The following is a 129,740-nucleotide window of genomic DNA, read 5'->3' as shown; positions in this document are numbered from 1 at the left end:
CTCAAAACAGATAATATCACTAAAACAGCTTAAAAGAGGTTTACCTACTTAAAAACAATAACAGAGGAGAAGTGCAGAATAGTTGAAATGCATTAAATAACACTATAAACCTCAAACAGCTAAAATAGATTGAAAACTGTTTCTGAATATTGTAAAACAGTTACCATGGTGATAAACTCTTCATGTCGAAGTTCTTAAACAGTTTGGGTAAATATATGAAAATGACATGAACAGAGTTCCAGGTTTGTTATTCTAAAGGTTCAACATGGTGTTAAAAACAGCTTCCAGTCACTAAGGAGTTTCTGATGTGAAAAAGGAAGGTATTTCTTGAGAAGGTAACTTCCACACCCTGACTGTACATTGTTCCTACCGCTGCTCCTCCTGGTCCTCCACTGAATCACCTGAAAGGCTTATTAGTTTGAAGAATGTGGATTTACCCACTAAAGGTAATGGTACTTTATTTTGTAGATTTCTTGCAATGTGTTGTTTCAGTCAGTCTGCTGCTAGAAGCACATAGCTCCAGTACAACACCAATACTGCATTATAGCTCCACTACTGCAGTATAGCAGCAATACTGCAATATGGCAGTAATACTGCAGTATAGCTCCAGTAGTGCAGTATGGCTCCGGTACTGCAGTATAGCTCGAATACTGCAGTATAGCTTCAGTACTGCAGTATGGCTCCGGTACTGCCGAATAGCAGTAATACTGCAGTATAGCTCCAGTACTGCAGAATAGCAGTAATACTGCAGTATAGCTCCAATACTGCAGTATAGCTTCAGTACTGCAGTATAGCTCCAGTACTGCAGAATAGCAGTAATACTGCAGTATACACCCAGTAGTGCAGTATAGCTCCAGTAGTGCAGTATAGCTCCAGTGGTGCAGAAAAACACACCGGCCGGTGTTCAGGATGTACTGGACCTTTGTTCTGTTGACACACAGTGTTAAAGGGGCCATATCATGCAAAATACACTTTCTACATTTATCTGCTGTTAAAACAGCACATTTCTTTCTAAAGAAAATATTCTTTAGCAGCTGATGAACATATTCAGACACAAAATGTGTTTTACTAACATTCTGAAAGAGTCACAACTTCTTCAGGAGCCTCTCCTTCTGGGTCACATTCTCATTGTTATTGGTTTGTTTCTCCTTAACTTAGCAACAGATAGAATGTAAACAATAGCACATGGCATGAGGACGGGAAGCACTTCCTCCGCTTTCCAAGATGGGCATGTGGGCGGAGCCAGTCCAGGTCCCTGAAACCAGAAGATTCCGAATGTGGCTCAATGATCAAATATTCAACTGGTTGGAAATCAAGGACAAGCTGGATTTGGAGCAAAACACTTTCAATACCATGTTTGTGGACCAGTAGGAACCATGGGAAAGTGTTGAAAAGTTGTGTGATATGACTCCTTCAAAGAACCCAAGCGTCCTGCTGATGCTGCTACAAAACCTTTAGTACATATACAGTTCAGGTAACTAACTATTCATTACTTCATCATATTGATCAGCATCATCCTCATATTTAATAGTAATAAATAATAATAGTACCTTTGCTATCAGGTTCAGCATCTTGCACCTGCAGTACAGTGAGGAAGTCCTTCCAGTTGTTCATGTTTCAGTTTTAAAACTTCAGATATACTGAAACCCCAAAACCTCATGGAGTGTCGGCAACACCACTGCCCGCACCATCACTCACTTCCCCCACCTGCCCCCACAACCTCCAATCAGCCCTCATCATCACCCACCTCCCCCACATCAGCCCCCATCATCACCGACCTCCTCCACAGCTGCCCCCACCACCACCCACCTCCCTCACCAGCACTCACCTCCCCCATACCTGTCTTCACAACCTCCAATCAGCCCCCACCATTGCCCACCTCCCCCCACCAACCACCAAAACCTCCCATCAACCTCCACAACCTTGCATCAGCCCCCCACAACCTCCCATCATCCCCCCACCAGTCTTCCTCCAGCCCCCCACTGTCATCCATCAACCCCCCACCATCACCCTCCGTTACTGCACCATCCCCAATCCCCCATGGGGTGGGATGGGATGAAACAGGATTTCCTGCATCATCACTGACAAAAGTCGTGGATGGTACGGAAAAGACCGTGTCCACCGGCTAGATTTCCAACCCCCCTCCATTGAGGTAGCTGGCACTGAGGAAGGGTCTGGGGGAAGGAGCTATAATTCAACCGTCTGCTGATTGGTCAGTGACCATCGTCACTCTGGACTTGGCTGAACTATTTAAATATCTCCTCGTTGTATAAACCCTCTATTGTTGTTTACATACACCGTTTGTGCTCACTGGTGGTTTTGTTAGCTGGGTTTATTGAAATGTGGCTCTCCACTGCCCCCTGCTGTTCTGAGGAGGTGCAGACACTCCTCGCAGTAACAGGAGGCAGAGCTTCAGCGAGAGCTGGATGCTGCTGTTCACGAGGAAGTTTACCCTGTGTCATGGAGAACGAGCCTCAAGGCTTTTACTCTGACAGCCACGGAGCTGATGGGGGGCAGTGTTCAGGGGAGAGGTGTTCAAGGGGAGGTGTTCAGGGCAGTAGTGTTCAAGGGGGAGGTGTCCAGGGGGGAGTTGTTCAGGGGGAGGTGTTGCAGCTTGAGCCTCTGCAGCTTTTAATATTCTGTCAGTGTTTGTAGCTATTGCTTCATATTTCTCACCTGACTGTGGAGTTAGTCGTTGGTACAACACCTGAATGTGGAGTTAGTAGTTGGTACAACACCTGAATGTGGAGTTAGTAGTTGGTACAAAACCTGACTGTGGAGTTAGTCATTGGTACAAAACCTGAATGTGGAGTTAGTAGTTGGAACAACACCTGAATGTGGAGTTAGTCATTGGTACAAAACCTGACTGTGGAGTTAGTCGTTGGTACAAAGCCTAAATGTGGAGTTAGTAGTTGGAACAACACCTGAATGTGGAGTTAGTCATTGGAACAACACCTGAATGTGGAGTTAGTCATTGGTAGCACACCTGAATGTGGAGTTAGTCATTGGAACAACACCTGAATGTGGAGTTAGTCATTGGTAGCACACCTGAATGTGGAGTGAGTCATTGGTAGCACACCTGAATGTGGAGTTAGTCATTGGGTGCACACCTGAATGTGGAGTTAATCATTGGTAGCACACCTGAATGTGGAGTTTGTCGTCGGCACAAAACCTGAATGTGGAGTTAGTCATTGGTACAAAACCTGAATGTGGAGTTAGTCATTGGTACAAAACCTGAATGTGGAGTTAGTGATTGGAACAACACCTGAATTTGGAGTTAGTCATTGGAACAACACCTGAATGTGGAGTTAGTCATTGGTACAAAACCTGAATGGGGAGTTAGTCATTGGAACCACACCTGAATGTGGAGTTAGTCATTGGTAGCACACCTGAATGTGGAGTTAGTCATTGGTACAAAACCTTAATGTGGAGTTAGTCATTGGAACCACACCTGAATGTGGAGTTAGTCATTGGAACAACACCTGAATGGGGAGTTAGTCATTGGAACCACACCTTAATGTGGAGTTAGTCATTGGTAGCACACCTGAATGTGGAGTTAGTCGTCGGCACAAAACCTGAATGTGGAGTTAGTCATTGGTACAAAACCTGAATGTGGAGTTAGTCATTGGAACAACACCTGAATGTGGAGTTAGTCATTGGAACAACACCTGAATGTGGAGTTAGTGATTGGAACAACACCTGAATGTGGAGTTAGTCATTGGAACAACACCTGAATGGGGAGTTAGTCATTGGAACCACGCCTTAATGTGGAGTTAGTCATTGGTAGCACACCTGAATGTGGAGTTAGTCGTCGGCACAAAACCTTAATGTGGAGTTGGTCATTGGTAGCACACCTGAATGTGGAGTTAGTTGGTAGTAGAACACTTGAATGTGGAGTGAGTCATTGGAAGAACACCTGAATGTGGAGTCAGTCGTTGGGAGCACACCAGGACAGCAGACTGCACATGATTCCTTTTTCCTGAACAGTAATTATATGCTAAAGTGACTCAATTTACCACCTTGTGGTTCAAACTGATATTACAATACTGGAGGAGCTGCAGAGCATGATGCACATTGTAAAGATGACACCTTTGTTTCCACACCTTTTCATGAACTCTTGAGTTTATATTTGAATGCTTTAACATATATTGTACCTGTTGAATTCTTACATCTGACAAAGGTCTCTGTGGAAGAAGTAAACATCTCTGTGTGCTTGATTTTGTACATCCTATTAGCTGCACGTTGTAGCTGTTACGAACAGGACTCCTTTATATTTCTAAACTCTACTTTATGAAGAAAAATGTTTCTGCAGATGTGCTCGTCATACAAACTCATCTTGGCCTTACTTCTACTGTGAGCACTCCCCTTACTGGTCTTTTTGTGGCGTTACCACTGAAGACAACCACAAACAATTCTCGGCTGAAGGCCCCTGCAGACTCCCATAAGAAGCCATAAGAACAAGAAAGAAGTTCAGCAGTGACGTCAGCCAGCTGTCCAAAATAATATTTTCTCTGCAGGACTGTTCATAGTCTGGGGAGGAGCTATCGAATTCGCAGACCATGCCCCCTCACAGCGGGCACACGTCTGCGAAACACATTTTAACTTTTCAACTGTAGAGCTTATTCCTCGCCTCCAATGTTTTCAGGAACACATTTCTCTGAAGTGTTCCAGTAATAAAAGAGAAAGCTAAGCCCCGTTTCCACCGCACAAAAGTGCGGGGACGGAGCGGAGCGGTACGGCAAAGCGAAGCCGGAGCTCGGTCCGGTACCCGTTTCCACCGCAGAGAGGAGCTTTAAAAGTGGGCGGGGCTTAAGAGCTCTGCAGATATGTGACATTACAACAGAAAAGAAAGTCGTCAGATCTAGATCTTTTGAATCCTCTGTTGTTGTTTACATCCTCCACTTTGCACTTGTTGTTTAGTTAACTGCTATTTTTTGCAGCGGCAAAAAAAAAACAACGTATTTTTTGCAGCGGTTATTTTTTGCAGCGGCAGCGCTGCAGCCACAACTTAGTGCGGGGCAAGTCGCCGGAGCGTTCGCCCCGGATGGCTGAGGCACAGACACGGGAGTCTTGAGCTTTCTGCTCAAACGCAGGAGCACCTGCTCTACTTCATCGCTATCGCGGTCCGTCCCCGCGATAAAGCGCCACTGACTGCGGTTGAACAGAACGCTGACCGCCTCTAGGAAGTGGAGCTGCCGGAGCACGGTCAGCGCCGGAGACGAGAGCTCCAGACTCCCGTGTCCCGGATGCGCATCCACGCCACTGCGAGCGCTATGCTGCAAACAGAAAACTCCAACGCGATGCAAAGTCCCGAGCCCCGGTCTCCCCCTGCCTCAAGTCGCTCTTTCACCACAAACACTAAAGTTGAGCAGCAAAGAAAAGAAAAGGAAAATTAAAACAACCAGAGCAAAGCTGACCATGCTGACAGCAGAGGCTTCATCCAGCTGACATATTAACATATTGAGGGCGTGTAGTAAATCACTGACCAATCAGCAGACAGCTCCTCAAACTCAGACCCGTTCCATGGTCCCCGGCACCCCAACGGAAGGGGAGCGGAAAATTGGCCGCCTTTGGAGCGGTCTGGAGCGGTTCAGACCCCATTCCTGTGGTGACACGCGAACCGGAGCGGTTGAAACCGGTCTAGCCCGGCACTTTTTGTGCGGTGGAAACGGGGCTTTAGTGTCTGAGCCGCCATGTTGGTCTGGTCTTAACTACAGGAGTTGACAGCTTTGAGTGATGCATTCAGGTGCATCACGTAACTCTGATATGTTAACGAGCTGTGGGGCTCATGCAGTTGTGAGGTTACAAGGTAAACATGATTAAAATATGACTGAGTCATAAGTGAGCTGGAAAGTACAGCACATGGCAGTGCAGAAGCTTCAGCAGTGGAACCCGGGTGGTTGGAACAGCAGAACCATATTTGTTCAGCCAGACAGAGCTGGATGAAGGAAATAACGTACAACAGAACTTTCTTCTTGTTCTTATGGAGGAGGAATCAGCCTTTACCATCAACTTCTCTGGAATCATGTGAATACACACTTTTTTCTTCTAGTGATGTGTGTGATGTGTGACTACAAACAAGTAACCAATAAGCAAACTTAAAAAAAAAAAAAAAACTGCTGATGTATACGAATAAACACAAGTAAACTATATATAAAACTTTGTAAAGGACTCTACTACTATTGGCTGTTTTAGTGTGTTTGGGGGTCAAAGTTCACACTGTAGAAATAATGTTCTCACTTGTGAGGTTTTGTGTGTGTGTGTGTGTGTGTGTGTGTGTGTGTGTGTGTGTGTGTGTGTGTGTGTGTGTGTGTGTGTGTGTGTGTGTGTGTGTGTGTGTGTGTGTGTGTGTGTGTGTGTGTGTGTGTGTGCCTGCGAGTGCGTGTGTGTGTGTGCGCGAATGCACTGCTCACTGGTCGGCCAGGGATGGAGGCTCCAGCTGCTTGGTGTTCTTCAGGCTGGAAGGTGGTCATTAACAAATGATGCACTCATTCTGAATGTAACTAAAACTTTACCACTCAGTGTCGGAAATGGAAGGAAAAAAAAAAAAATTCTTTAAAGTGATGTTTATTTATTTGCAAGCTTTTTATTGTTTTTTTTTGTTGTTGTTGTTGTTTGGTTTTTTTTGTTTTTTTTTGTGACGTTCTTGCTGTTGAAGCTACATTTCTGTACCCGGACCAGAATGTTTGTAACTGTAATTACAACAATAAATTCCAATGAGAAGGACTTGTGGGTTTTTATGAAGTGACACAGAAAATATGTCCTTTTTTTTTGCATTGCCATGAGAAGTATTTAAAATCTTCCTAATAAAAGAAAACAATGATTAATAGGGGGAATCGAAGGTGTGAAATCCTGAGAGCATCACCCAATCAGTGACTGGCTGAGTGCATGGGGGGAGTCAGTCTCCTCTGAGCAGAAAGGGGGGGGAGGATGCATGTATGGGGCTGCAGTGGCAGAAGGACCCCCCTTGCTGGGTTTGATGCTCAGGAAGATTCTTGAGTCAAAATTCACATGTCATGACTGTATCATGACTAATGAAGATGGACTTTCCTTAGAATTTTTTTTTTTTTGTGTTTTGTGAGATCAAACAGGAATAAAAAGCTGATTATCGAACCCTTGCATGCCTGGATGTCATGTGTATATGTGATCGGTTGTGTAACGTAAACAAACAGAACAGTTGTAACTAGAATTGTTACGGTGTGACTTTGAGGCTCAGGTGCAGATAAACCACCTGGAGACAGACGAGTACAATGGAAGAGTTTATTTTCGACAACGAGAGTGAACAGAAGTTTCTGCGGGTTCCGGAGGCAGGAGGCCGAGGCTGCGTTGCGGAAGCGGGAGCTATTGGGGGCAAGAGTCGGGTCTGGTCTCGGTGGGTCCGGAGGCAGGGGAAGCTGAGGCAGGCGAGTCTTCACAAGGAGAGCAGAATGAAGCGGCGTTTGGATCAAACACAAACTGAGGGACAACACACGCAGGCATACTAACACAGGGAGTGTTACGATTCAGCACCGAGTGGAGTCGAGCACCTGTAAGAGGTGCAGATGATCAGGAGAAGACGAGCTCCACCCGGTCGCGCAGATGAACAGAATCAGGTAATGATTCCCTCAGCAACTCCCACTTCCTCAAACACAGCCTGAAACAAAAGGGGAGGAGAGACAGAAGAGGGAAAAAACCCAACCACGCCCTTAAGAGGCCTCTGAGGAGTGGAGCATGACAAGAATGCTAGTATGTTAGCCCTTAGCTCATATTAATGCTAACTGGCCCGTCAGATAGCAACATCACTGAGCGAAATACTGCAAGGGCACATCAGTGAACCTCTATCCAAGTCAATGTGCGCACACCTGTGTTTATAGATACTTGCTAAACCTAGACATTAGCTGTGAGCTCCAGAGCATCTCCATGGCAACAGATGCTGATCTTCAGGGTTATCCCTTTTGACCTCCCCCATGTGGTGGCTCTCCCATGCACATTTTATGGGCAATTTTTCGCAGTTTTCTGGGACTTGTTTGGAAACAGTTGGCCGGATCCTTAACAAAAGACATGAACCTATATTCTGAATGTTCATAATGTTTTAATTTATTTAATTTATAACACTCTGACATAGAACCGGGACCACGGAGGACATTTTGTTGCTTTTATTTTCTTCTCCAGATGGTGAAAACTCCAGATTACAATAATAGCACAGAACTGAATATAATACAACAAGAAGGCCGTTGCTCGGCAAATCCCCCGCCGGAGGGCTTTTGGTTCTTTGCTTTAAACCCTTGAATAAGTGCATCCTTTAAAGAGTAATATGACTTCCTTGTTGAATCTCCTCTAATCATTCCTGTTAGTGGATTTAGCAATCTTAATTGAAAAATCTCATCTTCCACATCCACAATCATAGGAAGTTCAGATACCATGAGATTTCCTGGATCAGCTACCCCATGTGTTAATCGTCTATATAAAATGTCACCATCCAGTAAAATCTGATCCAGAGTCATACCTGTCCAGACAGAACTAGGCAAAACAATGTTCTTACATGCAGCTACATAGCAATTGCATGAACACTGGCGTCCTTGTGACTGTGCAGAGAACATTCTTATGTCTCCCTGATGAAAACTCCCCACTACTGTACAACCTGACTGAGAGGACATATTAAGTTTGTGTCACTTTATGTTTGTATACTTCTCAGCTCCTCACTGTGGTGTTACTTACTGCTCCACACTCGTCTCTGGTATGTCATCGGCTCCTCAATCTTCTTTGGTATATCACCTTCTGCTCCTCACTGTGCTGATGTGACTTCCTGCTCCTCACTGTGATGTCACTTCCTATTACTGACTATGATGTCACTTCCTACTGCTGACTGTGATGATGTCACTTCCTGCTCCTCACTGTGATGATGTCACTTCCTGCTCCTCACTCCTCTGGTATTTCAACTGCCCCTCAATCTTCTTTGGTATATCACCTTCTGCTCTTCACTGTGATGATGTCACTTCCTGCTCCTCACTGTGCTGATGTCACTTCCTGCTCCTCACTGTGATGTCACTTCCTCTTACTGACTATGATGTCACTTCCTACTGCTGACTGTGATGATGTCACTTCCTGCTCCTCACTGTGATGAAGTCACTTCCTGCCCCTCACTGTGATGATGTCACTTCCTGCTCCTCACTCTTCTCTGGTATTTCAACTGCCCCTCAATCTTCTTTGGTATATCACCTTCTGCGCCTCACTGTGATGATGTCACTTCCTGCTCATCACTGTGATGATGTCACTTCCTGCTCCTCACTCTTCTCTGGTATTTCAACTGCCCCTCAATCTTCTTTGGTATATCACCTTCTGCTCCTCACTGTGATGATGTCACTTCCTGCTCCTCACTGTGCTGATGTGACTTCCTGCTCCTCACTGTGATGTCACTTCCTATTACTGACTATGATGTCACTTCCTACTGCTGACTGTGATGATGTCACTTCCTGCTCCTCACTGTGATGATGTCACTTCCTGCTCCTCACTCCTCTGGTATTTCAACTGCCCCTCAATCTTCTTTGGTATATCACCTTCTGCTCTCCACTGTGATGATGTGACTTCCTGCTCCTTACTGTGATGTCACTTCCTATTACTGACTATGATGTCACTTCCTACTGCTGACTGTGATGATGTCATTTCCTGCTCCTCACTGTTATGATGACACTTCCTGCTCCTCACTCTTCTCTGGTATTTCAACTGCCCCTCAATCTTCTTTGGTATATCACCTTCTGCTCTTCACTGTGATGATGTCACTTCCTGCTCCTCACTGTGATGATGTCACTTCCTGCCCCTCACTGTGATGTCACTTCCTATTACTGACTATGATGTCACTTCCTACTGCTGACTGTGATGATGTCACTTCCTGCTCCTCATTGTGATGATGTCACTTCCTGCTCCTCACTCCTCTGGTATTTCAACTGCCCCTCAATCTTCTTTGGTATATCACCTTCTGCTCTTCACTGTGATGATGTCACTTCCTGCTCCTTACTGTGATGTCACTTCCTATTACTGACTATGATGTCACTTCCTACTGCTGACTGTGATGATGTCACTTCCTGCTCCTCACTGTTATGATGTCACTTCCTGCTCCTCACTCTTCTCTGGTATTTCAACTGCCCCTCAATCTTCTTTGGTATGTCACCTTCTGCTCCTCACTGTGATGATGTCACTTCCTGCTCCTCACTGTGCTGAAGTCACTTCCTGCTCCTCACTGTGATGTCACTTCCTATTACTGACTGTGATGTCACTTCCTACTGCTGACTGTGATGATGTCACTTCCTGCTCCTCACTGTGATGATGTCACTTCCTGTTCCTCACTGTGATGTCACTTCCTGCTCCTTGTTGTGATATGATATAGTCGTAGTACTGGATAAAGATAAAAACTGCAGTGATTTTCTTTTCAAAATGTTATTTATTAAGAATTTTAAGATTATTTTTTGAGAGTTTCCATGGAGAAAACCGAAAGTGACGTCACGTCGTTGCGTGACGTCGCGTCGTTGCGTGACGTTGCGTCGTTGCGTGATGTCACGTCGGTGCGTGATGTCATAATGCCCTTGGAAATGAACTACTTATCACCTTCCTCAAGTTATATTATTTGATGGTTTGATACCTTAGGGTATTCCGATTTTGACAATTTGGGGCTCATTTTAAAGGGGACAATTCAAGGAATAATTTGGTATATACATGGGCTCAGAAACTGGTCTCCAGAGCCCAAAATGTGTTTTTTTGCACTAATTAGCATATTAAGTAGTTCACCCTGTGAACTACTTAATATGCTAATTAGGTCAAGGTGCCCCTTCCCCCCACAGGGAGTCTCCATGTGTGAAGTTTGGTCACTGTGGGCCCAGGGGTTGCTGAGAAAGAAGGAGAAACATTCATATGATAATACATGTACTGTGTAACCATGGCGACCAAACTTCAGACCCTACCGATCTTCAAGGTCAAGGTCAAGGTCAGGTCACTTGGTATTCTGGAGGGTGTTCCCAGAGTACTAGTAGGTGTGTTTAAAATTTCAGAGCCCTAGCTCAAAAACCTAGGCCTCCAGAGCCCAAAATGTGTTTTTAAGCATTTCGTGACCCTGTGACCTACTTAATATGCAAATTAGGTCAAGGTCACCATAGTATCCCTTCCCCCTCTGAGATGTATCCACATGTGAAGTTTGGTCACTGTGGGCCCAGGGGTTGTCGAGATATAGGTAGAAACGTTCGAACGGACGAACGGATGGACATATGTACGTACGGAGACTTTTTCCAAGATCCCCCTTCGGAGCCTATCGGCCACGGCGGGGGATAATAAATACACATTGATAAACAACATCACCTTTGATCTCAGCAACTCCATGACATCATATGCTGGTATCCTCTCATGTCCTCCATCATGCTTGTTTCCATGGTGATGTATGTGTGGAACTTCAAAGTCACCTTTTGCCCTTTCATTTGTGTGAACTAGTTTCGGTTTCACTTCACCTGTGAGAAGCAAACAAGAGAGTTTTACTGAGAAATCTTGTTGGTAAGATATTACTTTTGCACCACCTGACGTGATCATTTTGGTAGTTTATTAATTCACAGCAATACTGTGAGTTGAATGAAAAAAAGCACAACATTTAGTGAACTTACATGACTCATAAGCGGCTATGTGTCATGATTTCAAGTTTGATCGTGTGGGATTACTGTGTGATTATTGTGTGAATGCTTGAAGCTCATTCACACAATTACCACTGTGGCATTACCGAGCAGAGTTCACATCCCGAGATTGCCATTTCACATTCCCATTATTAATGATACATACACAAACACGCATTCAACTCGTTCAAATGCGCATGTGTGTTGCCGATATTCAGTGAAATGTTTGACGACATCCTATTTAACACAATTGCTACACATTATAGTGACAACAATTGGGAAGACCTCAAAAAAGGCAGGAATGATGGAAAGCCTACCACTACAACGAGAACAGGAAACAGAAGAGTGGAAAATCCTCCGGGAAATGGTGCAGCTTTTGAATGTACGTTGTTTTAAATACATGTTATAAGTCAGAAGTATTTCCAGAGGAACCATGTCATTTTGGATTTAAAAGACATGAGAGGGAGAGATTGAGGATGACAAGGTACTCTTAAAAAATTAAATTGGGTTGGTTTAATAATTGTCTTTGGTTGTGTTTTTTCAGCATGTTATGGTTGCTGCTACACTAAGTAGGCAGGAACTAGCAACGAAATTGCTCAGAGTTGCAACAAGGTATATGAACACTCTGAGCAACCAGGAGCCGAATATCCAGTCCCTTGGAAAACAACTGACTGAAGCCAGTGAACAGCTGGAAAATGCCAAAGAAAGTGTATCGTCTGAACACGGTGCTGAAGGTACTGTACAGTCTGAACAAGGGGCTGAAGCTATTGTACAGTCTGAACAAGGGGCTGAAGCTATTGTACAGTCTGAACACGGGGCTGAAGCTATTGTACAGTCTGAACACGGTGCTGAAGCTATTGTACGGTCTGAACACGGTGCTGAAGCTATTGTACAGTCTGAACATGGTGCTGAAGCTATTGTACAGTCTGAACACGGGGCTGAAGCTATTGTACAGTCTGAACAAGGGGCTGAAGCTATTGTACACCCTGAACATGGTGCTGAAGCTATTGTACAGTCTGAACACGGGGCTGAAGCTATTGTACAGTCTGAACATGGTGCTGAAGCTATTGTACAGTCTGAACAAGGGGCTGAAGCTATTGTACAGTCTGAACACGGTGCTGAAGCTATTGTACAGTCTGAACATGGTGCTGAAGCTATTGTACAGTCTGAACACGGTGCTGAAGCTATTGTACAGTCTGAACATGGTGCTGAAGCTATTGTACAGTCTGAACACGGTGCTGAAGCTATTGTACAGTCTGAACAAGGGGTTGAAGCTATTGTACAGTCTGAACATGGTGCTGAAGCTATTGTACAGTCTGAACAAGGGGCTGAAGCTATTGTACAGTCTGAACACGGTGCTGAAGCTATTGTACAGTCTGAACAAGGGGCTGAAGATATTGTACAGTCTGAACACTGTGCTGAAGCTATTGTACGGTCTGAACACGGTGCTGAAGCTATTGTACAGTCTGAACACGGTGCTGAAGCTATTGTACGGTCTGAACACTGTGCTGAAGCTATTGTACAGTCTGAACACGTTGCTGAAGCTATTGTACAGTCTGAACACGGTGCTGAAGCTATTGTATGGTCTGAACACGGTGCTGAAGTTATTGTACATCCTGAACACTGTGCTGAAGCTATTGTACACCCTGAACACGGTGCTGAAGCTATTGTATGGTCTGAACACTGTGCTGAAGCTATTGTACAGTCTGAACACTGTGCTGAAGCTATTGTACACCCTGAACACGGTGCTGAAGCTATTGTACAGTCTGAACACGGTGCTGAAGCTATTGTATGGTCTGAACACTGTGCTGAAGCTATTGTACACCCTGAACACGGTGCTGAAGCTATTGTACAGTCTGAACACTGTGCTGAAGCTATTGTACACCCTGAACACGGTGCTGAAGCTATTGTACAGTCTGAACACGGTGCTGAAGCTATTGTATGGTCTGAACACTGTGCTGAAGCTATTGTACACCCTGAACACGGTGCTGAAGCTATTGTACAGTCTGAACACTGTGCTGAAGCTATTGTACACCCTGAACACGGTGCTGAAGCTATTGTACAGTCTGAACACTGTGCTGAAGCTATTGTACACCCTGAACCCGGTGCTGAAGCTATTGTATGGTCTGAACACTGTGCTGAAGCTATTGTACACCCTGAACACGGTGCTGAAGCTATTGTACAGTCTGAACACTGTGCTGAAGCTATTGTACACCCTGAACACGGTGCTGAAGCTATTGTACAGTCTGAACACTGTGCTGAAGCTATTGTACACCCTGAACCCGGTGCTGAAGCTATTGTACGATCTGAACACGGTGCTGACGGTATGCAATTGTTGACATAAAGAGTCTACAGAAAGATTTCTTCTCACACATTGACCGACACTGATAAGCGTATTTCTCTCTCTTCACAGATAAAAAGGGCCATTGTTCTAAGCAAGTAAAGAAAGGACCTACTGAGATTGTGGTGAGATGAAACAAGAACTTTTGGTATTCCTAAACTTGATCCTTCAGTGCTGAACGCACATGTAGTCATAATTACAGGAGAAGCAGTCATTACTAATATGAAGTTAAACTTTTGTGCAAACTTTCAGTTTATCATGTATCCCATGTCCTTTATCAGGGCAGGGTCACTTTTACTTCACATAGATATGTGGTTAAACTTTGTATTTGGGCTGATGTTTAAAGTCATAGATGATCAGATCAAACCTGACATTGCATGTTTCCTTATTTTGTGAAGCGCTATGTAGATGTACTACTGCGGGGCCTCAAAACCTCCACAGAGACAATCTCGTCTTCCACATCAGAGTATGCAATAGAGAAGATCCTGGGCTCTGGTGCATTTGGAACCGTGGTCCAGTGTTTGAAAAAGCCCTGCAATGAAATGGTGGCTTTGAAAATCATCAAAGACAACAAGTACATCAACGAGGCAATGGCAGAGGTGACACATTAAAACACTCATTGGCAAATTCATGTTTATACAGCAGTTTATTTCATGTGATCTTGTGTGATTCCAGGTGGAGATGCTGAAGACTATGAAGGCTTTGGGCTCCGAACAATTCAACATTGTGAGCTGCAATGATTGCTTCATGTTCAGAGGATTTATGTGCTTTGAGTTTAAGAAGCTGGATATCACTCTGGAAGACTACATAGCTGCTCACCAGTTTTTTCACCAGAAAGAGATTCGGGCAATTCTCCAACAGGTTTCACCTTACTTTTGTTCTTTTGGCTTATATTTTATCATTGGTGTATCTTGTATATGTATCTGTATTTTATCATTCTCAGCTGTAACTTTGTGGGTTGTAGATTCATGTATGTCTTCAGATCTTTGAATTGATAGTGAAAATATAGAGGTTGCATTTCATTTTGCTTCTGTTGTAGGTTGCTGTTGCTCTGTGTTTCCTGAAGGACGCAGGCATTACTCACACGGACTTAAAGCCAGCCAATATTATGCTGGTAGACTGTGTTCAACAGCCACTTAAAGTGGAAGTAATTGACTTTGGTGAGGCGATGCGTGATCCTAAAAGATGGGTGGGAATAACTTTCCAAGCTTTGTTGTACAGGTATGAAAACCAGATCTGTTGTGCATATCTGGAACACATCTGGATCTGCATCTGTGACCCAAATTCTCAGTTTCTTTACCAAAACACACATCATAATCACCTTCCTGTTTCTGTGACTTTTTTAGAGCTCCAGAGGTTCTGCTGGGAATTCCTTGTAACACCGCTATTGACGTGTGGTCGTTGGGATGCATCGCTGGAGAATTGTTGATGGGAAAACCACTCTTTAACATCTATACTAAAGCTGAACTGGTCAGTAATACAATGCAGACTGAACACAAATAGTCATTCCAACCTCTTTGACAGGGAGTTGTAATCAGTGATTCATGATACAGGTTGTAGACAATGGTTTTAAGCACTTAGTTGTTGCTTAGATGTGTAATACATCTTCCACTCAAATTAGTACTTCTACAAATAATACATATGCCAGGAGTAATATTGGTGTGTCTTTTGAAAGCATGCTCTGACACTGTGTCTACTCCACAGATGAAATGGATCGTATCCCTCATAGGTCAGCCACCAAACAACGTGTTGACGCAAGCAATGTATACTCACTATTACTTTGATTATAGAAGGACAACCGATCCGACCCAGCGTTGGGTTTTAAAGGTACTATTTGCTGTCTCTTTTTCAACTGTGTTGGATTATGAAAGTTTTCTATTATCTGTTGCCTTCGGCATGGGTAGTAAATTAATTCTTTCCTTTCTTCAGTTACCAGGATTCATCCGGGGCCCGAGCAAGAAACTGTACGATCTTTTAAAGGTAGTTGAAATTTCTTGGAAAACAATTGTGTTTCTTGAAAAAGTTCAGTTCTTTTTCTGAATTGTTTTTGCTTTTCTTTTCTGTCCCTGCAAGGTCCCTGCTGCAGCAACAGAAAAGGAGGAGGTTGTTGAGTGTGACCGGCTCTGCTTCTGTGATTTGGTGGAAAAGATGCTGCACACGGATGCTTCGGAGAGGATCACACCACAAGAGATCCTTTCTCATCCTTTTATCACCATGAGCCATCTCAATCATCAAAGCGACAACAGCTAGTAAGTGTGTGTTCAAGTATTCAGTGTTACTGTGCAAAAAAAGTATATGAATTTGTTTTGAGCTTAATGACTGTTTCTCTTCCAGTGTGAAATCTTCTATTGAATGCATGAAAGTCTGCAACAACTGGAGCTTTGTTGGAGGGGAAAATGCTCAGCAGCCCACCTCCAACACTCCCAACACCTCGAACACTGAAACCAACATACTGACAATAGAACAGCCCTCAGTATCAGAGGTCTCCATCGGAGGAGAGAAGAGTTCACCTATAGAAAGACTTTTGGACGATTTCAACCGTTCAGAGTGTGTCAGCAGGTATTTTCCAAACTTTATAGCTCTGAGGATTTTTTGTATTTTGAACAACCAGACTGATATGTAGTGAAAATAACAATTGTCTGTCTTATTTTGAAAGATCGCCAGGGCAAAATGAAGATGAGTGCATGACTTCTGGCTGCACTTCTGCACTTCTATTGAACAGTGACATGAGTAAGAACATCAATAACAAGATAACCTCTTGGGAAAATCATTGAAAATGACTTAATCAGTTGGATGGGCTTTATTTTACATAGAGCTAACTTTGATCGCAGCACTAACCTTGGTTGATGAGATGTTTAACGAGCGTTGTTTAACTAAACAAATGTCATTTAATTTTTCAGACTTCAGCACACCAAAAATGGAGTGTTTATTGTCACCTGCCAAATATTGTGGCAGAGAGAGGAATGTTGAGGATGAACACATGGAGGTCTGCAGCAACTGCAGCATTGATAGGGAGGAAAGGGATCAGCCTACTTCTTCCAACACCACCGGCTCTGACAGCAATCATCGGACCAGGATGCATCCTCCGTCTGAACTGAGCAGTGAGGACCAAGTGAAATGGCTGATGGCTATGATGAAAGAAAAGGATGAGAAAATTAAGGAGCCACTTAGAAAAGGAGAAGATTTCCTGCAGCAAACAAGGATGAACAACCTTGTGATATCTGGACTTGACGTAACCTGTCGTACCTCTGTACGGACGACAGCAGGTAACAGGAAGGGTGAGGCTGCACCAGGAGGTGAATGCCACACACTTCAGCAGCAAGTTATTGACTTCTTCAGTAGCAAAGACATTCTCATAGACAGTCGGAAAATATCTGTTTGCTACACTGTGCCCCAAAGACAAGACCCCAGGTCCAATGTCATCATTCGCTTTGTGAGTACTAAATACAAAGATGAGGTATTGAAACAGTCGGAAAAATTGAAGGGCACAGGGGTGAATGTGGACGAGCATCTGATTGAGAGAACCGCCAAAATTGCAAGGCAAGCTCAAATCTTGAAAGAAGAAAAGCGGATTCAAGACACTTGGACGAGCAACTGCAATGTAATGATACGACTAAATGGCCCGCCAGAGCAGGCCAGAGTCCTGACAGTCCGAGACCTCAGAGAGCTGGATAAATTCAACCGAGAGGATGAATCACCTAAGCACTGACAGTGAATAGGAACCTAGTGAAATCATAGGATTATTAATCATTAGTAGTAGTAGTAGTAGTAGTGGTAATCAGCTACAACAGACGCTTATTTAGGGGCCTTAGCATACATAACTTTTTGTGAAACTTCAGGCCCAGCAAAAAGTTCAAGAATTAAGGGGAGTTACAAGCGAGCCACAGCCCGAGCTGTGGTGGAGGCAAAAACTCGGGTCTGGGAGGAGTTCGGAGAGGCCATGGAGGAGGACTTTCGGTCGGCCCCGAGGAAATTCTGGCAAACCGTCCGGCGCCTTAGGCAAAGGAAGCAGTTCTCCACCAACACTGTTTACAGTGGATGTGGGGAGCTGTTGACCTCAACTGGGGATGTCGTTGGGCGGTGGAAGGAATACTTTGAGGACCTCCTCAATCCCACCACCACGTCTTCCATTGAGGAAGCAGAGGCTGGGTTCTCAGAGGCGGACTCGTCCATTTCCCAAGCTGAAGTCACCGAGGTTGTTGTGAAGCTCCTCGGTGGCAAGGCACCGGGAGTGGATGAGATTCGCCCAGAGTTCCTTAAGTGTCTGGATGTGTAGGGACTGTCGTGGCTGACTCGTCTCTGCAACATCGCGTGGCGGGCAGGGACAGTACCTCTGGACTGGCAGACCGGGGTGGTGGTCCCTCTCTTCAAGAAGGGGGATCGGAGGGTGTGTTCCAACTACAGAGGGATCACACTCCTCAGCCTCCCCGGGAAAGTCTATTCCAGGGTACTGGAGAGGAGGGTCCGGCCGTTAGTCGAACCTCGGATCCAAGAGGAACAATGCGGTTTTTGTCCTGGTCGTGGAACACTGGACCAGCTCTATACCCTCCACCAGGTGCTTGAGGGTTCATGGGAGTTTGCCCAACCAGTCCACATGTGTTTTGTGGATCTGGAGAAGGCGTTTGACCGCGTCCCTCGAGACATCCTGTGGGGGGTGCTCCGGGAGTATGGAGTCCGGGGCCCTTTGTTAAGGGCTGTTCGGTCCTTGTATTCCCGGAGTAGGAGTTTGGTTTCCATTGCCGGCAGTAAGTCGGACCTGTTCCCAGTGCACGTTGGCCTCCGGCAGGGGTGTCCTTTATCACCGGTTCTGTTGCTTATATACATGGACAGAATTTCTAGGCACAGCCGGGGGCCGGGGGCCGGGGGCCGGAGGGGGTCCAGTTTGGGGACCACAGGATCTCATCTCTGCTATTTGCGGATGATGTCGTTCTGTTGGCTCCATCAAGCCTGGACCTTCAGCGTGCACTGACGCGGTTCGCAGCCGAGTGTGAAGCAGCTGGGATGAAGATCAGCACCTCTAAATCCATGGCCATGGTTCTCAACCAGAAAAAGGTGGCTTGCCCCCTCCAGGTCGGTGGAGTGTCCTTGTCACAGGTGGAGTTGTTCAAGTAGCTTGGGGGGTCTTGTTCACGAGTGGGGGAAAGATGGAGCGTGAGATCGACAGGTGGATCGGTGCAGCGTCTGCAGTTATGCAGACGTTGTATCGGTCCGTCGTGGTGAAGAAGGAGCTCAGCCAAAAAGTGAAGCTCTCGATTTACCAGTCGATCTTCGTTCCTACCCTCACCTATGGTCATGAACCATGAGTCATGACCGAAAGAACGAGATCCCGGATACAAGTGGCTGAAATGAGCTTCCTCCGAAGGGTGGCTGGGCGCATCCTTAGAGATAGGGTGAGGAGCTCAGTCACCCTTAGAGATAGGGTGAGGAGCTCAGTCACCAGGGAGGAGCTCGGAGTAGAGCCGCTACTCCTCCACATCCAGAGGAGCCAGCTGAGGTGGCTCGGGTACCTGTTTCGGTTGACCCTCCGGACGCCTCCCTAGGGAGGTGTTCCGGGCATGTCCCTCCGGTAGGAGGCCTCGGGGCAGACCTAGGACACGCTGGAGGGACTATGTCTCTCGGCTGGCCTGGGAACGCCTTGGGGTGCCACCGGAAGAGCTGGAGGAAGTGTCTGGGATGAGGGAAGTCTTGGCAACTCTGCTCAGACTGCTGCCTCCGCGACCCGGCCCCGGATAAGCGGCAGAAAATGGATGGAAGGACATATGTGACTTGCGAAATGGCTCAGCGACACCGCCTGCAAAATTGGAGAAAGGTAGCCCCAGAATCCAATTTCATGAAGAGCTACAGAAATCACCACACATACTGTATGTAACAGGCCACGACGAACAAAAAACTCTTTGACAGCCATACCGAAACTCAACAGGAAGTCAGATATTTGGAGAAAAATTGTGAATTTGGGTGAATTTTTGCCCAAATTTACACATTTTGTAGCGCAAACTTATCCCAGAGAGAAACTCTAATCTACTTTAACTTGGGCTCTTTGGATAGAAAAGGGGTTGAAGAGCAAAGATTATCAAAAGCCCTGTTTCCACCACACAAAAAGTGCAGGAAATGGACTGGTATAGTCCTTTAAGGTTTGGGTTTCCACCACAAGAATTGTAGATTTTCCGTAAACAATGCCTCCAAAGGTCGAGGCTTTTCCGCTACCTCTCTGGCAAGGTACTCATGACAAGAGAACGGTCTGATTTTGAGGAGCCATCTGCTGATTGGTCAGTGATTTAAGACATGCCTTCAACATTTTAATATGTTGTCTGTTTGAATCCTCTGCTGTTAACATATGCAACTCGGTCAAGTTCCGAATTCTGGCACAGGAGTGTGGGTGGCATGACGAGGCTCTGCAGGGAATCTACACTCAGGGCTTCTCGGACAGTCTAAAGGACCAACTGGCTACCCGGGACAAAACTTCCTCCCTCAGCTCTCTCTCTATCCACCTGGATAACCGGCTGTGGAAAAGGCAGCAGGAGCACGTCGACCACCGATCCTTCCCCACTGCACCATCCTCATCCCAGCCGTCTCTCCGGGCTTTGAACTTCCCGCCAGGGCCCGGAGCTCCTGACGAGTCAGCAGATGGGCCAATGCAGCTGGGGCGAGCCCGTCTGGACCCCCGAGAATGTCACCAGCGCATCCAGAACAAGCCGTGTCTCTACTGCAGTGAAGTTCCTCTGCCTGGATGAAGGTGCCCGCCAGCCTCCACTGGGAACAACACTTTGAAACCTTTTGGATATTACCCCTAGACCAGGGGTGGCCAACCCTGGTCCTCGAGAGCCACAGTCCTGCATGTTTTAGATGTTTCCCTGCTCAAACACACCTGTTGTCATGATGAGGCTCTGCAGAAAGCTTGACAAGGAGCCACTAATTGCTGTCAGCTGTATTGATGTGAGGAGACATCTAAAGCGTGCAGGACTGCGGCTCTCGAGGACCAGGGTTGGCCACCCCTGCCCTAGACCAACGGACTAGGTCTGGCCCGAGGCCTCCTACTGGAGGGATATGTCCCTCCAGTAGGAGTGGGGGGGGGGGCATTGGGGCAGCACCTCCTGCTGTGGTCCCACTGTGTTCCGGGGTGAGTGCGGTTGGAGTACGGGGGGCACGCTCGCTCAGGCGTGGCGCTCCCAGGGGGGCTGGGTAGTGGTTCTCCCTCCCTATTCACGGTTGGATTGGGGGAGGATGAGATCTCGTAGTGGCCTGGTGGGGGCCTGGCTGGCGGCCTGGGGAGTGGGGGGCACCCCCCTCCCCACTAAATACATTAATGTGTGTGTTTGTGTATATGTGTGTATGTGTGTCTGTGTGGGTATGCGTATGCTTAGGTGTGGGTATGTGTGGGGGTTGGGATCAGGGGATGGGGCGGTGTGGGGGGTGATATTGGGGCTCCCTGGGGGTTGGAGGGTGGCTGTCCTCCGGCCCGGCCCGTCTGGGCCTTCGCTCTTCCTGGTCTGGGGCTCGGCGGCTGGGGCTCTCTCTGTCCCGCTGGGGTTGGGGGGTTGGCCCCCAGGGGTGTGGCGGGCTCTGCTGCCGAGATCGGGGGGGGCTCCATGCCCGTGTGGCCTGGGAGCGCTACACTGGCCGGTCCCGGCTTGGTGGCTCGGGTCGCGGCCTGGGGCTTTGCGCCCTTTATCCTTCTCTTGTGGGCCCCTCTGGCCTGGGGGGGGGAGGAGTCCTCTCTGCCCTCTCCATCTGGTGCCTTCCGGGTTGGGACGTGGCTCTTCGGGGTGGTTTGTCAGGGCCTCCCCGGGTCCACTGGGCTGCCGGGTGCCAGAGTGGCGGCATCCGGCCCTGGTGACCTTGGGCCCCGGGGTAGTACTGCGGGCCCCCCCACAACAGTTCCAATCACATCCAGTGGACAAACCACATGCACGTACGCACGCACGCACGCACACACGCACACACGCGCACACACACACACACACACACACACACACGCACGCACACGCACTTCCACTCCTCATTGTTGAGATTTGCTGCTGATTTTTCTTATTTCTGCTCCTAGGGATGCTCGATATTGGCTTTTCTACCGATATCCGATATTCCGATATTGTGCAACTCTTAATTTCCGATACCGATACCGATATTTGCTGGCTTTTTACATCAAAACTGTTAGGTAACAACAACATAAAATATCTCCTGCTGTGGAATTAACACATTATGCCTAATTTTATTGTGATGCCCCACTGGATGCATATGTGAATCAAACATGGCTTTCCAAATGTACACACTGAGAAAAATAAGAGAACAACAACCTAAATTATGGAAAAAAGTGCCATATTTATTTAGTGTTAGAGAGAAACCTCAACAACAAACACCACAGACAATATATAAAAAAAAGGAAGAGGCATATCTGCAGTCCATTAGTTGTAAACAGTCAATGAATGAATAACTGGACATAACTTGTCAAATAATAGACTCAAACTGGGCTCAATCTCTTTTAAGAGTAACAAAATAGTGAAAATATAAATAAGAAAGGCACAGAAATGCTCACAAAATTAAAACAGCCCTCCTTTAAAGTGCAACAAAAACAAAGACTGAAGTTGACTCGTCCATATAACTGGTCCATTTCTTTTCCCATGTCCTCATGTGTAAGAGGGAGATTGTTCTGTATGAATACAAGCATCTCAGCATCTCAGCAATGTATGTGATTTCTCTTCTCATCAATGATGTGGGCACCAGTGCTGAACACTGGTTCACTGTCAACAATGGTGCAGGGTGTAGTCAGGTACTGGTACCAGTGCTGAACACTGGTTCACTGTCAACACTGGTGCAGGGTGCAGTCAGGTACTGGTACCAGTGCTGAACAGTGGTTCACTGTCAACACTGGTGCAGGGTGCAGTCAGGTACTGGTACCAGTGCTGAACAGTGGTTCACTGTCAACACTGGTGCAGGGTGCAGTCAGGTACTGGTCCAGCAGGGAAGAGGGCCTGGTTGAGCCTCCAGTCCTCCACGGACATTTCATTCACCGGGCTTCTCCTTCTTAGCCACGAGTCCAGCGTGTTGTATCTGTTGTTGTTAAACGTCATCAAGCGCGCGCCCGTAAACGTCCCATGCTGCGTTCATGTACACTCGGAAATTCCGGTATCGGTTGTAAAAATCCGATACCGATATTTCCAAATGTTACATTTTTAAGTCAATATCGGCCGATAATATCGGCGGACCGATATTATCGGACATCCCTATCTGCTATTGTTCTTTCAATTATCAAAATTATGTTTTTTTGTTAAAAAAAAAACTTGTATTCCCGGAGCAGGAGTTTGGTTCGCATTGCCGGCAGTAAGTCAGACCTGTTCCCAGTGCACGTTGGCCTCCGGCAGGGCTGTCCTTTATCACCGATTCTGTTCCTCATATGGACAGAATTTCTAGGCACATCCGGGGGCCGGAGGGGGTCCAGCTTGGGGACCACAGGATCTCATCTCTGCTATTTGCGGATGATGTGGCTCTGTTGGTTCCATCAAGCCTGGACCTTCAGCGTGCAGTGACGGGGAGGGAGAACCACTACCCAGCCCTCCCGGGAGCGCCACGCCTGAACGAGCGTGCCCGCAGTCACCCCGGAACACGGTGGGACCACAGCAGGAGGTGCTTGGTGGAGCCCCAATGCCCCCCCCCCCTGTGGGTGTATTTGTGTTTTGAAGAGGTGGGTGCAATGTGTGTGTCTATGGTGCGGGGGGTCCAGCTGGGGCAAGTCCTAACGACGGGTGGACCTTCTCCCTCTCAGCCCCCCCTACCTTACCTCATTCAACAATAGGGACCAGTGGGTGGGGCCTAGGCTGGGGGGTCCAGGCCACTTAACTGTGGTCTGACCCCTCCCCCGACTTTGCACCACCCACAATTTTAACTACACTTAGACCGGAAATGACGCAATGTGACGCAATGTGACGCACAGGAAGTGACGTTCACATAAGCGACATACAGGAAGGGACGTATTGACCTTGTTCCGCACCGCCCACTTTTACTTCTGTCCCACACTTCCGTTTGAAACGCACTTCCTGTTCCAGCGAAATCGCATTCATTTCAACGGAGAACGACTGGGAAGACTTGCATCTAAAATATCATACAAGGTAGGTTATTTTGCGTCAAATGTGCTATGATCATGTACACCAACGAGTAAACGATGCATTGCTTCTGTTGATAGTTTGAAAACGACTTTGAGGTGTTTATTGAAGGAATATACAAGTTAAACATTTGATTTCCGTGGGACAACTGAACACATTGTATTGTTATCTTCCTACACAGCTGGGATTTCTCCCACTGGTAAAGTTGGGAAAAACAAAGCTATAAATTAATGTTCAGGGACATTCCAAGTTGGTTGGCGATGTCTCCTCAGTGCTCCACTCTGCACAATTCATGGTCAAGGTAAGATTGGAACAGATAAGAGGTCAGAGGTCACTTTGGTCCCACAGAAACGTCAAGCTCTGAGTAAAACCAGTTTTAAGCAGTTTTGGAGACAAAGGAATAGCAAGTTCACCATAGCAACGCAGACATCACGAGGAACTGACCAATGTGAGGTTGAGGTGTCGTATGCAAATGTATAAATATGGACCACACGTTGCAACAGGGCCCTTCTTCACTGTAGATCCAGCCTATATACTTGGGTCTGCAAGGAAGAACGGTCCGAGCTCGTATAATGTAAACTCTGATATATGGAATTTTGTAGCATTGTATAATCTGATATGCATTTTTGTAATCTCTGGTTTGTGTGATTATTAAATACATTATTGAAGAAATTAACACTCTCTTTCTGCCTCTCCCGGATCAAACGAACACGCAGGAATTCAGGAGAACACGGGTACGAATTCCAACATTATATAGCCCGTTTGCCGGTCAGATCACATCCCTTCTGTGTGCTCAGTACGGAGCTCCTCTCAACTGAGGAGACCAAAGAGCAACAATCTGGAGGATTCTTAAGTGTGGAAACACAATATTCCATATAGAGCTGACTTTATTACAGACTACAGTCTAAATCAGAGTGTGTCCAGTGCTACATGCTGTCATTATAGTGCCGCAGCGCGGAGTTGGCAGTGTATACAAGACGACAGGCTAACGTTGCTAACTAGTTAGCTTCCAGCCGGTCTAGCGATTCTTAAGCCGCGTCTTGCTTAGGAAATTAAGGCATCTGTTAAACAAACCCAGCGACTAAAAACTACCCAAAACATGCTTTGTAAAGATATGCAGCATGTCCATGTCGGGAAATATTCAGCTGCTGCAGGAACAGAAATAACCATAAAGCTATTTGCTATTAGCGGACACAACAAAATCAATATGAAATAGCAGATTAATACAAAAAGGTCCATCGAGTAGCAGGGTTAGGGTTAGATTTTAATTAATGCTCACTACCATCACCTCAGGCTCATACATTTGATGATGATAATGTAGTCTAGTCTATTCTAAAACTGAGAACAGTAAAGCATGAATGGAAAAACTAAAGTACAGCTACTTTATCTCTTATTATACTTTCTGTTGCACCAATAGTCTGTTATATTGTATTTCCATTTGTAAAACTTTGTTTTTCTGACTCTGCTAATGACTTGTCTTTCACTGTGTGTCACAGAAACATGGAGAGAACGACAGGGGAAGAGACCACACATGCACTGAGGAGCAACAGGCGGATCGGTGCAGCGTCTGCAGTTATGCGATCGTTGTATCGGTCCGTCGTGGTGAAGAATGAACTGAGCCAAAAGACCAAGCTCTCGATTTACTGGTCGATCTTCGTTCCTACCCTCACCTATGGTCATGAACTATGGGTCATGACCTAAAGAATGAGATCCCGGATACAAGTGGCTGAAATGAGCTTCCTCCGAAGGGTGGCTGGGCGTACCCTTAGAGATAGGGTGAGGAGCTCAGTCACCCTGAGAGATAGGGTGAGGAGCTCAGTCACCCTTAGAGATAGGGTGAGGAGTTCAGTCACCCTTAGAGATAGGGTGAGGAGCTCAGTCACCCTTAGAGATAGGGTGAGGAGCTCAGTCACCCTTAGAGATAGGGGGAGGAGCTCAGTCACCCTGAGAGATAGGGTGAGGAGCTCAGTCACCCTTAGAGATAGGGGGAGGAGCTCAGCCACCCTTAGAGATAGGGGGAGGAGCTCAGTCACCCTTAGAGATAGGGGGAGGAGCTCAGTCACCCTGAGAGATAGGGTGAGGAGCTCAGTCACCCTTAGAGATAGGGTGAGGAGTTCAGTCACCCTTAGAGATAGGGTGAGGAGCTCAGTCACCCTTAGAGATAGGGTGAGGAGCTCAGTCACCCTTAGAGATAGGGTGAGGAGCTCAGTCACCCTTAGAGATAGGGTGAGGAGCTCAGTCACCCTTAGAGATAGGGTGAGGAGTTCAGTCACCCTTAGAGATAGGGTGAGGAGCTCAGCCACCAGGGAGGAGCTCGGAGTAGAGCCGCTGCTCCTCCACATCCAGAGGAGCCAGCTGAGGTGGTTCGGGCACCTGTTTCGGATGCCCCCCGGACGCCTCCCCAGGGAGGTGTTCCGGGCATGTTCCTCCGGTAGGAGGCCTCGGGGCAGACCCAGGACACGCTGGAGGGACTATGTCTCTCTATGGCCTGGGAACACCTTGGGGTGCCACCGGAAGAGCTGGAAGAAGTGTCTGGGTGAGGGAAGTCTGGGCAACTCTGCTCGGCCTGCCGCCTCTGTGACCCGGCCTGGATAAGCGGCAGAAAATGGATGGATGGATGTTTTTTTGTTCTTTGTTTTGTGTCCTTTTGTTTTTGCTTTTGTTATCATTGTTGTGATTGTTTTGCTTTTTGCTCTGTTGTTGCTCAGGCTGGTTTAACCTCATGGCAGTTGGAAAATATGTGGATCACTGTGATTACTGTATTAAAAAAAAAAAAGAAATATATGTAGCACTAACACCAAGTCTATCTCTGTCTTTCCTCTCCTCTCCTCTCCTCTCCTCTATCCTTTCACCCCAACCGGTCAGCAGAATTCCTCCACCTCTGACTCTGGTTTCTACAAAGGTTTCTCCCTGTTAGAGGGAGTTTTTCCTTTCCAGTCGCAAACAAACCTGCTTGCTCATGTGGATATGTTGGGCTTTTCCATTTTCTCTATAAAAGCACATTGGAATGACTGTAATGTATTTAAAAATGTATTTTTTTAATAAAAAAAAAAAAAAGGAACACAACCTCCACCATTCATGGTATGTAACAGTTTTCAACCTCCCCTTTTCTGAGATAAGGAGCTCAACATGGCTGTCCCTGTGGTGAAGAACCACCTGTGTCGGGTCCGGGAGGTGTGGAAATCTGAAAGGACGGCCCTCTCCGGATCCGCGGAGTCCAACAAGCAACTCGTGGACCGTCACTGCACTCCCGCTCCGGACTACAGACCCGGGAAGATGGTGTGGTTGTCCTCCTGCGACCTTCCCCTCCAGGTAGAATCACCGAAGCTGGCTCCCCGCTACATCAGCCCATTCCTGAGGTCTGTTTCACAAAGCAGGTTTATCGATAACCCCAGGTCAATTAACACCGAGTTGAGGGAAATGCGGGGTTTTCCGTTTCACAACGGGAGGTAGCTCCAACCAGAGGGAGAGGGGTAACTCCAACCTGTTTCACAAAGCGGGGTAACGTCAACTCTCGGTCAGTTACCAGGGCAACAGACGCTCTAGAACTAACCTGGGGCCTCATTTATAAAACTGTGCGTAGGATTGACGTCAAAATTGGCGTACGCACGAAACACAGAAAGTGCTTACGCACAAAAATATCCTGATTTATAAAACAGTGCGCACGCACGTCCTACGCCGATTTCCCTTTATAAATCACAATCCACTCTAAATGTGGCGCACCTGTGTGCGGGTCAGACCACGCCCATATTTGCCTATAAATATTCAGAGGAACGCCTCTCATGAATATTGATTCATGACTGAAAGCATGCCGAAAGCAGAAAGAAAAGCCAAGAAACGCAATTTCACCCAGTGTGAGGTGGAAGTTCTGGTCGGGGAGGTGGAGAAGAGGAAGGCGATATTATTTGGTGGACACAGTGTTGGGGTCACCAATGCCAAAAAGGCTCTAGAGTGGCAGCATGTGGCGGATGGTGTCAATGCTGTGGCCTCAGAAGGTCGGAGTGTGGCTGAGGTGAAAAAAAAGTGGTCCGACATCAAAGTAGACGCAAAAAAAGCGCCTGGCGTCACACAGGCAGAGCGTCTGTGCCCCGGGCGGGGGAACGGGCCACCCGGAGCTCACCCCGCTGGAGGAAACACTGGCGGGGATCATCGGGGAATCCCTCCTGAGTGGAGCGGTGACGGAGGTGGAGGGGGACAAAATTGCAAGTCTCAGGATTTCCACATTAATTTTCCGTACCTAGAAGCCACCCATCACGTACAGCCTCCAGTCTGCGCCCAACACTGCTATATGGGCTATATGATATAGGATATTACACTGCATTCATATCAGTGTAAACATAATTTGCCCTACTGTTGTCTTACTATTGTCTTAATCATATGTTTCCCGTGTGCACTCCAGGGAGTATGTTTGTTTATTCATTGTAGAAATAAAATTGTTTACTATCCATTTCTTGCAAATAAACTGTCCATATATGAGGTCATATAACTATTTATTTTACACGATCAGTTTCACACAGTTTCTCCTGTTTCTTTCTTCTGCCATCAGTGGCACAGTTTCTCCTTACCCCAGTTATGTGCGTACGCCTGGGTCAGAGTTGGCGTGGAGGACCGCACATTTTCCCGTCAAGTTCTCTTTTTATAAATCCCACGGTTTGCGTAGAGAGTGGCGTACGCATTCTTTTGTGCGTACGCAACGTTTATAAATGAGGCCCCTGGTCGGGAGCAGGTTTTTGTACTTACATAGATGTACTGGCATTTTCAGACACCTTCCTCTTTGAGCGGTACCGTTTTAATGCAGAGACCATTATGTACATCCACAGTTTAATCGGTCTGTACATTAGCAACATCACCAGCTGAGCCTTGCCCTGACGTCATAGCAGATATTGTGTGTTGTGCTGCGTTTCCTCGCAAATGGCAGTTTTCTGTACAATATTGGAGACGCAGAGCATCTGAGTAAGGCCACTGTATGCAGCCAATCAGAAAGGTGTGCCGGCCCTTAAAAAGGTTTTTAGTAACCTTTGTTGTTTTCCCTGGAGAGAAACCTTCAAGAGTCATCAAGGAGGAGTTCCACAGGATTGCAGGTGAATGATGAGATCCATTACATAAATATTAAATAACATTCTGTTAATGATATTGTGCTGCAATCTTAGAGTGGGATTAGTAATTTCCCTGTGTTTCAGGATTCCCAAATGTGATAGGCTGCATCGATGGAACGCACATCCCATCAAAGCTCCTTCACAAAATGAAGCAGATTTTGTGAACCGGAAGTCCATTCACAGCATAAATGTGCAGATACATGAGGATTGATTGTTTCAGAATGTTAAAGAAAAAGTGCATCGTAGTTAAACATCTCTTATTCTGTGCACCATCCAGATCATATGTGATGCTGCAAACATCATAAGTAATATGGAGGCCAAGTGGCCTGGGTCTGTACACGACTCACGGACGTACCGCGAGTCACACCTCAGCACCAGACTGCAACGTGGTAAGTAGCCTCAGGATTTGCACAATATAATTCACCTATCTCCCTCATGCATATCATTTAATGTGTCCACTTGACATTACAGGAGAGTTTGATGGCCTTCTGCTGGGTGACAGGGGTTACCATGCCAACCCCGGCTGCTGACCCCTTACCCAGACCCTGAACCAGGCCCCCAGCAGAACTTCAACCGGGCTCACTGCAGGACAAGAGCCCGGGTGGAGCTGACCATAGGCCTGCTGAAAGCCCGTTTCCAGTGCCTACGTCACCTCAGGGTGACCCTGAGAGGGCCTGTGATATTATAGTGGCATGTGTTGTCCTTCATAACACCCTGCCCTACATAGAGAGGACCCTGCCCTACATAGAAAGGGCCCTGCCCTACATAGAGAGGACCCTGATGATGATGATGAGCCCATTGACTTGTCAGCTGTGCAGGACGGCAGAGCTGTCAGAGACACCATATGACATCATCACTTCGGGGTCTGATCACCACCACCACCAACAAATAAAGACATGATGCACAATTCATTTGTTTTTTTTTATTTCCTACAAATAGAAGAGCTAGTTTAGTTAATGTAGTTAGTAGTTAGCATAATTCACCTGGGACTGTACACCCACCCTTAACTTGTACTCCAGTAGTTCTATTTCCAGATCTGCCTTTCTAATCTGGTGGTCCAAGAACTGCATTTCCTTAGCAGTTGTTTCCATCTTCTGGAGCAGGTGGAGTCTATAGATCTGTTTTACAGATAACTGGAAGGACATAAGGAGGACATTCAATGATTACAGTTGGACATGAATTCCCCAGAATGAACCTCTGGTGTTTACTGAACCTCTGTCTCACTGTCAGTCCTTGCAGTGGATGTTGAGGGACCCTCCTGCTGCTGCCCAGCCAGGCCCTGTTAAAAATAATGTGTCAATACTTCAGTGTAGACAAAATATCACTCTTTATTCCACCACAATGTTTCAGAAATGTAAACGGGATGAGAACTATCATACCTCTATAGGCCTTTGTGGATCCTCCTCTGTAAAGGCAGCAGACAGGGTTTCCTCGTACTCTTCATCCTAGATGAATATGTTTCAGTATATTTAAACTACCATTTTGCAAGATCTTTGGAGTGTTGCCTACTTACAAGGTCTGTTGTGGCATGAGGGGGTCCAGCAGGCAGAGAGCACCATCACAATCTGTTGGGTGACAAAAAACAAAGACATGATGGGGAAATAAAGATGAACAAAAATAGGCTTAAAGAGATATATAGGCCTCGGCATATTCTATATTATGAAGGAAGTGGTATGTTGAGGGGTGAGCTCTGAAGAGGAGCTCCTCCAGGGATTCCCTCAGCCACTGGCCTCCCAACATTCTGGCTTAGGGCTCCTCCGCCTCTATTAAAGGTGGAGGTGCTGGGCCACCACCCGTTTTACATCTGCCTTCTTTCTGTTGGCTGAGTAAAGTCTGCGTTAGTTTAGCCTTAATTATTTGACAGTACATGATATGGGTGAGAAGACATTTATGTGTTTGAAAACAGCATTATGTTGGGAATAAAACACCTCACAGTCAAATGGCCACTTGATATTTACTGTACAATGTCACACATGATCGACATTACGTTAAGAAATGTATTGATTAACAATTAAATTAGCAGCGGTCTCACCCGATTGGACAATGTTTTTATATTTCACTTTCAACTGCTGCCAAGAGGCTTCTCCCCGCGGAATTGCACCCAAAAGAAATAAATTAATAAGCTGCCAAGAGGCAAGCTGAAGAAAACCTTAGGCCGACTGAAGAGTGCAACAGTCACTCTCTGTGTGTCGGAGCTGCCTGCAGAGATGTGTGTCTCGAGGGGCAGGTGCTGTGTGTGACTGGCCAATCACAGACCATAAAGACAGTCAGTTACCAAATGAGGATTTTCCTTCAGCACGAGCACGGATATTGATGAGTAAACTCATATTATGCTCGTCCTCGTAAAAAATGCATTATCGTACATTCCTTTTTATAACCAATAGGAGTTGCAAAGCAAATTAAATTTGCAAATGTTCAGAAATACATCTAATAAAATTCCTACAACTGTTACAGTCTGAATTGTTTATTTGTCTTCGGTCCAGTGAGCCACCATAAAAACCAACAAGAAAATAAAATTGAGAACATCATACTAAAACCAGATAGAACAATATACATTTTCAACATATGTGTAACACACTGATTTGAAAGAAAAACGTTTTTCAAATGGAACATTCTATAACTATTGTATAACCTGATTCAAAATGTACAGCAGAGTTGAGAGTTATCACACAACTCACAATACCAAAGGATATCCTTTTCTGGCTCTGCTTCTATTCCAAATCAGTGTGTGTGGGAGGCGGGTCCGGTGCCAGAAGATTGTGTCCCTTGTCGGAGTAACATGTGTGAAGGCATTCCACGGCTTCCTCCACAAGCGTCCTCGCCCAGCCTCCTCGCCGTGCAGCACCTCCCTGCTGCCGTCCTTCCGCCTGCGTACTCTGCATCCTGGAGTCTCCACTTCCTCTTCTCCCCGGTCCTGGTTCACAATAAAACCACTGCAAATTGCACCTGCTCTGCTTCCTGGTCTGCTTCTGGGTTCAAGCCCCACGCACCGGCTCTCAGCCATAACAGAATCTTCTCGCCAATAAGATGAACCCAGCGGACCTCACCGCGGTGGAAGAAGCCCTCTCCACCCAGGGGGGGCTACTTGGTCGGCACGAACGTTTGCTGCAGGAGCTCGCTGCGTCCGTTCAAGACCTTCATCGGCGGCTAGTCCAGCCGACTCCTACAGACGCTCCTGTGACCGATCCCGGCGCCACCTCCTCCGCACAGACCCTGGCAGACTCCTCTCCCACCAAGGAGCCCTTCGTTCCCCCACCAGAACCATACGCCGGGGAACCGGGCTCCTGTGACCAGTTCCTGCTGAAGTGCCGCCTCGTCTTCGACCTCCAGCCCTCCAAATATCCCTCCGACCGGGCCAAGATCGCCTACACCACCAACCTCCTGCGGGGAAAGGCGGCTTGGTGGGTGACGGCCCTCTGGAGCCACAACTCATCGGTTATCCAGACCTGGGCCCGCTTTACCGAGGAGCTGGAAAAGACATTCGATCAGCCGGTAAAGAAGGGGGAGGCGGCACGGCGGCTCCTCTCTCTCTCCCAGGGCACCAGGTCAGCAGCAGACTATTCAATCGAGTTTCGGATCCTGGCGCAGGAGTATGGGTGGCACAACGAGGCTCTCCAGGGGATCTACGCTCAGGGCCTCTCGGGGGCGCTCAAGGACCAGCTGGCGACCCGGGACGAACCCGCCTCCCTTGACGAACTCATTGCGCTCTCCATCCGTCTAGACAACCGGCTGAGGGAGAGGCAGCGGGAGCGTGGTGCTCGCCGATCCTTCCCCGCAGGACCTTTCTCCTCCCAGCCGACTCCCAGATCCTCGACATTCCCGCCGGCTCACAGGGCATCCAACGAGTCCGCAGATGTGGAATCGGTAGATGAGCCGATGCAGCTGGGCCGGACCCGGCTGCACCCCCGAGAACTTCACCGGCGCATCCAGAACCAGCTGTGCTTCTATTGTGGTGAAGCCGGACACCTTCGGGACTCCTGCCTGGTTCGACTAAAAAGGTGTGGCTCGTCAGTGACCGGGAGCCCTCCGACGAGCCATATTTCCAATATCCTGAGCCCCCCTGCCCGGATGAAGGTGCCCGCCAGCCTCCACTGGGATCAGCACTCTGCAAACCTTCCAGCTCTGGTGGAATCCGGAGCCGACGACAACTTCATGGACGCAGGGGTGGCAGCACAGCTTGGACTTCCGCTGGAGCTCCTGCCGTCTCCCCAGAGTGTCAACGCCCTGGATGGTCGGCTGATTGCCCGGGTTACTCACCGCACGACAGCTCTCACCCTGGTCGTTTCTGGGAACCACAGAGAGACTCTCCAACTGCTGGTGATCCCTTCTCCCGTCACGCCCCTCGTCCTGGGTTACCCGTGGCTGCAACAACACAACCCCCACCTCAACTGGAGGAGCTCATCGATCATCGGGTAGAGCCTCCAGTGTCACTCCCAGTGCCTCCGGTCCCCCGAGTCCAGCCCCGGTTCCCATTCTCCAGCTCCGGTCCCTCCTGATCTGGCGGCAGTTCCCATGGAGTATCATGAGCTGGCACCAGTTTTCAGCAAAGACCTCGCTCGGACTCTCCCTCCTCACCGGCCCTATGACTGCTCCATCGACCTGCTTCCCGGGGCTCCGCTGCCTGCAGTGCGCCTCTACAACATCTCCCGTCCCGAGAAGGAGGCGATGGAGACGTACATCCAGGAGTCATTAGCTGCTGGCCTTATTCGCCCTTCCTCATCCCCCGTGGCAGCCGGATTCTTCTTCGTCAAAAAGAAAGACGCCACTCTCCGTCCCTGCATCGACTACAAGGGGTTGAATGCCATAACAGTGAAGAACAGGTCACCTCTTCCCCTCATCGATCCCTCCTTTGAACCCCTCTGCGAGGCCCAGTTATTTACCAAGCTGGACCTCCGGAACGCCTACCATCTCGTCCGGATCCGGAAAGGAGACGAATGGAAGACGGCATTCAACACCCCACTGGGCCACTTCGAGTATCGGGTGATGCCATTCGGACTCACTAATGCACCGGCAGTCTTCCAGACATTCATGAATGATGTCCTCCGGGACATGTTAAATAAGTTTGTTTTCGTGTACCTGGATGACATCCTAGTTTTCTCACGCTCACTGGAAGAGCACCGGGAACATGTCCGCCTGGTTCTCCAATTCCTCCTGGAGAACCGGCTATTTGTAAAACCTGAGAAATGCGAGTTCCACGCCACCTCTGTGCAATACCTTGGCTTCATTATTGCCCAGGGGCAACTGCAACCAGACCCAGCCAAGGTTCAAGCCGTCGCAGAATGGCCAGTCCCCACCACCCGGAAGGAGCTGTTGAGGTTCCTGGGGTTCGCCAACTTCTACCGCAGGTTCATCAGGAACTACAGTAGGGTGGCCCTTCCCCTAACTCATCTGACCTCCACCAAGGTTCCGTTCCGGTGGTCCGCGGATGCTGCTGCAGCGTTCGCCCGGCTGAAGACCCTCTTCACCAGTGGCCCAGTTCTTCTCCATCCTGACCCCTCTCGACAATTCGTGGTAGAAGTGGATGCCTCCGACACCGGGGTTGGAGCGGTGCTCTCCCAACGGCATTCTGTTTCCCACAAGCTCCACCCCTGTGCTTACTTCTCCCGCAGGCTCTCTCAGGCCGAGAGAAACTACGACGTGGGGAACCGGGAGCTGCTGGCGGTAGTGTGGGCTCTGCAAGAGTGGAGACACTGGTTGGAGGGTGCGACTGTCCCCTTCCTCATCTGGACAGACCACAAAAATCTGGAGTATCTTCGCTCGGCCCGCAGGCTCAACTCCCGTCAGGCGCGCTGGTCCCTCTTCCTCAGTAGGTTCAATTACACTCTGTCCTTCCGACCTGGGTCCCGCAACATCAAACCCGATGCCCTGTCTCGGCTCCACTCCCCTCCTTCCTCCTCTGAGTCACCAGACCTCATCATCCCGCCATCCTGCATCCTGGGTGCAGCCGCCTGGGACATCGAGGCGACTGTCCGGGAGGCTCAGGGGGCTGACCCGGATCCTGGCACCGGTCCGCCGGACCGCATCTACATTCCGGATTCCGTGCGCTCGCAGATTCTTCAGTGGGGTCACAGCTCCAAACTTGCCTGCCACCCTGGAGCCGGCCACACCCTCTCCTTCCTGCAGCAACATTTCTGGTGGCCTGGCATGGCCCGGGAGGTCCGAGAGTTCGTTGCGGCATGTTCCACCTGTGCCCGCAGTAAGTCCTCCCATCAACCTCCGTCAGGTCTCCTACGTCCGCTGCCTATTCCCAGCCGGCCCTGGTCCCACATCACAGTGGACTTCGTCACTGGGCTCCCCCCCTCTGATGGGAACACCTGTATCCTGACCATAGTGGACCGTTTTTCAAAGTCCGTCCACTATGTCCCTCTCCAGAAGTTGCCAACGGCCAAGGAGACGGCTGACCTCCTGGTTCTCCATGTGTTCAGGCTCCATGGGATTCCCATGGCTGTTGTGTCCGACCGGGGACCTCAATTTGCCTCCCGGGTGTGGCAAGTGTTCTGCTCGGCCCTGGGGGCCACGGCCAGTCTCTCCTCTGGTTATCACCCACAGACCAACGGCCAGACGGAGCGGGCCAACCAGAACCTTGAGGCGGCTCTCCGGTGCATGGCTGCGCAGTTCCCTTCATCCTGGAGCTCCCACCTTCCATGGATTGAATACGCCCACAACTCCCTCACCTGCTCAGCCACTGGAATGTCGCCATTCAAGGTGTGTCACGGTTTTCAACCGCCCCTGTTCCCAGATCAGGAGCTCGACGTGGCTGTCCCCGCGGTCAAGGACCACCTACGCCGGGTCCGGGAGGTATGGAGGGCGGCCAGGGCAGCGCTCTCCAGATCCGTGGAGTCCAACAAACGGCTCACAGACCGTCACCGCACTCCTGCTCCAGACTATAAACCTGGGCAACTGGTATGGTTGTCCTCCCGAGACCTTCCCCTCCAGGTCGAGGCGCCGAAGCTGGCTCCCCGATACATCGGTCCATTCCCGGTCGCCAAGGTGATCAACCTTGGCTGTCCGCCTCCGGCTTCCTGACTCCCTCAAGGTACACCCTACGTTTCATGTGTCTCTCCTCAAACCAGTCTCCTCCAGCCCCCTGTGTCCTCCTGCTGACCCCCCTCCACCCCCGAGTATCATCGACGACCATCCTGCCTTCACCGTGTCCAAGATCCTGGATGTGCGGCCCCGGGGTAGGGGTTTCCAGTATCTGGTGGACTGGGAGGGGTATGGTCCGGAGGAGCGGTCCTGGCTTTCCCGTCGGCTCATCCTGGACGAGACGCTCATCGCTGACTTCTACACCGAGCACCCGGACAAGCCGGGTAGGCCGCCAGGTGGCGACCGTTGAGGGGGGGATACTGTGAGGATCTCCACCTCGCTCCAGCACCGGATCCGCCTTCTTTGACGCTCCTGCAGGTAATCAACTGATTGATTACTCCCACTTCTTAAGCCCTGCAGGGAGGCGGGTCCGGTGCCAGAAGATTGTGTCCCTTGTCGGAGTAACATGTGTGAAGGCATTCCACGGCTTCCTCCACAAGTGTCCTCGGCCAGCCTCCTCGCCGTGCAGCACCTCCCTGCTGTCGTCCTTCCACCTGCGTACTCTGCATCCTGGAGTCTCCACTTCCTCTTCTCCCCGGTCCTGGTTCACAATAAAACCACTGCAAATTGCACCTGCTCTGCTTCCTGGTCTGCTTCTGGGTTCAAGCCCCACGCTTACGGCTCTCAGCCGTAACATAATCTACTCATTTCTATTGACTTGTGAAACCTGCTAAAAAGAAATCAGAATTTTTTGACATATAGCAACTTTTTTTTGACAGTAACAGAAATAGTTACTTTCCTTGGTATTCAGTTAATTTTATTATACAGTAATTCAATTACTAACTCAGTTACGTTTTTGAACAAGTCGTGAGTAACTATAACTAATTACTTTTTTAAAGTAACGTTCCCAACACTGCTCACTGGCCTGGGGACTGAGTTAGTAAGATGAATTAACTTACCAATAAAGCTCTGCTTAACCTGCAAAGAGGCCCAGTTAGCAGATTATTTGCTAAACTGTTAATGTGAGTGAAACCAACCAGCAAATACTCAATTTTACTTACACCTCTCCTTCACAACCCAAATCAGAAGACATTCGTATAATCACACAGTGTAACATTCACAATAACCCATTTAATACCTGAACTGCACAACAATATTGGAACGATGAACAATTTGCACTGAAAATAACACTGTTAAATACCCGGGATTTTATAGTTTAGTTCGTTGGTACCAGTTGGCGTGCTTGTTGGAGCTCAAAAGGAAAGAAAGAAAAGGTGGAGAAGATCTGTACCTTGGTGGGGTTGAACCAGATCACCTTCCCCCCAGTGATGACCCCTGCTGTGTGTCTCCTCTGAGACCACCTCTCAGAAAAGCCAGTGAGAATCCACGTGCACTCACGCCTGCCAAAATGACGTTCAAGTCCCAGTCTCGGTAACCTGCGTTGTCCTCCTCGTTGCTCCCGGTCGTGGTTTTTCCCACCGACAGTCCAGCACCACGCTCCTCCTCCTCTGGCCCGAGCTAACCAGCGCGCTAACCAGCGAGCTAGCTCCGGCTCCGGTCGAGTTGAGGGGAAACTTGCTCCACTGCAAGTTTCACCTCACGCACAAAACAAGCGTGCAGGAGAGCGACAGTCCTCAGCAGACAGCACCCCGACAACAGGGTAAAACTCTGTTGGTTTTCCTCTTCTTTTTCGTCGATTAATCTTTCTTCATCCCTGTTCTTTTTTTCTCCTCACTCTCGCGTGTCCCGCACTCTCCAACCTCCCTGCCGCCCCTTCTGCCCTCATAGGTTGAAAGTCAGAATGTCACCAACCTGTCCCTCCTTGATTGACACCTGTCTTTCCCTATGGGTGAACGGAATGGTGCATGTTACATTCAAAAATAATAGGAAAAACCTAAATCAACCAATTCTTATTTGTCCCAAAATACAAAACCTTGTCCATACAACAGAAAATGAACAAACGTATGTGTACCGTAATGTGTGAGGTAAACAGGGTACTACATGTCTTAATGGTCTTGGGCCTTCTTATCTTTCTGACCTGCTTTTACGATATGAGCCCTCGCGGCCCCTGAGGTCCTCTGGCACCGGCCTGCTACGGGTTCCTAGTGTCAGGACCAGGACCTGGTCAGGTGAGGCCAGGTTCTGTCACGATGGCCCACGTTTGTGGAACAGCCTGCCGGGAGGGCTCAGGGCCACAGAGACTATTGGTGTTTTTAAAAACAGGCTCAAAACTCACTTTTTAATTGTTGCATTTAAATAGTTGACTATTTTACTGATTTGTTTTTCTAATTGTAGTTAATGTTTTACCTTGATCCTTTATTTCATTTATAAGTTCATTTTATAAGCTTATTCTGTCCCTCATATTTTGATGTATGTCAGTGTTTAAGTCTCTCAGGTGTAATAACCTATTCACCCAAAAGATATCACTTTGTACTTGGTGGTTTTGCTTGTTTTACTTCTTCTTTGGGGCATTACTTTGTTTGTGGTAGTGCCACCTACTGACCACCTCCTGTAAGCAGCAGGTTGAAAACTCCATTTTGAGAACGGCACTGGAGGAGTTCATTTACGTGTCGCTCTTCTCTGCGCATCTTTTCCTGTATTGAGTTTGACCAGACATAATCTGTAAGTAGCTAAAGTGTTTTCTAAGTTATTGGCTGTAAATGTATGTTTATGTGTTTAATGCATAAATCGTTTTTCTGTTTTAACCAGCTATGCTAATTTGAATCTGTACTAGCTGCGTTGTGCACTAGTACTTCCTGTGTACCTCAGGTGTATTATATTATATATTCTTTAATTTGTGTTTTGTACATATATTGTACACTGGTGTATATTTTTATGTGTGTTTTGCAGTTTTACAAAGTTAAAAGAGATGGTCTCCGGACATGAAACCACCCTGCTTCCTCTGTTCTTTCTGGGGCCATTTCTTTTAGTGTTACGCTTGCTGTCAAAGTTGAGTTAGGCTAAACACTTAACTGAGGGCAGAAGAAAGCTCCTATTTATTTATTACACCTGTTCTGTCGTCACGGCCACACCTCGCCTACACTTTGTTCACGTGTCTCTTTTTGAAGTTTCTGTTTTGTTTTGAATAAAAGTTCTGTAGCATAAAAAAAAAAAAATATGTAGCCCTCATGCTCAAATCCCAATATACGGCACCTTGGATGAATATATCTAACTGGCAGTGTTTGGAATAACGGCGTTCAAAATAATTAATTTTTCAGTAACGGGGTGGTCCAATTAATTATTTTTTACGCCGTTACAACGCCGTTAACATTACTGAACGTTAAATGGGGTGTGTTAGATTGCAAATGATGTCATCCAGAAGCACCCCAGGCTTCATACCCAACTGGAGTGACTGTGAGGAGGTGGCTTAAAAACGAGGTCAGTGATTGGCTCAGGCGGAGTCATCTTTCATGGGAGCCAATCAGAGCCCGTGCTTTTACACATGTGCCAGCTGAGCACACACATACACATACACAAGAGAGCAGCGTAGAGCAGTCGGATGAAAACTTTTTTTTTTATTTTTTATTTTCAAGGTGGCGATACAAGCTACTTTAAATTCATTGTGGTCAAAGGCAAGAACGTGCATGTGAAGTGTACATTATGTCCCGGAGCAAAGACTTTGTCCACATCTGCGGTGAGCAACTCAAATTTGATGAAGCATCTCACAACGACACGCGTCTACAAAGCTTGTAGCCCAAACGAACCTCAACCACAGACGAGAGCTCCGTCCACAAGCAAAGAAGGACACGGAGCAAAGTCGCCCAAGCAGCAAAAGCTCGATCTTTCTCCATCGCCTTTTCTTGTTGTTTAAACATTTACTTTTGTTGTGAACGAAATACTTGGAAGTACACGTTGTTTACTTGACCAGTTGTCTCAGGTTGTGAACATTTGATTTAATTTGATATAGAGTAAAACACACTGTTTACTTTTCATGATAATACTTGAACTGCAGGATAAATGTCTGTTAATGTGCAATAAATATAGTTCTCATTCATAGCATTCGTTTCGATGTCTCACTATGGGATACGCCCCCTGCATATGCCTCAGAAGCATTTATCTCATTACGCCAATCCTGATTGGCTGGTGATCGTGACGCCCACGTCAGGGTGGAGCCACCAACCCTTAAGTAGCTCGCGCTTACTGCGCAGCGTCACTCAAACACCTCTTCTCGCTTCGTGCCGAGCATCTCTCAATTTTAAAAGTCCCAGATAGCTTAACTGTTCACAGACCGGAGCTCACCCGGCTTGGTCGCCGAGCGCTAGCTGCCACTCCGCAACCCTCCATTCTTCATCATAGCTTGGAGAGTTGCGCACCTGACCACACCACGGGAAGGTTACACGGTTTAGCACACCAGCTAACACCGCCCTGAGCAATTTGCGCACCAGCTAATTCACGGCACATCTGGTTTAGCTTCACAGCCAACCATAATGGATGCCCACACTCCTCACACCAGAGGAGATGGAGGCTCCGGGGCCCGGCTCTGTATCTGTGTAAACAGGATATCGAGCCGCGACTCACACCAGGTCTGCTCGTTCTGCCTCGGGCTGCAACACGCCCAGCAGGCTATCGAGACCCCCGGCTCACCTTGAAAAGTCTCCGACGGCGACTATCACGCCAAGCTAGCTCGTCCAGCCAAGACCCATTCTTGTCCTCATGTGACACACCAGTCACCACCGAGGCCAAGGACGGGAATGACACGGACACCGGACAACTCCGCGTCCGCCCGTGGAAGACTGGAGTTGGATTATGAGGACTGCGAGGATTACTCCTCGGAGCTCCTCATATCTGACGATGAGAGTGAGGACGACGTCGTCATTCCATCACCTCAGTTTGCCACACCAGGCGCTGTGGCTGCCCTCGGGGAGGAGGAGGGAAGCGTGCCCGCTTCCCCCTTCTTCAGCACGTATATGCAGTCTGTGTGCAAATGTGCTGCATCTCGGCTGAATATCCCCTGGCCTGAAGCAATAACGGAGACCGCCAGGTCCCGTTCTGAAGGGAAGAAATTACCCCAGGCCACGAGGACGGCGAAACAGCAACTCTCTGTCTTCCCCGAGCTGCTCAATGAGCTGTCGTCCTCATGGAAGGACTGCCCATTCAGCGGCAGAAGCCCAGTACACGGAGCTTCCTCCCTGGACTGTGAGGGCATGGAGAAGCTTGGCATTCTCCGCATGCCCCCCGTGGAGCCGTTAGTCGCTGCGCACCTGCACCCGCGACTGACCGCCGCCTCCAGGACTCCTGTACTGCCGTCCAAAGCAGACCGCTTCCAGTCCGCCATGACGGAGCGCGCTCATAAGGCGACGGCGCTGGCCGTCAGGGCTCTGAACATGTCCTCTATGCTCACTGCTTATCAAGCGGAGCTATGTGAGGACGAGCAGACCTGAGCCAGCGGCGTGGGACGAGGTTACCGTGATAACCGACATCTGCCTACGTGTGCAGCGCTGTGCGGTCCAAACCACAGGAAAATCTCTCGGGATGATGGTGCTGCAGGAAAGAGCCAGATGGCTCAACCTGACCCACCTGTCGGACAGAGAGAGGGAGGACATTTTAGCTATGCCGGTCACACCAGACGGCGTCTTCGGCTCGGCCCTCGCTTCAATGCAGCAGCGATGTGAAGCCAGGAAGGAGGAGGACGAAGCACTCCAGCTCTGCCTCCCTCGCAAAGCCCAACATGCACACAGCCTGCCACAGCCCAGCGAAAGAACGCCGCGCAGGAAACGGTGCCTCCTCCTTTCCCTCAGTTTAAAATCCCGAAGCAGCCCCAGGCCTGTCCTGCTCCTAGTGCCGCACCTGCACAGGAGGCGAGGACCGGCTGTCCCAGAAAGGCCATCACAGCGACCGCAGCTCTGCCGGCACGCACCGCGCAGACGGCCAGTCAGCAGGCCAGGAAGAAGAAGCGGGCGGCCTGACCACCTCCCCTCTTCCCACCGGTACCGGTGCTGCATGTTCCAGTTCGCCAGCCCCGCCGGTGTTTCTTCCAGTGTGTGCGACTCCCATTTTCCAGAGATGCTGTCACTTCTGTCTCTGCAAAGAAGGACAGATGGGTAGCTCTCCATGGCTCATCCTGGGTTTTGAGAACGATATCACGGGGTTACAGGCTTCAGTTTGCCGCCGTCCCCCCTCGTTTCTCTGCTGTAGTGCATTCTCAAGTACGCGGAGAGTCAGCTCGTGTTCTTCAGGAAGAGATTCACTCGCTGTTGATAAAAAGAGCAACGTCAGAGCGGCTTTTACTTCAGGTATTTCCTGGTCCCCAAATGAGGAGGGACCGGGATTCGCCCAATCCTGGATCTCCGGGCTTTGAACAAATACCTCAGAACTTACAAATTCAGAATGCTCACCCATGCATCCCTGCTGCGTATGTTGCGTCAGGATGACTGGTTCACATCAGTCGACACATGATGCCTCCGGCTACTGGGGCTGATGGCCTCAGCCATCCTGGTAGTCCGGCTCGGCTGTCTGTATATGAGGGATTTTCAGCGATGGGTGTCCTCCCTCCGGCTGGACCCCGCGCGTCATGGCACACGGAGAGTTATGATCAGTGCGTAATGGGGCTGCGCTGCTGGCACCACCTGACTTTCCTGGTGGAGGGGGTCCCGATGGGAGCCGTTCTGTTCCAGAAAGTGATCACAATTCATGAGTTCATTTTATAAGCTCCTATTTATTTATTTTTAGGGGTTGATTATTTTTAGTTCTTACTTTCTTATCTTTTATTTTCATTTATTGATGCATTTTACACAGATGGGTTTAGAAAACTCCTCCGACTGGTTTGTTGTCAGGCCTGACTGAAACCACTAAAGCCTGGAAAGTTTTATTGTGACTCCACTGCAGGGAAAAGTCCTGCCTCAGCATGCGAGCATCAGCTCGGAGCTCCGTATCAATCGGAGGCGTCCCTCTTCCTGCCACCTCAGCGAAGAAAAGCAGAGCTCGTCGGCCCCGACGGCCAAGAAAAAACCCCAAACAAAAGAGTTTTGTGAACCTGACGTGTGGGACCTGAGAGATGAAGGAGAAGTCTCTGAGAGGACGACCAGTCAAAGTGTAAAAGTGCCGCCGCCGCCACAAACCAGGATTACTAATGCAACAACACATCATCAGTAGGGTAAAACTAACCTGTCCCACAACGGTCTAAACCAGCTCACGTTCCCTATTAGTGGGTGAACAATCCAACGCTTGGTGAATTCTGCTTCACAATGATAGGAAGAGCCGACATCGAAGGATCAAAAAGCGACGTCGCTATGAACGCTTGGCCACAAGCCAGTTCTCCCTGTGGTAACTTTTCTGACATCTCCTGCTTAAAACCCAAAAAGTCAGAAGGATCGTGAGGCCCCGCTTTCACGGTCTGTATTCATACTGAAAATCAAGATCAAGCGAGCTTTTGCCCTGTGGTTCTCTCATGACAGGCGGAAACACGAGGATCCGTCTCAAATAGGAATGTGACGTCAGAAAAGTAGACAGCTCGTGTTAAACTTAAGGACACGTAAGTGAAGAGTGAATCTGTGGACGTTGTCCATTATTCCAGGAATGTTTCGAATCATCGAGTGTATAAAGAATATACCTGATCACTGAGGGATGATTACTGCATACAAGACGGTCAAACTGCATGACGACCAAACCCAGCAAGACGCCTCATCCAGCCAAACCACCAAAAAAATGGTCCAAACTTCAAATAAAACTTTTTTTTTTTTTTTTAACAAATTCCATCAAAATAGAAATACTGAAACCCAAGATGAGATAACTGGGGTGTATGGTCTCCAGGTGTATGGTGTATGGTCTCCAGGTGTATGGTCTCCAGGTGCCGTCTTCATTTATTTGGTTTCATGCTCCGCTGCCAGAGTTTTTAGGCATAAAACACAAACGGGTGTTTCCTGGTTCCCGACGTGTTCACGGTAAACCCAAGGGCGATGTAGCATCATCATATCTCCTGCTCTTACTAGCTTTATGCCGGTTACTGTCGCCTGTTTTCTTTTCCTCTGACGCCTCGTCCTTTTTTCTTTTCACTCCTGTCAGAAACTTCTCCACCTCTCCTCCTCCTCCTCCTCCAGCTCTGTGCACCGGTGTTCATGTGTAGTACTTCTTCTACTCTACTGGTTGAACAGGCAGCCTGTTGATTAGTTTGAGCACTGCTGCCACCGAGTGGTTGGAGGCCCTTTTTTTATTGTTCAAGCATGAATAAAGACACTAATACTGAAAGTCGCGCCCGCCTCACGCTCCCCCTGACACCCCACCACGCCCCCCCAGGGGGGCGCACCCCACCATTTGAGAAGCACTGCTTTAGTGAGACGTTTCCTTCACAACCAATTAAAACCATAAAGAAGTCCTGTGAAACAGTGAAAAAATGTTTCTTTTTCAAACTAAAAATAAACATTCATCCCCATGAAGGTTCCTCTTACGCCGTCAGCAGCGACTGAGACAAACTAAGAAACGAGAAACGAGTGTGAATGATAATCTCTGTTGTCCATTGAGCGTTTTTATTACCTAAAATGCGTGTTCCAGAAGGTTTTCGGGATCTAAGTGTAGAGATGTGGCAGGTTCTACTCCCTGGAGCTGACCTTCACCATGCCTGCAGGACCTCTAATGGAGGTGAGAGGTCACAGGTCACTGAACTGATCACCGTCTCATTCCACTGCCATACAAACCGAGCTGCACTTCCTGTTCATATCCTCACATTACCTCTTCGTCCAGCTCGGATCGACTCGTTGTGACATGGAAAAATCTCTCCTGAGTCACGGAGAAGCTCAGAGGATCTGAATGTGATTCAAACTTTGATGGAGTTACTCCTCACCTGAAGCTCTTTCTCCATTAACAAGTAGAAAAAACTCAACATTCTCCACTCTGCCGTCTGATTTCAAGCAGAATCCCACTTGTTCACGGTGTATTTTTGTATATATTATAATATGTATATGTATATAAACACATATTATAATAAGTATAATATGTGTATATTTGAGCTTTACAACAAGATGGAACCCTGAGGCCCATCTAGTAATATTATAACATGTCACAGCTTCGGTAAACTTGCAAGGTATTTAACTAGCAGGCATGGAAACATCGGTTAATGAATGAACTCTGATCAATCATTTTCAACTCTAAATCTGCTGAAAACAAGCTGCAGAGTCACTGGTGCTGATGATGAAACAACAACAGGCGTGATTCCACCAAACATCTGGCGGTAAAACGCGAGAGCCGCTCATCGCGGACAAGCTCAGATATAGAGATGACACTTGTCTGCTGGGTAAATATTTACACTAAAACACTTAAAAATCACCATTAATATCCAAGCAAATGGTGAAAAAAGGCATGTGTTGCTCACAGTTTTATCTCTGCCTACATGATGACGTATTAAATTAACACACGGTGGTTTGCACGTTCTCTCATGTTTACCTGGAACCATCATGACCCTGAATTCAAGCCCAATTCACACAACAATGTTTTTAAGTGAAAGCGGAAAACGTTTGTGCTTTCACTTCGCAAATGTATCGAGTCGTCACGGCAACGTTTTGAGAACGATGTCCGTTTACACGGAAATGGCAGAAACTCTGAGAACGACGCATATTAGCATGCCAGGCCACAAGGTGGTGCTGTTGGTTGTTTTTGTAATAAAACTACACGCGTGTGAGAATCTAAGACACACAAAAGACGACCACAGGGAGATTAATTGTGAGGAGATCGCCCTCCTCGTCCGACCAAGGTACATTTTGTTAGTTTGATTTGTCGACAAAAAAAACCCTCAAATCATAACTAGAAGCCAAAAAACTGGTCTTTTCTTTTTCATTTTTTGATTTGAGCCAGAAAATTAAAAAAATAAGAATTAAATAAATGTTTTCGCTTTCTGGCTTTTGCACAAAAATCAAAAAAGGTGGAAATCAACATCGTCTTTGATGGGCGGGGATTCAACGCCTCTTTTGTTTATGATTAGTTCATGCTTGCCTGAACTTTTCACAGTAAAACTCCACATTAACACAACATACTGTTATGGGGGTGGATGGAGGCTCAAGTGCAGGAAGCAGCCAGGGAACACATTCAATGTTCAAACCAATGATCTTTGTTTTAAACTGAAATAAAGAGAATTGAGTCCTCCCTCCACATGATCCTCCAAGTGGAGTAGAGTTCTGGACAGAGCAGAACAGGATGGAGCAGAGCTGGAGCTTGACGGAGTGAGAAGCCCAGTTAAATAGCGGAGCTTCTCATCCTCAAACCACCTCCACCTGGTAACTGCAGCCCGCCTGACTAGTCTTAGAATAAAACTAGTCTAGAATTAACTCTCAAACTCGTCTGAAATGAACTCTCAAAGAAGTCTCAAACTGGTCTCAGCACCTGAAGCACCGCCAGCACTCAGAAGTGACCAAAACATCAGCCAGAGAGCAGAGGAACTGAGAAGTGGTCTGTGGTCACCACCTGCAGAACCACTCCTTTATTGGGGTGTCTTGCTAATTGCCTATAATTTCCACCTGTTGTCTGTTCCATTTGCACAACAGCAGGTGAAACTGATTGTCAATCAGTGTTGCTTCCTAAGTGGACAGTTTGATTTCCCAGAAGTGTGATTGACTTGGAGTTGCATTGTGTTGTTTAAGTGTTCCTTTATTTTTTTGAGCAGTGTATCTACACATAGACATAGAAAGCAAATCAAACATTAAACCAGTCTAAAATGAAGTCTCAAACTAGTCGAAAATAAAACTCAAACTAGTCTACAATTAGATCTTAAACTAGTCTGAAATTAATTCTCAAATCGTCGATATTAAATCTCAAACCTTAAACTAGTCTAAAATAGTGTGAAAATCATCTCAAATCAAACAGTAAACTAATCTAAAAATAGAAGGTTCAGTGAGTCGAAAAGTCAAAACTCGTGTAAAATGGAGTGAAACTAGTCGAAAATGAAAACTTTGAGACTTTTAGACTCATCTAAGGTTTACCTAAGACTACTGAGAGTTTGCATTTTAGACTAGTTTAAGGTTTAATTTTAGACTGGTTTAAGACTTTATGTTAGACTTTTTTGAGAGTTAATATAAACCAGTTTGAGACTTGATTTCAGACTACTTTGACCTTTCATTTCAGACTATTTTAAAGTTTAACGTTAGACTACTTTAAGGCTTAATCTTAGACTAGTTTGAGACTCCATTTTAGAGGAGTTTGAGTATTTATTTTAGACTAGTCTCGAACTAGTCAAAAATTAAACCTAAAACTAGTCTAAAATCTCAAGCTTGCTTAATAGTAAACATTAAACGAGTCTCAAGCTAGTCTAAAATAAATTAGTCTGAAGTGAATTCTCAAACTCGTCTATATTAAATCACAAACCTTAAACTAGTCTAAACTAGAAGGTTCAGTGAGTAAACGTTTCAAACTCGTGTAAAATGAAGTGTCAAACTAGTCGAAAATGAAATCTCAAGTTTGTCAAATTTATTTTAGAATAGTTTGAGACTTCATTTCAGATTTCTTTGAGACTTTTAGACTCGTCTAAGGTTTGAGCTTAAACTGCTGAGAGTATGCATTTTAGACTAGTTTAAGGTTTAATTTAAGACTGGTTTAAGACTTTGTTAGACTTTTTTGAGAGTTAACATAAACCAGTTTGAGACTTGATTTCAGACTACTTTGACCTTTCATTTCAGACTATTTTAAAGTTTAATGTTAGACCAGTTTGAGTATTTATTTTAGACTAGTCTCAAACTAGTCGAAAATTAAACCTAATTCTAGTCCAAAATCTCAAGCTCGCTTAATAGTAAACATTAAACGAGTCTCAAGCTAGTCTAAAATAAATTAGTCTGAAGTGAATTCTCAAACTTGTCTATATTAAATCACAAAACTTAAACTCGTCTAAAATAGAAGGTTCAGTGAGTAAACGTCTTAAACTCGTGTAAAATGAAGTGTCAAACTAGTCGAAAATGAAATCTCAAGTTTGTGAAATTCATTTTAGAATAGTTTGAGAGTTCATTTCAGATTGGTTTGAGACTTTTAAACAAGGTTTGTTTATTCAAGATTCAGTTAAACAATGTTACATTGGAAATCACCTATAATTTTTCCCTCTTTTCTCCCCGAACCCCACAGTCAGCATATAACAACAAGTAACAACAAGCCAGACAGGTTGAAAGGAAACACAAATACAATAATAATACTGACAATAATTACTGCCAATAAAATACATCAGAATGCACACAAAGATGTAGTGTAGGCTTTCCTTACAAATTATTAGTATACAGTTAACAATTTCAACTGCATCCATCTTTTGAAAATAGGCAAGGAAAGGGTCCCAAACGTCGTGAAATTTTTTAACTGAGCCTTTTGTTGTGTATCTGATTTTTTCCAGCTGTGTGTAATACTGTGTGACCCAAAGTCTAAATACAGGTGGCTCTGGATCCTTCCAACCCAGCAATATCCTCCTTCGAGCCATGAGTGTACAGAAAGTAACCATACTAGCCTGGGCCTTGGTCAATTGTGGATTTGAACTCACTCCAAAGATTGCCATAAATGGGCAAGGGGTCAGTGTCTTACCGCATGTCTTAGAGAGGACCTGGAATATACTGTTCCAAAAGTAATGCAGTTTTGAACAAGTCCACAACATATGCAACAAAGAGCCAGGTTCCCGCTTACAGCGGTCACAAGTGGGGGCAAATCCATCCCTCATCCTACTTAGCTTGGTTTTTGACCAACGGAGGCGGTGCACAACCTTAAATTGAATAACTATATGTCTGAGGCAAATGGACGAAGAAAAAATTCCCTCAATTACAGGTACTTCTCAAAAAATTAGCATATTGTGATAAAGTTCATTATTTTCCATAATGTAATGATAAAAATTAGACTTTCATATATTTTAGATTCATTACACACAACTGAAGTAGTTCAAGCCTTTTATTGATTTAATATAGATGATTTTGGCAAAAAAGTAAAGAAAAACCAAAAATCCCCATCTCAAAAAATTAGCATATCATGAAAAGGTACTCTAAATGAGATATTAACCTAATCATCTGGAGCACCACACCCACCCTTGAATCCACGAATTAACTCTAAACACCTGCAAAAGATTCCTGAGGCTTATAGGTAAGACTGCCGATGTGACTGCTGTCCAGAAGGCCATCATTGACACCCTCAAGCAAGAGGGTAAGACACAAAAAGAAATTTCTGAGTGAGTAGGCTGTTCCCAGAGTGCTGTATCAAGGCACCTCAGTGGGAAGTCTGTGGGAAGAGAAAAGTGTGGCAGAAAACACTGCACAACCAGTAGAGATGACCGGACCCTGAGGAAGATTGTGGAGAAGGACCGATTCCAGACCTTGGGGGACCTGCGGAAGCAGTGGACTGAGTCTGGAGTGGAAACATCCAGAGCCACCGTGCACAGGCGTGTGCAGGAAATGGGCTACAGGTGCCGCATTCCCCAGGTCAAGGTCTGTTGAACAAGAAACAGCGGCAGAAGCGCCTGACCTGGGCTACAGAGAAGCAGCACTGGACTGTTGCTCAGTGGTCCAAAGTACTTTTTTCGGATGAAAGCAAATTTTGCATGTCATTCGGAAATAAAGGTTCCAGAGTCTGGAGGAAGACTGGGGAGAAGGACCTGGCAAAATGCCTGAAGTCCAGTGTCAACTACCCACAGTCAGTGATGGTCTGGGTTGCCATGTCAGCTGCTGGTGTTGGTCCACTTTGTTTTATCAAGGGCAGGGTCAATGCAGCTAGCTACCAGGAGATTTTGGAGCACTTCATGCTTCCATCTGCTGAAAAGCTTTATGGAGATGAAGATTTCCTTTTTCAGCATGACCTGGCACCTGCTCACAGTGCCAAAACCACTGGCCAATGGTTTACTGACCATGGTATTACTGTGCTGGATTGGCCCGCCAACTCTCCTGACCTGAACCCCATTGAGAATATGTGGGATATTGTGAAGAGGAAGTTGAGAGACACCAGACCCAACACTGTGGAGGAGCTTAAGGCCGCTATCAAAGCATCCTGGGCCTCCAGAACACCTGAGCAGTGCCACCGGCTGATTGACTCCATGCCACGTCGCATTGAAGCAGTCATTTCTGCAAAAGGATTCCCGACCACGTATTGAATGCATAACTGAACATAATTATTTGAAGGTTGACTTTTTTTTGTATTAAAAACACTTTTCTTTTATTGGTCAGATGAAATATGCAAATTTTTTGAGATGGGGATTTTTGGTTTTTCTTTACTTTTTTGCCAAAATCATCTATATTAAATCAATAAAAGGCTTGAACTACTTCAGTTGTGTGTAATGAATCTAAAATATATGAAAGTCTACTTTTTATCATTACATTATGGAAAATAATCTTAAAGATATCGTCTAAAAGAGAGTATGATGGACAGGAAGGAAAGGTGTCAGCATTACACATCAGGAAATCTCTGAGTTGCAAGTACCTGTAAAAGTGTGACCGTGGCAAGTCAAACTTAGACACCAACTGTTCAAAAGAGCAGAAGACATTGCCACTGCAGAGTTTATACAATGAAGTTATTCCACAGTTTACCCAGATGTTGAATGCCTCATCTGTTAATGATGGATAAAACATACAATGTCTCTGAGGGGGTGCAATAAGGGATAGATCAAGCAGTTTGAAATGTCTCCTGAACTGGTACCAAAGTTTGCGTGAGTGAATAACAAGAGGATTTGAGGTATAATTGGACACAGGTTTTACCAGTGGTAATCTGGTACAAAGTAGGGATGGCAGTGCAACGCGGTTCACAGACATTTTCTCTTGTGTTGCCCATAATGGTGAATTGTCTTCATCCACGGTCCAGTATAACATCGTCCTGATATTAGATGCCCAGTAGTAGAACAAAAAGTTTGGGAGTGCCAAGCCTCCCGCGCTCCGAGGATTTTGTAATACACTTCGTTTTAATCTTGGTGGTTTTTTATTCCAAATAAAAGATGATATTTGGCTGCTCAAATTAGTAAAAAAAAGATTGTCAGAAAAATTGGAAGAGATTGAAACAGACACAGAAATGTAGGAAAGACAGACATTTTGATATTTATTCTACCTCCGAGTAAAAGAGGCAGCAACTCCCACCTTGCAAAATCCTGCTTTAGTTTTGAAAGTAACACTTGATAGTTACATTTGTATAGATCTGCATGATTTTGTGTAATCCAAATTCCTAAATATTTGAATTTATTGTGACTAGGTTTAAAAGTAGCCAAAATTGTCAATAAATCTCCTGATCTCTTTCCAATAAGCATTGCTTCACTCTTTTCATAATTAACCTTGTATCCTGATATTACTCCAAACTGTTTCAGCAGGTCCAGAACTTTGGGCAGACTCTTCGATGGGTTAGATATAAACAAGAGCATATCATCTGCATAAAGCGATACTTTATGCTCAGTGATGCCACGATGTATTCCTGAATAGTCAGCACACTGTCTCAAAGCAATGGCAAGAGGCTCAATAGCCAGAGCAAAGATAAGTGGTGACAACGGGCAGCCCTGTCTCGTTCCACACTGTAGTTGGAAATATGAGGATAAATGGTTATTGGTTCACACAGCTGCCAAAGGGGAGGAATAAAGAACCTCAAGCCAGGAGATGAAATTTCTTCCAAATCCAAACTTTTGTAATGCATAAAAAAGGAGGTCCCATCTCACCCGATCAAATGCCTTCTCAGCATCAAGTCAGACCACTGCCTCAAGGACTACATCTTTGGATTTACTATGAATGATGTTTAATAAACGTCTAATATTGAAGAAAGAGTATCTATTTTTGATGAATCCTGTTTGATCGGGTGAGATAATGGATGGCAAAAACTTTTCTAATCGAAGAGCCAGGACCTTGGCGAGAATTTTAGTGTCTACGTTAAGCAATGAAATTGGACGACATGAACTACAATCTAAATGGTCTTTATCTTTTTTAGGAATCAGAGAAATTACAGCCTGGCGCATAGTCGGGGGCAAGGATTTAATTTGAAATGATTCATCAAATGTAGATTTTAGCAATGGGACAATTTGAGGTGCAAATTTCTTATAAAATTCAGACGGATAGCCATCTGGACCTGGGGATTTTGGTGATTGCATATGTGGCACTCCCAAAAATAGGTCGGCCACAATTTATATATTCAAGAACTGAAGTAGCATAGTTTTGATATGTATTTTTGTTTATTTATTTGTTCATCTTTTTTTGTGAACATTTTGGGGCTTTTACTATAATTTCATTAAAAAGGACTGAGGGGTGGAACTTCTGTGTGGGAACCAGTTGCTCTGGGGACAGGTAAAAGGGTGACACTTGCCTCCGCTGCTTCAGAAGCAATCTGGAGAGTCTGATCACACATCGTGTCCTGATTCTCTGTCCCGCCTGCATTATACAGGTTAGTAAAAGTCCCCAGCACTACAGAATACAAGAAATAAGTTAAAGTTATTATCGTTAAAGGTGTTAGGTGTCGTTTAGAACATGTGTTAGCCGAGCTAAATGTAGTTTTAAAGACACTCGTGTGTGTAAAAGATCGGAATGTAACCGCCATTTTAGGTCAAGCGGGACAGGTAAAGTCTGCCCTGTGGTCGCCATTTTGGCTCAAACTAAACAGCGAAATTCCAGCCCGCAGCGGCCATTTTGGGTCAAGATAGACGCCAGTTTCCACAGAGTCAATAATATAGGATTTACACAAGATGTTTTTTGTTTTATATTATTATTATTATTATTATAGTATTGGTTAAATGAATGATAACACATCACAAACATTAATCTTTTAGTCCAGGCCACTTGAGAGAGGCAAAGGTTTAGTAAATGTCTAAATACATGAAAACTGGGAACTTGGATAGTAAATAATTATAAATAGGTAATCCTTAAACAAAGTAAATACACAGAAAGGGCTACTTATATAAAAAGTAATGTTTGTTGATTAAAATGGAATTGTATATTGATTGATGAGAAATGTAAATGTGAGTTGTGAAAATTATTTGATTGGCATGAAAATGATAAAACTGGACTAAGGAAATATATACACTGGTTATGTGGTTGTGATGTATGTGAATAAAACAGAAGCAATCTGGAGAGTCTGATCACACATCGTGTCCTGATTACTCTGTCCCACCTGCATTATACAGGTACTTCTCAACTTTTATTTGTTTATGTGGTCCTTCACCTTGGGACCCATAACACATACTCTGCAAAGCCCTTTCTATTTCCACACAGGAGATGGGTTCTTCCAACATTTTGCTGCATCTGCTCCCAACTGTGGTACATTAATTTTGTCGAAAAAAGAGTCTAAACCAGAATTATCATTTGTTGGCGGACAACTATATAATTTCTGATAACATTTTTGAAAACACTTGTTTATTTCTAAATTGTCAGTACATTTGATACCCTGATCATTTTTAATTTCTGCAATGGTTTGGTTGCCAGCTCTTTGGCGCAACTGTTGAGCCAAGAGCCTGCCTGCTTTCTCCCCATGTTCATATGAAAAACTTTGTGATTTGTAGAGAAGATGTTCAGCTTGCTTTGTAGATAAAAGGTTGTATTCGGTCTGTAATTGTAGTATTGTTTATATAAAGTGGGGGTAGGTGACTGACTGTATGCTGCATCAAGTTCAACAATTTGATTAGCTAGTTCAGTGAGGCGCGCGACTGAAACGAGTCTCTGCTTCGCACAGAATGAAATTATTTGACCCCTCAAATACGCCTTGAGGGCTTCCCAGACCGTTGAATGAGAAACCTCTGGGGTTTGATTAATATCAACAAACAGTTTAATTTGAAATTTGTAAATTCCTCATCTGCAAGCAGTAATGGATTAAGTCTCCATGGCCGATAATTAGCATAATTAATGTTTGGGAAATGCAATAATAAAATAACAGGTGAATGATCCGAGATGACCATGGCTGTGTAATCACAGTCCGTGACTAAAGGTAAAAGTTTTTTGTCTATAAGGAAATAATCAATGCGGGAGAATGACTTATGAACATTTGAAAAGAATGAGTGTTTGCGTGAAGTGGGGTTTAAAAACCTCCAAACATCAGCAAGCCCATAGGTATGAACAAAAGAGTGAATTGCACGTGCTGATTTGGAGACCGGACTTGTTTTCTGAGAGCTGCGATCCAAAGCAGACAAAACGCAATTTAAATCACCTCCAATTATGATATTATGGGATGACATATTTGGTAGCCGTGAGAATAAATTAGTAAAAAAGGTGACATCATCCCAATTAGGGGACAAAACGTCCTCGGAGTCTGCATCGACATTAGAAACTACAAATGGTAATGTTTTATTTATCACAATAGCAGCTCCTCTCCCCTTGGAGTTAAATTTAGAATGGAATACTTGCCCTATCCATCTACCTTTAATTCTAAAATGATCACAAACGCACAGGTGAGTTTCTTGAAGAAACGCTATGTCTACCTTGAGTTTATGTAAATGAGCAAGAACTTTGTTTCGTTTCACTGGATGGTTCATTGATTTTACATTCCAGCTCACAAAATTAACACTACAGCCACTGTTGGAACCTGACATCTACTGTGTATTGTAGAGTGAGATTGACATCGATTTGACAATAAGAGATGAATATGATTTAAAAAAAAAAAATGGCAGTAAATAAATATACATACATTTAAGAAAAATTGTAATCACCAATGATAATAAACCTGTCTGGCAAACCCCTAACCCTCGTACATTAAGTACAACTCTGTCATCCTGAACACGATGACCACAAAACCCCTTCCACATAAATCCACACAAATAGTGCTTGTTTGGTATACTGTGAACCAAAACAGAGCGTAGGCTCCCACTCAATATAAATCACCTACTGTTGTTTCTAAGAGTGAGAACAGGTGTAACATATCAGAACTAGCAAAATGTCACATTATGTCCCAGAACTATAAGGAAAATCAGTGTCCACTTTGCAGAGGATGTTGAGAATATTACCTCGATTGGACAGAATACAATTAACATGGACTGGTGAGATCCTCTTCATGGACCACTCGCACCCAGGGTCTCGTTCGGAGCGTCTTTGAGCACATGTCTTTTTATGTAGTCCGTAGGGCTGCGGCGTCCACAAACTCCTGTTCCATTCCATTGTGCGTAATCCGGAATCGCGCTGGGAAAATGATGCCGTACCGGACCCCTGGCTGATCACGGAGAAGTCTCCGGGCTTCCGTGAAAGCAGCACGAGCCCGTGCAACGGACGGAGTGAAATCGGGGAAGATGGCAATGGACTGACCCTTCATCTTAAGTTGACCCAGGGTCCGGGCACGGCGGAGCACCTCAACGCAGTCCTGGTCGTAGTGAAGCTTCGCTATGATGGCTCGCGGCTTTCCTCCTGGGCGTTTAGGAACAAGGCTTCTATGTGAGCGATCAATCATAACCTCTTTGTCCATCTTGAGTACCTCTCTCAGTAGTTTGGACACAGCGGCGGGAGTACTGGTATCTGGTCCTTCCTCGACTCCGCTTATGCGTATGTTGGATCTACGCATTCTGCTCTCCACATCTTCACTCTTGGCCCTCAGCTCACTCAGCTCTTTTTTGAGACCAGACACCGTAGTTTGCAGAGTCGCTACTTCGTCACTCCAGGTGGAGAGGCTGCTTTCGATGTCCTTCACCTTGGCTTTCACCTCATCCACTTGTTGGCATGTCGCTTCCCTGCAGGCCGTGAATTCATTCCTCACCGATTGCAACTCTTAATGGCACCGAAGTCCTCCGCGAGCGCTCTCCTGAGCTCCTCCTTTATCACGGATGAGATGTCTTCTTTGATAGACAAAATAACTCGGGATTTTAAGTCTGCAATGATGTTCTGTTCCTCGTCGGTGCTTTGGTCCCCGGCTTCAGTCGGACCAGCCGACTCCTCCGGGCTAGCTGCGGTGGCCTTCGGTTTGGTTAGCTTAGCTTTCGCTCCGGTGTATCGATATTTTCGTCAGCTGGACGCCATTCCGAGCAAAAATGTGGGCACAATACCTCACCCTGCACTCTTAACTTCCTTCTGAAGTATATGGTATATTCCTGTAGGTCGGAAAAATACTAGTTTTTGATACATTTAGCAAGATTTAGCGGCAGCCTCCACAAACACGACCTACTCCATTACCGGCTCACGAGCGCCCCCGCTTTGAGACTTTTAGACTGATCTAAGCTTAGACTACTGAGAGTCTCTGAAGTGTCAAACTAGTCGAAAATGAATTTTCAACTTTGTGAAATTCATTTTAGAATAGTTTGAGACTTCATTTCAGATTGCTTTGAGACTTTTAGACCCGTCCAAGGTTTGAGCTTAGACTACTGAGAGTCTACCTTTTAGACTAGTTTAAGGTTTAATTTTAGACTGGTTTAAGACTTTATGTTTTTTGAGAGTTAATATAAACCAGTTTGAGACTTGATTTCAGACTACTTTGACCTTTCATTTCAGACTATTTTAAAGTTTAACGTTAGACTAGTTTAAGGCTTAATCTTAGACTAGTTTGAGACTCCATTTTAGAGGAGTTTGAGTATTTATTTTAGACTAGTCTCGAACTAGTCGAAAATTAAACCTAAAACTAGTCCAAAATCTCAAGCTCGCTTAATAGTAAACATTAAACGAGTCTCAATCTAGTCTAAAATAAATTAGTCTGAAGTGAATTCTCAAACTCGTCTATATTAATTCTCAAACTTTAAACTAGTCTAAACTAGAAGGTTCAGTGAGTAAACGTCTCAAACTCGTCTATATTAAATCACAAACCTTAAACTAGTCTAAAATAGAAGGTTCAGTGAATAAATGTCTCAAACTCATGTAAAATGAAGTGTCAAACTAGTCGAAATTGAAATCTCAAGTTTGTGAAATTCCTTTTAGAATAGTTAGAGACTTCATTTGCTTTGAGACTATTAGACTCGTCTAAAGTTTAAGCTTAGACTACTGAAGTCTCTGAAGTGTCAAACTAGTCGAAAATGAAATTTCAAGTTTGTGAAATTCATTTTAGAATAGTTTGAGTTAGAATAATGCCACCACACCCGAGTAAATAACGCAACCACACCCCGGTAAATGCTGCCGCGGCACTCTGGTGGATAGTTCAGTGGCACCCGGAGTTGTGGCACCTCATGGAAGCTTGTGGCACCCCGTGGCACCCACCTGCCGCAGCCACGTTTTGCACTTGGCCCTGCTGGAGATATAGTGAGCTGTGGTCCAGGCCGGGGCAGCAGTTTTCAGGAAGATTCTGTGACAAAGTGGAACCTGGTGGACATTTATTTCAACCCCTTCCTGAGTGTACACATCAGTGAGCTGTCAGGAGACATGGCTGAACCATTTGGTGTTGATCCTGTGGAGATGGACATCGAGGTCATTAATCTCCACAGTGATGTCCGGCTAAAATCCCAGCAGCATTCACAGCAGCATTCACAGCATTTCTGGAGTTTGGTTGAGCCAGACAATTACAACAATCTGAAAATGAAAGCTTTATTTGGCTCGACATGTTTGTGTGAATCAGCCTTTTCAGACGTAAACGTTCAGAAGCAGACTGACGGAGGAACATTGAACTGAGAGCATCAGTGTCAACCTCAGCAGACACACTCCTGCTTCCAGCTGCTTGAATCCGTGCAGTGCCAGTCTTCTCACTGACTGTGACCACATGATGCTGAACGTGTGTTCAGACGGCTGCACTATTACACTCTTTATAAATGCATATGAGCATCGTTACAAATTCAGCATGCTGCTGACTTATCTTTGATTTTATAAGTGACCTTTTTGCAATTTTATAACTGTTGAGGGGAATGTTATATGGACATTATAGCCCCGTCTCCACCGCACAGAAAGTACCAGCCTAGACGGGTTTAAACCGCTCCGGCTCGCGTGTCACGACATGTAATGCAGTCTAAACCGCTCCAGACCGCTCCAAAGGCGACCGCTTTTCCGCTCCCCTTCCGTTGGGGTACCAGGACCATGGAACGGGTCTGAGGTTGAGCTGCTGTCTGCTGATTGGTCAGTGATTTACTACACGCCCTCAATATTTTAATGTGCTGGCTGGATGAAGCCTCTGCTGTCAGTGTGGTCAGCTTTGCTCTGGTTGTTTTTATTTTCATTTTCTTTTCTTTGCTGCTCAACTTTAGTGTTTGTGGTGAAAGAGCGACTTGAGGCAGGGGGAGACCGGGGGGAGGGACTTTGCATCGCGTTGGAGTTTTCTGTTTGCAGCATAGCGCTTGCAGTGGCGCTGATGCGGTCCGGGACACCGGAGTCTGGAGCTTTCGTCTCCGGCGCTGACCGCGCTCCGGCACCGCTTCCCAGAGGCGGTCAGTGTTCTGTTCAGCCGCGGTCAGTGGCGCTTTATCGCGGGGACGGACTGCGGAAGCGATGAAAAGGAGCTTGGAGCTCGGCGCCGGAGTGGAAAACCTCCTGCGTTTGAGCAGAAAGCTCAGACTCCCGTGTCTGTGCCTCAGCCAACCGGGGGGAACGCTCCGGCCACTTGCCTCGCACCCGAGCGCTCGAGTGCGGGGCACGTCGCCCGGCAAGTGGCCGAGCGACTCGCTCTCTCAAAACAAACACGGAAGTTGCGCTGCAGCTCTCCACTGCAAAAAATGACTGCTGCAAAAAATAACAGTGCAAAGTGGAGAATTTAAACAACAACAGAGGATTCATAAGATCTACATCTGACGACGTTCTTTTCTGTTATAATGTCACATTTCTGCGGCGCTCATAAGCCCCGCCCACTTTTCATGCTCCTCTCTGCAGTGGAGACACGACCCAAAGTTTCGGTCGGGGTTGTGCTTCCGAACTGCTCCGTACCACTCCGCTCCGCCCCGGCACTTGTGTGCGGTGGAGACGGGGCTTTAGTGTTCTGTGGCAATATAATTGAATGTGTATCCAAAATAAGTACATTTAACTGTTCTATATGGAAATTAGCAATATGAATAAATCTTACAAAACACCAGTAGCTCTCTGGCACATTCATTGTTAGTAAGAAGCTCAGAGACAATTAAAGGTTTGGAGAGCTGCTGTGGAGACTCCCCAGGTCCTAATGCCATCCTTTGTTACGCTACCTCACACTCTGCTCCACCATTAATACTTCATCTTCGTAAGATGACTTAAAAGAATTTTATGAAACGATCAGTGATGATCCAGGTGGGAACATCTTCCCTTTTTGTGTAAACTTTGCTGGCCGGGTTTCAAGAACCAACTCTGTACATCAACAAGCTCAACAGCAAACCTGAGCCGGCACATTGAACTGAAGCCCCGGTGAACCTTTCAAGGTGTGTGCCAGTAACGAAAACATCAAAAGACATGGCGACGGCGACGGCGAGCCTCCCAAATGGCCTTAACGGCTGACAGTAGCAGCTCTGTCGTCTTCGTCTCCCGGCCACAGCTGGATCACCTGCTTTTGCAGGATGTCGTCAGAGACCTGCAGCCTTCATTTGTTTGTGGAACCTGGCCTGGTATATTTTCCTTTGCACCATAAGAACTACTGTCTGTTTTTTGTTTTTGCTTGTTTTAATAATTCCTCATTAAAAAAGACCCTTCAAGTTGGAGAATATACTGTCGGAGTGGGAAACTGCAGCTGGCTACTAGTGTGACTGAACGGGTGGCAACGATGGGGAGATGCCAGTATTCTGAGGGGAGTAGCTCGCAGCAACATACTGAAAAAAAGAACTATGAACTCATTCATTTTTGGAACTGTGAATTGAGTTCAAACTTTGGAATTTTTAATTATGAACTATGAACTGAACTGCAGTTCAACCAGACTTAATACATTCAAATAAGTGATGCAATATTATTGCAGGAAGGTTGTACTGTTCTCTCGCCTCTGCTCAAATTAAGATATTATTCTACCACTATGCTTTATATATGTAGCACTTTTCACACATAAAAGGTGTTTGAAAATAGGACACAACAAATCAGACAGTTTCACAATACTGTTTTCTTTCTTTTTTTAATTCAAGCATGAAATCAGAAAAAATATTATCATGTTACAACCAGCATTGAAATCACACATTTTAATATGAAGCCATCATTGTCCATTGGCAGCCATCGAAATGAAGGATTTCACTTGGATTGAATGAACCTTCACGTCTTTTCTTCCTCTCAGGTCATGGTGATACTGACAGTCCTCCCGAGCTGACTGGTGAACAAGTGGACTTGAAGCTTTCAAACTGAAGGGGCAGGAACCTCACAGCGGCTCTCGGACGCCCACTGGTGGCCAAGACACTGAAGTGCAGGTGCAGCACATGAATATGGATGACAGGTTGGGATCATTTGGTTTGTCAGTGTTTGTCTTGTGACAGAGCTGCTGAGGAAACTTCAAACCCTGACAAAGAGCCGAGGAGAAAAACAAGTAAAGGAAGGAAAAAGATGAACAAAAATCATTAGAAATGAAAAAAAAAATAGAGAAGCGACTGTGATCACTGATTTCTTAACCTTATGGGGAATTCATTGAAATTATACACCCTATAGCAGGACTATTCAACTCCATTTTTGGGAGGGCCACATTTTCAGAAAGCTAAGGACCCGGGGGCCGGACAATTCCCTGAGCTATTATTCCTGATCTCAACCTGACACAACGCTCTGCCACATTCAAAAGTGTTTTATTTTGGGACATGGGAAAAATGTACAAATCACTGACTTTATACACATCGTACTGTTTTTGTTTTGGAACAAAGGCTGTTACAGCCCCATAAACACATATTTGAAACATCTGAACTAAAAAAAAAAAAAAAGTAAACAGAACTGATCTGCGGGCCGGTCTGATGTCATCCGAGTTGGCCCGTGGGCCGCCAGTGGAATAGGCCTGCCCTGTAGTGTATTTTCAACAACATTTTTGTACAATGTAGAAATGTCTACATTTGAAAAATAATTTGCCAGTAAACTTGGATAAAAGATTGTTGACACATTTTCATTATAACTTTGTAGAAAAGTATGCTTTTTAGGGCATTTCACTATTTTTATGTATCCATGTCAAATCCCATGTTATTTTTCATTTTTGATGTAAACCCATCAATCTGGGTCCAACACATTTCAGTTCAGGGGCCACATTTCATCTTCAGTGGGCCGGACCAGGAAACTTGTGCCATAATAGCGTTTAAATGTAAACTTTGAGTTTTTCTCTGTTGTGGATCAGATTATATGTGTATCTGTATTCATTTGTATTCGGAAAGAAAAAGACCGACAATAGTGCTGCAAGTCTTGTTCAAGACAAGTCCAGTAAAATTTCAAACTCTTATAATAGAAAAACGTTTTTTTTTTTTGGAGCACAAAATGTGTTGGAAGTTTGTCTGGAAAAGCATTCAAACGGTCATAAGTTTACCAGCAAGCTAGAAAAGTTAGTGTGTAACATTGACATTCAGAGTAAACATGGACAGACAGACGTTGGAGGAGTGGGAGGACACATCAGGCCAACCAATGACCAGCTGCTCTTTCAACAACCACTGCACATTATATAAGAGTGAGAGTGAAGAAAACAGAGACTCTGAGCTCTGCTGCTGCTGCAAAGCTGCAAACCACCTAAACACTCTGCAGGGATGTCGGCATGTGAGTTTGAGTCGCTGGAGAAAAGTCTGGAGTGTCATCTGCCTGCAGCCGAGCTGAGGGAGGTCAGACGCATCCTGTTCGGGAAGGAGACACAGTGAGCAGCAGATGAAACATCCTCAACATCGTGTCTGAGCCTGCACTTCAGCTTAGAGAGTCATCATCAGATTTGTGTGGAACTGCAGGGTTTGTTTGCCCTCTGTGTAGACTTATAGGTTCACTGTTGCTCGGCTATGTATTGTCTGGCTTGGGCTGTGTTGAGCAGATATTTTACTGAGCAGTAAATTCAAACAGAAGATTACAGGACCTGCAAAGGACTTGGCCTGACAAAGGTCATCCTGCAAGTCCAGAGTGAGGGCATACCACTATTTCCGTTGTTCCTATTCTTAGGTATATGTATTTTAATGTGGGCCTCACCGGACGTGTGCACCCCTTCAGGCTTTTGTGTCCTCAAAGTGTACTTGCAGGCTGGGTTCTCTCTCTCTCTCTCTCTCTCTCTCTCTCTCTCTCTCTCTCTCTCTCTCTCTCTCTCTCTCTCTCTCTCTCTCTCTCTCTCTCTCTCTCTCTCTCTCTCTCTCTCTCTCTCTCTCTCTCTCTCTCTCTCTCTCTCTCTCTCTCTCTCTCTCTCTCTCTCACACACACACACACACACACACACTGTCTCTGCTTTATCTTTGCATTTTAATTGCAAGGCTCTTATCTATTTTACGGTCTTGTTTATCACTCTGTATTTACTAAACTGAAATAGAATGTTGTCAAAATGGTGCTATATAAGTAAGGTTGTCAAGTGTCAAAAGACTTGGCCTGAAAAATGCAAGGCAGCAAGTCTCCACCGAAGGTCACCGGAAGATCCCTGTTGTGGATACCAACTTCATCTCGACTGAGCTGGAGTTTCCTTATATATAGGTGTAATACATCTCACAGAGTCAACTATGTATAAACCAAGTCAAATCACGCTGCCCAACAGACACACATCTCTTTTTGTCACGAGAGACACACCATATTTTTCTTGCTGGTAAATAATTGCTTTGCTGAATGGACTTCGATCAGTTCAACAGGACTGCAGCAGTGTGTGTGTGTGTGTGTGTGTGTGTGTGTGTGTGTGTGTGTGTGTGTGTGTGTGTGTGTGTGTGTGTGTGTGTGTGTGTGTGTGTGTGTGTGTGTGTGTGTGTGTGTGTGTGTGTGTGTGTGTGTGTGTGTGTGTGAAGCAGTAATCCTCACATGTCTTCTAGGACGTTGGACCTGCCAACCTGTGCAGTGGAAGCAGCTGCTGAGCGTGACTTTGAGCTGAAGGGTCACCGGTTTGATGCCGTACAGGAGCAGCTCCGCCCCCCCCGGAGGACCCGGGTGGGACTCGTCCAGAACCACATTGTGCTGCCCACTGATGCTCCGGTCCTGGACCAGGTCAGGATCAGGCCAGAAAGTTCAAATCTAACTTTTTAGTTTGACTTCATCCAACATGATTGTTTGGGTCGACGGTAACCATGTATGATCACTTGCAGCTGTTCTTTGTTTAAAATCATTTCTTATGCGTTTTCAACAATTACGAAACACTCTTATGATAAAGCCTTTCCTTTTGCAGGACACCAGCAGTCATCAGGGCAACGCTTAAACAATGTCAATTATTTTACAACTCTCACACCAACAAGAATTTGTTGATTCATTTTTTTCTTTTCTTCTTCAACAACACCTGTGTGTTGAAATTCTTAGGTCTTAAATATTTCAATCTGAGCACAATATAAGGTTGCTGTTACCACTACAAATATTCAGTCAAACATTGGTTATTGAACTTGTTTTGCACCTGGAAGTTGTTGAAAACCAGTTTAACTTCCCCATGAAGACCATTAGGAAGCCCTGACTCTCAACATGAGGCCTGTTGGAGCTCCATTTGTAACAACGAGCCAAATTCTTATAAAACATAATGCAATAAAAGCAAAAAGGTACTCTGTGTGTCACTGGCCGATAATGTTAAAAGATTTAATAAGATATTTTAATATGATCCCCTCCTGTCGTGTTCTGGTCAAATCCAACCGATTTCAACTTAAAACACTCATAAATATTGTGTTTTACATCTGATTGCCTCAAGGCTTTATGATATCCTCCACACTATGCACTTGAACATATAAAAGTGGTGATCACCTCTTTCATTGAATTTTGAGTGTTTTAATCAACCTTGTTACACCGATAGTGTTCCCAGTCAAAAGTGACCGCCATAGGAAATGAATGGGCAGCCCTATTATCTTCATCCATAGTGATCCTCCTCATGATTCCTGCTGATACAATGTATCATATCTTCACACAGACTTCACAGCTGTCTGTTATGTGAACCATCTCTTTCCCACACTTTGTAACCACCTGAACCACACCTTCCACACTAAACAATGTAATATCTTCACACAGACTAGAAGGAGTCTGTTATGTGCACCTCGCCTTCCAGACTCATCAACATCTTCACACAGACCTCATATATATAGCTTGATGTTTGCTTTGCAATCCTTTTACTCTGAGCACAATGAGGAGGCGACTGACCAAGCGGTTCTCTGTGGAAGACGTTCTGGTCCAGCTTTTTGGACATGATGAAGAGGACACTGAAATTGAACCAGAGATAGAGGAGGATGTCTCGGAAGTGGAGGACAACACAGTTTTTGATCCAGACTTTGAGGAGACTGAACAGTCAACAGATGGAGAGGAAGAGGCACCTGAGGAACAGGCACCTGAGGAGACATTCCAGTCCCAGAGGACACTTGCTCTGGTCTTCATCCCCCCAGGACAGAGGAAGTAGAGCGAGAGTGGAAAACATCATAAAGATGACGCCAGGGCCAACACAGTATGCAACATCTCATGTGGATGACATCAAGTCCAGCTTCCAACTCTTTTTACCAGAGTCCGTTGAGGGAATTCTACTGGAGAGGACAAACCTGGAGGGGAAGCGTGTGGTTGGGGACACCTGGAGAGAAATGGACCTGGTAGACCTCCAAATCTATATCAGTCTGTTGATTTTAGCAGGAGTATATTGCTCAAACTATGAGGCTACAAAAAAGTCTGTGGGGTGCAGAGTCCGGCAGGCCTTTATTCCAGGCAACTATTTCAGTTTCATGTCCCTTCAAAAATTATTGTGTGAAGCCCCAGCACCAACTACTGCCCTGGCTGATCTCCCCCAACAAGGACATGGGCAGGAAATGGAAGCACTGTGAGCTCTGAGCCCCCAGAGACAACAACACAAGCCTGAGATGCTGCAAATGTGATGCTTATGTTTGCATGGCCCACTCTGACCTGAGTGTCACATGACACACACACACACACACACACACAAACAAATTTACATTACATTCACTGTATTACATTAATTTTGTAATACATTTTCGGTGCCGATTTGTATTTTCACTGCAGTTATTTTATGTCTAATTCTATACATTTATGTTAAACACAACTTTGAGACATTGTTCACAGCTAAAGAATGTTTGCATAACAATTTGGAAATGAAAAATGTTTTTTTTTGTGCTAATTTAAGAGTAGTTAAAACAGACAGGTCAATTTTGAGCGGGAACGCTAAAGTAAGGGGCGGGAGGTGAACACGACCGGAGGGTTAATATGTCTAGTGCTTGTACATTATTTTGTACTGATGAGTAGAGAAATCCATTACAAATCACAGGGAATAGAAGAATACAAATGACTTGGGCAACAGTAATAATACCATAAACTGAATATATGAACAAATTGTACAAACTTTTAGAACTCATTCTTTCAGTGTTTTACAAAATCAAAGCAGTTCAACTTCAACTTCAAATTGAATTCATTGACTCACTTAATGACGTATTAAAATGATTACAATATCAGGGGTAAAATATTTTGCCTGCCTCATAATGTAATATTAAAAACATTTTAAGTTTTGGAGCCAGTGTCTTGTTACGTTATTAACCAGTTATTACATTTTGGGCTTTATTACATTATATTTGAGAACAATTCAGGTGGTTGTTACATATCGAGCTCAAACAAGGCCTTTTAAAACCCTGTTGGCTCTATTTATTGCACAAGCACATATTGATATGAAATCAATAAAGTTGTTCACAAGCTGAGAGCAGGTGACTTCACATGACTTGTGAGAGTCCGTGTAGTGAACTAATATATTCAACCACTTGCTTGCAGTAAAGCTCTCCCCCCTCCTCTGACAGGTCAATGCTGTGCACAGCAGGGTGGCAGAGATAGTGGAGGTAGCAGCCATGTGTGGTGTGAACATCATCTGCTTCCAGGAGACCTGGAGTAAGTGTGTCCATCAGCCACGTCCACAAACGTGACGAGTCTACGAGTAAAACACACACGGTTCTTCCTCTGTGGTCCCTCTCAGCGATGCCGTTTGCTTTCTGCACCCGTGAGAAAGACCCGTGGACGGAGTTTGCAGAGTCAGCCGATGAAGGAAACACCACGCGATTCTGCCAGGGGGTGAGGTCTTCTGCTGGTTCTTCTCACTTCACGGGATTCTCTGTGTGGCACTGCAGCTCGGTGGTTTGTGTCAACAGCTGGCCAAGAAGTACAACATGGTGGTGATTTCTCCAATCTTGGAGAGGGAGGAGCTGCACGGCACTCTGTGGAACACAGCGGTGGTCATTTCCAACTCTGGGACTGTGTTGGGGAAGAGCAGGAAGAACCATATTCCCAGAGTGGGAGACTTCAACGAGGTCAGTGGGGAAAAGATGGGACATTGGAAAACAGTGATGACGAACTCATTTCAGCAAAAAGGTGGAGAAGATGGGGGTTCACTGCGTTTCAATCGTCACAGTCTACATATTACATGGAGGGCGACACCGGCCACACCGTGTTCCAGACGCAGTTTGGGAAGGTCGCCGTGAATATCTGCTACGGCCGCCATCATCCTCTCAACTGGTTCATGTTCAGCCTGAATGGAGCCGAGATCATCTTCAACCCATCCGCCACCGTGGGAAACCTCAGGTGAGAAGCAGAGGAGTCGCTGAAGCCTGCCTGCTGGTTCCAAGTGGTGAAGATCTCATCAGTGAACATTCTTCCTGACATAACCTGAGCCTTTAAAGGTCAGGGGTCACAATGTATGTCTCTCAACATTATGAAGTCAGCATGACAGTGATACATGGAGAGAGAGGAATTCCTCATTTCCTTCAGCTTTAAACCATGAAGTGCTCATAAAACCTCTATTTCTGAGTGTCCTTGCTTTGCATCAGTCGTCACTAACACCTTTGCACAGTACACCAGATAAAGATATTCTTCATTTTACCAAGCGACCAAAGACTCCTCAGATCTTCTTCCATGTTTAGGGTTTGTTTTTGACAGAGAAACAACGGGAGTGTTGTTAAAAAATCTTATCTATGCTCTGAATACTTTGTGCTACATGTTTTTATGTGTCCTGTGAGCCACCACCCACAGAGGCTACGGTAGGGGTCGGGTGCAGTGTGGATTGGGTGGCAGTCGACTGCAGGGGTCTTGACGACCTGATCCCCGGACACAGAATCTGGTTTTCGGGACATGGAATGTGACCTCGCTGGGGGGAAGGAGCCCGAGCTTGTGGGGGAGGCTGAGAGATACCGTCTAGATATAGTCGGACTCACCTCCACACACAGCGTGGTCACTGGAACCCAGCTCCTCCACAGGGGCTGGACACTCCACTTCTCTGGAGTTTGCTCACAGTGAGAGGTGGTGGGCTGGCGTGGGCTTGCTTATTGCCATGTGTTGGAGTTCCAGTGAATGAGAGGGTCGCGTCCCTACGCTTTCGAATAAGGGACAGGTCTCTGACTGTTGTCTCTGCTTATGGACCGAACAGCGGTTCAAAGTACCCGACCTTCTTGGAGACCCTGGGAGGGGTGTTGGATAGTGCTACAACTGGGGACTCCATTGTTCTACTGGAGGACGTCAACACTTACTTGGGCAATGACAGCGAGACTTTGAAGGGGGTGATTGGGAGGAACGGCCTCCCCGATCTGAACCCGAGCGGTGTTCTGCTATTGTGCCAGTCACAGTTGGTCCATAACGAACACCACGTTCGAGCACAGGGGTGTCCATAAGTGCACATGGCACCAGGACATCCTAGGCCGGAGGTCAATGATAGACTTTGTGGTCGTGTCATCTGATCTCTGGCCGCGTGTCTTGGACACTCGGGTAAAGAGAGGGGCAGAGCTGTCAACTGATCACCACCTACCTGGTGGTGAGTTGGATGTGTTGGACCGGGAGGAGGCCAGATAGACTTGGCAGGCCCAAACGTGTTATGAGGGTCTGCTGGGAACGCCTGGCCAAGCCCTCTGTCAATGCAGTTTTCAACTCCCACCTCCAGAAAAGCTTCTCACGGATCTGAAGGGCTGGAGACATTGAGTCCAAGTAGACCATGTTCTCCACTTCCATTGTCGAAGCTGCTGCAGAACTGTGGCCGCAGGGTCTCTGGCGCCTGTCGTGGCAGCAACCCCCGAACCCGGTGGTGGAAACCGCAAGAAAGGGATGCCATCAAGCTGAAGGAGACCTATTGGGCGTTGTTAGCTCATAGGACTCCCGAGGCAGTACCGGCCGGCCAAGCGAGCCGCAGCCCGGGCCGTGGTGGAGGCAAAAACTCGGGTCTGGGAGGAGTTCGGGGAGGCCATGGAGAAGGACTATCGGTTCACCCTGAGGAAATTTTGGCAAACCATCCGGCACCTCAGGAGGGTGAAGCAGTTCTCCAGTAACACTGTTTACAGTGGAAGTGGGGAGCTGTTGACCTCAACTGGGGACATTGTTGGACGGTGGAAGGAATACTTCGAGGACCTCCTCAATCCCGCCACCACGTCTTCCATAGAGGAAGCAGAGGCTGGGTTCTCAGAGGTGGACTCGTCCATTTCCCAAGCTGAAGTCACCGAGGTAGTTGCTAAGTTTCTTGGTGGCAAGGCACCAGGAGTGGATGAGATTCGCCCAGAGTTCCTTAAGTCTCTGGATGTGCAGGGACTGTCGTGGCTGACTCGTCTCTACAACATCACGTGGCGGGCGGGGACAGTACCTCTGGACTGGCAGACCGGGGTGGTGGTCCCTCTTTTTAAGAAGGGGGATTGGAGGGTGTGTTCTAACTACATAGGGGATCACACTCCTGACGCCTCCCTGGGAAAGTCTATTCCAGGGTACTGGAGAGGAGGATCCAGCCGTTAGTTGAACCTTGGATCCAAGAGGAACAATGCCGTTTTCGTCCTGGTCATTGAACACTGGACCAGCTCTAGACCCTCCACCAGGTTCTCCTGATGGTGGAACACTGGACCAGCTCTATACCCTCCACCAGGTGCTCAAGGGTTCATGGGAGTTCACCCAGCCAGTCCACATGTGTTTTGTGGATCTGGAGAAGGTGTTCGACCGCGTCCCCCGAGATGTCCTGTGGGGGGTGCTCCAGGAGTATGGAGTACCGGGCCCTTTGTTAAGGGCTGTTCGGTCCCTGTACGCCCAGAGTAGGAGTCTGGTTCACATTGCCAGCAGTAAATTGGACCTGTTCCCAGTGCACGTTGGCCTCCGGCAGGGGTGTCATTTGTCACCGGTTCTGTTCATTACCTACATGGACAGAATCTCTAGGCACAGCCAGGGGCCGGAGGGGGTCCGGTTTGGGGACCGCAGGATCTCATCTCTGCTTTTTGCAGATGATGTGGTTCTGTTGGCTCCATCGAACCAGGACCTTCAGCATGCACTGGCATGGTTCACAGCTGAGTGTGAATCAATTGGGATGAGGATCAGCACCTCTAATCCCAGGCCATGGTTCTTGACCGGAAAAAGGTGACTTGCCCCCTTCAGGTCAGTGGAGTGCCCTTGTTCCAAGTGGAGGAGTTCCAGTATCTCAGGGTCTTGTTCACGAGTGGGGGGAAGATGGAGCGTGAGATCGACAGGCGGATCGGTGCAGCATCTGCAGTTATGCAGACGTTGTATCGGTCCGTCGTGGTGAAGAAGGAGCTGAGCCAAAAGACGAAGCTCTCGATTTACCGGTCGATCTTCATTCCTCCCCTCACCTATGGTCATGAACTATGGGTCATGACCGAAAGAAGGAGATCCCTGATACAAGCAGCTGAAATCAGCTTCTTCCGTAGGGTGGCTGGGCGTACCCTTAGAGATAGGGGGAGGAGCTCAGTCACCCTTAGAGATAGGGTGAGGAGCTCAGCCACCCTTAGAGATAGGGTGAGGAGCTCAGTCACCCTTAGAGATAGGGTGAGGAGCTCAGTCACCCTGAGAGATAGGGTGAGGAGCTCAGTCACCCTTAGAGATAGGGTGAGGAGCTCAGTCACCCTTAGAGATAGGGTGAGGAGCTCAGTCACCCTGAGAGATAGGGTGAGGAGCTCAGTCACCCTTAGAGATAGGGTGAGGAGCTCAGTCACCCTTAGAGATAGGGTGAGGAGCTCAGTCACCCTTAGAGATAGGGTGAGGAGCTCAGTCACCAGGGAGGAGCTCGTAGTAGAGCCGCTGCTCCTCCACATCGAGAGGAGCCAGCTGAGGTGGCTCGGGCACCTGTTTCGGATGGACGGCTCCCCAGGGAGGTGTTCCGGGCATGTCCCTCTGGTAGGAGGCCTCGGGGCAGACCTGGGACACGCTGGAGGGACCATGTCTCTTGGCTGGCCTGGGAACTACCGGAAGACCTGGAGGAAGTGTCTGGGATGAGGGAAGTCTGGGCAGCTCTGCTGGGACTGCTGCCTCCGCGACCCGGCCCCGGATAAGCGGCAGAAAATGGATAGATGCTTTTGAGTATATCACAACTTTTAACTGATATATTACATGATTAAGTTCTGTTGTTTGTTGCATGTACAATGACAATAAATTCATTGATTCAACACTAGTTAGTTAAAACGTGTTCAATACACTGTTTGCATTTGTACAACAATAAGAAAAACATTGTCAACGTCACAAAAATGCAGTGATTCAGTAAATATGACTGAATGGGTCATAAATCACAGAACAGTCATGATTGGCCATGTAATCTTCTTCTCTTCTTCCAGTGAGCCCATGTGGCCAATCGAGGCCAGAAACGCAGCGATAGCCAACCACTGCTTCACATGTGCCATCAACCGTGTTGGAACGGTAAGTCCACTGCCATGGAACAAACATGTCTGATCACTGATAATATCAAAGATACCATAATCCGACAATGAGGATGTGTTTAATGTATTCATCTAAAATGTTCAGGATGAATTCCTGTTAGTTGAATGTTATGAATCATGTTGCAATAAACTGGAACTCAAGGACTTGGTTCTTTATAAAAAGTGACACAGGAACAGAAATGCTGCATAAACACATGAGTGTAGAAACCACACGTATGAGACACTTTTTATTCATCTTCAGTCCACAAAAAGCAGACAATAAATGTGAGAGTTCACCTAAAATAATGTATAATAACATGAAAACTTGCAGATGAAGGCAGAAATCCTGAGTTATTCTTTCTCCCAGAGCTCAATTCAAACATTTAATAAACCAGCATGTGACCATCTAATGGAGATCTGATCAGTGTGTCCACTCACGAGCATCACACACGCATCCTTTAAAGAGGCCATATTGTTTTTATTTTTCCACAGTGAAAAGAATAAACTTAAAATAAAATAAAATACAATGAAATTAAATTAAATTAAATGAAAAACAATTAACAGAGTAGAGGCATATAGGCTAAGCCTGATCATCTTAACTATGTTTAATGAACACATAGACAGGTCAAAGTCCAGAAAAAAACCCAAAACAAAACAAAAGAAGACAAAAGAAAAAGAACATAAAAAATACAAAAAAGGAAATAAGCTATTTACACACACACACACACACACACACACACACACACACACACACACACACACACACACACACACACACACACACACACACACACACACACACACATACATATACAAATATTTACATACATATACACACACAAACATACATATATACACATATATACATACACCTACAGACAGACATACATACATACATATATGCACAATGATACATTTCCTATATATACCTACACATATACGTATATATATGTGTGAACCAACTATGTACTTGTAGTTTATACGGCGGGGAGGTGGAGAGGTGGGGGAGGTGGAGAGGTGGGGGAGAGGGAGAGGTGGGGGAGGGGTGTAATAGATAAGAGTTTCCTCTCATGTGGTCAATCCATTTTTTCCTTACTTTACATTTTTCTGATTCAAGTTGTAGTGAGAAAGTGAGCTTCTCCAAACTATAGATATTTTGCATAACCTCAATCCAATCTTCCTTTGTAGGCGCCTCCTTCTTTAGCCACTTCTTAGTGATGGTTTTCTTTCCTGCCACCAGCATTATTCTGTATAGATATTTGTCACCTGTACTTGTTATTCCCTGGCAGGCCTTCCAAAGGTATATATCCTAAAAAGAAGATGAGAGTTTGGTTTTCAAAATCTTCTCCATATTTTCCTTCATGTCATGCCAACATGTTGTAACACAGGGGCAATCCCGAAATATATAAAAGTGAGTAGCTTTATTTTCACCACATCGTCTCCAACATCTTGACATTTCTGCTGAGCTGGTGAAATAAAGTATCTCACTATGGTCTGCCAACCGTATTCCCTCCATGAGAGGGAGCATAACCCTTCCATTGTTGCTCACAGACCATCTCCCATTCTTCCTCTAATATCGTGATTCCAACCTCTTTCTCCCACTTTTCTTTTATATATATAGTATTGTCACTTTTGTAATTTTCTACTGCTTTATACATTTTTGTGATCAATTTCTTGCCCGGATCCGATTCAAATGCCAAAATAAAAACCTTGCTGATTAGCCCCGCCCACAGCCCTTGCTGATTAGCCCCGCCCACAGCTCTTGCTGATTTGCATCGTATTGCTTTGGTCTTTTCCAGATGGCTTGACTCCTCCAGTAAATGTAATGACAAAAAGCAAATGGAAAAGACAAAGACAAAACAGGAAAAGCTTTGACAACATGGAATAAGCAAAGACAATATAGAAAAAAATATGGCTACTTTTGTATATTTTTTTTTATTATTGATTCTCTTTATATTTCCACATTTATTTCCTTTTAATTTTGGCCCTCCTGTGATTCCATAGTTCAAACCAGTTTTTTTTTTTTTTTTATGATTTTGTTGGTGGAAAAATAATGTTTACTTCTGTGACGTGCTTTGGGTTGTTATGCACTGGAATCATTCTAAAACGCAACTTCCTGCAGGAGCACTTCAAGAGTGAATTTACGTCTGGCGACGGAAAGAAAGGTAAGAGGTTATTCACTTATAAGCTCATCTCAATCTGAATTAGTTAAGTTATTTGTTAAGATGATCTGGAAGTCACTGAGAAGTGAACTGTGCCTGTTTTGTTCTTTTATGAAATGAAATACACATTTCCCATTCGTATCTCGTGTGTGTGGCCTTCTAATCTCTTGATCTCAGGCAAATAGTTGTGACTTTCTTTTGTTTCCTATATGGGCTCAAATTGGTGGATATATTTGGCCGCTGAAAATGTCAATGAAATAAGCTTCTTCCGAGTACTACGTCACTGGAAATACATCAAGAAACCAGGTTACAGTTGGATGTGTTTCTTTAGATCAGATGTCGTGACAATAAGCTGCTCAGAACTCTGTTTCTTTGGAGTTTGGGTTCATGTTTTCTTCTGCCGTGTCTCTGCAGCTCATCATGACTTTGGACATTTCTACGGGTCCAGTTACGTGGCTGCTCCTGACGGCAGCCGCACGCCGGGCCTGTCCAGGACCCGGGACGGGCTCCTGGTGGTCGAGATGGATCTCAACCTGAACCGACAAGTCAGCGACAAGTGGAGCTTCAAGGTACATTGACCTTTGTACTTCCATTAAGGCTTCTTGATCACATTCATTCTCAACAATTACAAAGAGGAAAGAAAAAAAAAAAAGAGGACCTGTTTCTTAGCACAATTTCCTCCCTCTCATTTCAGTGGGAATGTATGAAGTATAATATTCGAGTAAAGTATGTCTTTGTCATGGTGGGAGGAAATCAGCTGCTGTCATATCAAGGCACAGCCACTTGGTGGCGGTATACTGAACTTTAGTTTTAATTGGCTCATGCTAATGGGACTTGTTTGCTGTGCTTCCCTGTGCAGATGACCGGGCGCTACGCCGAGTATGCAGAGGAGCTGACGGCGGCCGTGAGACACGACTTCAAACCCCAAATAGTCAAAGAGTAACAGACCATCCAGTCATCAACTCCCCTTTTACAAGATCGAGGAAGAACGACTCACTGCAACATCTCATGGCTCTTTGAGCCGCAGCTTTGTTCAATTGTTCTGCTACATTTAGATTATTTCTCTTTTTGTTTTCCACTACTTGCCAAACCTTTGAGCTTGATCGATGTCAGAGTGTTTCGGTGTTATGTTGATGTGGTTGCCACTTTCTTTATAGGGGGAAGTTGTCAGCCCAATTTCTACAAGTTGAAATGTTTCAGAGTAATATTTCTGTGATTTGTTAACATACTGGTAGTAAATCAACAAAGTACATTGAATTATGTATTTGTAATTGTCATTAGAAAAACAAGCAGCACCCTCTAGTGGTCCTCTACTTGAATGGTTGCTGTGTGAACAGGACCGTGACCACACTCTTTGTTTCAAGTTATGATAACTCACAGTCCACAACTGTTCACATTCTGGTAGAAGAAGAGAAAAACTGTAGCTGGAGGCTCTGTTCAAATGTTTTATTCACAACATACACTTTACTAATACACATGTGCATTCCAATGTGACCAAGTACAACAGCTCTGGAACTAAATTCTGCTTTCACAAAGCACTCTGGAGGTTTCAGCTGAGTGAGGCGTTCCTAATATTCATGAGTAGAAACACGTCCAGTTCAGTCTACACACATAATACTCACAATATGGCTCCAATATTAAAACCTCACGAGCCAAACTGGTCAAGAATCCCTTTATAAAGGCAGACCTGCTGCTCCGGATCACATTAGAAATGGACAAGTGTGCCTAATAAAGTGGCTGGTGAGGGGACAGGAGATACAGTTCTATGTTCAATACAAAATACAGTTTGAGCTATAGTAAAAACTTTCTTTCCAAGTTGAAGCACAGCCAGAGAGAAATGACATTTCAATATACTCAAAAATAAAAATATTTTTTTTTTATTTAAATAACAATTATGCCTGCTTTGAAAAGTGTAGTGCAAAAAGATAATACCAAATTAAACATGAGGAAATCACTGCGACCACGTCACCCGATTCGGTTCCACCAGAAAAAGCAAAAGTGTTGAACTGTTCATGTGCTTCCTGGCAGAAAGATCGAACTCCGTAGCTTCACTACGGAGCGTTGCATTGAACTGTCACTTAATTACCTGAGTCTCTCGAAACACCACCGCGTCCTGTGTTCTCTGTTTGAAAGAATCATCAGGAGCTGAAACCATGAAAGTCTCTTCCCGAAACCACGTGAAAGGCAGGTGGAGGTGAAGACGCAGACCAGCAGCCGTGCGCTCGTCCAGGATTCCCATCAGCCCTCAATCACATGCAGTATTTCATCGTGATCCCTGCTTGCACATATTTCATCCAGGTTCCTCTCCTCGGCCCACGAGCCTCCACAGTCCGTAAAATTCAAATAGAAAGTCCACTTGAACAATCTGCTCATTAAAAAAAAAAAAAAAAAAATTCCTTCCAAGTCGTAGTAACGTTGGCGTACATTTCTACATGTATGTGAAAGAACTGTGCAGCCACCCCCATGGGTTTGTCAGTGTGTGTGTGTGTGTGTGTGTGTGTGGGGGGGGGGGGTATTTCATGGTGATCCCGGGGGGGGGGGGGCATCAGAGAGAGACGGCCTGCAGCATGAGGATGTTACTAAAAGGAGCGAATACCAATCCACCGACTGTCCATCAACTCTCCTTAAAGACCAACAGGATGTCCTCGTCTGTCCCATAGCTCCGCCGAGCCTCCTCGAAGTTCCCCACGCTGGTGCAGCACACCCCTGAACACACACACACACACACACACACACACACACACACACACACACACGTCAAAACTGAACTAAACACTCCTGCACTGAAAGAAATCTGTATGTGACTTATATCCAAAATGAATTATTTAACTACTTATGAGCCACGAGGGAGAGCCTGGATTTTTTTTTTGTGCCTTTTTAAAAGCACATATTTTATTCGGCCTCATTTTGAGTTTTATGCTGAAAGTATTCACAGTGAGAATGATGAGAAGACTCCTATATCTTTAACTCAACCAAAGCAACATGGTTCTATCAAACACCCAACCTTGTCTGCCAATAGTTTCCCTCGCCAGTAACAGCTCCCACTAACCATCCTCCTACACTCCTCCAACACCGAAACCTCAAGCTGCTGTACCTCCACCAGCCCTACTAAACCTCAAGCTGCTGTACCTCCACCAGCCCTACTAAACCTCAAGCTGCTGTACCTCCACCAGCCCTACTAAACCTCAAGCTGCTGTACCTCCACCAGCCCTACTAAACCTCAAGCTGCTGTACCTCCACCAGCCCTACTAAACCTCAAGCTGCTGTACCTCCACCAGCCCTACTAAACCTCAAGCTGCTGTACCTCCACCAGCCCTACTAAACCTCCACCAGCCCTACTAAACCTCCACCAGCCCTACTAAACCTCCACCAGCCCTACTAAACCTCCACCAGCCCTACTAAACCTCAAGCTTCTGTACCTCCACCAGCCCTACTAAACCTCAAGCTGCTGTACCTCCACCAGCCCTACTAAACCTCAAGCTGCTGTACCTCCACCAACCCTACTAAACCTCAAGCGTCTGTACCTCCACCAGCCCTACTAAACCTCAAGCGTCTGTACCTCCACCAGCCCTACTAAACCTCAAGCTGCTGTACCTCCTCCAGCCCTACTAAACCTCAAGCTGCTGTACCTCCACCAGCCCTACTAAACCTCAAGCTTCTGTACCTCCACCAGCCCCACTAAACCTCAAGCTTCTGTACCTCCACCAGCCCTACTAAACCTCAAGCTTCTGTACCTCCACCAGCCCTACTAAACCTCAAGCTGCTGTACCTCCACCAGCCCTACTAAACCTCAAGCTTCTGTACCTCCACCAGCCCTACTAAACCTCAAGCTGCTGTACCTCCACCAGCCCTACTAAACCTCAAGCTGCTGTACCTCCACCAGCCCTACTAAACCTCAAGCTGCTGTACCTCCACCAGCCCTACTAAACCTCCACCAGCCCTACTAAACCTCCACCAGCCCTACTAAACCTCAAGCTGCTGTACCTCCACCAGCCCTACTAAACCTCAAGCTGCTGTACCTCCACCAGCCCTACTAAACCTCCACCAGCCCTACTAAACCTCAAGCTTCTGTACCTCCACCAGCCCTACTAAACCTCAAGCTGCTGTACCTCCACCAGCACTACTAAACCTCAAGCTGCTGTACCTCCACCAGCCCTACTAAACCTCAAGCTGCTGTACCTCCACCAACCCTACTAAACCTCAAGCGTCTGTACCTCCACCAGCCCTACTAAACCTCAAGCGTCTGTACCTCCACCAGCCCTACTAAACCTCAAGCTGCTGTACCTCCACCAGCCCTACTAAACCTCAAGCTGCTGTACCTCCACCAGCCCTACTAAACCTCAAGCTTCTGTACCTCCACCAGCCCTACTAAACCTCAAGCTGCTGTACCTCCACCAGCTCTACTAAACCGCAAGCTTCTGTACCTCCACCAGCCCTACTAAACCTCAAGCTGCTGTACCTCCACCAGCCCCACTAAACCTCAAGCTGCTGTACCTCCACCAGCCCTACTAAACCTCAAGTAATCTGAAGTTGCGTCTGTGGATCTCGTGTTTTGGATCGAATGAAGAACTTTTCAGATTGGAAATATTTTCATTGGAAAACTTTTCAGATTCTTAGCAAGTTTGCTCACTGCAGTAGCAGCACCGCCACGCGTAACTGGATAGCTTTGCGTGTTGCTCCTTTTGGGTTTAGAACCACTCATTTCACCGCAGCTGTAATCCGCCGTTCAAAACACGACTCCAAAACAGAACGTAGTGTTTACAGGCATAGCTTTACAGTTCCACCGGGAGACCAATCGTGTGACTTTATCCTACATCGTCAACACCGGAAGTCCTATGTATATTTTTGACCGAGCAGATTTGGTCACATTTTCAGTTGACCCAAAATAAAATCATAAAACCAAACTTCATGAATGCTTTTTGTGACAAAGAAGTATGTGTTCCAATCACTCTATCGCAGAAAAAACGAGAGTTGTAGAAATGATTGGAAACTCGTGACATTGTGTTCTTCACAAGTGTATGCAAACTTTTGACCACAGCTGAATCACTCAAACAGCACTACTGTATAAATAAACAATCCACGTCACCCACAAGCAGTGCACCTCGCCACCACCAGCTCTTTACATCTCCTTTTTGACAATTATTTATTCTCCACGCCCTTTTGTTGGTGCAGGAATTGTTTCGCCAGGTTTGGTCCTACATTAACAAAGAAGTCCTTACATTTATTCACCACCAAGTCCACATGATGGATCTTTATATCATTTTCAATAAAGTAATTTGGGAAATTGTCCTTACTGGGAACAGTTCTAATAATACTTCCTAAAACATTCCAAATACTTTAAAAAAAATTTCATTATTTAATAGTATTTTATTGTAATAGTCCCTCTTACATGTTCTCATTATATTAGTTGGTTTACTTTTAGATGTCTTGTTTATATTTTGCCTCAAGGTTTTTATGTTTTAGAAAATCTCTATATAATGTATTTTTCTTTTTACATGCATTTATTAACTCCTTTTTGATGTATTGATTATCATTATGCCTTCCTTACCTACTTCATTGTTTGATTGGGAAATGTTTATCATAAAGTAGCTTTTATATATTAAAAAAGTATCATAAGCATAATCAATATATTTTTCTCTATAAATTGCTTCCCAGTTAAATGACTACAAATCATTCTTTAGTTTATCCGTTCCGACTCGCCTGTAGTGAAGTTTAATGCCTTTCTGAGCATTTCTGTAGTTGATATCATTTATTAGTCCACTCACTATGGCATTGGCTAAAACATTAATAAATATATTATCAATTCATATTGCAGAATGAGTAGTGAACCTGCTGGGTCAAGGGATTTTGGGAAATAAATTCCGGCTGTGCAGTATGTTTACGAATTCTCTGTCTTTGGTGTTTGTTAGGATTCTGCAAATTGATGTTAAAATCTCCACAGACAAACATAACCTGATATATATTCCTCCGACCATTCATTAAAAGGCTTTCTTCTTCTTCATATCAATTTCAATAGTGATAGATTCTAATATATTATCCACCACTGTTGACGTACAGTATCTTCCACCACGTTGAACTGAAAGATTCCTGTCCGTGAACAAAGCCACACCACCTCCGCTCTTTATTCTGTTAGTTTCTGTGCACCATTTCAAATATCCTTCAATACAACATTTTTAAAAAAAAAATCACTGTCCCCATCACTATTTAACCACGCTTCTGAAATTGCAATAATATTCAAATGACATTTGAACTGGCCGAGAAAGAGTTTGATGATTTTAAAGTTGGCGATAAGGGCTTCTACTGTTGAGGTGGATCATTGACAAACTGTTCTCAGTGTTGATGACATTGTTAAATTGTTCCCGAGTATAATAGTTACAGTTTTCTATGATGTATGAAAAAAGTTATCAGGATCAATTCCCTTGGCATGAGGATGGTGCTCTGTGTGTTGAAAAAAGTTATGTACCAAACGGTTTTGTTCAGTAATTGTAAATATTGCCACAAGAAATGGAGAGTTCCATCATGCTTGGTAATTAAGGATACAGCATATAGTGTTATTTGGTGTGCTGCTGCGAGGATGGATAATAATTTGAACGTGTCTCAGGTATGCAATATCTCCTTTTGCTCTGGCAACTCTTAGTTCAGGCAGCAGTTCTTTCCTCCTCACCGCATCTGTGTCGCCCTCGTTCATCAAGATTTTGGAGCCTTTTAATCTCCTGGTACTCTGCAAAATGGTGTCTTTGTCCTTATGCCTAAGAAACGTTATCACAATGGGTCTGGGCCCATCACCTCCTGGCTTCCCTGTGCGGTGGGCTCTTGCTATTTCAATATCCTGCTGCAACTGTTCTTAACCCTTTAAGCATGCAAGTTCAGGACATTTCCAAGTACTCACGGTCAGAGTAGGCGGGGTTGTTGTAGAAGATGCAGCCGGTGGTCCGGTTGAAGCCGCACACGACCACGAAGTGGCCCTGGTACTCCGGCTTCCTGCAGAAGCACTTCTGGCCCACAGGCAGGAAGCAGCAGTATTTGACGGGGAGCGAGCAGAGCTCACAGGTCAGGACCACGGCGTTAACAAGAACGATGGCCACGTGACCCTGCTCCAGGTGGGACTGGATTTCCTGAACCGTCACCGAACTGCAGGGGGAAAACCACACACACACACACACACACAGGCTTCTAGATCGACTCTGCAAGAGGTGAAAGTTGTGAATCGGTTGATGATTAACTCACCATTTCCTCACCACCACACCTTTGCTCTCCGCTTTAAGGAAGAGCTCATTCACTCGGTCTTCTTCTGTGTCAAAATGCTTCTTATAGAAGGACTGCAAGCAACAGTGAAAGATCAGAGATGTGATCACAAGCACACAGCTTTCAATCCCGTGAGAGACTTAAACGCTCCCACAGACTGCGATTTTCACAATCTTAGAAGTTCGCAGCGAGCCGCACTGCCTGGACACTGTACAATCATACACAAATATTTACAACAGTGCATTAAAAACAGTAAAAACGACACAAGACAGTGTGATTGGCATCAGAGGGGATATGCAGTTTTGAAAAGATGAGTTTTGAGTTCTGATTTGAAGTGGGGAAAAGAGTCCAGGTTTCTCAGTTAAGGAGGCAATCAGTTCCAGAGACGTCTGTCCCCATCATCCTCGTCCTCTGTGAAGAGGCTGTGTACTAGGATGGTGGCAGGGTGGGGGGTGAGGGAGGGGCGGAGACGATTGATGTTTCGTAGGTGGAAGTCGGCAGACTACAAAATCATGTTAGTGTCTCGATAGAGCTGCTCAGGCTGGTTTAATCTAGAAAATCATGTTACTGTCTAGATAGAGCTGCTCAGGCTGGTTTAATCTAGAAAATCATGTTACTGTCTAGATAGAGCTGCTGAGGCTGGTTTAATCTAGAAAATCATGTTACTGTCTCGATAGAGCTGCTCAGGCTGGTTTAATCTAGAAAATCATGTTACTGTCTAGATAGAGCTGCTGAGGCTGGTTTAATCTAGAAAATCATGTTACTGTCTCGATAGAGCTGCTCAGGCTGGTTTAATCTAGAAAATCATGTTACTGTCTAGATAGAACTGCTCAGGCTGGTTTAATCTAGAAAATCATGTTACTGTCTAGATAGAACTGCTCAGGCTGGTTTAATCTAGAAAATCATGTTACTGTCTAGATAGAGCTGCTCGGGCTGGTTTAATCTCATAACAGTTGGAAAATATTTGGATCAGTGTGATTACTGTAAAAAAATATATGTAGCACTAACAAGGGTATTGTATGTATCTCCCCACCCAGTCTATCTCTCCGTCTTTCCTCTCCTCTCACCCCAACCGGTCAACAGAATGCCGCCACCTCTGAGTCTGGTTTCTACAAAAGGTTTCTTCAAGTTATGAGTTTTTCCTTTCCACAGTTGCAAACAACCCTGCTTGCTCATGTGGATATGTTGGGCTTTTCTATTTTCTCTGTTAAAAGCACCTAGGAATGACTGTGTTGTATTTAAAAATGTTTTTTTAATTAAAAAAAAAAGAAATACAGATAGTGGTGTACTCGCTCATCCCTAGTGAAAACATTGCCATTCAAGCAGGATAAAAAATTAAGAACTGCAATAAAGAATTCAAAAGCTCAGATAATAAATTGTTTCAATAAATTGAATTTAAAAAAAAAAAAGGGGGGGGGGGAAAGGAAGTCGGCAGACTGGGTAATGTCATTGGTGTGAGAGTGAAAAGATCGAGTGCTGTCGAGGATGACACCCAGACTTTTAACCTGGGGGGAGGGTGAAACGGAGGATTTATCAATGGTGAACCAGGTTTTTTGTTTTTTTCCCCAGAAAATTTTAATCGTGATTACGATTTTGGCTCCAAACGATCTCAAAAGGGGAAACGATTATGTGGTGTATTTCCAGTACACCTCCATTGTGAGGCTTCCTCCACTGTCAGACAGGAAATGATGACACGTTTGACCCGAACACGCCTGCGCAAGCTACATAGCGATAAGTTGCGACTTTTAAAATTCCCGAAAAAGTTATGAATGTATGGTTTCTTGCGCCTGCTCGCCGTTGACATACCTGCCGTAAACTAAACAAATATTGATCATGATAATAACAACGTGTTACACCAGTGGTTTAGGTTACGTGTCATTTTAAAGCTCAGTAATGCTAACGGTGGCTATCTATAAAGCACCGTAGGATTAACTTTTGTCAGTACATGACGTAAAGTAACTGTTCGTATATCCGATGGGTGAAACAGTTTGTAAAGAGTACAGCAAGAGATAAACCCTCCATGCAGTAGCTAATGCATTGCAATGAAGTAGAAAAGGTGATTTTCTCAGCTTGTGAAGGTTTTACAGAAGCGTGGTTCTCACAGGATGGCCAAAGTACCAACATAAAATGTAAAGCAATATGATGCACTACTGTAGTTTATATTAGTATCTAAAGTTATTTATTTATTGTTTTCAAAAGATTGAGCAGTACAACAGTTTATCTTTTACTACTACCATATTTTCCGCACTATAAGGTGCACCAGATTATAAGGCGCATCTACATTGATTGGCATAATTTACAACTTTGTTCATATATAAGGCACACCGCATTATAAGGTGCATGGAATAGACCAGTGGTCATAACCTTTATAGCTCAAAGCCATTAGGTTACATTTTCCACTGATTCTAACACCCAGAGAGGTGCACGCACTTTATTTTGATAGTCCTACCTGCAGCCTATGCCAGGACGACACTACACACAAAACCTTCTTCACTGCTGGTTGACAACTTACAACTACCGGTAATAAACTAAACTACATGAACTAAGCAACAAAAACACAACACAACACAATTATTACCGACACCACAAACCAAATAGAACCCCCAATAATTGCATTTAAAACACCACAAACAGAAACTCCCATAATTCATTGCAGCAATCGGCTGCACTGAGGAGCTCAGGATGCAAGGCATGATGGGAATTCATGTTTTGTGTTGTTGGAGGTTATTGTGGGTTGTTGTTGGGCTTGGTGTTGTGTTGATTGTGTTTATGTGTTTTTGTTCCCCAGTTCAGGGAGTAATTATTTCATCTAGTTTATTTTGGTTTGTTAGAATGTTGGTGTGCAACCATGAGTGCTGAAGGTGTTGTGTGGAGTGTCGTCCGCTCTGAAGATCAGGTTGAGAAGTTAGAGTTGTCAAAATAAAAGCTTCTGGTTGTTCAGCTGTCAAATAGCAGTCTAGAGTAGAGCAATTCTTCCATATATAAGGCGCACTGGCAGCTTTTGAGAAAATGTAAAGTATTTAGGTGCCTTATAGTGCAAAAAATACAGTACATTACAAGATATTTATATATTTTAACAGGAGAGACTTTTTTTTAAACATGTTCAATAAATGCTGTTCCAAATTCAAAGACATAACCGTGTAAATAATCGTGATTTCAATGTTGCCCACAATAATCGTGATTAGGATTTTTGCCATAATGGAGCAGCCCTATTAGTGTGGGAGGTGGGTGGGTTAGGGTTTACCTCTGTGGTAGAATGGCTGTCGTCTGCGTAGCAATGGAAATGTATGTTAAATTTGTATAAGATAGTAAAGAGGGGAAGGAGGTAAATGGTGAAGAGGAAGGGACTCAGCAGCGGAGAAAGCAGTGGATTTACAGGATTTAAGCTGAGTGAATTGAGTGAGAGAATAACACGTCGTAAACAAGAGGAATGGAATATTTGCTGTTGTAGCATTTATGTGTTTGAGAGAAATCTCAAAAATAGGAGGAGGAGGAGGAGAATATGGACCCATGGCTTGGAAAGAGGCCAACTTGGGATGATCATTTTGCAAAGGGAACATGAAGCAAGTACTTTTTAGCATCTACTAGCATTTTACGTCAACACTTACTGTTATGGTCTTTCATTTTCCAACAAAATACTACACTATACATAACAAATCCTTCACAGCAGCAGTCACCATCACCCCAAATATCTGACACTATCTGAATTCAATCGCAGGTTGTCTTTCGTGACAAGACCTAAGGTTTTGCTCAGATTCTCCCACGATTGTTGTCTTTTGTCTGCGGCAGATGGAAATCAGTGTGTAGGGGCCTTCAGTGAGAGCTCACCTGATTTTTAAAGCCTTTATCCACTCCCAAAGTCTGCGTGCAGAAGCGGTGTTTGATTCCTAGATGACTCATGAGGTAGGCCAGGTCAATAGTCCACACGCTCTCTGTGAGCTTCAGATCCCAGCACGCTCTCTGAAAGTCCTCATCACCGATAGGTTGGACGTACCTGCAAAATCAGACACAAAGTCAATCCCTGAAGGACAACAAGAGCCCGATCATGCTACGCTGTAAACAAATAAATGCAGAAAAGAGTGGGAAAAGTTACTTTAATCTACACACATACTCTGTCAGGTTTTTAACATCACATTTACACCACAATCAGATTGACATTTAAAGAGGAACTACGTAGTTTAGTGTTAAAATGCAGCTGAAACATAACTTTGAAGTACTTGTACTCCAAGAGGACGAGGATCTGACATCTCAAAGGAGAAAACAGACTCAAGAAACAACAGAAATACAGAAATAGATCATAAAGTGATGTGACATGAGAGCAACAACTTAACCAGAGGATAGCGCAACACATATGACAGCAAAACACAAAATGACCCCAAAGAGGAACAAACTGACAGGTAGGGGTTGACCACAACAAAAAGTAGTAGTTCTTCAACCTGACAATGTGCTTTCAGCTACTTGTTTTAATCTGAGAGTTTTACTTTCAGCTTAAGGAGGTTAAGATCGACTTTCGTATGCTTCGACACAGTATTGGGAACATGGGTGTTTTCAGGACACTGAGGATGATCTCTGCTTTAACGATTTCAACGTTGACAGACTCGAAGTACTTTGTCGTGCACCTACTTGAGGACCATCTTGGAGCAGGCTAAGCCACAGTCCCAGTGGTACAGCTGCCGGATCACAGGCACATTCAGCAGGACGGCATCCTCTGAGAAGAGCCCACAAGTTAAAGTCCAAACATTCACTTTTAAACCATTGTTAGCTCACGCCGAGCTACTTACTACACATCAGCACACTCACCTGTCATTCTGTTGTGTGATGTTCGTTTGAGGCGGACGGCAGCTAACTCTTTACGAGCTGGTCAGCGCTGTTTAGCACCCTGGTTGAGGGGTTTGTGTTTCCTCATCGATACGAAGTTAAGGAAAACTAGCCTCCCAGCAGCTAGTTCTCGTTAGCCTCCAGGCTAACTGTGTTTACTAGTCTGTCAGCACGTCCGCTGTTTATCCGGAGAGACCACACCCGCAGCGCGTGCAACAATTAAGGCATACAGTTATCATCTGGAATGGAAGATGTGAAAAATCAAGAGAGAAAGGTCGTTTTCAGCGAGCGAGTTTTTAGATGCACTCGCTTGCCCCGAGAGGCTCCTCTTCAGGTGTTGTTTGTTAGCTCTGAGATGCTGCTTTTGTTGTCGTTCCAAAGTTACATCGCCGCCCTGCGGCGAGGAGGGCGCACTGCAGCGCTAGCACCGGTTCACACCAACGATCATTCAGTCCTTATTCAGTCTGTGTTTATTGCAGTGGCGGCTGATGATACATGTCTAAGGTGGGGCTCTTCATTATTATTCAATTTCAGGTAATGTTAACTTAATTTAAATACAGCGCGTTTATAAACCACATTACAACATTAGGGCTCTTTTATTTTTTTAGATTCAGAGAGGCCCCCAGTGACGAAATATTATAGTCCTTTTAAACAGCTCGTGAATAGAGAGCACTTGTTAAGATGACTCGTTTATTAACACTTGATTATTAACGAATACAAGCAGAAGCATCATTAGTCCCTTTTAGAAAATGAATGTGTTTTGGGGCTGATTTACTTGAGATGACAGTTAGTCTGAGTTTAGGGAAAACAAAAGGTATATTTTTAAACAACAACACATTAATTCATCTTTCAAAGCATTTTAGAATGCTTTGAAAGAAACCTCAAAAAATAATTGCATAATACACTATGTATTTTTTAAGTTGGTGAAAAACCTCACACACACACACACACTCTAAATGTATGTTTATGGATGGTTGGAGGAAACTTGAGTACCCAGAGAAACTCCTTGGAAAAAGAAAATAATCACAGATTATGTGTGAACGGTTCCATCACACTCCACAGTGTGCAGAAACTCCTCAGTTCACCTCAGAAGACCAACATGAAGCCAACAGTGGTTACATCATTTATTAATTTCTAAACAGACACACTGACTTCAATGAACACGGGACAGATACAATGTCACTTTGGTTCAACAGTACCTCAGATATAAAGTCTCTATAAAAACCGCCTTAGTTCACATAGAAACTTTGGCATCCCTTTTGTTGCCCAGACAAAATGTCACAGCTTGCATTCTGTGCTTTCAAGTTCCTGTCACTGTTCCAAGTCCTTGTTCATTTCACACTGGTAAGAAAAGAAAGGCTACAGCAGAGTGTATGGACAATGTACACGTGGATGCTTTTTCATTTTGGGAACAGACACAAAGTTAATACATGGTGTTGAGTCAATATGTATCAGTGTTACATTTTCAAGTATGATATGAAGGCATTTACACTGTATTGTACAAAAACAAACAGTCCACAGTAACGACGCTACAGTAAGGTGCAGACCAGGGGTCTGTTGTAGTGAATCAATCTCCAACACAGCGTTGCTCGTGTTTAAATCCTCCCACCAGACCCGACGGGTTGAGACTGAGGCGACAAGCATCCCGTTCTCCGACACAAAGAGAGGCTCAAAGGTTCGAAATCTGCCCAAAGTCAAAGTCCATCCCCCCTTCGTGCAGGCTGCGCTCGTTTGCGTTGTCGAAGCTGTTCTTCCCGTGGATCTGCTTGAGGTGCTTTCGGAGGACGGGCTTGTGGGCGAACACCATGTCGCAGTAGTTGCAGCGGTGCGGCTTGTCCCCGCTGTGCAGGTTCAGGTGGTCCAGCAGCGAGCACTTCTGGGTGAAAGTCTTCCCGCAGATCTTACACTGGAAGGGCTTGATGCCGGCGTGGACCCGCATGTGCCGGTGCAGGTTGCCCTTCTGCGTGAACGTCTTCCCGCAGATCAGGCACATGAACAGCTTGTGCATCTTGAGGTGGTTGGCGTAGTTCTCCAGCTGGCGGAAGACCCGGGCGCACTTGGGACACTGGTGGTACCACTGCAGGGGCTTGTCGTAGATCCGCTGGTGTCCCACGTGCCTCTCCGTGGGGACGGAGGAGGACGGCGGGCTGAGCGCGTACCCGGCCAGGCCGGGGGGGACCGCCATGTCGATGCTGCGGCTGTCCACGGTGGAGTTGATGAGCGAGTGCTGGGGCTCGGGGGAGTGCAGGGTGGCGGGGGGGCTGGCGGGAAAATGACCAGGGGTGGTGGCGTTCTGTGCCGCCTCGGTTACAGACTCCACCTTTATTATGGTGATGTCGCTCTCTGCCACGCCCTGCCGGGGACCGCTGCTCAGGGTCTGGACGGGGCTCGGCTGAATGATCACGTCGTCGTCGTCGTCGTCGTCGTCCTCCTCGTCATTGTCGCCATGATCGTCGCTCTCCACCTGCTGGACCTCCTCCTCTTCCTCCTCCTGATGGACTGTCCGGGTCTGAGGGCGCTCCTCCTCCCTCTGTACCTGAGAAGAGTCCTCCTCCCTCTTCTTGAGCCTCATGTCCACGTCCACCTTCAGACGGCGTGAAGCCGGAGGCTTGATGAACTTGCTGAGGGCCTGCGTGCACTGCTCCACGATGTGGCCCATCTGGAGGAAGCTGGCCACCGTCAGGTAGTGCACCAGCTCCAGCTCGGGAAACTCCAGCAGGCCCGTGTAGCAGGACAGGAGCAGCTGACGGCCCACCTCCGCCTCCTGGATCATGGAGATCTGGACCTCCCTGGAGTCCTGCTGCAGGATGAACTGGTCCCTCAGGAAAGACGAGCCGGCAGCGAACACCACCTTGTGGCCGGGAACCTCCAGCTGGTTGATGCGCACAGCCACGTCACAGAAGCGCTTCTGGTGTCGCAGGAGGTTCATCTTCTGCAGCATGGAGTCCCCGAATGTCGCAAAGCGGAACTGCAGGATGACTTGGTTCTGGGCCATGGTGAACCAGAGGACAGCGGCAACGATCCTGTGAAAGACAAACCCAGAGACTGGATCAGCTCCTCTTCAAAATCACTTTTTCATCCAGAAGGTTTGTTTCTGCCTGTTTGGTTCAGACTCTGGGAACACAAGGCAGGTTTGAGATGATCTGAGAGGTTTGGATGAATCATAACAGAAGATCTGAGATGGATTCTCCTGAACCATTCAAACTTTGCAGACTGGTAGTAATGGAGGAGGAGGAAGGCAGGGGAGAGAGCTGAGAACTAGACTGATGTGGTCCTCTCTCTCGGTGTTTGTGAGGACTTGAGCAGCAGCGGGTTGAATCTGCCATCTTGTAGTCTTTTGAAATAAAGACAGCAGTCAAATGGACTGAAGACAAAAACATCAATTCGCTTCTCTAAATCCTGCTGAAACATCAGTTCTCCTCTCATATTCTTCAGGTGATGAGACGCTGTCTCTGTGATTGTTTTATTATCGCTGCTCAGACTCAGGTCGAAGTCTGTGACCTCATGATTTCTTCTTTTCAACGTTAAGGACTGAATGGATGCACTCACTTTAAATCTCTTATTCCTGTATCCAAATGCAGCTACTACCAACCAAACCATCGCATCACTTTTTTTTTATATAAGACCACACCGTGACAACTCAATGACAAAACATCCAACGTTGCCAGATTGGCTGGGCTCCTGTGTTCAGTGTCAATCACAAACTGTTGGTCACCTATACGAAGTCAAACATACTAAATTGAAGTTTGTTGGTGTTAAGGTGGACGGTACAGGGGCTTAAAGGCCTGGACACACAGACCCAGACAGAGTGTTGACCTCAGGGCCGTCATCAGATTAAAAAACCTTATTACAACTGAAATGAAAAGTGTAATAACTGACTAATGAGTCAGTTATTACACATCAACTAACTGACGTATGAGGGTGTTTTTTAATATCTGAGTGTTTTTAGCCATTTGATTTTTCTCTAATCAATTTTTGGTTGCCTATTATATATATATAAATAATGGAAACAACAGTGGCCGCAGAGAAAAACCATGCAAGCTCAATAATACCGAGAAAGTCCCTCCTGGGATTCGAACAGCGACCTTGCAGACGTCTGATCAGGTTCATCACGTTTCTTTGTTTTCTAAAGATTCAAAATCCCAAACACATCGTATATGTAACACTGAAACAATTGTGAAATACTTGAAATCTTTGAAAGTGAATCTGTAAACTGCTGTGGACGGAGGGCAGCTCATCCTGCTCCTCCGGCCTGCTCGTCTTCCAGCCCGCCGCCGGCGGCCAACAGACCGACACCGGGCCTCCGGCCCGCTGGCTGCCCTGCCCTGCCTCGGTCGAGGCGGTGAGGCGAGGTGTGTTTACCTGATAAAGCCAACAGGACGGGTGTTTATCGCCGGGACACTGGACCGCGTCCGTGCGGGGACGTGAAGCGGCTGCACCGGATACAAAACATCCGGGCCCCGCAGGACGTCTTCAGCCAGCTTCAACCGTGGACCCGAAAGGCTCCTCCGGCGTTCACTGCCACCTGGTGGAGCGGAGTGGATACTGCACCCATTCCTCTTCTTCTTCTCTCTGTGTGTGTGTATATATATATATATATATATGTATATATATATATGTATATATATGGAACACTGAAACAATTGTGAAATACAATATTATATATAATATATAATATAATAATAATAATAATATAATAATATAATATATATGTGTGTGTGTGTGTGTGTGTGTGTGTGTGTGTGTGTGTGTGTGTGTGTGTGTGTGTGTGTGTGTGTGTGTGTGTGTGTGTGTGTGTGTGTGTGTCACTGAGCATCTCACCACAGGGGGCCCCTGTTTTTTTTTTCATTGATTAAACTCCATACATGCCGAAGCAAAAACACAGACATATACAAATAAGAAACACAATTATTTAATTAGATTTTCTGTAACACATGTAGTAAATTACAGTGATTTAACTTCCTTTAAAATGTCCTCATATCATTCTTGACAGATGACAAATTACGCTTTCATAAATCTACTCGTGTAGCACATTCATTAAAGTGCTATCTATTCTGAATGCAATTTGAAATCAGCCTCAGTTGCCTGACATATAAATATGTATTTACAAAATGATCACCAGTATTAATTGAAAAGAAGTTTATTACAATGACAATTTTTTTTAATACTTAATAACATGTTATAATGCTTACTAAAATCTGTCAGAATGAAAAAAGTAATTGTATCCATCAGCTCTCAGATCATGTCTTCTTGACACACCTGAAAAAGTCAAAACAAGTTCTTCAGTCTCACATCATTTACAGACACATATATTTAAGGAAAGTTTTAACCCTGAAGTGTAGTAGTTGGATATTTGCATGCTAAAAGACTTTAATCTCAGTACTCAGTGGAACACAACAATTATAAACTATAAACTACGAATTTCACATGGATGTCACAATGCTTCAGTTAAAAATCATCTCTAAATAGGCTTGACTTCTTCTATACAAAATAATGAATTACATATGGTTTACTAAAATTACAAGGTGCCTTTCTTAAGAAAAGGGTCATGTCGCATGCATTGGTTTACTGACTGTTGTACACTGCATATCTTTACATTTTTCATATTTTTTATTAAAAATATGAAATCAGGTGCACTAACAAGATTCTTTACTTAAGTGAGGAGACCCAACATATTTTGTTCTAAGAAGGAATACTCCAGAAATACCACATATCGAAATATCCCTCTGTAATTTGTAGTATCTCCTTCAATGTATCATTGCTACTTACAGAAAAATACATGAAGTGATGTGAAAGTTACTAAATATGGTTAATAAAGGGTTAAATCATATTCATATCTTACTTAAATTTGTGTGAAACATCCACTCCCACACTGCATTAAAAAGCTTTCTCTTCATACTGAACTATTTTGTAATTAAACAAAAAAAATAAATGGAAAAGATATAGTTAATATATTTCCTTTTTGGTGTTATGAAGGTGAGGAGTTGTTATTGTATATATTTACGGTAAATTCAGCTTGATGATATCAAAACAGAACTGTCTAATGGTAGATGTACATGCTTCTGGTCAACAGTAGCCGTTATAATTTAAGAGTAAAGGTCTCAGATACCAGATGAAGGCGTATCCTCCCAAAACCAGCAGGGTAGCCAGGGCCACGAATGCAGCAGCACACAGTGAAGAAACCCTCAGAATGTATGAAGTACCTGCAACAAGGAGTACCGTGCTGCTTCTTGCATAAAGAACAATATTTTGAGCTCATTAAAGCTATGACAGAGATCAAGTTAAAGAAATAAAGCACAGGCTCAGTTACCTCTCACTTTGGCCCACAAAACACAGGAACATTTCAAGGCCTATGAGAGAGAAAAAAAAAAAAAATCAATCAAATGTGGTAAAGTTTCTCAGGTGTGACTTTACTCGTTGTGCCCACCGTTTTCCACTGACAAACAGCCCGTAGGATGATATAGTAGTTTTTGCTCCTCTCCAGCGGAGCATTGTAGAAGCCTCCATAGAGGCGTCCGTCCCCCACAGTGAAGTTCATCTCCGTCCCAACATGGCGGAGGTGGAGCTGCGCCGCGATGTACTCCGGTGGCTCTGAGCTCGCCGGAGCAGAGCAGTCGAACGTCACCATCCCATCTACGGGAATCACCAACACTTGGTACGAACTGGAACAAAGAGAAGGACACGTTCTGATTTTATTTCCATTTTAATTCTCAATAATTCCCACAAGTGAAAACATATATTGTAGAAGGAGAGTGACGTTTGTCTTTTACACATTCACTATTTTCTTACAGAGATCAAAAGCAGTGGATTTGATAGTTGTTGAACTGAATGAACGATGTTGGCTGCTTTTTATCTTCTCTGACTGCTACTGGAGCCAAAGGCAGAATAGGTCTTCACAGGGGATTCGTTGGACTCATTTGGGGGCTTATGGATGCATAGCATATGGAGTAATACTATTGTTGACCCGTGGGGGCAGGGTTGTACAGTATAGCTCACGTGTGACCAGCAAAAGATACCAATACTGTAAGACAAAGTAACCTGGAAGGCAACAGAAATACTGATGACATGGAGGAAAGACGAATGTGTACATGGATTCAAGAAAATGTAAGATCATTTTCCCCTCAAACTGAAGTACTACTAGTTTTACTACAAATACTTAATTGAGCAGTTGTTTGTTTTTGAATTGTTGTCCTGCATGAAACCAAAAAAGGGCACTTCCCTCTAATGGACCTATTGATGAACAACCACAGCGACATGACGGATGTATGGCAGCAGCGTCTGAAAGGCTCATAGTGATTTATGTGCATTTTGGGACTTTTACTTACTGGGCAGTGACACAAGAATTACTGGAGCTTAGTGCTGCTTTTGACACATTGAAATTGGTTTAAATCTTACTTGCAAGAAAGAGACAAATACGTGTCAAAAGGTCATTTTGAATCTGAGTGTATAGAAATCACTTGTGGGGTTCCTCAAGGCTCCATCCTTGGGACTATTTTATCTAACATCTAATTGCTCCCTCTGGCTCAGATCATGAAACGTCAGATAGAGTCCAAATAGTTTGATCGTATCGTATAAAGTGTGTGATCGTGCGAGGACTCAGTGTGTCAGTGTCGGTCTTAGTCTATTAGTACACTGGTATGTCGTCCTGATTGTTACCTTAACGAGTCCAGAGTGCTGGGCGATCGACGGAGACTCAACGCTGGTAGAGGAGTCTCAAATTCGCTATAGTAGACAACCGGTGCTGGGGGAACTGTTAGATATCAGGTTTGAATGTGCATTGCCGAGGACAGAAAGGATAAAGTGCTGTAGCACCGGCAGCACAGGGATACCTGACAGGCTGGTGCTGGTGCTGATGGTGGCGGTGAACCTGGTGGAGGTTGCTGTGATGGAGATGCTGTAGTTTGTAGCTGGAAGGAGGCTGAGGCAGAACTCTGGCCGGTCGTCCTTTGAACTCAGATACTTCTGCCTTCTATCATGAAAGGACCTCTGGTAGTCTCTGGTCCCAGTGTAAAGCACCTAAAATGATGACATCAAGTCTGGCTGGAGACTGCAAACCCACAACAAGCAACAGAGAAAGATGAACTCTTGTCTTACTTTGTATGTTTCTGTATCCTCCTCGTATTTTTCTGCCTTCCATCGCAGACATTTTTCGTTAAAGATTGATAAATGAGTTATCGGTGGCTTCACCTCTGTAAGAGAATAAACAAAAGTACAAATATGTTTTAAAGGAGTCACATGGTCCAGCCGTTCAACACCTGCACATGGTCTTGTTGGTGCAGAAACACTGTATTTGAAGTTTATTGCTCCAAATCCAGCTTTTCCTTGATATTCCTCCATTTGAATATTGGATCATGGGAGCTACGTTCAGAATCTGCTGTGTCTGTGTGAGCTGGACTGGCTCCACCCACACATGCCCATCTTGGGAAGAGGAGGAAGTACTTCCTCTCGCGGTGCCATGTGCCAGAACAGAGGCCTGTACTATGATGCTGGATTTTCTCTTATCGAGATAACTTCAGGATTAACTGAGGTTTTCTCTAATCCGGGTAACTTCAGGATTAACTCAGGTTTTCTTGGGCGTCGTTCCAGGTATGGAGACGATTATTACTGTTAGAAAACCATTAGACAGTGACTTCTGCACAAAATGATCCTTAAATTTCACATTTCAAAATTTGTATCAATTCAATTACAGTACCAAATCCAACACATACACTTTTAATGAGAAAAACCCAACAATTCCATGAGCAAACAGAGTGGAACAGGTGGAAAGAAAAAGCACATTTAACAGGAAGAAACCTGCAGAATCAGTGGAGATGCTCTGTTGTTGTGGTTGGGACCAGGGGATAGAAAGACAGGCCGGGATATTTCACTGTGAGATGAGTGTTTACCGGGGAACATTAACATTAATTGTTATTCCGTTTTCTTGCTTTCTTGGTACTCACCTATGCACTTCAGTGTAGCTTCCTGCCACAGCCCTGAGCTGCCACACCGGGAGACGTCACTGCCCCTCCAGCTGTGGTATCCCTCCACACAGCCGTGGATCACAACACTCCGGTTGAGCCACAACACCTCCGAGTTCGCCAGGACGGGAATCGGGCCGCATTCAGCTGGAAAAGGAGTCGAACCGTAACAGAAAAATACACTTCATAATACACTTTTTTTTTTTCTTCAGGTAAGAGTAAATGTGACTGCCCTCTGTTCAGGTTGAGCAAATTTAACACATGTCAAATGAAATACTTGTCACAATAAGAAAACGAGCATTCCGAGATTTCTGACCTCTGCCAAGGGAGGTATTCCGCGTATTCCAGCCGTATTCCACATCCAGATCAACTGCCTTTATTCATTAATTTAGTCAGTGATCACATGATTTTATTTCATAATTTCATAGAAGGCATTATTTTGCTCGATGAAAACAATTTTGATCCAGATCACCAACAAAATGTAATGGCTTCTTCTTTTGAGCAAAATGCATGTCGGCCAATTTTTATGAAGATCTGCTGATTAGTTTTTGAGATATCTTGTTATCAGACAAGTCATTTTAAAACCTCCTTGGCGGAGGGACTTAACACATTGCCCTGAAGGTCACATCAAACTCATGAAGGTGTGATTGTATTTGGTCGTGGTTACGTCAATTAAACACAGTGAGTTGAAATGTATACTTTTGTGTTTCCTTGGAGTGACACAGCTGCTCCCTGTTTTCACTGTGGGAGCTGAAGCGACTCACCTTTACATATGAGAGTAGCTTCCTGCCACACGCCGGAGCTGCTGCACACAGAGACGTCACTGCCCGTCCAGCGGTAGTATCCCTCCACACAGCCGTGGATCACAACACTCCGGTTGAGCCACAACACCTCCGAGTGAGCCAGGACGGGAGTCGGGCCGCATTCGGCTGGGGAAAAAAAAAACGCAGCATTGAACTTTATAATACGTATAAGTGGTTGATCTTCTCTGCATCTTGGGGTATCAGAACAATCACTTCGTTTCTACTGGTGAAAGGATTCATCCACACTTTCTACTTGGCTCTGTACTCTGCTGGAAGCAACTGAAACAAGAATAGGTTTATCTTAAGCATGAGCACAGGGAGGTGGAGTAGATTTTAGTTTGGTTTAGGCAAATAAAACATTGTCAAGTGAAAACAAAAAACTGTTTAGTGTATTTGTTTACACGACAACGGTGCTCCGAGCCACTGATGATGCAAATTTTCAAAAATGTTCCTTCTCCGTCTCCTCAGAAACCGGGGAAGTTCAACGTTTTTGTAAAAGTGTCCTGCAGAGTGTCATGACTCCTGGTCCTTATACTCCTGGACTTGGTAGTTTTATAGTGGACAGTTGCCCTAATAACAATTAAACTTGGTCGCCTGTTCTCACGAATGTCCGTGTTCTCCCAGTGTTCATGTTTATAAGGTATTGTTCTCTGCGTGTGTGTGTGTGCGTGCGTGCGTGCGTGCGTGCGTGCGTGCGTGCGTGTGTGTGTGTGTGTGTGTGTGTGTGTGTGTGTGTGTGTGTGTGTGTGTGTGTGTGTGTGTGTGTGTGTGTGTGTGTGTGTGTTGTATTTTATAAATGACCTATCATAGATTACCAACCAGAACATTCTATTATTGTTTATTCCACAATGAACATCAAAATACACCAAACCATGTGTCCAGCATCAGAACTACATGTATGACGTTTGCATGAAAGAAAAGCAGGTGAAGATCAGTTCAGTATTCAGCGAGTTCTGATTGATTAAAATCTCTGACACTTCATTGCTCCAGTCAAGCAGATTAGACTGAGCGGTGCAGACGACCGGGCCAAGATGGCGGCGCCAGCGCTCGCCAGCGCCAATAGGGAGTAGCGGTCAGTGCGGCGTCATGTCTATGGACTCACCCTTGCATATGAGAGTAGCTTCCTGCCACACGCCGGAGCTGCTGCACACAGAGACGTCACTGCCCGTCCAGCGGTAGTATCCCTCCACACAGCCGTGGATCACAACACTCCGGTTGAGCCACAACACCTCCGAGTGAGCCAGGACGGGAGTCGGGCCGCATTCGGCTGGAAAACCCCGCGGGAAAAGTAGCGTTCATGAAAAACTTGTTTACTACTGAACAGCTGTTGTTTTCTACTGGTACCATAGTTATGGAATAAAATGCTCCGTGATTCCAGTTGGGCCAGTGGGCTGTTTTCAATGACTGGTGGTGATAATCGTGACAAATTGCCTCCAAGATTTGAGTAAACACATTAAAATGAGTTGTGTTTGTTGGTGAGCCAATTGATCTCTTTGAGTCCATATCGAAATACTGTTGTTGCTATGGTAACAATTTTTTTGGGTGTCAAAACTTATCAGATAGTTTAATAAAATGTCACAATTTGGGCCTTCTAATGATGTTTTTACATATTTATCGATGCATCACTAATGCATACAACTGAAATAAATAAATGCATATTTAAATTTTTACTTGGGACTCAAGCACTCGTCTCCTTGGTAACGTTCTGGCCTCCACCCTATCCTGCCTCTGAGATGGTCTCACATTCTCCTGACAATGTGGCTGTCATATCATCGACTGTCACTAGATGTCACTGTGAACCTTTCTTTCTTACACTGATTGCATAAATATGGGCCATGCAACCTGCATAGATACATACAGTATATAGTTAAAAACTAACAACAGCCATTCAAATAGAATAGTTTTGGGAAAAACTGGAGAAACTCAGCATCGGGAAGGGAGCAGCTAATGAACCTGCCACTAAACAGGGTTGCATGCACAGTAGGAAACTCAGTACTGTACCTTTGCACTTCACAGATACTTCCCCCCACTCTCCTGACAGTGAACATGTTGAAACATTATCTCCACCCTCCTGGTAAAAACCATCCAGACACTGGTACTGCACACTGCTCCCCGGTGTGCTGGTGTGATCCCAGAGGAGGTTAGTGTTTGGGTGTGTTATTGGGGGGCCGCAGCTTATTTCTGAACACAGATATGAATTAGTCCACACAGACACAGAGAAGCACTGAAAAAACACAAACAGAAGGATTAATAAACTCGCTGCACAGTGTTAACCAGCTCAGAGCTTCTAAAACTGTAGACGTCAGCTACACGTACACTCGTAGTGCTCTTCTTTATGCCATGGAAAGAGTTAAGCAGTCATGAAAAAGATTGTTGTCACCTTGACAAAGCACTGAGGCTCCCTCCCATTCTCCACTGGGCGCACACACTGAAACACCTCCCCCTCCAGCTCTGACATATCCTGGCTTACACTGATGCTCCACCTCCGAGCCCACGGTGGAGGTTTTGTCCCACAGCATGACTGCATTATGGACGGGTGACGGCTCACCACAGTCAACTTCTACAGAGGTGGAAATGGTCATTGTTTTTTTTGGGGGGGGGGTTTTGGAGAGCATCAGCAGAGAATGAAACCACCCGATGAAACGGTGTGAGACTATGTTACCTTTGCACGAGATGTGTGACTCTGTCCAGCTCCCGGCCACTGAGCACACGGACACATTGTTTCCCTCACTGTGATAAAAGCCTGTTTTACAGAAGTACGTCAGCGAGCTTCCAGGAGTGGAGCGGCCGTCCCACATCTGCCCGGTGTGGGGCAAAACAGGAGGGTCTCCACATGAAACCTCTGTGATGGAGAGCGACACACCTTTGGTTATGGACAAGTTAAAACAATTTCAGTTACACTAAATATGTTTTGTTGATGACTCCTGCTTCTTCATCAGTTATTTCATCACACTTGTTAGAATCGTTTATCTTTCAAAGAAGCCTTCCACTTGTTGGATTATTTATCATTTATTTATGTCGTTACATGATTATAGTTCATTTTATTTCTACTTTATACGCTTCCTCTTTTAATAATGACCGGATGTTTGTGAATTGTTTTTCTCTTTTGTTAAATCATGAAGCACTTTGAGCTGCATTTTATAAACCAAATGTACTTTGTGACTGATGTTATCATTATCATTATAAACCAATTGGTTACAACTCATTTATGACTGTAGTAATTACTCTGAACTGTAATTGCTGACTACACTTTAATTCCCTCACAGTACTGTACATATGTCCAACTCTTAATATTGTAGCGACGGCTGTGGAGTGAAGGGCTCAAAGGACCAGGGGAAGTGCTCCTCATAACTGTATGTGTTTCCCTGGGTCCACGTTGCAGTTCCGTGTTTTAGTCTTACTGTTGTAGTCAGTTATAGTTTGTGTATTTGTGTGTCTTGTCTTACATGGGGATTTATGTGCAATGTGCCGAGGCGAGGGGAGGTGGCTGGTGAGCACACCCCTCGGAGCAGGGCGTGTTGAGTGTGGTTCAAATAAAGACATTCCTGAGTCGTCTATTTATTTATTTATTTATTTATTCATTCATTCATTCATTCAAACTTTATTTTACCAGGTTAAGTTCACTGAGAACTGGATCTCATTTTCACGTATCAGTATTATTATATGCATTACTATATATATATATATATTGATTATACAATCACATTATTAGCATTAAATATGATGACATCAAGATGTCATTAACTAATTTGAGATGAATATATTCAAAACTACAACTTTGTGATGAATTCAATACTACTACCACAACCACTACTGATGATGATGATGATGATTATGCTAATAATAATAATAATAATTATTATTATTATTATTATTATGTATTTCTTTAACTAGTTAATTGTTTTGCTTTTTCATCATTGACTAAACATCTGGGGTTCTCCTTGTGGTGTGAACTGAGGATTACCTTGACACGCCAGCGTGGGGAGTGTCCACTGGCCGTTTTCATTACAGGTGGATATAAAACTTCCTCCTGTGTTTTTAAAGCCCTTTATACACACATAGAGCACAGTGCTGCCGGGGGCTGTGTCACTGCCCCACACCTGCTCAGTGGATTGGATTAAAGGAGGATTCCCACACGAGATCTCTACGAGGAAAAGACCCATCACCGCTGTAAACACCACAACAAGCAGCTGCACATCTGCATGAATCACGGAGGCGGTACCTTGACAGAGCACAGAGGGCGTCTCCCAGCGCCCGGCTCCGGTACACACCGAGACATTCCCCCCTCCAACATTACGGTATCCAGTGTTGCACTGGTAAAGCGCCTGGGCTCCCATCCCGGAGCTCTTGTTCCACAGCAGGTGAGAGTGGGGGAGGGCAGGGGGAGAGCCACAGTCAACCTCTGAGAGCCGAAGAAAGCAGTGACATCCAACAGTCACAAACTACCTGAAAACTCAGCGCAGGTGTGGAAATGCACACATGGTTTGCATCATTCATGCTCGATTTTGCTGCATCATGTCACCTTCAAGGTGGGCGTGACATGACTGGTGTCACCACAGCTCTGTGTGTGTGACAGGAAGCAGCACAAAGAAACATCTTGACAGTCACTAGACATGTAGTGTCACCAGGATAAAAGTTTACTTTATCTTCCATTTCCTTTCCTTTACATTGGTTTACTGTGAATTTCTCTTGGAGACCATTAAAGTATTTATCTATCTATCTATCTATCTATCTATCTAGAATGCGATTTCGCCGAAACAAGCTAATTTAAAGACGTTTGTCCTTTATAAAACATGGTCTGGCTTCGTCCCACAGTGGGCAGGAACTGACCACAGCTGGCGGAGTGAGAAGGCGGAGACAGACGAGCAGCAGAAACCACAGTACTGAACTTTCAATTATGTGTTTTACAAGAAACTGTAAGGGAATGGTTGTCAGTAGGTTAATTCATGAGGCAATGCAATACTTCTTCAGTTCTGACCAGTTATTTTCTTAATAGTCACAATGCTTACAAATGTTACTTATGTTATTAAAAAGCTCGACAGACAAAAAGCAGCACTAGCGTTCATTTGTTTATTTTACACACATTATAAAACATTTGTTCAAAGCAGCGGTGTCAAACATAAGGCCCGTGGGCCAAAAGTGGCCTGCAAGAGTCTCCAATCTGGACCAAACTAATTGTAAAGCATTCAAAGAAACCATTGATATTTAAAACAATGTTTTAAGAGTTAGCGGACACAACACCACACTGAGATGTCGGTGGTGCTGCCGTGAATGCTAGCATTAGCCTCAAAGCCATGAGTTTGTAAAAACATGCATCATGCAGTAGCTTTCACAGAAACCTTCTGGATATTTCACTGTGTTTCGGCCCCAAAAGGTTTCATTTAAAAAGGCTTCATAATTGTTTGTTTTTTTGCAAAATTATAGACATTTGCATCACTCTGGGCCACAACAAATAAAAACTTGAAAATGTAAATTTAAAGGTTATTTTGGCACTATTTTGCCAGTCCGGCCCACTCAAGATGAACCTGAACAGTCACCTGAACTGGAATGAGTTTGGCGCCACTGCTTCAGTTCGTCAGATAAACACCCAGCGGCCGCTCACAGCCCTCATGGTTCTTTCAGCGTCGGTGTTTCTTTACCTTCACAGACCATGGTGGGTCCTCTCCACAGCCCGTCAGCTGCGCACACTGAGCCGTTGTCCCCTCGCCGCCACACGAAGCCGCCGTCGCACACGAACCGGGCCTCGCTGCCGAACGTGGTTCCTGTGAGAGTCTGCAGCACGGCGTTGGCGGCGGGAACCGGCCGGCCACAGTCCACCACTGAGGAGCAGGCCGGGGGGGGGGGGGGGGGGGGGGGGGGGGGGGAGGGGGGACAGGCCAGGGTCAGTCCTCTCTGATCCTCTCTCGTTCAGGGTGAATCTTCACTATCATGTCCACCACAACACAGCCTGCCACTTGGTGGACTGTACATTATGACGTTACCATGCTAGCGACTTATTGTGTGTCAGGGAAGGTCGACTGGACGCCCCGACACTCCCTGACACCACGTTATCATAGGAGAAAGTGTCAGGGCAGTGAATTATGACTCCTTCTGAGGAAGGAAGGAAGGAAGGAAGGAAGGAATAAGTAGGGAGGATTGCAACAGGTTGTAACCCAAGAGCAGAGTACAGCCTGTGTTAAATGCAGAGGTTGTGGATTAATATCTGTTTTAGTGGTTTATGTGTGATTATGAGGTGTGTGTGTGTGTGTGTGTGTGTGTGTGTGTGTGTGTGTGTGTGTGTGTGTGTGTGTGTGTGTGTGTGTGTGTGTGTGTGTGTGTGTGTGTGTGCAAGAAAGCAGGGTCTGTTTACGGTAAAGTGCTGTCAGGAGTGAAATGATGAAATGTGACCACGTGACGGACATTTCAAACACTAGAAAAAGAGAAATAATGGTTGTTGTAATATCTGTCCTATTCTATTGCAGCTTGCAATAAAGTCGCACTTGCGACTGCATATTGTGCTTTATAAATAATATTTTCATGAAATCACTTTTCTATGGAAATTCAACAAACATTCAAAAGCCAACATTTTCCCACGTTTAAATTTTTGTACATGTTACCTATAGATGACTTAGTGCGACAGCAGTGTTATAATGTGTTAAATACACAAGAGACCATTGTGCGCAAGGAAATGTAGAATTGGATTTTCTTTGTGTTTAACAGGATATTTAATACAATTTCTGTATTTAACTTGATTTAAATAAGCTGTTTTTGCTGGATACATTTCCTCCAAAGTATTTATATTTATGTTGTGGGAATAAATCCTTTTTGTTTTGATCTAAAAAAGGATTTCAAGTTAAATGCTAAGTCAGCTTGATTGTTAATTAATTGAAATGCACAATACATGCACAGAAATTGCACTTTCTCTTCAGACAAGAAAAAATTTTTAAATATTAATTTCTCTTGTCTTGAAACAGAAGTACAAGCTTAAGATACACGACAATATCACTCTATTGTGTGAAGCCTATTATTTATAATGACTGGATTGATGACAAACAACAGTGTTAGCAGGCATGTTGGATTATGGCTGATTTATACAGTTTTGTACACAAGTGAATGCAATACAATGAGAAACAACACAAAAGACATCGAAGCAGGATCTACCTCTGCAGGAGGCCGTGTCTCTCAGTGGGTGAAAAGGCTGGACTCCGTCCTGGACTTGGTGTCCGACCTGGCAGCTGCACTGAAAGCTGCCGTCCAGATTCCTGCAGTGGGCTCCGGGTCCACACACCCCGCTGACCCTGCACTCGTCCAGGTCTGCACCGCCACCCGTCAGGACAAACAACACACACACAGTTACTTTAAAAAACTCATCCGATTTCTGATTACTAGTTACTCCTTTAAAAGAAGTAACTTAGTTACTTCACAGATTACTTGTTTTTAATAGCAACTAAGTTAGATCACATGTTACTTTTAGTTACTTTTACAGCACCCGACAACACCACCGATCATCTGAACATAAAAACTGCTGATCCCGGCCTCCTGCACCTGCTGGTCCATATTTAACCTTTGACCTTCATTCTTTGTTGTATTTATATCTGAACCACTGTTTTGTTATCACATTTTTACTATTACTGCTATTTATTTACCCAGAGATGGAGTTGTAGTCTGTTGTTGCACTATTTATTTATGTATTTATTTGCACTGCCTGCTTTATGAGACCTTAATTGTCCAAAATAAAGTCTTTCATTGTGTGATTGATTGATTAATTTAAAAAGGTTTTTTTTATTGCAATGTTAAGGTTTATTGATGACAATGATTGGTTTCAATACTTTTGTGTTACCTGAACGCACCATGAGAGCGGGTGTGTGTGTGTGTGTGTGTGTGTGTGTGTGTGTGTGTGTGTGTGTGTGTGTGTGTGTGTGTGTGTGTGCGCGCGCGTGTGTCCGTTTGGCGGAAGAGCGGCAGGTTCAGTTTAATAATAAAGCAGCTTTACAGAGAAGAAGCTAGTTGTGTTGGACACTACAAGAGTAACACACAGTGACTTGGATAAGTAACTTTAATCTGATTACTGATTTGGAAATAGTAACGCTGGTTACTGAAAAAAGTGGTCATATGAGAGTAACGCGTTGGTAATTAACACGTTACCAGCATCACTGACAGACGCACAATAGGAGCCACAACTTTGAGCATTTAAGGACTTTATTTCATCACCACTGAAATCTAATTATTCACAGAGAAAGGAAACAGTGCAACAGTTTTACCTCAAATTCTTGGCATATTGTGTTTTGCCGAGTTTTTTATCGGAGTCCTTCATCCCCACTGCTGTTAGACTGGACAACAGGACTGTGTAGTAACAGCAACAGCAGGTGAACCAACCCCTGCACCTAGGACACTTTATCTAAGTCACTTAGTTTGTAAACTTGTATATAAGATACCTCTATTCTACTAACTGTGTGCACTTTCCTTGCCTATTCTACTAACAGTTTGCACCTTCCTCTCCTTTCCTCATGTGTCCTCAAGAGCTGTATGCAACAAGTACATTTCTCCTCTGTGAGATTAATAAAGGTGATCTTATCTTATCTTATCTTAAAGAGCCCAACTCCTCCTCCTGGTGGATCCAGTTACATTATCAGTCTCATTCTTATCTAAATGAGTCAGGCGAACAAGACCTTTATTGTTTTGGGTAATTAAGGGCCAGTTGTTCCAGGAAAAAACTGCTGTTCAGTGAGATTCATTCACCAAACTAATTAACAACCAAAAGGTGACATAAATTCAATGTTGATTACACATGCCATGTTACATTAACAACCTCACTTATAAGTGTCACAAAACACAAAAACATTGTAAAACCCCCTCCCCCGTTTCATGCAGCCTGTTGCTACTTTCACCGCATTGCAGCTGCCATGATGCTACTGGCCACTAGGGGTCACTGGAGCTCAATGACCTCATGTGGATAAAAACAGCAGTTTCCTGTCCCATTGAATGGGCTGGCGATTGGACTCACCCTGGCAGTGGGTCCCGTCGTTGGGGATAAAGACGGCCATGTTGTTCGAGGGGCTGTACCCGGCCAGGCAGGTACAGAAGTAGCTGCCATACGTGTTGTGGCAGGTGGTGTGCTGCCCACAGATTTTATTGGCTCCTATCTGACACTCATCTTTATCTGGAAGAAAAACACAAAGAAATGATTCACATCCCTCTTTTTGCATTGAAAGAAACATCCACAGGTCACAGGTGGTCGTGTAGACGATCAACCTGAGCAACAAATGGGAGTTAAATTAATGATGTGTTACACATTCATGACTGTAATAATACCTCTTCTTTGAGCAAATGCACATTAGTCCCTTATTGATAAATATCTATTGTACAAGCACGATCGGAAGGTTGCAGGTTTGATTCCCATTACCCCCCTATCCGCATTGCAAAATGTCCTCGAGCAAGACACTGAACCCCAAACTGCTCCCATTGGACTGACAGTGCCTTTATTGCGTGGCAGCAGGGGATGTGTGTGTGTGTGTGTGTGTGTGTGTGTGTGTGTGTGTGTGTGTGTGTGTGTGTGTGTGTGTGTGTGTGTGTGTGTGTGTGTGTGTGTGTGTGTGTGTGTGTGTGTGTGTGTGTGATTAATGATGTAAAGCGCTTTGGGGCTGCTCACACAGTTGAAAAGCATTATATAAGTGAAGTCCGTTGACGGATGAATTTTGAACACAGTGGTAACAATATGTGACCTGCTAGCGTCACAGAAGTAGCATTAAACATTTACAGTATATGTGTGTGTTTGTTTGTTAGTGAGTGGTGAGAAAAATCAAAATAAGAAAGTAAATAAAACATGTTTGCAGCTTCACTTTCAGTATTAAATAATAGTGAGACCAGTGCTCTTTTTCTTGAATCTCTGGTATCAAAACTGTGTGATGATCATCATGGACACATTCTGACATATCACACAGCTTGAGTTTATTTACAATGAAGCATAGCGAGGCAATAAATTACACCTTAAATGTTAAGAATAGTTTTAATGAAGCTATGTCATAATGACATTCGCCTTGGGGAGGTGAAATAAGGTGCTTGAGCATCTTCTGTCATTTAGAAAGTAAGTCAGTCAGTCAGTTAGACAGTCCGTTAGTTAGTTAGTTAGTTAGTTAGTTAGTTAGTTAGTTAGTTAGTTGGTTGGTTGGTTCGTTAGTCCGTTAGTTAGTTAGATTCTCTGATCACTTGAGGGATAATAGGAGATGGCTTTATGTCGTCATGTGGGTTGTGAAACCAAAACCAAAGGCTAAAATTTCAGATTAAAAGCACAATGTTAGGATTATTAATCAGTTTTAACAGCTGGTTCCTCTTTACCTATGAAGATATGAGCTTATGTGAGATGTGGCTTAGCCCAAATCAATATTACAGGTCATGTACCTTCAGCCATCAGTTAGGAGATGTTTTATGTATATTGTGAGAATGAATTTTTATAACAAGATCAGAGATCATATCATTGAGGTAGAACAATGTTGAGAAAGAAAAAGGAAACATCTACTTCCACATACATACTGTAAAGAAGGAAAAATAGTGCTTCTACTTTGAAAGATTTCCGATTCAAATGGTGCGATGAACACCAACATGTGACTGTATATTATCTTTAAGCTTACATGTGAACAAACATGCACACAAGGATGTTCCAGTTTGTTACCTTGACAGAAGGTCCTTCCATTCCCAACAAAGCCGTACTTGCAGTTACAAACTTTGCCCGACCCGTCTGCCTTGTCGTCACACGTGGCGTCAGCGTGGCAGCTTGAACACATGTCCAGCACGTTCTGGCCCTCTGCTGCTTTACCTGCCAGCAGACGTGAGGATCACCTGGAGGTCTGGCTCGTTTTTGGGGTTTGTTTGTTTTTGCATTATTTCCTGAATGTCCATGACATTAAAAGAGGCTCAAAGATGAATGTGGCCAAAGCGTTTGCTGGAAGCAGTTCACTCACCTGTGAAGGCGCAGAGCAGGAAAGCCACTGTCATCACTGCCTTGCTTCCATCCATCCTTCTGCCGACTTCACCACACACTAAACCTCCTCCTCTGCATCTTTGTGTCCTTCTTCACTTGTGCTTGAGCACTTCCTTCTCTGGGACCGCCATGACGCTGACAATGCTTGATAACCAGTGAGGGGGGGGGGGGTGACCCAGGGTCACCTCCAGAAATGGCTGCTTTTCTCAATGGTCCGTTCGCCACTGGTGGTTTCTGAGGCTTCCTCACTCATCTTCTGGCATGTTGAGCTACTGCTTCGATCCGTCGGCGATGTGCTCACTGCTCGCTCCGGGGAACTGCACACTCACGCTGCGGTGGCTGATAAGGGCTATTTTTAACCCAATCAACATGCTGGGTTCCCTTTTACTCCAACCCAAGTCATACAACCGATCTCTACTATCGCACCAAAATGTCTATAAATACCTTTATTCAGCTGTTTTCTCTGGTGGCTGGATTCATGTTGAATCTAAAGGCTATTTTAAGGACATAAAGAACGTCCTCTGTTTGTCCTGCAGGGTCTGCAGGGGGTGATGGGGTGTCGCTTGGCGTGCTGTGGGAGGAGGAGATAAGTGTGGTGGACTCATATCTCTCTGCCCAGCAGGGTCTCAACTGGAGACCCAACTTTTTACTGTCACTCCAACCAGGAAGCCCACGCTACATAGCAGTGTTGGCTGGCCCAGACTGATTAACTGCCCTCTAAGTTTTACAACCTGGGGGCTGGCACAGCCGTCAAAATACACCCGAGATCACATGGGGGACCCGAGGCTTTGCCTTGCCAGGGTTTGTCAGTAAGAAACCATAAAAAAACCATAAAAAGACCATTTCTACAATCGAGAAGAGATGTGAGAAACCGCACATTTCTTCTGGGGTGGCAGTTCCTCTTTCTGGATGTTGTGAGGCTGGGTGTGTCGACAAGAGCCTGGCTTTACCGTAATTCTCTGTCAAATAGAGAAGTCGGTCCTTTGTTTGAGGTGTGGTCCCTCACAGCCCACTGCTTCTAGACTCAATAACAAATAAACATCATCAGGATGAGTTCAATGCAGAGGAATAACTTACCAAAGGGAATCAACCAAGGATCTGCTGGTTTCAGGAACAAAGACAGAAAGGTTTTCAGACATGAAAGAGCTTTTCCACTGTGTGTGTGAGGAAGCTATTTGTACTTACAGACACACACATATACAACCATCCATCTATATTTAGACACTTCATACAACTTAAAGCAGAAACACTCCTCGACGCATTCATTTCCTCTTCTTTTTGCAGATGGCCCATTGTAAACTTTCCTGCTTGACAATGAAGCTTTAAAGACATTTCCCAATGTATTTCATCTGAAGCAAGGCATCAGGCAACCCCGGGCCGCAGACCCGTACCGGTCCGCTGGTTGTTTGATTCCGGGCCGCGCAGAAAGAATAAATGACCGAATTCTCTCCGTTACATCCATCTATGACTCGTGCTTGTGTTGGTCACGTGACACATTAGTGCTGATATTAAACCCTCAAGCAGCAAAATGAGTAAAAAACAGACGTGTTCTGAAAGTTTCTTTGCAAAGTGGAGAAGGTCCAGTGAGGAGACAGCAGAACATAAAAGTCAGTAGAAAGACATGCAAGTACCCAGTGATTCACCTTTGTTAGTGTATTTACAAAATACCATCATTTCTGTGTTGATCGTATCATTTTATTTTGTAGTATTTATTCGCTACACCTTAATGCCGGTCCGTGAAAATATTGTCTGACATTAAACCGTGGCAAAAAAAGAAAAAAAAGGTTGGGGACCGCTGGTCTAAAGCAGTGTTTTTCAACCTTTCTGAGCCAAGGCACACTTTTTTGTTTGTAAAAATCTGGAGGCACACCACCACCTCCACCCAAAAATGTTAAAATGTTCAACTCTGTAGCCTCTATTAACAATATAAAGTCGTTCTCATCAAAGTTTTATCAACAGGAATCAAATAAATACAGAAAAAAAGTGTTTCCCAATTTATTTTTTTTATTTTTACTCCCTCAGTGTGAAACCTGGACCTGATGGATGAAGAGCTGAGATCCTGGTTCACATTCTTCCTTTTCAAAAACTTCTCCATCACTGTCACTGACACAGTACTTTGATACAAGATGGGAGCAGGAGGTGGAGATTAACCACACTGACGTCTTTCAGTTTCGATTTGAGTTTCGATTACTCTTCAACACACTGCTCTCACAGCTGACAGCGGCTGTGAGAGCAAATGATTTTTAGAAAAAAATGTGAAATTGGATACTTTCCCCGGCACACCTGACTAGATCTCGCGGAAACACCAGTGTGCCGCGGCACAGTGGTTGAAAAACACTGGTCTAAAGGATGCACCTCAGAAACATTTCAGTTTACTGCTCAGCTCCGCCTCGCTATCCGACCTTTAGCTGCCTTGAAGGAATTGCAGGAAGTGGACATCAGGACTGTATCACTCCAGTGTGTGTACACAATACAAGACTTGGACATGTGGTTGCACAATATGTCATAAATCATCATATTTAATGCATTGTCATCATGGGACTCTTCACCATCCTGCAGCCAAATAGGTTGAATAATTTACCTGGACACAACGTTTTATGATCAAATCTTTCTTTATTTAATACTAGCACCTGATTTCTCAAGATTTTCTGTTTAATTATCACAAAGGTTGTCAAGTTTTATCAAATACAACAAGGACATGCATCTTATTTAGTAGAAAAAATGTGATAAGCTGTAAAAATGTCTAGATCTCATCGTGGAAGCATCAGAGATAAGTTGTTCTGTTGTTTGAGCCCACGTTATCTCTGAAATCTTCTGAGGACGAGGCTCTCTCACCATCCAGCACAAAGCTCGCTTCAAGGTTCCGACCAGAAACCTCCCGGAAGGTCATAGAAGAGTGCAGAAGCAGCAGCGTTTCCTCGGCCGCGTGGCCTCCTTCTGCTCCTCTTCTGGCGGAGGAGCTTCCGGAGCCGGAGACTCATCTTTACACTCCGACAGCGAGCAGCTGGAGGTGGACAGCAGCCGCCCACAAACCAGTTCAGCAGCTTTCCCATCCATGACCGAGAAGTCGGTGACCGTCTTCTCTCTGAGCGACATGTCTCCGTCGTCGTCGTCGTCGATCAGCACAAACTCCTTGAGGTAAACCATCTCCACGCCCCGGAGGCTGTGGTTCCCCACCATGTGGGCGTCCACGAAGGTCAGAGTGGACGTCTCCGTCAGGGTCTCGTGGGGGTCCGTGGAGTTGTCCTCCGGGCCCGAGTAGGCCTGGCTGCTGGAGTCCGTCATCCACGTGGAGCCCCTGAAGGCAGCCTCGTCCCTCATGCTCAGCTCCTGGCTTCTGGAGGTGATGTCTGGCGTCCTGCTGAGCCGCTCCCTCCCGCCGCAGGAGCCGTTCTTCATGGCGTGGCCGTTCTCCGGAAACATCTTGAAAGCCAGCGCCTGGTAGTCATGGTCCACCTGCACACCGCCGCTCCCGGTGGGGGAGGAGAGGGGGAGGCTGGCCGCCTCGCCTCTGCCCTTCATGTGTCGTCACACTGAGACAAAACACAGCTGGAGGTTAACATGAGGCTGAATTTGACACAAAAAGCTTCATCTTTTAGTTACAATGCAAAACAATTTTTGAAAAAATGTTTGGCATTATGAAGCAAGACCACGATAAACAAGACTAAAAGGTTCTAAATATTGATTGATGGAGGGATTAAATAGGAGGAAACTGTCAATCAACTGCTGAAACATCACATAACTGCAATTTTCTATCATTTCCTGTATTCCATGGTTTCATGCAGTGGAAATTTCACGCCTCAGTCTTCCAGCGCTTCCTTTAATTTTTGCCCAGAAACTACTAGAAACATGAGCTCCTTCACGCCTCCTCATTGTGCAGCTGCAGTGTTAATAATACTAACTGGGACAGGTAAGGGTAAGTGGAGCCACATTATGCAAGTTCCAGTGAGGAGACGCTGTCATTTAAGATCAGACCTCCCTGAATAAATAAATGAAGCCGCCACTTTTAAAGGAAGCAAAAAATAACTGAATCCTCCAGAGGATCTGCTCTTTGAAGATGGAAACATGAATTTTTCTAAAGTGCTCTAAACCCAGAGACGGGAAAGTGTGTGTGTTTCATCTCTTTAAGACGCACCTTCATCCTCCTCCACACTGAAGTGAGGATTGGGCTGAAGCTGCTGTCTGAATACAGGGAACCTGCAGAATCTTCATATATTCCTAAAACCTGCACAAATTCTGCATATTTGAGCCACTAATTGAAAAAACATTGACACTTTGGTGTTTTGGGACATTTTATGGATTAACTCTTAGACACAATTAAATGTAATCAAATCTTTAAAATCCTAATCTGGCCCACCATCAAGTCTTCACTTTGTGATTCAAATAGTCTGTTATCAGTGTGTTGCTCTCTCTGCTGTCAGGATCGCTCTTATACTCACACTTATTCTCTGTTATTATTCTATCTACTGAATCTCCACAACTGTGCAGCTGAAACGCCTGGGTCTGGCTTCAAATCACATAGTATGCTTCTTTATGAAAGACTTTGAGGTGTTTCTCTGTACAAGTACTACAAAGACAGTTATTCTGTATTTGGAGTGATACATATAGAAAATATTGAACTGAACTCAAATCGACCAAAGTCACACATGTTTTATAATTTACTGCTTGAAGAACTCTGATATTTACATATTTAATATGTAAATATTAACATCAAGCTGAGTTGGATCCACTGTTATCTCCCTGGAGGGCCACTTTAGTGTTCAAGCAGTAACAAAAATATTCATGAAAACAAGATCATATTTTTATAAAATACTGTATAGGAATACAATCCTACAAATAGTTGTTACTGCTGTTTTTACTGATATTGATGTCTAATTGAAGCCTTTAATGAACTGAGAGATTGGCACTCTCTTCTGGCCAATGCTTCCCCACTGTTTTCTGAACATATATCTAAGTCACCGCTGCTGCGGTTGGCTGCTGCATTTAACTTGAACATGTGATGGAACAATTAAAAAAAAAACAACCTGTAAACCGTTTGTAAAGATTCTTGCATCATATTTTAATCCTGTGCACCATAAATATAAAACAACTATTTCTAAACACAATCTGATTGTTGCAATACTTGTCATATTAACCACATTCAGGGTATCTGTTAGAATGTTATATTGCAGGACTGAACATGTTGATTCAGAGCGACACAGTGAAACTAATCTCTGTTTTGTTCTTCTTGAGGAGATTCTAACTCTCTACCATCAGTGTGTCCGAATATCTGCTTAAAAAGTGGAATTGTTGGGTTTTTCTGTGTAACAGTGAGATGGCCGTGTTGTACATTACACTATATACATTAGATTGTGTTGAATTCAATAGTGCATAGCAAAACCTAACAGGAAGCTTTTAAAATGAATCGTTTCCAATATAAATTCTGGAATATGTGTGACTTTAGTCCATTTTAACCTTCCAACTGTGATTATTGTATTTGAATTACTTGAATTACATACAGTTAGATTTAATGAGACTAGATTCTCAAAAAATCTTTAAAAGAAAAAGAAAGTAAGTTGTAGTACAAAAGAGTACAAAGAACCAAAGATCATGAACTTATTATTAGTTTGGTAGAAACACTGGTTAGAAAAATGTCCAGTGTAAATAAAAACCCAGGCCGTTTCAGTGTGAGTGTTCTCAGTCTGTGTCCCCTCATGATAAATTGCCTGCGCTCGGCACACACTGACCTTCTTACACTCCACTGACTCGCATGCATGACAGAATCGGGACTCCATAAATGAATAATCTCGGCGCTGTACATGTTGGAGCAGTGTGTGTGCATGCTTCACACCAGCCCGTGGTGGTGGAGTCGATGAAAAATAGATTCCACTTCAAACACATTTCGATGCATTATCGCCTGAGCTGGCTGCTGCTGCTGACTCTGTGTGTCTCGTGGTGACAACAAGCATCCTGACATCAGCCTCAACAGTGGCACGACAAGGACAGGATGCATACACACTTTATTTGACTTTAGAAGGAAGAGAAATGAGTGTAAAAATCCATTTAGCTGATTGAGAGAATAAATGCAGGCTAATTTCTCAATATGTGAATCACGTAAGTCTTGTCACATGATGTCATGCATCAAACAAGGAGTAATTTATGTTCACAGAAAAGCACTTGATTGAAGCATTTAAAGGAGCGAGTTTTACCTGAGCTTGATCTCCCTGGACTCCTGACTCGCTGTGATGAAACTCACATGGCAGAGATGTGACGAGCGGCAAGTTCCTGAGCTGATCTGAAGCTGCTGCAACTGATTTCTCCTCCCTGAGCATCTTTAAACAAGAGACTCTCCTCCTCCTCCTCCTCCTCCTCCTCCACCTCCTCCTCCTCCTCATCTGACTCCAAACCCACCAGCAGAAATGCTTTTCTTTAATGAACTTGTGTATCATTTCCAAAGCAAATTGTTCAATAGAAAAAAAAATACCACATGAATAAAAACAGTAACCTAACCCTATCACATATTGCACATTCACAAGGAATTTAATAAAAATATAATATAACATGGCAGCAACTAACGGATTATTAGATTTTTTTTTTATTATTGAAAATGAAAGGTAACAGATTGAAACAAGACTTATACATACAGGTTATAATACTGAAGGAATATACAAGTTAAACATTTGATTTCTGTGGGACAACGGAACACATTGTATTGTTATCTTCCTACACAGCTGGGATTTCTCACTGCTAAAGTTGGGAAAAACAAAGCTATAAATTAATGTTCAGGGACATTCCTAGTTGGCTGGCAGACGTCTTTTAAGTGCTCCACTCTGTACATTTTATGGTTAAGGTAAGATTGGAACAGATAAGAGGTCAGAGGTCACTTTGGTCCCACAGAACGTCAAGCTCTGAGTAAAACCAGTTTTAAGCAGTTTTGGAGACAAAGGAATAGCAAGTTCACCATAGCAACGCATACATCACGAAGAACTGACCAATGTGAGGTTGAGGTGTCGTATGCAAATGTATAAATATGAACCCCGCGTTGCAACGGGGCCCTTCTTCACTGTAGATCCAGCCTCTATACTTGGGTCTGCAAGGAAGAACGGTCCGAGCTCTTATAGATGTAATCTCTGATATATGGAATTTTGTAGCATTGTATAATCTGATATGCATTTTTGTAATCTCTTGTTTGTGTGATTATTAAATACATTATTGAAGAAATTAACACTCTCTTTCCGCCTCTCCCGGATCAAACGAACACGCAGGAATTCAGGAGAACACGGGTATGAATTCCAACAATACAACGGATTCTTATTGCTATAAAACAAATAACACAGTTGGAATTACTGAAGTTTTCAAGAGCTTGTTACATTTGTTTTGTAAAAAACTGTTGTGCAGCTGCTGCCTCTCTTGTCCTCTTCCTGTAAGAACTAGAATTAGTCCTATCACCACCTCAACCATAATAGACGACAGCTTTGTGACGGATTTCTTGGCTGTCTAACATTTGTATGTGCGTGAACCCACAGGATCTGTGATGTGCATACATGCTGTGAATTATTTATTAAGGCCCGCTCTTAAATAAACATTCCTCTCCTATGAGGCTAACAATGGGCGAAGGCTGGGCGCACCCTCATCCTTATCCTCACCGGTCGTCACCAGCAAACTATTCTCACATTCACATCTATGGAAAAATTCATTCGCCAATGATACACATGTGCATGTTTTTTGTACTGTGGGAAGATCATGCAAACTCCACACAGAAAAGATTCAAACCCACAAATCTGTATCACAAAACAACATCACAACAATAATAGAGAACATTAGAAACATCCTCATTTACGAATATGTTTAAAGTACATGAGTTACTTTATGAGTTACTTATATCGTAGGACTGTAGTCCTACAATATAATGTACTATTTGTCAATCAAGACATTTTGGTTCTATGTTCATCAGTAAATACAGTCTCACTTGTACTAGCTTTAGTGTGTATCAGAAAATCTGGTGTCAAAGAGGTAAAACACCATTTTATGAGCCATATGAGACGTTTGAAGCAGAAGTGTCATAAATCCTAGAAAGCTGAACCAAGATGTATCTTTTTTTAGACACGAAACTGTCACTAATCTAATAAAATGGTAAATTCTATTACATAAATGCTAATAGTTCATTTGTTTGAATGAAAATATGCAAAAATGTGACAGAATTCCTTATGTGCTGCGTTTCCTCTTCAGACTGCAGCAGCTTCACATGAGGGAAACATGAATCTTCTGATTCAATTTCCTGCAGGAAGCAAATAATTAGATTATCACAAAATGTCAAATGCCATTTGATCTAATTTAATCTTCGATAACTTCCATCCATTGTATACCTGCTTCATCCAGCTTCAGGCCACAGGAGGCGATATGAGCCGACATGAGGCGACGTGTGAAAGAGGCGTCACATCCTCGACTCTCCATGACACGTGTATGTAATTTATGCATGACTGTGAAAAGTTGCACTCGTCTCATATGTCCCTTGCCACTACCTGTACTTTCGCAATGTGCTCATAAATGCAGCTAAGAGCTCTGCTGGTCTCCTCCATGTCTCCTCGTGCTTACAAGTACAAAGTTTTGTAGACCAGTCTACAAAAAACTTGAATGTGATGAAAAAGTTGAGAAGACATTTGAAGGCTACATCAGACCACGAAAGCATAAATGGATTGCCAGACATCCGTTTAAGCAAAGAAAACAAGGCGCCATGGAAGGTTGTGATCACATTGTGAAAGATCTGAGGCTATTGTTGCTGGACTGAGTACGCTGATGCTGATGACGTTGATTGAGAAGGTGTACGTCGCGTCCTGGATTGAGAAGGAGATGCTCTCTATTAGGGATGCTCCATATTGGCTTTTCTACCGATATCCGATATTCCGATATTGTCCAACTCTTCATTTCCGATACCGATATCACCGATACCGATATATGCTGGCTTTTTACATCAAAACTGTTAGGTAACAACAACATAAAATATCTCCTACTGTGGAATTAACACATTATGCCTAATTTTATTGTGATGCCCCACTGGATGCATATGTGAATCAAACATGGCTTTCCAAATGTACACACTGAGAAAAACAAGAGAACAACTTAAATTATGGAAAAAAGTGCCATATTTATTTAGTGTTAGAGAGAAACCTCAACAACAAACTCAACAACACCACAGACAATATAAAAAAAAGGAAGAGACATATCTTCAGTCCATTAGTTGTAAACAGTCAATGAATGAATAACTGGACATAACTTGTCAAATAATAGACTCAAACTGGGCTCAATCTCTTTTAAGAGTAACAAAATAGTGCAAATATAAACAAGAAAGGCACAGAAATGCTCACAAAATTAAAACAGCCCTCCTTTAAAGTGCAAGAAAAACAAAGACTGAAGTTGACTCGTCCATATAACTGGTCTATTTCTTTTCCCATGTCCTCATGTGTAAGAGGTACATTGTTCTGTATGAATACAAGCATCTCAGCATCTCAGCAATGTATGAGATTTCTCTTCTCATCAATGATGTGGGCACCAGTGCTGAACACTGGTTCACTGTCAACACTGGTGCAGGGTGCAGTCAGGTACTGGTACCAGTGCTGAACACTGGTTCACTGTCAACACTGGTGCAGGGTGCATCAGGTACTGGTACCAGTGCTGAACACTGGTTCACCGTCAACACTGGTGCAGGGTGCAGTCAGGTACTGGTACCAGTGCTGAACACTGGTTCACTGTCAACACTGGTGCAGGGTACAGTCAGGTACTGGTACCAGTGCTGAACACTGGTTCACCGTCAACACTGGTGCAGGGTGCAGTCAGGTACTGGTACCAGTGCTGAACACTGGTTCACCGTCAACACTGGTGCAGGGTGCAGTCAGGTACTGGTACCAGTGCTGAACACTGGTTCACCGTCAACACTGGTGCAGGGTGCAGTCAGGTACTGGTCCAGCAGGGAAGAGGGCCTGGTTGAGCCTCCAGTCCTCCACGGACATTTCATTCACCGGGCTTCTCCTTCTTAGCCACGAGTCCAGCGTGTTGTACTTGTTGTTGTTAAACGTCATCAAGCGCGCGCCCGTAAACATCCCATGCTGCGTTCATGCAGACTCGGAAATTCCAATATCGGTTGTAAAAATCCGATACCGATATTTCTAAATATTACATTTTTAAGTCAATATCGGCCGATAATATCGGCCCTCCGATATTATCGGACATCCCTACTCTCTATCCTTGATGCCTGCACCAAGTTTCACCACTACATATTTGGGACACATGTCACAGTATTCAATGATCCCAAATCACTTGAAGACATTTACAAGTGACCATTGCTGTCTCCTCCTGTGTGCATCAAGAAGATGGGTCTGCAGGTTCAGTGGGATGATGTGTCTGTCCAATACAGCAGAGGAGAAGACATGGAGCTTCCAGACACTGTCCAGAGCGCAACTCTCAGTCAAAATACCAGAAGCAGGTACATTTGAGTATGTCTCTATGCTTTCTCTCTGTGAGTGATGGGAAATACGCTGAGATACAGGAAAGCACTAAAGAAGAGTTGAGCATTCTCCTGCAGGTTATTCAGCAAGGCTGGCCAGACCACAGGAGGGCAGTACCCATAACTGTTCAACCATATCCGGACTCAAGCAGCCAGCTGACAGTAGCTGATGGAGGTGTCTGCAAAGGGATGACATTTGTAATTCCCCCAACATGAGAAAACACATGCTCAGCCTCATACATCAGTCTCACATGCGAATGGTGAAAAGCAAGCAGCGCACATGAAGTTCTTAACTGGCCAAGTATGAGTGCAGAGATCAAAAACATGATCAGAAACTGTGTTAAGTGTGCTGAACTTCAAAACAGACTTCTCAAACCACTGCTACTGCCAACAGAGATACCAGAACTCCCATTTGAAGTAGTAGCGTCTGATCAGTTTGAGTTTGAGGACAAGCAGTACGTACTACTGGTGGACTATTACTCGAAGTACATTGAAGATGATAGGCTAAAAGCAGCCGCACAACTATAGAGACTCTGAAAGCTCAGTTCAGCAGGCATGGCACTGGGGGATACTGATCGGCAATGAGCAGCAGCAACACAAAAAATGCTATCTGAACTATTCAAGTTTAGTTATTTTATTCAGCAGCAGAGCAGCAGACCAAAAGCAAGCAAATGCGGCGTACAGGGACCGGACAGCCCTTAACAAAGGGCCCCGGACTCCATACTCCCGGAGCACCCCCCACAGGACGTCTTGAGGGGCGCGGTCGAACGCCTTCTCCAGATCCACAAAACACATGTGGACTGGCTGGGTGAACTCCCATGAACCCTCAAGCACCTGGTGGAGGGTATAGAGCTGGTCCAGTGTTCCAGGATGAAAACTGCATTGTTTCCCTTGAATCCAAGGTTTGATTAATGACCAGATCCTCCTCTCCAGTACCCTGAAATAGACTTTCCCGGGGAGGCTGAGGAGTGTGATCCCCCTGTCGTTGGAACACACCCTCCGATCCCCCATCTTAAAAAGAGGGACCACCACCCCGGTCTGCTAATCCAGAGGTACTGTCCCTGACCGCCACGCAATGTTGCAGTGTCAACCACGACAGTCCCTGCACATCCAGATACCTAAGGAACTGTGGTCAAAGCTCATCCACTCCCGGTGCCTTGCCACTGAGGAACTTAGCAACAACCTCGGTAACTTCAGCTTGGGTAATGGACGAGTCCACCTCTGAGAACCCAGCTTCTGCTTCCTCAATGGAAGACATGATGGTGGGATTGAGGAGGTCCTCGAAGTATTCCTTCCATCACCCGACGACATCTCCTGTTGAGGTCAACAGCTCCCCACATCCGCTGTAAACAGTGTTGGTGGAGAACTGCTTCCCCCTCCTGAGGTGCCGGACGGTTTGTCAGAATTTCCCTGGGGCCAACCGAAAGTCCTCCTGCACAGCCTCCCTGAACTCCTCCCAGACCCGAGTTTTTGCCTCCACCACGGCCCGGGCTGTGGTACGCTTAGCTTGCCAGTACTTGTCAGCGGCCTCGGGAGTTCTATGAGCTAACAATACCCGACAGGACTCTTTCTTCAGCTTGACGGCATCTCTTACTTCTGGTTTCCACCACCGGGGTTCAAGGGTTGCCGCCACGACAGGCGCTAGAGACCCTGCGGCCACAGCTCCGAGCAGCAGCTTCGACAATGGAAGTGGAGAACATGGTCCACTCAGAGTCACTATCTGTGTGAAGCTCTCCCGGAGATGGGAGTTGAAGACTGCGCGGACAGAGGCCTCGGCTAGGTGTTCTCAACAGACACTCATGTCATGTTTGGGCCTGTCGAGTCTGTCTGGCCTCCTCCCGTTCCAGCGCATCCAACTCACCACCAGGTGGTGATCAGTTGACAGCTCTGCCCCTCTCTTTACCCGAGTGTCCAAGACACACGGCCAGAGATCAGATGACACGACCACAAAGTCTATCATGGACCTCCGGCCTAGGGTGTCCTGGTGCCATGTGCACTTATGGACACCCCTGTGCTCGAACATGGTGTTCGTTATGAACAAACTGTGACTAGCATAGAAGTCCAATAGCAGAACACCGCTCGGGTTCAGATCGGGGAGGCCGTTCCTCCCAATCACCCCCTTCCAGGTCTCACTGTCATTGCCCACGTGGGCGTTGAAGTTCCCCAGGAGAACAATGGAGTCCCCAGTTGGGGCACTATCCAGCACCCCTCCCAGGGACTCCAAGAAGGTTGGGTACTCTGAGCTGCTGTTCGGGCCATAGGCCGAGACAACAGTCAGAGACCTGTCCCCTACTTGTAGGGGACAGGTGAATGAGAGGGTTACACGCAACCCTCTCATTCACCGGTGTTGGGATTAATGGTTGGTTCTTATCATTAAAAATTACTGTAAGTAATAGATTACTGAAAGTAATAGATCACTGGAAGTAATTTATGAAAAATTTAAATTATTAATGGAAGTAAATGGTCATTTACTCATTAACAACTCCTAGAGTAATTGAGTAATTACTCAAAAGTTAATAAATTATCAGTCTCATTTGTAAAAAGGTTGTTTAAGTTAGATAATATTCCTGTGCAAAATATAACAATCTTAAATAACAGGGAAGGTGTGAGATTCGAGTACAGACTGTTACAAACCAGTGAATTGTCAACAATAAATACACAATAATTACCAGGAATCCATCAATTCAGCGAACAGGCGTTTATTAATAAAAATTTAGTAATTCATAAATAATTCTGAAATTATTTATTAAACCAACACAATCAAGTAGCAAACGTCATCTAACACAGAGATCTAATCTACTAAACAGTGTACAAAGCACTGTGTGTGTGTGTGTGTGTGGGGGGGGGGTCTCAGTGGGGATGTAATGACCACGAGTGTCCACCAGGTGGCGGCGGACCTTGGAGGGTCAGTGTAAGTGGGTGTAATGATCTCGAACGGACGCCAGAGGGAGGCAGGCGTCTGGTTCGGGGCGGTGACTGTGATGACCACTAGGGGCACACGGCCGAGGGGGAGCGCAATGACTCGTTGTGACCACCAGGTGGGCGTAAGGAGAGATTGCGATTACCCACGCAGCCGATAGGGGCATTTGACTCGCTCTTTCTGGGGATGCGGCGGTTGCTCGGCGACCATATAAACAAGATGGCCGTGGCGTGCATGCGTGGGGGACGCTCGGAGCAAGTGGGCTCACCGGGGGAAAATCATTACTGTAAAGCTCGAGTTTAACTGGATGTTGAGACATGCAGCCAAACTCTGGAGACGATACGGATGTATCACGGTGGCACAAGTTAGCGGTTTGGATGCTAACTGTGGCTATGTGGAGAGCTTATCTCCATCAGTTAACACACGCGGCGGCGGGATACGTGTGGAGCGCGTGCACGAGGGGTTAATGAAGGAATGAGAGAGAGAGGGGGAGGAAAAAAGGAAGAAAGTTCCGGCGAGGCTTGGTTCCGTGGCTCGTTTCTCCGCACAGAGATCTCCTCAAAACTCCTGTTCTGAGGGGGGGAAAGTCACAAGCTTGCGATGATGCACGCAAACACACGCACGCGCGTACACAACAGATATCAGCGGCACATGAAGCAGGTTAGCTTCAGGCTAATCTAGCAGCGCTGCTCAGACAAAAGCTCTCTTTCGGTTCCGTTGCGCGGTGTGGTGCAGCACCGTCCACGGCCTGGTCTTTCTGCAGGTCCGTGGAGCACATTGCAGCTGGGCGGGGGGAAGAGAAGATGTCCTTCATGTCTGGCTCCCAGGATCCACAAAAAGAAAAAGGGAAAAGAGAAAAAGGATAGTCCAAACAGTGTGTTCTGCTCACCAGCGGGCTGAACCGTAGTTTGGTTCTTGTGAATCACTTTGTGCTCTCTTGACCCGGTTCTGCAGAGACGTCCTCTCTGCTTGGAGACCTGGTTGAGAAGTGGCGGTCAGTTGGCGGCGAGCTGGGTTTGACCAAGTTGCATTTCGGACACCTGCTGTGTCCGGGTCGGGATCGACCAATGATGGGGCTTGTGGCCCTCTCAGGTTGCTGTCCTCCCCCCCCTGCTGTTTTATTGTCTCCCCATTGTTCTTGCAGCCTGTTTCCTTGGAGGAGAACTTCTTGGGGAGAGAGCATGATCCGGGCCCAACACCGGGATGAAGTCCAACACATGGTGGCTGAGGGGCAATAAGCAAGCCCATGTCAGCCCGCCACCTCTCACTGCAGGCAACTCCAGAAAAGTGGAGTGTGCAGCCCCTGTCGAGAAGTTGGGTTCCAGAGTTCAAGCTGTGCGTGGAGGTGAGCCCGACTATATCTGGACGGTATCTCTCTACCTCCCGCACAAGCTCGGGCTCCCCCCCCCCCCCCCCCCCCCCCAGCCAGGTCACGTTCCATTTCCCAAAAATCGGATTTTGTGTCCGGGGATCAGGTTGTCGAGGCCCCTGCCGTCGACTGCCACCCAATCCACACTGCACCCGACCCCTACGGTTGCCTCTGTGGGTGGTGGGCTCATGGGAGGAAGAGGAGGAGGGGCCTACATCGTCCCTTCGGGCTGAGCCCGGCCGGGTCCCGTGGGCAAGCGCCCAGCCACCAGGCGCCCAGTCACCTGGCGCTTGCATATGAGCCCCAACCCCAGGCCTGGCTCCAGGGTGGGGCCCTGGCTGCGCCAAACCGGGTGACATCTCGCTTCTCTTTTGTTCTTTGTCCATTGGGGGTGTTGAACTGCTTTTAGTCTGACTCGTCACCCAGGACCTGTTTGTCTTTGGAGACCCTACTGGGGCATAAAGCCCCCCGACAACATACTTCCTAGGATCATTCGAGCACTCAAACTCTCCGACGACGATAAGGTAGCAGTTCAAGGGGGAGTGTGAAGCAACTAGGATGAGGATCAGCACCTCTAAATCCGAGGCCATGGTTCTCGACCGGAAAAAGGTGGAGGAGTTCCAGCATCTCGGGGTCTTGTTCACGAGTGGGGGGAAGATGAAGCGTGAGATCGACATGCAGAACGGTGCAGCGTCTGCTGTTATGCGGTCGTAGTATCAATCAGTCTTTCGTCATAAAACTCTTTTTTCACAACACATGAAGAGTTTTAGATGATTTAAAAAGAGTCACACTAACAGAAACACCTGCTCTTCAATTCTCATACAAACAGACGAGGTGAAGAAGATGATGACCGCCAGATCAGCAATCAACCAATTAAACTAATAAGATCTAAACAAACAGGAAATAAATCAGACATTCAACAAGACTCAGACTGAAAGCTTAAATACACACTGTGATGTCGGGCAGACGGAGCACATTATTGATTTCTCAACAGACAAAACATCATATTGAACAACTGATTTCTTCATGAGCGCATCGAAGTGTGGAAAGCCGCTTCTCTGGCAGCGGATGTGTTCTGATGAATAATCCAGGAGAAAAGACTTCCACTTACATGAAAGCTGCGAGCGGGAATATGGCAGGGATCAAATATTGAAGAACCCTTGTGGGAGAACATGTATGCATTAACCTCACGCAGCTCAGACAAAGTGCTCGTGTCCTGCAGGTCTCTGAACCCGCCAGCATGACGATCCCCATCAGAAATCATTAAAGGTAAAGCTGCTGAGACAAAATATGCATCTGAATGAAATGAAGCAGCTACGTCTTGGCAAACAGGACGAGTTCGAAGAAGGTTGAAAGACATGAATGGTTCAACACAGAGTACCTTCACAAAAACAACAAACTAACTATATGTGAAGCCCGGGTGGAGTTCTGAGGATTAACTTTTGCTTTAAAGGGACATTTTATCAACCTTTTCTACACTTCAGATGGTCTTGTTGGTCCAGAAACCTCGTATTCAGGAGCTCCATTCAGAATCTGCTGTGTCTGTGTGAGCTGGATTGGCTCCGCTCACACATGCCCATCTATGGGAAGAGGAGGAAGTACTTCCTCTCGTGGTGCCATGTGCCAGAGCAGAGCTGCCTAATTGTTGGAGGAGTCAAAGGAGAGGAGCCTACCTTGATTGTGATTGGCTAAACCCCCCAATGACACTATATAGGGTTTGATTTCTGATTGGCTGGTTGGAGCTACACACTTTTTAAAACCTGGAACAAGCCAGGGAGAGAGAGGACACACTTTCTACACTTCTGGGGCGTCGTTCCTGGTGTGGGGACGATTAGTACTGCTGGAAAACTATTAGAACGTGACTTTTGCATAATATGATCCCTTTAATCTTATCATCAAAAAACACTGTGATGTTTTATCCCATTTGCTGTCATTAAGAAGAAGAGGCATTGTGACACTGATGAGTCATTATATGATACATTTCTGGGAGGAATAAGGCAAAATGTTGGTGTTTTTGTGCTCCATATTATGAAATATATTAGTTTACCAACTAGTGACATAAAATGGTATCTTAATTAACTGCATTTGTGTAAAAAATATAAGTTATGACTCTATAAAAGTCCGAGGTTGAACTTTTACGCTCTTGAAGGGTTAATATAGAGAAAAGTCTAACCTTCTCTCAGCTCCAGTGTCCTCTAACCCAGTGACGAGCCACAAAATCAAAGTTATTCTCAGAGACAAATTTCCACACGGCAAATCATCATATTTGTCATTCATTCCATGTGTTCATGAGTTCCTGAGCCGTTCCGTCACTACGGTGAGGATGAGGATCTAGAAATCCATCCCACCAGGTGAGCCGAGCCGTGCTGCTCCATGAGGAAGCCCAGGCCTGGAGGAGATGACCCATCCATCTCTCTGCTCATCTCCCAAAACCCCACTGTCACGTCTGCATGCGCCGCCAGAGGAGCTGTGAACTGGACCTGGACGCTGACGGGAGCCGTGACGACTCCAACGCCTGAAGACACGCAGAGAAAACACACATCTGTTTTACACACGCGGATAAAATGCACCTTCAGACAGTGAAAAATGTACGTGGGGTTTTTTTTTCTCTGCTTCTACCTTTGTGCTTTTCTATTTCAGCCAAGCAGACGGATAACATCCAGAGAGGCGGCGCTGCTGGAGCTGAGAAGAGTCTGGAGAGGAGCCGATAGGAGGAGAAGATGGAGGAGAACCTCAGCAGGCCTGCAGTCCAGGGAATCCTGAGCTTCACCCGCTTCACCATCTCCACCTGGTCTGACGGGCCTGCAGGGGAAACACCTGAACAGAGCTTCACACCAGAGGTAGGGCCATTACTGCCCCTTTAATAACACTTTTCTACTGTTACTGCCCCTTTAATAACACTTTTCTACTGGTACTGCCCCTTTAATAACACTTTTCTACTGGTACTGCTCCTTTAATAATACTTTTCTACTGTTACTGCCTCTTTAATAACACTTTTCTACTGTTACTGCCTCTTTAATAATACTTTTCTACTGTTACTGCCCCTTTAATAACACTTTTCTACTGTTACTGCCCCTTTAATAACACTTTTCTACTGTTACTGCCTCTTTAATAATACTTTTCTACTGTTACTGCCCCTTTAATAACACTTTTCTACTGTTACTGCCCCTTTAATAACACTTTTCTACTGGTACTGCTCCTTTAATAATACTTTTCTACTGTTACTGCCTCTTTAATAACACTTTTCTACTGTTACTGCCTCTTTAATAATACTTTTCTACTGTTACTGCCCCTTTAATAACACTTTTCTACTGTTACTGCCTCTTTAATAATACTTTTCTACTGTTACTGCCCCTTTAATAACACTTTTCTACTGTTACTGCCTCTTTAATAATACTTTTCTACTGTTACTGCCCCTTTAATAACACTTTTCTACTGTTACTGCCTCTTTAATAATACTTTTCTACTGTTACTGCCTCTTTAATAATACTTTTCTACTGTTACTGCCCCTTTAATAACACTTTTCTACTGTTACTGCCTCTTTAATAACACTTTTCTACTGTTACTGCCCCTTTAATAATACTTTTCTACTGTTACTGCCTTTTTAATAATACTTTTCTACTGGTACTGCCCCTTTAATAATACTTTTCTACTGTTACTGCCCCTTTAATAATACTTTTCTACTGGTACTGCCTTTTTAATAATACTTTTCTACTGGTACTGCCCCTTTAATAACACTTTTCTACTGTTACTGCCTCTTTAATAATACTTTTCTATTGTTACTGCCTCTTTAATAACACTTTTCTACTGTTACTGCCCCTTTAATAACACTTTTCTACTGTTACTGCCTCTTTAATAATACTTTTCTACTGTTACTGCCCCTTTAATAACACTTTTCTACTGTGACTGCCCCTTTAATAACACTTTTCTACTGGTACTGCTCCTTTAATAATACTTTTCTACTGTTACTGCCTCTTTAATAACACTTTTCTACTGTTACTGCCTCTTTAATAATACTTTTCTACTGTTACTGCCCCTTTAATAACACTTTTCTACTGTTACTGCCTCTTTAATAACACTTTTCTACTGTTACTGCCCCTTTAATAATACTTTTCTACTGTTACTGCCTCTTTAATAACACTTTTCTACTGTTACTGCCCCTTTAATAATACTTTTCTACTGTTACTGCCTCTTTAATAATACTTTTCTACTGTTACTGCCTTTTTAATAATAATTTTCTACTGGTACTGCCCCTTTAATAATACTTTTCTACTGTTACTGCCCCTTTAATAATACTTTTCTACTGGTACTGCCTTTTTAATAATACTTTTCTACTGGTACTGCCCCTTTAATAACACTTTTCTACTGTTACTGCCTCTTTAATAATACTTTTCTATTGTTACTGCCTCTTTAATAACACTTTTCTACTGTTACTGCCCCTTTAATAACACTTTTCTACTGTTACTGCCCCTTTAATAATACTTTTCTACTGGTACTGCCTTTTTAATAATACTTTTCTACTGGTACTGCCCCTTTAATAACACTTTTCTACTGTTACTGCCTCTTTAATAATACTTTTCTATTGTTACTGCCTCTTTAATAACACTTTTCTACTGGTACTGCCCCTTTAATAATACTTTTCTACTGGTACTGCCTTTTTAATAACACTTTTCTACTGTTACTGCCTCTTTAATAATACTTTTCTACTGTTACTGCTCCTTTAATAATACTTTTCTACTATTACTGCTCCTTTAATAATATGTGTCTATTATTACTGCTACTTTAATAATACTATTCTACTGTTACTGCCCCTTTAATAATACTTTTCTACTATTACTGCTCCTTTAATAATATGTTTCTACTATTACTGCTACTTTAATAATACTTTTCTAATATTACTGCTACTTTAATAATATTTTTATATTACTGCCCCTTTAATAATACGTTTGTATTATTACTGCTACTTTAATAATATTTTTCTAATATGACTGCTACTTTAATAATATTTTTATATTGCTGTCCCTTTAAGCTCACTTTTCTACTATAATTGCCCCTTTATTGATAGTTTTTTCCCTGTTATGACGACACATTAAAGCTTCAACTCATTACGTGGTTGTTGTGAGTTTAACATGCCCTCTCTCTCTCTCTCTCTCTCTCTCTCTCTCTCTCTCTCTCTCTCTCTCTCTCTCTCTCTCTACCAGTGACAGAGCTGTTAATATTTGAAGAGACTCAGTCGTGGCAGTATGGTTCAGATACAACTGCAGCGATTGGCAGACACACACACAACATTCCTGAGAGTAGATCAGAGGAACACTGTGGTTTTAAAAAAACCTCTGATGTGGGATTTGGAAATGAGAGGCAGACTCACCGTGGTCCTGCCGGCCCCGGAGGGCTGTGTGGGGTGTGTCTCTTGACAGCAGCGTGATGACGCTCTCCCACACCGGGCAGCCGAGGCGTGAAGCGGCCGACAGACAGACGTCCACCTCCACCCCCACATCCACCTGCCGGTACGCCACCACTTCCACCTGCAGCGTGAACTCACCCTTTTTCAGCTCGTCCACAGGCTGCAGGGTTTTTAAAGTCTGACGAACACGGATGAGGCCTGCAAAGAACAAAACCAGTTCAGCACCACAGTATAAAACACAAAGAACAAATAGAGGTTACATGAGCCAGCAGTTATCATGACATGGAAGTTAATCAGCCTGAACTGTGTTTGTGGTCATGTGTGCATCTTTTTGCACTCATTCAGCCGTCATTGTAGTCATTGCCACGTCTTTTTTATGGACCGAGCAGAAAGACTGAGGCCTCCAGAGGAGGCCTGGAGGCCTGGAGGCCAGGACCAGATTGTTTTTGTAGTGTTTCTTACTATTATTCTTTCATTTGTCTTTGTCGTTTCCAGCCTGTGGCGACTTTAAGGTCAAATTTGAGCCACTAAACACTCAAAAACTCACCACATTTGGCACGCAACACTGGCAATAGAATTAAGGACATGTCAGTTATGTCCTTAATTTTATTTTCAGGTAGATAACATTTAAAGAGGCCGACCCCGACGGGCCAGGGGGCGAGGTACGGCCAACGCTGCTTGCACCTTTAATTTTCCTTATGTTTTGTTTGGAAGGTTTCTGCTTCCTGGCTCAATTTTGCAGTATTTGTGTAATTTCTCATCATGATTTTTGGCCATTGGCATTTGATTTCAGTCACACTGAATCACATGTTTGGGGATGTTTTTGTAGCATCTATGATCCTTTTGTGCTTCATTTCGGGTTTTCTTCTTCCACTTTTGTGTAATTTTAATAAAATGTTAATTATTTGCATTACGTTTTAATGACTTTTTAAGTCTTCCTTTGTCTCTTTACAACCTGCATTCTGTCCTGTTTGACTTCTTCTCATCTGTTCCATGTTGTTTCGGTAGCTTTTATTTGCTTGCTCTGTGTCTAAACATTTTATGTGACATTCTATATGTGATATTTTAATTTATGTTTGCCTTAAAAAACATTTTTCATCATGTTGTTAACACCAAGGTAGATTTTTCACCCTTAAACAGCTTTAACTTGGTTCGTGTCACATCTTACAGGTTAGGCCTGGGCGATAAACCGAAAATGTACGACACAGGAATTTAGGAAAATTACTGACATCATTTTGCCCATGTAATATTCAGTGTTTAGAAAAAAGAAAAAAGAAAAGAAGTGACAGTGTAGCGACCGGGGAGTCATACTATCAATATAACAGCTACATCTAGTGGACAAATATGTTTTTTGCTCACAGGGTGCAGTGGAGTAGATATTGTCCATTTATCGTTATCAAGGTGAACTTCTCAATATATCGTAATATCAGTAGCGACCATCAGGACCTTCAGTCTTCTCTGCAGGCCGAAGAAAAAGATCTGAATCACAGACTGATGTTGATTATATTTTGTCCATGAATCCTTATTAAATAATTCCAAATGGTCTGTCTGCTTCTTCTCAGAGTTTCTCCCTGGCTGCTGCTTCCAGACATGTACTTCCATATTAAAGCTTTTAACCAATCACATTTTAGCATCACCTGTTGCCGGGTAAACAAACCTGCCTGAGGCCTTCACATTCAGTTCTGCAGGCGTCTGCAGTGTAAAACTAGTGTCGGTCACGCTGCTGCTTCAACCAATCACATTTTGATATTAGTGACTCAGAGCCTTCTAGAAGGCCGAGTGTGATGTCACTGTATTCAAGCCCTCTGATTGGCTCGTCAGAGAGCTCACTCTCCAGCTAGCTGGCTGCATCTGTCGCAAGCTGCATGAACAAGAATATAGTTGTTTATTTAATAGTGGTTTTGTCAACCTACAATGACTAAAGGAGAAGATAAAGACATTTAGTTGCAGATTTATTGTCAAAACAATTTTCAAGAAGGACTGTTCCCAGAGGTCATTGAATGCACCACAGCACTCCAAGCGCTCACTACAAACTCCACCATGCAGGATTCAGGATTAGATTATTTCCATTATATTATTTTCAAGACCATGAAAAGCTGACGTTTGTCTCCCTCCTCAACCTCCAGAAGTTTTGGGAAAAGCAGACGCTATTTCATGCAGCTGCAGCAGGAGGAGCGACATAAACTTGGATTGTTTTTATTCATAAAGGTATTTATTCTATGGGCGACCGTGGCTCAGGTGGTAGAGTGGTCGTCTTTCGGAGTGAGAGGTCGGAGGTTCGATCCCAGTCTACACCGGTCTATGTGTCGAAGTGTCCTTGGGCAAGACACTGAACCCTAAATTGCTCCCAGTGGTCGACTAGCCTTGCATGGCAGCTCTGTCCCATTGGTGTGTGAATGTGAGCGTGAATGGGTGAATGAGCTGATATGTAAAGCGCTTTGGGACTGCACTCAGTGTGGTTAGAAGGCGCTATATAAATCTAGACCATTTACCATTTATTCTTGCTACACGAGTATCTATCTGTGATGCAAAGGCTTTTTATACTGCATTTCTGCAGTAACATGGTTTTAGTAGCTGGATTGACTCAGACCAGAACTATTGAAGGCCTGGCCCTGAAACGCAGGCCGCTACTGCATGATATTAATTGAAGGCCATATCACCCAGCCCTGTTTCAGGTCTCTGTGTGCCGTTATCATTTCTTTTGTTTAATACATTTTGTTGTCACTGTTGTGTTATTTTAGTTTTTCTACGTCTTTTTGTAGCGATGGGACGATTGACGCTGAGGCTCCGAAGCCTGCTTCACTCTCATGAAGCAGGGCGCTCCGAAACGCTGCGCCGAGGCTTGTATCAAATCTCCGCCATCACGTGACCGATGACGTTGGAAGCGTCATCGGTCACAACGAACCAGCGGAAGTGATACGACTGATTCTAAAGTTTGGCGGGACTTCACTCGTTATAACGAGACGCGAGATTCCCAGCGTTCCCCCTGCTTCATTGCGTTCTGAGACCTTTGGCAGCGACGACTTGCCTTGAGTGACGGAGAATCCGAGTGGAAGAAAGCGATCCCGTGAACGGGAACACTTTGACCTGGTGTCACCCACCAAGGTAGGTGTTTTATATTATAATAATGATAATAAACATAGTCTCATGTAATTTACTTTATACGGTATTGCATAATATCTGCCCGTGACACTTCTAAGAATATAATATAGAGAAAATTAATGAATGTTATGATATTGTAATAATTTCATATTATCTTGACTGTTTCAATATTTCTTAATGGTTTTTTAAAATGTATATAGGTTCAGTGCCTCATATGCCCACGAGAGTTGGTGTATGGAAACAACACCTCCTCTATGTTGCGGCATCTTCGTGCCAAGCATGAGCATGCAGCAACTTCTGAGCCTCGCACCTCAGCTGAAGCGAACCCGGCTGACCCTTCTGGTATGTAAATGATCAATACAACCTAGTCTACTGTTGAATCAAAATAAGACTTAATAGTTGCACACATGTAACCTAAATATTTTTCTTTCATCAGTGTCCAGGAAGCAACAGCTGGATGAGGCCTTGCTGAACCTCATTGTTAAGGATACACAGCCTGTCTGTGGTGGAGAATGAAGGCTTTGGGGCCTTTGTCCACCTCCTGGATCCAACATACACCCTCCCAGGGAGGAAGGCCCTGAAACACATGTTGGAGTCCAAATACAAGTCCACCCACAACCAGGCTGTGGCAGAAGTTTCGAAGGCGTCCACTATCTGTTTAACTGTGGACATCCATTAACATGGATGCCTACTTGGCAGTGACTGGACACTTCCTCACTGAAGAGGTCCAGCTCCAAACGGTCCTACTTGGTGTCAAGCACTTCCCACGCTCCCACACTGCAGCACAGATTGCAGAGGCCAAAGTTACTCTAACGGCAGAGTGGGGAATTAGGAACAAGGTGAGGTGTCTAGTCACAGACGCAGCACCGAACATGATCGCTTCTGCCAATTTTAATTAATGCGTCATGTGAACTGTTTTGCCCACATGTTAAATCTGGTGGTA

General features: G+C 45.0%; 4 protein-coding genes across 6 annotated transcripts; 1 reads left to right on the top strand and 3 right to left on the bottom strand.

Annotated features, from left to right (window-relative positions):
• The first annotated feature begins 61,505 nt into the window (after window positions 1–61,505).
• Window positions 61,506–75,332, top strand: upb1 (ureidopropionase, beta). Its single transcript, XM_080499241.1, has 10 exons — window positions 61,506–61,648; window positions 62,784–62,955; window positions 65,724–65,811; window positions 65,897–65,991; window positions 66,069–66,227; window positions 66,329–66,498; window positions 70,500–70,581; window positions 72,703–72,745; window positions 73,157–73,311; window positions 73,602–75,332. The coding sequence occupies exons 1-10, from the start codon at window positions 61,545–61,547 to the stop codon at window positions 73,683–73,685; spliced, it is 1,152 nt and encodes a 383-aa protein (XP_080355367.1). The 5' UTR covers window positions 61,506–61,544; the 3' UTR covers window positions 73,686–75,332.
• Window positions 75,311–85,109, bottom strand: gucd1 (guanylyl cyclase domain containing 1). Its single transcript, XM_080499242.1, has 6 exons — window positions 84,788–85,109; window positions 84,611–84,695; window positions 83,816–83,981; window positions 79,970–80,061; window positions 79,632–79,873; window positions 75,311–75,448 (listed from the first exon to the last, which is right to left on the bottom strand). The coding sequence occupies exons 1-6, from the start codon at window positions 84,792–84,794 to the stop codon at window positions 75,357–75,359; spliced, it is 684 nt and encodes a 227-aa protein (XP_080355368.1). The 5' UTR covers window positions 84,795–85,109; the 3' UTR covers window positions 75,311–75,356.
• Window positions 85,110–85,968: 859 nt separating this feature from the next.
• zbtb26 (zinc finger and BTB domain containing 26) lies at window positions 85,969–89,233 on the bottom strand. 2 transcript variants are annotated; one of them, XM_080499825.1, is made up of 3 exons: window positions 89,168–89,195; window positions 88,858–88,931; window positions 85,969–87,828 (listed from the first exon to the last, which is right to left on the bottom strand). In XM_080499825.1, the coding sequence occupies exon 3, from the start codon at window positions 87,798–87,800 to the stop codon at window positions 86,475–86,477; it is 1,326 nt and encodes a 441-aa protein (XP_080355951.1). In that variant the 5' UTR covers window positions 87,801–87,828; window positions 88,858–88,931; window positions 89,168–89,195; the 3' UTR covers window positions 85,969–86,474. The 2 variants fall into 2 exon arrangements, with proteins under 2 accessions (XP_080355951.1, XP_080355952.1); XM_080499826.1 differs by lacking the exon at window positions 88,858–88,931 and having other exon boundaries at window positions 89,168–89,233.
• Window positions 89,234–89,620: 387 nt separating this feature from the next.
• susd1 (sushi domain containing 1) lies at window positions 89,621–105,820 on the bottom strand. 2 transcript variants are annotated; one of them, XM_080499239.1, is made up of 15 exons: window positions 105,503–105,820; window positions 105,214–105,357; window positions 103,549–103,704; window positions 101,706–101,858; window positions 100,205–100,384; window positions 95,668–95,832; window positions 94,527–94,691; window positions 93,745–93,909; window positions 92,900–92,994; window positions 92,635–92,821; window positions 92,462–92,555; window positions 91,233–91,467; window positions 91,116–91,155; window positions 90,915–91,008; window positions 89,621–90,064 (listed from the first exon to the last, which is right to left on the bottom strand). In XM_080499239.1, exons 1-15 carry the CDS (start codon window positions 105,555–105,557, stop codon window positions 90,046–90,048), a joined length of 1,947 nt encoding a protein of 648 aa, XP_080355365.1. In that variant the 5' UTR covers window positions 105,558–105,820; the 3' UTR covers window positions 89,621–90,045. The 2 variants fall into 2 exon arrangements, with proteins under 2 accessions (XP_080355365.1, XP_080355366.1); XM_080499240.1 differs by lacking the exon at window positions 105,214–105,357.
• Between the last annotated feature and the right edge of the window lie 23,920 nt (window positions 105,821–129,740).

The sequence above is a fragment of the Blennius ocellaris genome, assembly GCF_963422515.1.
Source record: "Blennius ocellaris genome assembly, chromosome: 7".
Lineage (NCBI taxonomy): Eukaryota > Metazoa > Chordata > Actinopteri > Blenniiformes > Blenniidae > Blennius > Blennius ocellaris.
The sequence above is the reverse complement of the archived record's forward strand: the minus strand, read 5'-3'. Positions and strand labels throughout refer to the sequence as shown.

What these genes read in the sequence shown, in the direction of transcription:
- upb1 (XM_080499241.1), top strand. Translation starts at nt 61,545, where the DNA reads ATGTCGGCATGTGAGTTTGAGTCGCTGGAGAAAAGTCTGGAGTGTCAT. An exon ending in GAGTGGGAGACTTCAACGAG is followed by an intron (nt 66,228 to 66,328) that starts GTCAGTGGGGAA and finishes CAATCGTCACAG; the next exon opens with TCTACATATTACATGGAGGG. An exon ending in GTCTGGCGACGGAAAGAAAG is followed by an intron (nt 72,746 to 73,156) that starts GTAAGAGGTTAT and finishes GTGTCTCTGCAG; the next exon opens with CTCATCATGACTTTGGACAT.
- gucd1 (XM_080499242.1), bottom strand. An exon ending in TGCTCCAAGATGGTCCTCAA is followed by an intron (nt 83,982 to 84,610) that starts GTAGGTGCACGA and finishes CTGATTTTGCAG; the next exon opens with GTACGTCCAACCTATCGGTG. An exon ending in CAACCCCGCCTACTCTGACC is followed by an intron (nt 75,449 to 79,631) that starts GTGAGTACTTGG and finishes GTGTGTGTTCAG; the next exon opens with GGGTGTGCTGCACCAGCGTG.
- zbtb26 (XM_080499826.1), bottom strand. Translation starts at nt 87,800, where the DNA reads ATGGCCCAGAACCAAGTCATCCTGCAGTTCCGCTTTGCGACATTCGGG.
- susd1 (XM_080499239.1), bottom strand. Translation starts at nt 105,557, where the DNA reads ATGGATGGAAGCAAGGCAGTGATGACAGTGGCTTTCCTGCTCTGCGCC. An exon ending in CCTGCTCTGCGCCTTCACAG is followed by an intron (nt 105,358 to 105,502) that starts GTGAGTGAACTG and finishes GTCTGCTGGCAG; the next exon opens with GTAAAGCAGCAGAGGGCCAG. An exon ending in CTGTTTGTCAGTGGAAAACG is followed by an intron (nt 91,156 to 91,232) that starts GTGGGCACAACG and finishes TCTCTCTCATAG; the next exon opens with GCCTTGAAATGTTCCTGTGT.